Raw genomic sequence first — 144,179 nt, 5'->3', positions numbered from 1 at the left:
TGATCTTAGCAGTTATGCATACATAGACCTAATCAATTGGCTAAATGTTTTTCACGTTTCTTTGAATCTTTTTGATTTAACAAAAAGGGGGAGAAGTGTGTGTTTTAAGTGTGTTTTAAAATAAGTGTGTTTTAAAATGATAAATGAGAAAAGTGTTAAAGTAAGGGGGAGTAATTTCAAAACTTGATTTCAAAATCTTAAAATTACTAAAATGTTTTGTTATATCAAAAAGGGGTAGATTGTTGAAAACATTTTGATATTTCGATATAACAAATTAAGTTAAATGAATTTTAAGATTTTCCAAATGATTTTCTAAGTATATTCGATATAATTATTCGAATATCAAAACATTACTCCAAATATTTCAAAAATCATTTTTAATCCTTACATAAGTGTAAAATTAAGTTTTAATCTTAAAACAATTTCAAAATAATCTTTCAAAGTATTTCGAACCATTTCAAAGCCAAAAATTCCAGATTGCTCAGAGGGAACTGATTCCCCCCCAAGGGGGTACCGATTCCCCCTGAATGGTTTGGCTCCGAGATTTCCAGAATGCTCGGAGGGAACCGATTCCCCCATAGGGGGTACCAATTCCCCCTATTCAACGGTCGAAATATTTGAATTTTACACTTAGGGAACCGATTCCCTATGAGAGGGTACCGATTTCCCCTGCGCTCCAAGTATTTTTAATAAATTTTTTCACACTTAAACGGCTATATTATCTTCATTAATCATCCCTAACATTCAGAAGTGATTCAAGGTGTATTTAAGCAAGCTTAGAAGCCATTGATCAAAGATAAGAAACATCAAGCAACTAGAATCAAGAGAGAATCAAAGATAAAGCATCAAACCTCAAGTTTGAGCATTTCAAGCCTATTTTCGTTCAATATTCATTTTGCTTTCAAGAACACATATTGTGCTTAATTGTATTCATCTTTGAGTGTTCTTTTCTTTGTTCTAGAATTGTGCAAACAATCTACCTTGTGAGGCTTTCCTTGTAAGTTTGCAAATTTGTATTGTTCTCTTTGGGAGAGAGTTTTCTCAAGAATTTGGGGTATAATTCTTGAGGGTTTGTAAGGTTACTCTTTGTCCTCAAAAGAAAGACAAATTAATGAATTTGTGGAAAATCCTTAATGTGGATAGCTAAGCTAGTGGACGTAGACTTTGATTGAGAAAGTCAAACCACTCTAAATCGCTGTGCAAATCTTTTCAATTTTCTGCAAAAGCTTCCACCGAAATTTTAATTTCCAATTCACCCCCCTCTTGGCCTATTCCGTCGATCGATTAACTCAACAATCTGGATACCCTCAGCAGAAACGATATGTCCAAGAAAAGTCACTTCGCTGAGCCAGAACTCATACTTGCTCAACTTGGCTTAGAACTTATTTTCCCTTAGAGTCTTCAGAACAATCCTTAAATACTCATCATGATTTGTTTAATTCGAGAATACAACAGTATGTCATCAATAAATACAACCACAAAATGGTGCAAATATAGTCAAAACACTTGATTCATCAAATCCATAAAAGTAGCACGAGCATTAGTTAACCGGATGACATCACTAAAAACTCGTAATGCCCATACTGAGTACAGAAAGCAGTCTTTGGGACATCAGAATCTTTCACCTTGAGTTGCTAATAACCAAACCTCAAGTCTATATTCGAAAAGATAGAAGCCCCTCAAAATTGGTCAAACAAATCATCGATCCTGGGCAGAGGATATTTATTTTTAATCGTTAGCTTGTTTTAGTTTCCTATAATCAATACAGAGTCTCAATGTCCCATCTTTCTTCTTGACAAAGAGAACTAGGGCTCCCCACGGTGATACAATGGGTCGAATAAATCCTCTATCCAATAACTCCCAGAGTTAGACTTTCAATTCCTTAAGCTCTTTTGGGGCCATACGACAAGGAGCCATCAAAATTGGGGTGGAACCAAAATAGACTTCAATCTCAAATCAACTTCTCTATCCAGTGATAATCCAGGCAACTCTTCAGGAAAAACATCAAAAAATTCTTTAACAATCTGGATGCCTTCAATATCAGATCTGGAACTCCTAGTATCCAAAATATAAGAAAGAAACGCCTCAGAACCCTTCCTGATCATCCTTTCAGCTACCAATGTCGGCATAACATTCGTCAGGAATCCATGACGTTCCCCAACCATCACAATCTTTCGGTTATCTGGAGTCTTCAGAAAAACTCTCTTGGTCTCATAATCGAGATTAACTCGATTCTTGTTCAACCAATCCATGCCAAGAATCAAGTCAGCCAGAAAGATCTCCCTATGGATCTCTATAGGACACCATCTAAAAATATGATCTAACTCTATGGACTGACCTACATGACTTTGAACTCTTACAGAATTCTCAGTATTCTCAACAGGGATATTAAGTCCCTCAAAAATAGAATGCAACACATAGGAATGGGTAGAACCATTATCAAACAATTCAAAGTAGGGAACTGAATGAATAGTAACAATACATGCAATCATATCAGGCTCATCGCGATCCTATCAACGTCTAAAAGCATAAACCAATACAGGATGTCTAGCCTCAAATCTGGCTGGACCTCTACTCCGAAAGCTCAGCCTCTACTAGCGATCTCGATGCTCTCTCCTGACTACGACCCCCTACAGGAGTCTGAACTATACTTTTAGTACGAGCGGGAGTACAAGCTTGTGTTTGAAGCATAGGAGGTGGCTCTGGACAATCCCCCAAGAGATTTTCACCATAACCACATCTAAAATAGGTACCCAATTTACTTCTACATCCCCCAAAATGACGTTTCCATAATGATCACATGACTACAAAGGATGAGACCCAGAAGAACCACCATATCTAAAAGGAGCAACAGCTGAAGAACCTGATGCCATAGACCTGGTACTCGCTCTGCCTCTCTGAAAATACTCACCCCTTCCTCTCTTCCTGGGGTGTGCAGAAGAATCAACAGAACCAAAAGGCCTCCTGGATCAGTCTAGATCTTGATCTCTCATGAGCTCCATACTCATTCGCTCGATCTCCTTGATGGTCTTGGCAATTTCATCCAAGGCATCAAAGTTTCTTTCCCAATGGGTAGCAACTTGATCCTGATCTCATTCCTGATTCTATTCTCGAACCTCAAGTACGATCTGATTCAGTGTCAACAAGTCCAGTAGCATAATGGCTCAGTTTGATAAACTCAATCTCATAATCCATAACATACATATCACTCTGATCCAAATTCTGAAACTCCTAGCATCACTCCTACAGATATCTCTCTATGATGTAGTGACTCCGATAACGTGCCTTGAAAAGATCCCAAGTCAACTGATTCCCTGGAATACTACCAGAAATTGATTACCACCACAGAAAACTCTTTTTTCTTTAACATATCTAAGGCCCCCTTTAACTTCTGCTCATGCCTCAAATCCATCTCATCCATAATTCTCTCTACATTCTCCAACCAATACTCAGCATCAGTCGGAGGTCCACCAATAATGCCTTCGAAATGAACTACTCCAACAGCTACCAAAGGCTTTGAAATCTCAACAGCATACATATTACCAGGGACTCTAGCAGCTCTCCTGAACATACGAAAGACAACTATATTAATTGTGTCCTCGTCCATATCAGTTTCCTCATCCTCAGTGATGGGAGGGTCTCCCGAAGGAGTAACCTGGTCATCTTTAGAAATAGATAGATCTATATGTGGGACAAAAGGATCTTGAGGTGACATGAGATCGTCCATCGTAATATAAGGTCGAGTCACTCACCCTCGACATCAGCCACGGCCTGGCCTATGACCTCTAGTCACACTCATCGAGTAAATCTACAAGGATCTATAGAAAGAATTTGAACCTAAGTTAGACTAGCATTAGGAACCTCAAATATATTTAAACTTAAAAAAATAAGGTGACACGGTTTTTTAAATATCTTGAAAAATCCAATTTTTGGACTTGTCCATAGTCCGAGTGTTTAAAACCGAAAGCTCTAATACCATCAAATGTAACCTCTTAGACCCGGCTTGGACGTTAGGCCCAAATCTAGGCGGTCACATATCACATTCAGACTTTTTTTCATATTTAAAACAACTTTAAAATCCATAAGAAAGATTCACATGATAAACATATATTTATGAGTGTTCAGAATCAATAATATTTGCTTATTAATTCTTCGATATTATGAATTTATTGTTGCTAATTTGGTTGTGTTATGCTTATTTTCGTGCATGGTATTACTTTCCAGATTTAATAGTAAAACGGGTGGATTCTGTATTTTTTTATTATTTGGTAACGACTTGAGACATGGGCACGACTCTGGGCATGACACGGTATGACGTGGCAGTTTCTAGAAGGTCTAGTCAGCGGCAGTTTTCTAAAAGATCTAATCAGCGTCTTTTGGAAGATGGACGATCAGAGTTATATTAGGAGACTTATATTTAAATTTTAAAGTTTGAATTTAGAAAACATTTGGAATTATCTGTAGGATTATTTTTATTTTAATTTATTTGTTTATCTCTAGGTTTTTAGAGGCTATAAATACCCTCTTGGGGTAAGCCTAAACTCACAACTCATATTACAATCTTCTTCTTCTCCTTTCTAGTTTTATAAAGTTATCTCCTTTATTTTATTTTCAAGTTTTAATTTTTCTTTTCTTTTAATTTTTATTTTTAAACATGCTAAGAATGACTTTGGTCATGCTTAGCTAATTTTCACATAAGCCAAGAGCTGAATCGATGACTCAATTCCAACGAGAGAATTGAAAAGCACCTTAATAACTTCGGAATATCCCTCTCAATCTCTAATCTAATTTTTCAAAATCAAAACAGTTTTCAAAATCAAATATTGACTTTGGTCAAGATGTTGTTGCAATTAAATGTGTGAAGGAAGGATCGGTTTATTGAAAGCACATTCAACTTCCTGGGAACACACTTGGTCAGATAGCCTTGCCAATAGGGAATTGAGATCGGAATTAGTAGTTATTCAAACAACAATTCGAGTCGGTCTTCATGAACTTAAATGGTAATCGATCTACGACAATTGATGTTGATCAGATTAATTTCCGAACTGGAATAAAAGATTGCCTTGGGTATTCGATATTCAAAATAGAATCACGAGGATTGCCCTTGTAATCAAAGTAACCGACGTGAATCCCGAAGGAAAATCTAATTCGATGATCCGAAGGAAATTAAGTCAAAGCGAGGCTTGAGGTTGTTTTACCGTTTTCATTTTCAACTTTACACTCTTTATTTTCTCTATTCTTTCTTTAAATTTCTTTTTATTATTTATATCTTTTTTTATCAAAACCCCTTTTTATTACTTATCGCCTGGTTTAAACCATTCAAACAGAAATTTAAAATTTTCTAAGTCACTGAGGATCAACCCTTACTTCTCTTTACTATGTATTTCCTTTAATTATTAATTGAGTATAAGGAATTTATTTTGACATCAAAACGACAGTTGTCGAATTGGCGTGGTTGCCAGGGACTTCGCCAAAGTTACTAATTTTTGTTTTCTTTTGATTTATGACCAGGACTAACCCGAACGAATTAGTGGAGACTTCAAACACAAATGCTTCGGGAAAGAAGGAGACAACAATCAAATCCAGAATCAAATGCAGGTAAATCCATTAATACAGAATCATATCCGATGGCTGATCCTACAATCAGAGAGTTAGCCGCGACACCTACTAAACAAGAGCCTTTTGCATTGATTTTCCCCAAGGCGAAACTCTATACCAGTTAAAAATTGTCCTTATTGATCTCCTCCCTACCTTCCGCGAATTACCAAACTAGAATCCACATAAACATCTCACAGAATTTTACATGGTCTTCTCCAACATGAGACCATAGGGAGTAACTGAGGATCAAATCAAACTTAGAGCTTTTTCTTTTTCCTTTGTCGATTTGGCTAAGGAGTGGATATTTTATCTAGCCCCAAATTATATTACCACATGGGCTCAAATGACTTGCATTTTTCTTGAAAAGGTTTTCCCTGCGGTGAAAGCAAGTGAGTTATGAAGGAGAATACTTGTAATCAAGCAACTTGATGGAGAGTCACTCTATGACTACTGGGAGAGATTTACAAAATTATGTGCTAGTTGCCCACAACATGGGTTAATCGAACAAACACTCATTCAATAATTTTATGAAGGATTAACTCCCCTAGAAATGAAGATGATTGATACTGCCAGCAGAGGAACTTTGGTGAACATGACTCCAACTGAGGCTAGTGAATTAATTTCCACAATGGCCATAAATTCCCAACAGTTCTGCCCAACTAATGAACCTCCTTGAAGGGTTCATGAGATAGGTTCATCTTCTTTGGAAAATAAGAGAGATAAATTAACTGAAGTAGTCAACTCTCTTGTTGCAGGAAAGATAGGATCAAACAAATTATGTGGAATATGTGCATTACCTGATCATCCAACAGACGATTGTCCACTGATTCAAGATGACACAGTAGCTCAAGTTAATGCAGTGGGGAACTTTTCAGGACCTCCCCAGAGGGTTTATAATCCCTACGACTATAATTAGAGCCCAAGATGGAGGGATCATCCAAATTTTAGTTATGTCTCAAAACTCAAGGTTGAATCAAGCTTATCAACCAAGGCCACCCCCAACAGTCGTAGAAGACATTGTTGGAGTCAATTGTTGAAAGATTAGCACTTTCCCAGGAAAAGTTCCAGATTCCTACTGAAGCCCACTTACAAGATATAGAAAAACAGGTTAACCAATTGGCTCAAACCGTAGGACGCTTGGAATCACACGGTAAACTTCCATCTCAAATCAAGGTAAATCCAATGGATAATGTCAGCGCCATCACTCTTCGAAGTGGTACAGTAGTGGTGCCACCTGTTCCAAAAGATGATGCAATACAAAAAGGGAAGAAGACTATTGATTCAGGATCCCAGAAGAAGAGTAACGGAGTATAAACATATCCAGCACTATCTCCCTATGAGGTGCAACCACCTTTTCCATCGAGATTAGTAAAAAGAGATAAACAAGCTGAGGAAAAAGAAATACTAGACGTATTACAGAAGGTGGAAATCAGTATACCTCTCCTCGAGGTTATCCAAAAGGTTCTAAGATATGCCCAATTTTTAAAAGATCTTTGTACAACAAATAGGAGGCTTTCTGGGGTCGAGAAGTTGAATTTAGGAGAACATGTTTCAACCGTCTTCCAACGAAAGTTACCACCAAAACTAAAAGACCAAGATATGTTCGCAATGCCCTGTAAAATTGGTAAAATTGGAATAAAATGAGCCATGTGTGACCTTGGCACTTATATTAATGTAATGCCTCTCTCTATTTACAATATGATTCCTAAAGAGCCTTTAAAGGATACAAAAATATCAATTCTTCTTGCCAACAGATCTGTGATCTATTCAGATTATGTCGAATTAAAATTGATTTCTTCTAAGCCTAAGGTTCTACATTATGTTTTGCATGCGCCTGAATTTGAACTAAAACTGTTGTCGGATCACTTGAAGTATACTTTCCTCGGGGCGAATAACACTTTGCCAGTGATCATATCGAAAGGATTGGCCAAATAAGAATAAAAGGATTTAATAACGATTTTGTTCGCACACAAAGAGGCTATAAGATGGACCATCATGGACATAAAAGGATTAAGTTTGTCCATATGAATGCACAAAATTAAAATCGAAGAAGGCGCAAAACTGACTCTTGAAGGCCAACGCCGGCTAAATCCACCAATAATGGAAGTGGTAAAAAAGGAGATACAAAAACTCCTTGATGCAGATATTATATATCTAATTTCGGATAGTAAATGGGTAAGTCTGATACATGTAGTTCCTAAAAAAATAGGAGTTACTGTGATCGAAAATTATGAAGGAGAATTTGTACCAACACGAGTTCAGAATGGATAGAGGTCTGCATCAATTATAGGAAGTTGAATTCATTAACTCGAAAAAAACCATTTTCATCTTCCATTCATAGATCAAATGATAGAAAGATTAGCTGGTAAGACTCACTATTGTTGTCTTGATGGATTTTCAAGTTTTTTCCAAATTCTAGTAGCACGTGAAGACCAAGAAAAGACAACATACACATGCCCTTTCGGAACATTTACTTACTGACGAATGCCTTTCGGACTTTGTAATGCATCTGTCATATTCCAAAGGAGTATGATTAGTATTTTTTTCTAATTATATTGAGAAATGTATTAAAGTCTTCATGGATGACTTCACTGTTTACGGTAATTCATTTAATGAAAGTCTATTAAACTTAACAAATGTGTTGCGTCGGTGCCTAGAATTTAATCTTGTTTTAGATTATGAAAAGTGTCATTTTATGGTTGATAAAGGTTTAATTATAGGTCATATTGTTTCTTCAAAAGGAATTGCAATAGACAAGGCAAAAACTGATATAATACGTTCACTTACATACCCCACTACTATGAGGGAAATCCTTTCTTTCCTTGGTCTTGTAGGATTTTACCACAGGTTCATTAAGGACTTTTCCAAGGTGGCGCAACCATTATGTTAATTACAGAAAAATAAAATCATCAAATTCAATCAACAAACAGATAAGTGTTTGACGTTTTAAAAGAGAAGTTGGTTTCGACACCCATAGTCCAACCACCAAATTTGAACATCCCCTTTGAAGTCATGTGTGATGCTTCAGATGGAAGTGTTAGAGTCGTACTCGGACAAAGGGTTGGAAAAGAACCTCACATTATCGTATATGCGTCCCACACCTTAGATTCCACACAATGTAATTATTCAACAATAGAAAAAAAATTATTCGCTATTATTTTTACATTAGATAAATTTAGATCGTATCTTCTTGGCACTAAAGTTGTTGTTTTCTGTGATCATACAACATTGAAGTATTTTCATAGGAAAAAAAGAGGCAAAACCGACTAATTCGTTGGATCTTACTCCCCAAGAATTTGATTTGGAAATCAATGATAAGAAAGGATGTGAGAATTCGGTGGCCGATCACTTAAGTTAGCTTCCAATCACTACAATTGATGCTCCCATTCGTGAGGAATTCCCAGAACAAAGCTTAATGATGTTGCATAAGTCAATGCCTTGGTTCGCCGATATAGTTAATTACTTAGCTACAGGCAAATTACCATATGATTTAACGAGAGCCGAAGTAAACCGTATTAAAAGAAAATCTTGTTTTTTCATTTGGGATGATCCGTATCTTTGGAAGCATTGTTCATACCAGGTAATTCAGCGATGTGTTGCTGAAAGTGAGGTAAACTTAATTTTAAATTTCTTTCATTCTTATTCGTGTGGTCGATATTTCGAACCAAAGCGGGCTGCTCATAAAATTCTAGAATACGGTTTCTTTTGGTTTCATATTTTTTGTGATGCTTACTTGTTTCGAAAATCTGTTATAACTGCCAACATACAGGTAATTTGACTTGAAGAAACGAAATGCCCCTTAATCATATTCATATATGTGAAACATTTAAAGTTTGGGGACTCGATTATATGGGTCCTTTTGTTTCTTCCTTTGGCAATTATTATATAATTCTTGCGGTTGACTATGTTTCGAAGTGGGTAGAATCTAAAGCCACTCGAAACAACGATGCCAAAACTACTGTTCAGTTTCTAAAAAATTGTATTTTTTCCAGATTTCGCACACCAAGAGCGATAATAAGTGATTGCGGCACACACTTAATCAACTAGGTAATTGATGCACTTATGAAAAGGCATGGAGTAAATCACAGAATTGCCACAATTATCATCCACAAACGAACGAACAAGAAGAAATATCAAACAATTAAGTAAAGACAATTCATGGAAAAATAGTCAAGCCAAATAACAAGGATTGGAGCTTGAAATTAATTGATGCCTTATGGTCTTATCAAATTGCATATAAAGGACCTATCGACATGTCACCCTATCGCCTTGTATTCGGCAAGCCATGTCATTTACCAGTCAAGTTGGAACACAAAGCATATTGGGCTATAAAGCAATGCAATAAGGAATTGGAAACGGTAGGTGAAACACGAAAGTTACAAATATAGGAACTTGAGGAAATCCGGAGAGATGTTTATGATAATATCGGGATATATAAAGACAAAACAAAAGAATTTCAAGATTGAAAACTTGCTTTTAAATTTTTTTCTGTCAGATAAAAAGTTCTTCTTTTTAATTCAAATTTAAAACTTTTTACAGGTGAACTTCGATCGAAGTGGAGTGGACCTTATACGGTAACTAGAATTTTTTCACATGGGCAGACAAACTTGAAGATGATTCAACCACTCGATTTAAAGTCAATGGACACAGAATAAAACCGTATTATGTGAATAGTCAGGCTTGCTTAATTGAATATCTCAACTTAGAAGAATTTGTAGTCTGAATCAAGTCATCGAGCTAAAGACGTTAAACAAAAGCGCTTTATGGGAGGCAACCCATTTTTTATTTTGTTGCATTTATTTTATTTTATTTTATTTCGATTGAGTAAGTTTCATTTAATTTTTATTTTTCAGGAACCAAATGTTTTTAGTCAAGCTAAAATAATGGAGATTTGTGAAATTTTCATTCGAACAATGCCAAATTCAGACCCTAGGAGCAGTAGCTTTATATTTTCTTTTGCGCATAATGATGTTCCAGCCCGTGCCCACTGTTTCATTAAACGGTGCATGTTAGCATAACTCTTTTAAAGATTGGTACACGTTAGTAAAACCCAAATCACTTTTCCCCCTTTTATGAGACATTCTGTCGCCGACCATTCACCCTATCTCTTTACTTTATTTTCTTCCACCTGGGCCCCCATCTCTTCCTTATCTTCACTTTTTGAATTTAAAACACTTTTCACTTTTCTTTTTACTAAAACACCTACACCCTATCTCATCCCCTATCACTTATAATTTATTTTGTTTTTTTAAACCAACCCAAGTTCACCCAAATTAAAACTCTTTCCCCCTATGTGTTTTTTATAATCAAAACATTTAACTGCCAACTCATTCTTTTTCCCCAAAATCATATTGTCACCCTTCTTATACATTTCGTCAGCTAAACCCCAAATAACTCATTCTTTTTCCCCAAAATCATATTGTCACCCTTCTTATACATTTCGTCAGCTAAACCCCAAATAGATTAGCCTTGCCTCAAATGCGTCGACCACCTCTATTTCTGAACCAGCCACCATCGTGCTCTTACGTGGCTGCTACTCTCAACAATGGTTCGCACAAGGGACCAACAAAATGCCGCACCACCCATTGTTCTCGGTGGACATTGTCGCCTCAATTTTCCAGCTTTTATTGCCATCCCAAGCGATTTAGACTTCATTCTGCTCAAACCTGCTCCTCGCCCGATGCGAGATCGAGGCCACGCACCAAACTTTCCATCCACATCACTCGGTGTTCACACCCACCGCCTCCCTTCGCCCCAGACCGAGCATTGTCCACCTTCCATATCCGTCGCGCTCTCCATCACGTCCTTCTAGTCCATACCAAATGTAGACACTTTTTTCTCTCGACCACAACAATCGATCTTCCTCATGCCCAATCATTCGACGACATTAGATAATACTCCTAAGGTAAACTCCAATCCTATTTTTGTTCAACAATTACTAATGTACTATCCCGTTTATGGTTTTACAGATGCTGGTTTTCCACCTACCGCACACTTGATGATGTTTTTAGTTCACAACATCAACTCGGGCAACCTACTTCACTGTCTCAGTGCCTCCCATCATGGTCGTGGTTGTGTTCATAGTCGATAGTATATCAGGGGAGTTATCTATTCCTTCTCTTGCACTTTAATTTTATGTTTTGGGACAAAATGATTTAAGAGAGGGGGAGTAGAGTCTAGGTTGAATTTCCCTTTGATTATATCTATGTTTTGATGCTAGTTTATGTTGATTTGATTTGCGAAAAATTTCATTTAATCTATTTGTCTTGTTGAATATTTTTTGGAACACCATGCTTGTTTAGGAACACATAATTATTTAGGTTAAGATATTATTGATAGCAAATATCATGAATTGTAATTAAATTTGATTTATTACGATATTCCCTGATGTTATTGGTTAAAATGTGCTTAGCTCAATGCATGAAAACAATTTGGTGAGATTTGAGCCTTTACGAGCATATAATTTTTGCTCTCATTTTTTGGATTGAGTGTGTCGAATTTGACATTGGCATTCTAGAACCTGCATTTTAAATAATGTCGAGATTACACATGAACATAATGCTTAGAAATGATTTAGGCACCTTAGGATTAACCATTATGTTTCCCCACTAAATTTGGCTACCCATGCATTTTCCCCTAGTTAACCACTATTGAGCCTATTTTCATTCTTTGTTTTCACCACAGGGTAAGTAAATTGTTAATCCGATGTATGTTCCATGAAAAAAACAGAAGCAATTCGGAAAAAAGTTGTTCAAAAAAAATGAAAAGACATGAGAAAAAGTGGAAAACAAAACAATAACAAAAAATGCGAAAAAAATCAAATTCATTTTGAAAGGGAAATTGTTGTTTGTTAGTTTGTCTTTTTATCTTGTTGTGCTTAATGTTTTGATGGAGTAGAACTTTTTATTTGTTAGTTCTTTGCCTTGAATTTTAGCCATATTATTTAGTCTTTTTCCCACCTTTACCTAAGCCTCATTACAACCAATAAAAGACCTTTTGATTTATGCATCTTATTATTATTAGTAGTGGAGATTTGATTTACTTACAGGCCTGTGGTAAATCGTGTCAGTTCTGACATTCAGTGTTTCTATACCCTAAACACATTGAGTGATTTGAGTGAATCCTGGTAAGGTGTTGAGTTGTGAGCATTGAGATTGATAAATGAATGCATGTTACAATTTCATTTTACTTGTTCCAATTGGTGATGTTCAATTGATTGGTATCTCGACTTTAATAATTATTGTAGTCTCTACCTTGCTTCCTTGAATGTGAAACTTGACAAAGAAATGTAAATGAAATTTTTGATCGATTTGATTATATCATACTTGAGGACAAACATGAGATAAGTGAGGGGGAATTTGATGAGTGTTCTGAATTGATAATATTTGCTCATTAATTCTTTGATCATATGAATTATTGTTGCTAATTTGGTTGTGTTATGCTTATTTTCGTGCAGGGTCTTACTTTCCAGATTTAATAGTAAAACAGGTGCATTCTACATTTTTTTATTATTTGGTCATAGCTGGAGACATGGGCACGACTCTGGCCATGACACGGTCTGATGTGGCAGTTTCTAGAAGGTCCAGTCAGTGGCAGTTTTCTAGATGATCTAGTCAGCGCCTTCTGGAAGATGGACGAGCAGAGTTATATAAGGAGACTTATTTTTAAATTTTAAAGTTTGAATTTAGAAAACATTTGGAATTATCTTTAGGATTATTTTTATTTTAATTTCTTTGTTTATCTCTAGGTTTTTAGAGGCTATAAATACCCTCTTGGGGTAATCCTAAACTCATAACTCATATTACAATCTTATTCTTCTCCTTTCTAGTTTTATAAAGTTCTCTCCTTTATTTTCTTTTCAAGTTTTCATTTTTCTTTTATTTAATTTTATTTTTAAACATGCTAAGAATTATTTTGGCCATGCTTAGCTAATTTTCTCATAAGCTGAGAGCTAAAGCGATGACTCAATTCCAACGGGAGAATTGAAAAGCACCTTAATAACTTCATAATATCTTTGTCAATCTTTACGCTTATTTTTCAAAATCAAAGCAATTTTCAAAATCAAAGATTGACTTTGGTCAAGATGTTATTGTAATTAAATGTGTGGGAGGAAGAATCGGCTTACAGAAAGCACATTCGAAATCTTGGGAACACACTTGGCGAGATAGCCCTGCCAAGAGGGAATTGAGATCGAAATTAGTAGTTATTGAAACAACAATCTGAGTAGGTCCTCACAAACTTAAACGGTAATTGATTTATGACAATTGATGTTGATCAGATCAATTTCCAAAGCTGGAATCAAAAATTGCATTGGGTATTCAGTATAAAAAGTAGAGTCACGAGGATTACCCTTGTAAACAAAGTAACCGATGTGAATCCCAAAGGGAAAATCTAATTTGATTATCCGAAGGAAATTGAGTCAAAGCCAGGCTTGATGTTGTTTTACCATATTCATTTTCAATGTTACACTCTTTATTTTCTTTATTCTTTATTTAAATTTCTTTTTATTATTTAAATCTCTTTTTACCAAAACCCTTTTTACTACTTATCGCCTGGTTTAAACCATTCAAATAGAAATTTGGAATTTTCTAAGTCCTTGAGGATCAACCCTTACTTCTCTTTACTACATATTTCCTTTCATTATTAATTAAGAAGAAGGAATTTATTTTGACATCAAAATGACATTTGTCATATATGTATACATATGTCAGAATACTATATAAAACATATACATATCAAAATACTATAGAAAACCGTATAAAATATTTACGGAAAAAAATACTGGTAATGCAGATATATCAGGACGGTAGCAAAACACATGTCACTGAAATATAACAGAAAAGTATATAGAAATATACAGTGGTACAAAATTAGGAGAAATTGGTCCTCCTGATGCCAAGTCTACTAGTCTAGTCTACTATTATCTAAAAAGGTTAAAATTTAAGGAATGAGCTAAAAGTTTAGTGTACTCCTTACGGTGTATAAAAATATACAGACAAAATATTTCAGTAAAATCGGTTTATCAAACATGTTTTAAAAACATGAACACTACCCCCGTCTAATCACTAGAATGTGTAGGTTCCCCAGAACCATACACCCACCTGTACACCCAATAAGGACTTACCCTGTGCACAAAGTATAGGAGCCTGCAGTAAGGTCTTACCCTTTGTACAAAGCAAATGAGCCTGCAGTAAGGTCTTATCCTGTGCACAAAGCATAGGAGACTACAGTAAGGACTTACCCTGAGAACAATGCCGAGGAACCTGCAGTAAGGACTTACCCTGAGTACAAAGCCGAAGAGCCTAAGAAAAGCGGTATGGTCTTACAAGTCATAGACTAGGCCTAAGATACTTCCTCCAATAAAACCCCCAATGATATAAATAACATGTATGTAGTCGAATGAAAATGGTAGTTTAATCCATTAAAACATGAAAATATTTCATTTTCAAAAACCAGATACGAAAATACGGTAATCTAGATATCATATCAGAAATATAAAGGAAATCATATATCAGATAAATCGTGTTAAAAAATCAAGTACTTTTTCATAAAAATAATCAGTATTATCAGAAATCTCAAATAGTTAAGAGAGATAGTTGAAAACAATAATGTAACACCAGCAGGAAACACACATGTATCGATATGAGTAGTCTGATAGGGAAACCTACTACTGAGTTTTTCGATAACGATCAATTACATCGCTAGATCCTACGAATTGAAAAATCCATATCGGAATCTTAATATGAATATATTAACCTTTATTTAAATAATTTACGAAAACTACGAGTAACTTTCGTAAAACGTGGATCAAACAAATCTGACGGACAGGAAACACCGGATCTCAAATAATCAAATCTCAAATAAATAAGCTAAAATGCTAAAAAGACTAAGTATTTTCGGATTAACGAGCTTGATTCGGGGTTTTTGGGTAAGAATTTGGCAAAACAAACTTCGGAATCGGACTCAGGATGTCTAAAATATGAAACATGACTTTTCAAAAATTTTGACTTTTGTTCAAAGTCAATTGTCAACTGTCAACGGTCGATCAACGATCAACAATCAATGATCAACAATCAACGGTCGATTAACTATAAATGGTCAACGTTGGACCGAGTCAGATCTGGTCAGGTCGGATTAGTGGGTTGGGTCAGTGGGTCTGGTCAGTGGGTCGGATCAGCCCATTTCCAAGCATTCCACCAGGCGGTGGACATTCCCCACGTACAGGAAGGGCGAGTGGGGGCACGTACAAGGCTGTAGTGAGTCAGATTTTTTTTAAAAATTTGTAAGTGTGTTTTAAGGAGTTTTGATACACTTACCAAACTAGATTCACAACGGTGAACTGTGGAGAGCTCGATTTCAAAACGTCGGAAACTTGATATTCCTTACCCCTCCCACGCTGGCGATAACGGAGATAAGAAGGATACTGGTGGACTCAGAACGACGCAAGGAACACGATGATATAGAAGGTGTCAAAAACAGAGGAACAATTAGAGATGAAACAACAATAAAAGATTTGTTTCTGAAAAAGGAAAACATTAAAGAGAGAGAAAAAAAATTAATTATTTCCCCACAGATTTGGGATTATATAAAACCAAAAAAAGAAAATGGAAAAATCATATCATAGGTCCTCCATCTTTAATTGCTTTCTAAATTTGGATCCAAAATTTAATCAAAATTTCACTATGGTCCCTAACTTAAATCAAAATTCAATTTAGTCCTCAAAACTTTTTAAGAGAATTTTAGTCCCTATTTTGGGGTGTTACAAAACCATTTTTACTCACAATTTAGCCCTTAGATAAAATAAAATATAATTATCATGTCCCATTGCTCGATACTATAAGGTGATCCTAAATGTCGAGATGGAAGTTAAAAAATGTAGCTATCACAAGTGAATGATTATATCAAAATCGTTTTAATTAATTGTCTTATAATATTTGAGGGTTTCATATATACTTATAAAAAATATTATAATATTTTATTTCATATTATTTATGTCAATGTTATTAAAATATTATAAATATAGTTTTATAAATATAAATATTAAGATTATTAAATTTTATTAAAAATTTTAATAAATTATATTAATTATTTATTCAAATAATTATAATATATTATTGATTATATTAACTACTATTGAAAATAATAATATTCTTAAAAAATTAAAAATATTATTAAAATAATATTATTTTTAATATATTATTAAATAATTTAATAATAATAAATTTATGTAATTTATAAATAATATTATTTTTATTGAAAATTCATTATATATTATTAAAATAAAATTATAAAATTATATATCATTATAATACTAAAGAATATAATATCATGTTACTAGAATTATGAGTAATATAGTTTAATAATTAACATTTTTATTAAAATTTTAATAAAATAGTATAATAAGGTTTTACTTTAACAACCTAGATGATTAACAAGAACACCTCAAATCATTGGAAAACAGATGTTTACCGGCACTCCAAAGCATAAACAAGATAACAATATTGAAAGTAAAAACTAACTCTCATGAGTGTTTGAAGAATGATATTTATTTATTTTACTGTAGCAACTGAAAAGTTAGTTCGAAGAATAGCAATAGACTTTGGCTTACGAGATGTAATTCCAGACTTTTTTGACGAAGGTGTTCACTTCTTTTAATATGTTATAAAAATAGTTTTTAATCTTTCATAATTGCTAAATTGTCATCTCATAGCATATATTTTCTAAATTTTATTTATATTTTAATTCTTGATATATATATATATATATTATTTTTCTGAAAATATTATTTTTATAAATAATATAAAAGTCCTCAAACTTTCTAAAAAGTAAATTATGCCATCTAACTTAAAAAAGAATCAATTACACCCCTTTTCCACATTATCATTCCACATAAGTACAATGAGCTACAATGTAAGCTTTATGGGCTACCGCATTAGCACAACAATGATCAACGAAGGTTTCCTTTAATCAAAGAGCTGCCTTGATTTATTTTATGATTTGAGGGCTTCATGGAGTGGAAAAAGTTAAAAGACTGTATTTATTTTATTCAAAAGTTTAAGGACATAAAAAGCTATTGAGTTTTAACATAAAAATCATTCCTTAGAAAAAGTTTGTGTGATTATGAATGACTCCTTTTAACTTAAATTTTTATTTAATAGTTTAAAATTATTTGATTAGAACTTATTTAAAAATTAGTAATCTTTACTTTTAATATTACTTAAATGATAAATAGTTGTCTTGAATGACCAGAGCTTCATTTAAAAATTGAAAAATTTGTTCGTTTTTGGACAAAAGACAAACATCTATCATAATCAACCCACTTTGGCAACACTGAGCTTGATTGTAAGAATCTTTTATTAAATTGATGATCAAACCTCTAGTTTCTTCAGCAAATTTGATAGAACTCTATTTTTTTCTATAAACTTATGGTAAATCAAAGCTTGATGGCTTCATAATATTCCGCAAAATTACGTTAATTATTTTCTCAAAAACTTTATATCGGAGAAGCTCATTGACAACATCCAATCAATGGCAATGAGATTAACAGATTTTTTTATAATGTTGAACTTTATTGGATGACTGTGAGTTGAATGAGATGTCTTTTGTATAATATTATAAGTTAACGATAATGGAGTAGCTAAACGATAATTATGCCAACCTTTTCAATTTACTCATGTATGATGCACTGGAGACTTATGCCAGAAGTAGTGAGAATTTAAATTCTGTGACATCATATGAAGTATATCACGTTGAAAATGAAATATTTAAATCATGTAATGGGGTGGTGATAGTGTTGAAAGCATTTGGTATACTTTACGATGGTACGTTTTTTATTAATGTTGTAAGGAATATGAACTTAGCATAATTTATAATTTTTTACACCATCAACTATTTTTTATAAATGTTATATTTTTTGAAACAATAATTTTCTGTGATAACTGTTCAGAAAAATGAATTATTTTGTAATTATAAATAAAATAAATTTTCATTTAATAATGAAATAATTAAACCACCAAACTTATAAGTCCAAGCAACCATGTTTGACATTATATTATGCAGAAAATAGTGTGTAATCACAATTTATAAATAAAGTTATAACTGAAATCAATTATCAGCATTATAAAAAATATCTTATATATATATTTCCAAGAAATATAAAATATTTTTTCATTGCAATTTATTATTATTTTCTTAGTAAATTTAAGATCACGAAGTCATTATCAAACTCCTCAAGGATTGGGTGAAACAAGAGCAACTAAAGTGCACTTGTTCCATATTTTTGCACTCTTAGACATTATTACTGATGTATCATTGTTTTTGAACAAAGGTTTTTGAAGAGTTTTCTTCACCCAAGCTTCATGACATGCTTGACCTAGATTAACAAGTTGATGACAACATTCATTCGTGACCGTTCCAACTTTAAATATGTTGTCAAATACTTCAAAAATACAATGCAAGTCCATCTTGTTCTAGTGTTCACAATCGTAAAGGTCTTGAGCCATTACAGCTCCACTTGCAAAAATAACAAGAATCACTATAGTAGCAAAAATGTTTAGACTAGCCATTGAAGCTTTTAGGGGAAAAGGATTTTATGATTTTGGTCGGCAGAAGACCTTACTGCTGTTGCAAAACTTGTTTGACAACAAATATGATCATTTATAGAGTATCTTAATGGTTGTGAGATGAATCTAAGGTTTTAAGAGAAATTAATAATATTTTCACTTTAATTATAAATTTCACATCAAAAAAACATTCAAGGAATGTTTTTAATTACCATTTAATTCAATATACGGTAACAAATTTCAAATAGTTTGAATAAACTTCAATAGATTATTTAATGATAGTAATGACATTTCTTTGTTTTTTGTCTTTAGTTAATACTTAATGGTTTATAAAGCCCTTTAACAATTCAAAAAAAATTATTTTTAGTCTCTAAACTATTTTTACTCACAATTTAGCCCTTAAATAAAATATAATTATCATGTCCCATTGTTAGATACTTACAAGGTGATCCTAAATGTGGAGATGGAAGTTCAAAGTGTTAATGTAGCTATCATAGGTGAATGATTATATCGGAAATCATTTTAATTAATTGTCTTAGAATATTTGAGGGTTTCATAGATATTTATTAGAAAATATTATAAATTTTATTTCATATTATTTATGTCAATGTTATTAAAATATTATAAATATAGTTTTATAAATATAAATATTAAGATTATTAAATTTTATTGAAACTTTTAATAAATTAAATTATATTAGAATTATAAGTTAACGATAATCGAGTTGCTAAAAGATAACTATGCCAACCTTTTTAATTTACTCATATATGATGCACTTGAGACTTATGCCAGAAGTTGTGAGAATTTAAATTCTGTCACATCATATGAAGTATATCACGTTGAAAATGCAATATCTAAATCATGTAATAGGGAGGTGATAGTGGTGGAAGCATTTGGCATACTTTATAATGGTATTTTAACATTTTTTATTAATGTTGTAAGGAGTATGAACTTAGCATAATTTATAAGTTTTTACATCATCAACTAATTTTTATAAAAATTATATTTTTCGAAACAATCATTTTGTGTGATAACTCTTCAGAAAAATCAATTATTTTGTAATTATAAATAAAATAAATTTGCATTTAATAATGAAATAATTAAACCATCAAACTTATAAGTCCAAGCAGCCATGTTTGACATTAATATTAAGCAGAAAATAGTTTGTAATCACAATTTAGAAATAAAGTTATAACTAAAATCAAATCTCACCATTATAAAAAATATCTTATATATATATATATATTTCCAAGAAATATAAAATATTTTTTCATTGAAATTTATTAATACTTTCTTAGTAAATTTAAGATCACAAAGTTATTATCAAACTCCTAAAGGATTGGGTGAAACAACAGCAACTAAAGTGCACTTGTTCCATATTTGTGCACTCTTAGACATTATTACTGACGTATCATTGTTTTTGAGCAAAGGTTTTTGAAGAGTTTTCTTCACCAGATTAAGAAGTTGATGACAACATTCATTTGTGACCATTCCAACTTTAAATATGTTGTCAAATACTTAAAAAATACAATGCAAGTCCATCTTGTTCTGGTGTTCACAATCATAAAAGTCTTGAGCCATTACAGCTCCACTTGCAAAAATAACAAGAATTGCTATAGTAGCAAAAACGTTTAGACTAGCCATTGAAGCTTTTAGGGGAAAAAGGATATTATGACTTTGGTCGACAGAAGACCTTACTACTGTTGCAACAATTGTTTGACAACAAATATGGTCATTTATAGAGTATCTTAATGGTTGTGACATGAATCTAAGGTTTTAAGAGAAATTAATAACATTTTCACTTTAATTATCAGTTTCACATCAATAAAACAATCAAGGAATGTTTTAATTACCATTTAATTCAATATACGGTAACAAATTTCATATAGTTTGAATAAACTTCAATAGATTATTTAATGATAGTAATGATATTTCTTTGTTTGTTGTCTTTATTATAATACTTAATGGATTCTGAAGCCCTCTAACATTTCAAAAAAAAAATAGTCTTTAAACCATTTTTACTCACAATTTAGCCCTTAAATAAAATATAATTATCATGTCCCATTGTTGGATACTTACAAGGTGATCCTATATGTGGAGATGGAAGTTCAAAGTGTTAATGTAGCGATCATAGCTTAATGATTATATCGGAAATCGTTTTAATTTATTGACTTATAATATTTGAGGATTTTATAGATATTTATTAGAAAATATTATAATATTTTATTTCATATTATTTATGTCCATGTTATTAAAATATTATAAATATAGTTTTATAAATATAAATATTAAGATTGTTAAGTTTTATTGAAACTTTTAATAAATTATATTAATTTTATATTAAAATAATAATAATATATTCTTGATTATTTTAATTACTATTGAAAATAATAATATTTTTAAAATATTAAAAACTTTATTATTAAATAAGAATATTACATAATATATTAAGGGTTGTGTTATAAATATTAAATAATTTAATAATACATTATGTAATTTATGAATAATATTATTTTTATTGAAAATTCATTATATAATATTAAAATAAAAGTATAATATTAAAGAATATAATATCATATTATTAGAATTATGAGTAAATATAATTTAATAATTAATTTTTTTATTAAAATGTTAATAAAATAGTATAATAAGGTTTTACTTTAGCAACCTAGATGATTGACAAGAACACCTCAAATCATTGGAAAACAAATGGTTACCGGTACTCCAAAGCATAAACAAGATAACAATCTTGAAAGTAAAAAATAACTCTCATGAGTCTTTAAAGAATAAAATTTATTTATTTTACTGTAGCAACTGAAAAGTGAGTTCGAAGAATAGCAATACACTTTGGCTTACGAGATGTAATTCGAGACTTTTTTGACGAAGGTGTTCACTTCTTTTAATACGTTATAAAAATATTTTTTAATATTTCATAATTGATAAATTGTCATTTCATAGCTTCTATTTTCTAAATTTTATTTATATTTTAATTCTTGATATATATATATATATATATATATATATTATTTTTCAGAAAAATATTATTTTTATAAATAATATAAAAGTCCTCAAACTTTCTAAAAAATAAATTATGCCATCTAACTTAAAAAAGAATCAATTACACCCCTTTTCCACATTATCATTCACACGTGCCAGCCACATAAGTACAATGAGCTACCACATTAGCACAACAATGATCAACGATGTTTTCCTTTAATCAAAGAGCTGCCTTGATTTATTTTATGTTTTGAGGGCCTTATGGAGTGGAAAAAAGTTAAAAGACTGTATTTATTTTATTCAAAAGTTTAAGGACATAAAAATTAGTAACCTTTACTTTTAATATAACTTAAATGATAAATAGTGCTTTTGAATGACCAGACCTTCATTTAAAAATTGAAAAATTTGTTCGTTTTTGGACAAAAGACAAATATCTATCATAGACAACCCACTTTGGCAACACTGAGCTTGATTGTAAGAATCTTTTATTAAATTGAAACCTCTAGTTTCTTCAGAAAATTTGATAGAACTCTATGATTTTTTTCAATAAACTAATAGTAAATCAAAGCTTGATTGCTTCATAACATTCCTCAAAATTACATTAATTATTTTCTCAAAAACTTTATATCAGAGAAGCTCATTGACAAAATCCAATCAATGGCAATGAGATTAACGGATTTTTTTATAATGTTGAACTTGATTGGTTGACAGTGAGATGAATGAGATGTCTTTTGCATAAAATTATAAGTTAACGATAATCGAGTTGCTAAAAGATAACTGTGCCAACCTTTTTAATTTACTAATGTATGATGCACTTGAGACTTATGCCAAAAGTAGTAAGAATTTAAATTATGTCACATCATATGGAGTATATCACGTTGAAAATGCAATATCTAAATCATGTAATGGGGAGGAGATAGTGGTGGATGCATTTGGTATAAAATATTATATTTTTCGAAACAATCATTTTATGTGATAACTCTTCAGAAAAATCAATTATTTTGTAATTATAAATAAAATACATTTTCATTTAATAATGAAATAATTAAACCATCAAACTTATAAGTCGAAGCAACCATGTTTGACAATAATATTAAGCAGAAAATAATTTGTAATCACAATTTATAAATAAAGTTATAACTGAAATCAATTCACAGCATTATAAAAAATATCTTATATATATATATATTTCCAAGAAATATAAAATATATTTTCATTGCAATTTATTTTATTTTCTTAGTAAATTTAAAATCACAAAGTCATTTTAAAACTCCTCAAGGATTGGGTGAAACAACAGCAACTAAAGTGCACTTTTTCCATATTTGTGCACTCTTAGACATTATTACTGAAGTATCATTGTTTTTTGAACAAAGGTTTTTGAAGATTTTTCTTCACCCAGGCTTCATGACATGTTTGACCTAGATTAACAAGTTGATGACAACATTTATTCGTGACCGTTCCAACTTTAAATATGTTGTCAATTACTTCAAAAATACAATACAAGTCCATCTTGTTCTGGTGTTCACAATCGTAAAAGTCTTGAGCCATTACAAGTCCTCTTGCAAAAATAACAAGAATCGCTATAGTAGCAAAAATGTTTAGGCCACCCATTGAAGCTTTTAGGGGCAAAAGGATTTATGACTTTGTTCGGTAGAAGACCTTACTACTATTGCAGCAATTGTTTGATAACAAATATGGTCATTTATAGAGTGTTTTAATGGCCGTGACATGAATCTAAGGTTTTAATAGAAATTAATAACATTTTCACTTTAATTATCAGTTTCATAACATGAATCTAAGAAGTTGATGACAACATTCATTCGTGACCGTTCCAACTTTAAATATGTTATCAAATACTTCAAAAATACAATGCAAGTCCATCTTGTTCTGGGTTTCACAATCGTAAAAGTCTTGAGCCATTACACCTCCACTTGCAAAAATAACAAGAATCTTTATTGTAGCAAAAATGTTTAGACTAGCCATTGAAGCTTTTAGGGGCAAAATGATTTTATGACTTTGGTCGGCAGAAGACCTTACTACTGTTGGAACAATTGTTTGACATCAAATATGGTTATTTTAGAGTATCTTAGTGGTTGTGACATGAATCTAAGGTTTTAAGAGAAATTAATAACATTTTCACTTTAATTATCAGTTTACATCAATAAAACATTCAAGGAATGTTTTAATTACCATTTAATTCAATATACAGTAACAAATTTCATATAGTTTGAATAAACTTCAATATATAATTTAATGATAGTAATGATATTTCTTTGTTTGTTGTCTTTAGTATAATACTTAATGGTTTATGAAGCCCTCTAACATTTCAAAAAAAATAGTCTCTAAACCATTTTTACTCACAATTTAGCCCTTAAATAAAATATAATTATCATGTCCCATTGCTCGATACTTACAAGGTGATCCTAAATGTGGAGATGAAAGTTCAAAGTGTTAATGTAGTTATCATAGGTGAATGATTATATCGGAAATCGTTTTAATTTATTGACTTAGAATATTTGAGGGTTTCATAGATATTTATTAGAAAATATTATAATATTTTATTTCATATTATTTATGTCCATGTTATTAAAATATTATAAATATAGTTTTATAAATATAAATATTAAGATTGTTAAGTTTTATTGAAACTTTTAATAAATTATATTAATTTTATATTAAAATAATAATAATATATACTTGATTATTTTAATTACTATTGAAAATAATAATATTTTTAAAATATTAAAAACTTTATTATTAAAATAAGAATACTACATAATATATTAAGGGTTGTGTTATAAATATTAAATAATTTAATAATAATACATTTATGTAATTTATGAATAATATTATTTTTATTGAAAATTCATTATATAATATTAAAATAAAAGTATAATATTAAAGAATATAATATCATATTATTAGAATTATGAGTAAATATAATTTAATAATTAAATTTTTTATTAAAATGTTAATAAAATAGTATAATAAGGTTTTACTTTAGCAACCTAGATGATTGAAAAGAACACATCAAATCATTGGAAAACAAATGGTTACCGGTACTCCAAAGCATAAACAAGATAACAATCTTGAAAGTAAAAAATAACTCTCATGAGTCTTTAAAGAATAAAATTTATTTATTTTACTGTAGCAACTGAAAAGTGAGTTCGAAGAATAGCAATAGACTTTAGCTTACGAGATGTAATTCAAGACTTTTTTGACGAAGGTGTTCACTTCTTTTAATACGTTATAAAAATATTTTTTAATATTTCATAATCGATAAATTGTCATTTCATAACTTCTATTTTCTAAATTTTATTTATATTTTAATTCCTGATATATATATATATATATATTATTTTTTCTGAAAATATTATTTTTATAAATAATATAAAAGTCCTCAAACTTTCTAAAAAATAAATTATGCCATCTAACTTAAAAAAGAATCAATTACACCCCTTTTCCACATTATCATTCACACGTTCCAGCCACATAAGTACAATGAGCTACCACATTAGCACAACAATGATCAACTATGGTTTCCTTTAATCAAAGAGTTGCCTTGATTTATTTTATGATTTGAGGGCTTTATGGAGTGGAAAAAAGTTAAAAGACTGTATTTATTTTATTCGAAAGTTTAAGGACATAAAAAGCTATTGAGTTTTAACATAACAATCATTCCTTAGAAAAAGTTTGTGTGATTATGAATGACTCTTTTTAACTTAAATTTTTATTTAATAGTTTAAAATTATTTGATTAGAACTTATTTAAAATATTAGTAATCTTTACTTTGAATATAACTTAAATGATAAATAGTGCTTTTGAATGACCATACCTTCATTTAAAAATTGAAAAATTTGTTCCTTTTTGGACAAAAGACAAACATCTATCATAGTCAACCCACTTTGGCAACACTTAGCTTGATTGTAAGAATCTTTTATTAAATTGATGATCAACCCTCTAGTTTCTTCAGCAAATTTGATAGAACTCTATGTTTTTTTTCTATAAACTAATAGTAAATCAAAGCTTGACTGCTTCATAACATTCCTCAAAATTACATTAATTATTTTCTCAAAAAGTTTATATCAGAGAAGCTCATTGACAAAATCCAATCAATGGCAATGAGATTAACGGATTTTTTTATAATGTTGAACTTGATTGGTTGACTGTGGGATGAATGAGATGTCTTTTGAATAAAATTATAAGTTAACGATAATCGAGTTGCTAAAAGATAACTATTCCAACCTTTTTAATTTACTCATGTATGATGCACTTGAGACTTATGCCAGAAGTAGTGAGAATTTAAATTCTGTCACATCATATGGAGTATATCACGTTGAAAATGCAATATCTAAATCATGTAATGGGGAGGAGATAGTGGTGGAAGCATTTGGTATACTTTATAATGGTATTTTAACATTTTTTATTAATGTTGTAAGAAATATGAACTTAGCATAATTTATAATTTTTTGCACCATCAACTATTTTTTATAAATATTATATTTTTTGAAACAATCATTTTGTGTGATAACTCTTCAGAAAAATCAAATATTTTGTAATTTAATTAAATATTTTGTAATTATAAATAAAATAAATTTGCATTTAATAATGAAATAATTAAACCATCAAACTTATAAGTCCAAGCAACCTTGTTTGACATTAATATTAAGCAGAAAATAATTTGTAATAATAATTTATAAATAAATTTATAACTGAAACCAATTCTCAGCATTATAAAAAATATCTTATATATATATATATTTCCAAGAAATATAAAATATATTTTCATTGCAATTTATTAATATTTTCTTAGTAAATTTAAGATCACAAAGTCATTTTAAAACTCCTAAGGGGTTGGGTGAAACAACAACAACTAAAGTGCACTTGTTCCATATTTGTGCACTCTTAGACATTATTACTGATGTATCATTATTTTTTAACAAAGGTTATTGAAGAGTTTTCTTCACCCAGGCTTCATGACATGCTTGACCTAGATTAAGAAGTTGATGACAACATTCACTCGTGACCGTTCAACTTTAAATATGTTGTCAAATAGTTCAAAAAATACAATGCAATTCCATCTTGTTCTGGTGTTCACAATCGTAAAAGTCTTGAGCCATTACAGCTCCACTTGCAAAAATAACAAGAATCACTATAGTAGCAAAAACGTTTAGACTAGCCATTGAAACTTTTAGGGGCAAAAGGATATTATGACTTTGGTCGACATAAGACCTTACTGCTGTTGCAACAATTGTTTGACAACAAATACGGTCATATATAGAGTATCTTAATGGTTGTGACATGAATCTAAGGTTTTAAGAGAAATTAATAACATTTTCACTTTAATTATCAGTTTCACATCAATAAAACATTCAAGGAATGTTTTAATTACCATTTAGTTGAATATACGGTAACAAATTTCATATAGTTTGAATAAACTTTAATACATTATTTAATGATAGTAATGATATTTCTTTGTTTGTTGTCTTTAGTATAATACTTAATGGTTTATGAAGCCCTCTAACATTTCAAAAAAAAATAGTCTCTAAACCATTTTTACTCACAATTTAGCCCTTAAATAAAATATAATTATCATGTCCCATTGCTTGATACTTACAAGGTGATCCTAAATGTGGAGATGGAAGTTCAAAGTGTTAATGTAGCTATCATAGGTGAATGATTATATCAGAAATCGTTTTAATTTATTGACTTAGAATATTTGAAGGTTTCATAAATATTTATTAGAAAATATTATAATATTTTATTTCATATTATTTATGTCCATGTTATTAAAATATTATAAATATAGTTTTATAAATATAAATATTAAGATTGTTAAGTTTTATTGAAACTTTTAATAAATTATATTAATTGTATATTAAAATCATAATAATATATTCTTGATTATTTTAATTACTATTGAAAATAATAATATTTTTAAAATATTAAAAACTTTATTATTAAAATAAGAATATTACATAATATGTTAAGGGTTGTGTTATAAATATTAAATAATTTAATAATACATTTATGTAATTTATGAATAATATTATTTTTGTTGAAAATTCATTATATAATATTAAAATAAAAGTATTGTAACCCCCTCAGACAGATGCGGGTAACCCGATCTGATCTGGAGTGTCACATTAGGGCCACCGGAGCGACCCACTGTAAAATAGCGAAAAATTTAAAACTTTTATAAAAACATGTAAATTATAAAATGATTTATCACTACGAAGAAATAAAATAGATTTTCAGACTCGTATATAAAACAAAATACAATTACATGCCCCCTAATCATATGTACCGTACTCTACAAACAGCACTGGAAGAACTCCCTTACTGATGACGATAGCTGCACTGGTACAATTCTTTTAGCCTGAAAAGATGAGTAACAGAGTGAGCTTCGAAAAGCTCAGTAATACAGAACTTCCATATGATGCTGATGAACGTGCAGATACAGATGAAAATATATTTTTCTTATCGGTTAAGACAACAACAAACCTTTATGTTGAGCATAAATCCTACTGGTATTTCAGATGGTAACGGATAATACGCTTTCAGTTTAGAGAAATATTTCAGATGACTGAGTTCAGGAGATCATAATAGGTTATCTAGTGTATTCCCAAAAACCATGTAACTTTTCATATCTTTTTAAAACATATATATATATACCCCCATCCCAACACAATATAATGTGTAGGTTCCCCAGAACCATACACCCAACCCACACAACTTGTAAGGCACTGAGCACAAAGCCGAGGAACCTACGAAAATACTTCCTTCAACAATGCCCCTAATTAAAACATTTTTCTGTCATTAAATGAAAATATCAGAAATCAAAACATAATTCAGAACAGATATCAGAACAGAATCCAGATTAGAAATCAAAACAGAATTCAGGTCATGTATCAGAACAGAATTCAAGTCGGAAATCAGATAAAATATTTATATGATTAGGGAACACACTAGAGTTTACAGATATTATTCAGAGATACATGATAATGTTATCGGGTAGAGAGACACGAATCTTCAGTTTATCGATAGAATGTCGGAAGTTAGAATCACTATTTAAAAAGTTCATTAACTGACAGAACCATCAGTTATTCAGGATATGATTTATCGGGATCATCTTATTCGGAAACTTTTCTAAAGCTCTACGAAATCAGAAGGTATTCAGAATATTTACAATCTATGACGATTAATTTGATTATCGAACAACTCTAGATAAATAGCTCCCATAACCAATACTTATCAACTTGTCAATTCATTAACCTTCCAGGGTATTTACTCTTTAATACCAAATATTCCTATCCATATATCATCTTCTGAGTCATCAATGAATAGATCTTAAGGAGACAAACAAATATTCTAATGGTCTTTATTTTATTTCCATGTTTAAACTATACCAGGAAATATCGACGTACTTGATTTATGGTTCATAATCCATAGGAATGATACATCACGTAATTTCATCCGATTTTTCAGGCTTATTCAAATCACTTACATAATCCCCAGTCCTTGAGGTTACCTAGTTCATTTAGCAGTCAAGTCTATTACAGTTACTTCGGAATTTTCCAGAGTAATTCCGGACGTTTCTGAATTTCGGATACATATTGTACTTTCATTCAGTTCAGTTTGGTCTTCGTGGTTGATTTGTCGAAAAAATATCCAATTCTTAGTACTGAATGCAATCTAGAGTCGAGTTGAGCCAAATACTTCCAAAATTATCTTTGAGCTAAACTTGAGTAGACGAACACGAAATCAAGTAATATTTATGCCATCCAGGCACTGACATATCATTAAGGTTGATCGGCTCACTTAAGTTGTGTTCCATAACTTTTAAAGGTAGTCCAATACCTATGCTTTTTTCGATTCCTTAATTAATATAAGGCATTTACTTAGTATATGCCATAAGGGTATTTTGGTAATTTTGGTGTTTAGTTTTTATTCCATTCATTTCAGAGCTCGAAGATATCCAATCATTCCTGAGCTTGGTGGTATTCTTGGGTCATTTCCATTATAGGGGTATTTTGGTTATTTTACAAATTCAGTGTATTTCAATCATTTCCTTCTATCCTGTCTTATTATTTAATTCCAATTTATTATCTATTTCAGTCCCTTCGAGCCATTCTGATAAAAGAGCACCCCGATAAATTATTCTTCAGGTATTTACTCGTAACTCGGATATTTCGGATAAGTGCCTTCTCAGATTTTTACCAATGGAATATCAAGAATTTTCTGCACTAAGTCAGGATCTTAACAATCAAATTCATACTTAATCGAATTAAGTACAAATCCTCAAAGTACTTTCTCATTCAATGTCAACTCAGACTATTTTACCTCTCAGGGGAAATTTCATAATTTCTTAACCAGATAATTTCGATATTATCTCTTAACAAAAATAATTATAATTTAAAGATCATATGGTCAATTGCTTTCCAGAACATTCTCTGATCTTGAAATTATTCCTTAACAAACTTCTAACATCTTGTGCAAACCCTTTTTGGCATTAAAAACAAGTTATCCAATTTTTCTAAATAAAACTATCATTTCTTATGCGTATCTGTAATTATACAGGATCAATATGTCTTTTCAGAGTTATTAACCAACTTCCAGAGACAATTATTGTCATCCTACAACATAAGGGTATTTTTATAATTTTACCTAATCGAAATATTCTCATAATTTATCCTTCAAGTACCTTTAATGAGATAAATTATAATCTACATATCCATGGTTGATTCCTTTATCACTTAATTCCAGAACTTTAAATTTAAATTCCAACTATCCTCTAATTCTTATAATAGTCATCTGAGCCATATTCAGATACCGAGTTTTTACTATATTCGAATCAAGTGTAGAATTTCATTAATTTACACATATTATACCAAACATTTCCATTCATGCATTTACCAATATTCACATGTTCCATAAAGCATAAAGAGGTAGTAAAATATTACCTCAATTTCTGTGCAATACTGATCGACCATTAAATTCCATTCGAATGCCCTCGATCTTGAAATAATCATTCAATATTTCCTCAGATCCGTATCAACAGAAATTACATCAAAAACGGAGCTTAATTCTGATAAACGGATCGAATCGGATGATAAATCAGTCAAAAATAGCTTACCGGGTTCGAATTTGGCGAAACTGACTTCGGATTCGGATTAAGGACGTTGAAAAAATAAAATATGACTTTTCAAAAATCTTGACTTTCGAGCTTCCACTCTTTCTCTCACGATCCCAAACCATCTCAATTTTGAATTTGAATCCAAATAAATTTCCCTCACTATAAAAATAACTTATTAGAAATCCTTTTTCATATAAGGGTACCTAATTGATAAAATTAAGATTTTATGGGATCAATTTAATAATTAGCTACCAAGGTTAGTGACCAAAATAATTTTATTAAAAACCTCTAAGTAATATTCATAACTATATGAAAACTAGTTGACAAGGTTGAGTTCTTACCACACTTGGATGACTCATGTTGTGATTTACCCGTCATCTTTTATTAACTTTTTCAAACAACCCACGTGCTCTCTTTACCTTTCATATTTTTCTTATTTCCTTTCTTCTTTCTCTGCAATTGGTTCTATAAACCACCGTGTGATTGCCAAAGCAAATGAACAAACGAAAATAGCAGCTTCCATGGTTGAACCTTCTCTAAGAATACTCGAACTGAACTCAATTGATGCCTTTAACGTAACGAAAACCAAAGACAAAACAGAGCATGTCGTTATGATTCCAAGGTACAATCCGAGCGAGTCCCATGACACCCAAGCCAAAGATTGCAACGCTTGATCCCAGTTGCACGTTCGCAACATTCCAAGCCGCCCCAACGCCAATTGAGACACCACAACTTAATAGGCTCATCTTCTCGAGCGACGTCAGAGTTGATCTTTACAACGCAAGAAGAATAGATGACGGTGTATTTGCTGAAGGTGGAGGTATTGAGAAAATGAAAGATGAGGTTCTCGTACTTGGTTGAAAACCTTGTTTTCCCCCAAATAGAGAATATAATAGGTTACTGCCATCATTAGTTTATAAAATAATTATAATAATCTAGTATTAAATATTACCTAGCATGGGTGATAAGAGCATATGCTTCATTACTGCAAAAGGACACGGTTTCAATCCCACCAAATAACTTGTTTATTATTTTCACTAAAAGGGAGGGGCAATCTCAAGCTTGGGTCATTGAACTTTCAGGAATCTCAAAAATTGCCATATAATTTTGAGAATCATACGATTTGGTCTCCAAAAATATTTGCCCCTAAATTGTGGTGTTACAATTCTCCCCTCCTTAAAAGAATTTCTTCCTCGAAATTCACTCATGTCACATAATTGCAAAAATAAAACTTCCACTAGTTCTCTCATATCTTTAAGTAACTTTTACAAAAGTTCACGTCCTCTACTAATCCTTAACCAGCTGAGTATACATTCTCATCAGAATTCTCCCTCATTTCAATAAAAGAATCTGAACGAAAATTTCCTTGAGTAATCAATTCAGTATTGGTCGTGAGAATAGACTCATACAGCAGTAGCATATCCCAATTTCATTTCCGGAGTCGGGTCAGCATTTCTCGGATAATTAACTCGCACATGGCTCGTGAGGTACTTCACAACGTTTAGACTGATGTTACTAGTATTCTTTTTTGTACAAGTATAGCCTTAACATATAGAAACTTTGGATAATTAACTACCAGATGATGCTGATGAACGAGCAGATACAAATAAACATATATTTTTCTTATCGGTTCAGACATCTACAAATCTTTATGTTGAGCAAAAATCCTACTGGTATTTCATATGGTAACGGATAATAAGCTTTCAGTTTAGAGAAATATTTTGGATGAATGAGTTCAGGAGATCAGAATAGGTTATCTAGTGTGTTCCCAAAAACCATGTAACTTTTTAGATCTTTTTAAAACATATATATATATACCCCTATCCCAACACAACATAATGTGTAGGTTCCCCAGAACCATACACCCAACCCACACAACTTGTAATGCCCTTAGCACAAAGCCGAGGAACCTGCAGAAATACTTCCTTTAACAATGCCCCCCAATTAAAATATTTTTCCGTCATTAAATGGAAATATCAGAAATCAAAACAGAATTCAGAACAGATATCAGAACAGAATCCATATCAGAAATCAAAACATAATTCAGGTCATGTATCAGAACAGAATACAAGTCGGAAATCAGATAAAATATTTATATGATTAGGGAACACACCAGAGTTTACAGATATTATTCAGAGATACAGGATAAACTTATCGGGTAGAGAGACAGGAATCTTCAGTTTACCGATAGAATGTCAGAAGTTAGAATCACTATTTCAAAAGTTCATTAACTGACAGAACCATCAGTTATTCGGATATGATTTATCGGGATCATCTTATTCGGATACTTCTCTGAAGCTCTACGAAATCTGAAGGTATTCAGAATCTTTACAATCTATGACGATTAATCCGATTATCGAACAACTCCATATAAATATCTCCCATAATCAATACCTATCAACTTGTCAATTCATTAACCTTCCTGGGTATTTACTCTTTAATACCAAATATTCCTATCCACATATCATCTTCTGAGTCATCACTGAATAGATCATAAGGAGTCAAACAAATATTCTAATAGTCTTTATTTCATTTCCATGTTTCAACTATACCAGGAAATACCAACATACTTGATTTATGGTTCATAATCCATAGAAATGATATATCACGTAATTTCATCCGAGTTTTCAGGCTTATTCCAATCTCGTACTTAATCCTCAGTCCTTGAACTTACCTAGTTCATTTAGCAGTTAAGTCTATTCCAGTTACTTCAAAATTTTCCAGAGTAATTTCGGACGTTTCTGAATTTCGGATACATATTATACTTTTGTTCAGTTCAGTTTGGTCTCCGTGGTTGATTTGTCGAACAAATATCCAATTCTTACTACCGAATGCAATCTAGAGTCGAGTTGAGCCGAATACTTCTAAAATTATCTTTGAGCTAAACTTGAGTAAGCAAACACGAAATCAAGTAATATCTATGTCGTCCAGGCACTGACATATCATTAATGTTGATCGGCTCACTTAAGTTGTGTTCCATAACTTTTAAAGGTAGTCCAATACCTATGCTTATTTGGATTCCTTAATTAATCCAAAGCATTTACTTAGTATAGGCCATAAGGGTATTTTGGTAATTTTGGTGTTCAGTTTTATTCCATTCATTTCAGAGCTCGAAGATATCGAATCATTCTTGAGCTTGGTGGTATTCTTGGGTAATTTCCATTATAGGGGTATTTTGGTCATTTTACAAATTCAGTGTATTTCACTCATTTCCTTCTATCCTGTCTTATTATTTAATTCCAATTTATTATCTATTTCAGTCCCTTCGAACCATTGTGATAAAAGACCACCCCGATAAATTGTTCTTCAGGTATTTACTCGTAACTCGGATATTTCGGGTAAAGTGCCTTCTCAGATTTTTACCAACGGAATATCAAGAATTTTCTGCACTAAGTCAGGATCTTAATAATCAAATTCGTACTTAATCGAATTAAGTACAAATCCTCAAAGTACTTTCTCATTCAAGGTCAACTCAGACTAATTTACCTCTCAGGGGAAATTTCGTAATTTATTAACCATATAATTTCGATATTAGCTCTTAATGAAAATAATTATAATTTAAAGATCCTATCGTCAATTGCTTTCTCGAACATTCTCTGATCTTGAAATTATTCCTTAACAAACTTCTAGCATCTTGTGCAAACCCTTTTTGCGTTAAAAATCAGTTATCCAAATTTTCTAAACAAAACTATTATTTCTTATGCACATTTGTAATTATATCGGATCAATATGTCTTTTCAGAGTTATTAACCAGCTTCCAAAGATAATTCTTGTCATCCTGTAATGAGATAAATTATAATCTACATATCCATGGTTGATTCCTTTATCATTTAATTCCAGAACTTTAAATTTAAATTCCAACTGTCCTCCAATTCTTAAAATAGTCATCTGAGCCATATTCAGATACCGAGTTTTTACTATATTCGAATCAATTGTAGAACTTCATTAATTTACACATATTAGACCAGACATTTACATTCATGCATTTACCAATATTCACATGTTCCATAAAGCATAAAGAGGTAGTAAAATATTACTTCGATTTCCGTGCAATATTGATCGACCATTAAATTCCATTCGAACGCCCTCGATCTTGAAATCATCTTTCAATATTTCATCGGATCTTTTTAAAACGTATATATATATACCCCAATCCCAACACAACATAATGTGTAGATTCCCCAGAACCATACACCCAACCCACACAACTTGTAAGGCCCTTAGCACAAAGCCGAGGAACCTGCGGAAATACTTCCTTCAACAATGCCCCCGAATTAAAACATTTTTTCGTCATTAAACGAAAATATCATAAATCAAAACAGAATTCAGAACATATATCAGAACAGAATGCAGATCAGAAATAAGAACAAAATTCAGGTCATGTATCAGAACAGAATTCAAGTCGGAGATCAGATAAAATATTTATATGATTAGGGAACACACCAGAGTTTACAGATATTATTCAAAGATATATGATAATCTTATCGGGTAGAGAGACACGAATCTTCAGTTTACCGATAGAATATCGGAAGTTAGAATCACTATTTGAAAAGTTCATTAACTGACAGAACCATTAGTTATTTAGTATATGATTTATCAGGATCATCTTATTCGGACACTTTTCTGAAGTTCTACGAAATCTGAAGGTATTCAGAATCTTTACAATCCATGATGATTATTTCGATTATCGAACAACTCCATATAAATATCTCCCATAATCAATATTTATCAACTTGTCAATTTATTAACCTTCCAGGGTATTTACTCTTTAATACCAAATATTCCTATCCACATATCATCCTCTGAGTCATCACTGAATAGATCTTAAGGAGACAAACAAATATTCTAATGGTCTTTATTTCATTTCCATATTTCAACTATACAAGGAAATACCGACATACTTGATTTATGGTTCATAATCCATAGAAATGATACATCACGTAATTTCATCCGAGTTTTCAGGCTTATTTCAATCTCTTACTTAATTCTCAGTCCTTGAACTTACCTAGTTCATTTAGCAGTTAAGTCTATTCCAGTTACTTCAAAATTTTCCAGAGTAATTCCGGACGTTTCTGAATTTCGGATACATATTGTACTTTTGTTCAGTTCAGTTTGGTCTTCGTGGTTGATTTGTCGAACAAATATCCAATTCTTAGTACCGAATGCAATCTAGAGTCGACTTGAGCCGAATACTTCTAAAATTATCTTTGAGCTAAACTTGAGTAAGCAAACACGAAATCAAGTAATATCTATGTCGTCCAGGCACTGACATATCATTAATGTTGATCGGCTCACTTAAGTTGTGTTCCATAACTTTTAAAGGTAGTCCAATACCTATGCTTATTTGGATTCCTTAATTAATCCAAAGCATTTACTTAGTATAGGCCATAAGGGTATTTTGGTAATTTTGGTGTTCAGTTTTATTCCATTCATTTCAGAGCTCGAAGATATCGAATCATTCTTGAGCTTGGTGGTATTCTTGGGTAATTTCCATTATAGGGGTATTTTGGTCATTTTACAAATTCAGTGTATTTCACTCATTTCCTTCTATCCTGTCTTATTATTTAATTCCAATTTATTATCTATTTCAGTCCCTTCGAACCATTGTGATAAAAGACCACCCCGATAAATTATTCTTCAGGTATTTACTCGTAACTCGGATATTTCGGGTCAAGTGCCTTCTCAGATTTTTACCAACGGAATATCAAGAATTTTCTGCACTAAGTCAGGATCTTAATAATCAAATTCGTACTTAATCGAATTAAGTACAAATCCTCAAAGTACTTTCTCATTCAAGGTCAACTCAGACTATTTTACCTCTCAGGGGAAATTTCGTAATTTATTAACCAGATAATTTCGATATTAGCTCTTAATGAAAATAATTATAATTTAAAGATCCTATCGTCAATTGCTTTCTCGAACATTCTCTGATCTTGAAATTATTCCTTAACAAACTTCTAGCATCTTGTGCAAACCCTTTTTTGCGTTAAAAATCAGTTATCCAAATTTTCTAAACAAAACTATTATTTCTTTTGCACATTTGTAATTATACAGGATCAATATGTCTTTTCAGAGTTATTAACCAACTTCCAGAGACAATTATTGTCATCCTACAACATAAGGGTATTTTCATAATTTTACCTAATCGAAATATTCTCATAATTTATCCTTCAAGTACCTTTAATGAGATAAATTATAATCTACATATCCATGGTTGATTCCTTTATCACTTAATTCCAAAACTTTAAATTTAAATTCCAACTATCCTCCAATTCTTAAAATAGTCATCTGAGCCGTATTCAGATACCGAGTTTTTACTATATTCGAATCAATTGTAGAACTTCATTAATTTACACATATTAGACCAGACATTTACATTCATGCATTTACCAATATTCACATGTTCCATAAAGCATAAAGAGGTAGTAAAATATTACCTCGATTTCCGTGCAATACTGATCGACCATTAAATTCCATTCGAACGCCCTCGATCTTGAAATCATCTTTCAATATTTCCTCGGATCTTTTTAAAACGTATATATATATACCCCAATCCCAACACAACATAATGTGTAGATTCCCCAGAACCATACACCCAACCCACACAACTTGTAAGGCCCTTAGCACAAAGCCGAGGAACCTGCGGAAATACTTCCTTCAACAATGCCCCCGAATTAAAACATTTTTTCGTCATTAAATGAAAATATCATAAATCAAAACAGAATTCAGAACATATAACATAACAGAATGCAGATCAGAAATAAGAACAAAATTCAGGTCATGTATCAGAACAGAATTCAAGTCAGAAATCAGATAAAATATTTATATGATTAGGGAACACACCAGAGTTTACAGATATTATTCAGAGATACATGATAATCTTATCAGGTAGAGAGACACGAATCTTCAGTTTACCGATAGAATATCGGAAGTTAGAATCACTATTTGAAAAGTTCATTAACTGACAGAACCATTAGTTATTCAGGATATGATTTATCAGGATCATCTTATTCGGACACTTTTCTGAAGCTCTACGAAATCTGAAGGTATTCAGAATCTTTACAATCCATGACGATTAATTCGATTATCGAACAACTCCATATAAATATCTCCCATAATCAATACTTATCAACTTGTCAATTCATTAACCTTCCAGGGTATTTACTCTTTAATACCAAATATTCCTATCCACATATCATCTTCTGAGTCATCACTGAATAGATCTTAAGGAGACAAACAAATATTCTAATGGTCTTTATTTCATTTCCATGTTTCAACTATACCAGGAAATACCGACATACTTGATTTATGGTTCATAATCCATAGAAATGATACATCACGTAATTTCATCCGAGTTTTCAGGCTTTTTCCAATCTCTTACTTAATCCTCAGTCCTTGAACTTACCTAGTTCATTTAGCAGTTAAGTCTATTCCAGTTACTTTAAAATTTTCCAGAGTAATTCCGGACGTTTCTGAATTTCGGATACATATTGTACTTTTGTTCAGTTCAGTTTGGTCTTCGTGGTTGATTTGTCAAACAAATATCCAATTCTTAGTACCGAATGCAATCTAGAGCCGAGTTGAGCCGAATACTTCTAAAATTATCTTTGAGCTAAACTTGAGTAAGCAAATACGAAATCAAGTAATATCTATGTCGTCCAGGCACTGACATATCATTAATGTTGATCGGCTCACTTAAGTTGTGTTCCATAACTTTTAAAGGTAGTCCAATACCTATGCTTATTTGGATTCCTTAATTAATCCAAAGCATTTACTTAGTATAGGCCATAAGGGTATTTTGGTAATTTTGGTGTTCAGTTTTATTCTATTCATTTCAGAGCTCGAAGATATCCAATCATTCTTGAGCTTGGTGGTATTCTTGGGTAATTTCCATTATAGGGGTATTTTGGTCATTTTACAAATTCAGTGTATTTCACTCATTTCCTTCTATCCTGTCTTATTATTTAATTCCAATTTATTATCTATTTCAGTCCCTTCGAACCATTGTGATAAAAGACCACCCCGATAAATTGTTCTTCAGGTATTTGCTCGTAACTCTGATATTTCGGGTCAAGTGCCTTCTCAGATTTTTACCAACGGAATATCAAGAATTTTCTGCACTAAGTCAGGATCTTAACAATCAAATTCGTACTTAATCGAATTAAGTACAAATCCTCAAAGTACTTTCTCATTCAAGGTCAACTAAGACTATTTTACCTCTCAGGGGAAATTTCGTAGTTTATTAACCAGATAATTTCGATACTAGCTCTTAATGAAAATAATTATAATTTAAAGATCCTATCGTCAATTGCTTTCTCGAACATTCTCTGATCTTGAAATTATTCCTTAACAAACTTCTAGCATCTTGTACAAACCCTTTTTTGCGTTAAAAATCAGTTATCCAAATTTTCTAAACAAAACTATTATTTCTTATGCACATTTGTAATTATATCGGATCAATATGTCTTTTCAGAGTTATTAACCAGCTTCCAAAGATAATTCTTGTCATCCAACAACATAAGGGTATTTTTGTAATTTTACCTAATCAAAATATTCTCATAATTTATCCTTCAAGTACCTGTAATTAGATAAATTATAATCTACATATCCATGGTTGATTCCTTTATCACTTAATTCCAGAACTTTAAATTTAAATTCCAACTGTCCTCCAATTCTTAAAATAGTCATCTGAGCCATATTCAGATACTGAGTTTTTACTATATTCGAATCAATTGTAGAACTTCATTAATTTACACATATTAGACCAGACATTTACATTCATGCATTTACCAATATTCACATGTTCCATAAAGCATAAAGAGGTAGTAAAATATTACCTCGATTTCGTGCAATACTGATCGACCATTAAATTCCATTCGAACGCCCTCGATCTTGAAATCATCTTTGAATATTTCCTCGGATCTTTTTAAAACGTATATATATATACCCCAATCCCAACACAACATAATGTGTAGATTCCCCAGAACAATACACCCAACCCACACAACTTGTAAGGCCCTTAGCACAAAGCCGAGGAACCTGCGGAAATACTTCCTTCAACAATGCCCCCCAATTAAAACATTTTTTCTTCATTAAACGGAAATATCATAAATCAAAACAGAATTCAGAACATATATCAGAACAGAATGCAGATCAGAAATAAGAACATAATTCAGGTCATGTATCAGAACAGAATTCAAGTCAGAAATAAGATAAAATATTTATATGATTAGGGAACACACCAGAGTTTACAGATATTATTTAGAGATACATGATAATCTTATCGGGTAGAGAGACACGAATCTTCAGCTTACCGATAGAATATCGGAAGTTAGAATCACTATTTGAAAAGTTCATTAACTGACAGAACCATTAGTTATTCAGGATATGATTTATCAGGATCATCTTATTCGAACACTTTTCTGAAGCTCTACGAAATCTGAAGGTATTCAGAATCTTTACAATCCATGACGATTAATTCGATTATCGAACAACTCCATATAAATATCTCCCATAATCAATACTTATCAACTTGTTAATTCATTAACCTTCCAGGGTATTTACTCTTTAATACCAAATATTCCTATCCACATATCATCTTCTGAGTCAACACTGAATAGATCTTAAGGAGACAAACAAATATTCTAATGGTCTTAATTTCATTTCCATGTTTCAATTATACCAGGAAATACCGACATACTTGATTTATGGTTCATAGTCCATAGAAATGATACATCACGTAATTTCATCCGAGTTTTCAGGTTTATTCCAATCTCTTACTTAAATCTCAGTCCTTGAACTTACCTAGTTCATTTAGCAGTCAAGTCTATTTCAGTTACTTTGAAATTTTCCAGAGTAATTACGGACGTTTCAGAATTTCGAATACATATTATACTTCCGTTCAGTTCAGTTTGGTCTTCGTGGTTGATTTGTTGAACAAATCAAGTAATATCTATGTCTCCCAGGCACTGACATATCATTAAGGTTGATCGGCTCACTTAAGCTGTGTTCCATAACTTTTAAAGGTTATCCAATACCCATTCTTATTTGGATTCCTTAATTAATCCAAGGAATTTACTTAGTATAGGCCATAAGGGTATTTTGGTAATTTTGGTGTTCAGTTTTATTCCATTCATTTCAGAGCTCGAAGATATCCAATCATTCTTGAGCTTGGTGGTATTCTTGAGTAATTTCCATTATAGGGGTATTTTGGTCATTTTACAAATTCAGTGTATTTCAATCAATTCCTTCCATCCTGTCTTATTATTTAATTCCAATTTATTATCTATTTCAGTCCGTTCAAACCATTGTGATAAAAGAGAACCCCGATAAATTGTTCTTCAGGTATTTACTCGTAACTCGGATATTTCGGGTCAAGTGCCTTCTCAGATTTTTACCAACGGAATATCAAGAATTTTCTGCACTAAGTCAGGATCTTAACAATCAAATTCGTACTTAATCGAATTAAGTACAAATCCTCAAAGTAGTTTCTCATTCAAGGTCCACTCAGACTATTTTACCTCTCAGGGGAAATTTCATAATTTCTTAACCAGATAATTTCGATATTAGCTCTTAACGAAAATAATTATAATTTAAAGATCCTATGGTCAATTGCTTTCCCGAACATTCTCTGATCTTGAAATTAGTCCTTAACAAATTTCTAGCATCTTGCGCAAACCCTTTTTGGCATTAAAAACTAGTTATCCAAATTTTCTAAACAAAACTATCATTTCTTATGCACATATGTAATTATATCGGATCAATATGTCTTTTCAGAGTTATTAACCAACTTTCAGAAACAATTCTTGTCATCCTACTATATAAGGGTATTTTTTAATTTTACCTAATCGAAATATTCTCATAATTTATCCTTCAAGTGCCTTCAATGAGATAAATTATAATCTACATATCCATGGTTGATTCCTTTATCACTTAATTCCAGAACTTTAAATTTAAATTCCAACTGTCCTCCAATTCTTATAATAGTCATCTGAGCCATATTCAGATACCGAGTTTTTACTATATTCCAATCAAGTGTAGAACTTCATTAATTTACACATATTATACCAAACATTTCCATTAATGCATTTACCAATATTCACATGTTCCATAAAGCATAAAGAGGTAGTAAAATATTACATCGATTTCCGAGCAATACTGATCGACCATTAAATTCCATTCGAACGCCCTCGATCTTGAAATCATCTTTCAATATTTCCTCGAATCTATATCAACAGAAATTACATCAAAAACGGAGCTTAATTCTGAAAAACGGATCGAATCGGATGATAAATCAGTCAAAGGCAGCTTACCGGGTTCGAATTTGGCGAAACGAACTTTGGATTCGGATTCAGGACGTCGAAAACATAAAATATAACTTTTCGAAAATCTTGACTTTCGATATTCCACTCTTTCTCTCACGGTCCTAAACCATCTCAATTTTGAATTTGAATCCAAATAAATTTCCCTCACTATAAAAATAACTTATTAGAAATCCTTTTTCATATAAGGGTGCCTAATTGATAAAATTTAGACTTTATGGGATCAATTTAATAATTAGGTACCAAGGTTCGTGACCAAAATAATTTTATTAAAAACCTCTAAGCAATATTCATAACTATATGAAAAATAGTTGACAAGGTTGACTTCTTACCACACTTGGATGACTCATGTTGTGATTTACCCTTCATCTTTTATTAACTTTTTCAAACAACCCACGTGTTCTCTTTTCCTTTCATATTTTTCTTATTTCCTTTCTTTTTTCTCTGCAACTGGTTCTATAAACCACCGTGTGATTGCCAAAGCAAATGAACAAACGGAAATAGCAGCTTCCATGGTCGAACCTTCTCTAAGAATACTCGAACTGAACACAATTGATGCCTTTAACGTAATGAAAACCAAAGACAGAACAGAGCATGTCGTTATGATTCCAAGGTACAATTCGAGCGAGTCCCACGACACCCAAGTCGAAGATTGCAACGCTTGATCCCAGTTGCACGTCCGTAACATTCCAAGCCACACCAACGCCAATTGAGACACCACAACTTAATAGGCTCATCTTCTCGAGGGGCGTCAGAGTTGATCTTTACAACGCAAGCAGAATAAATGACGGTGTATTTGCTGAAGGTGGAGGTATTGAGAAAATGAAAGATGAGGTTCTCGTACTTGGTTGAAAACCTTGTTTTCCCCCAAATAGAGAATATAATAGGTTACTGTCATCACTAGTTTATAAAATAATTATAATAATCTAGTATTAAATATTACCTAGCATGGGTGATAAGAGCATGGGTGATAAGAGCATGGGTGATAAGAGCATATGCTTCATTATTGCAAAAGGACACGGTTTCAATCCCACCAAATAACTTTTTTATTATTTTCACTAAAAGGGAGGGGCAATCTCAAGCTTGGGTCATTGAACTTTCAGGAAAATAAAAAATTGCCATAAAATTTTGAGAATCATATGATTTGGTCTCTAAAAATATTTGCCCCTAAATTGGGGTGTTACAAGTATAATATTATATATCATTATAATAGTAAAGAATATAATATCATATTATTAGAATTATGAGTAAATATAATTTAATAATTAAAATTTTTATTAAAATATTAATAAAATAGTATAATAAGGTTTTACTTTAGCAACCTAGATGATTGACAAGAACACCTCAAATCATTGGAAAACAAATGGTTATCGGTACTCCGAAGCATAAACAAGATAACAATCTTGAAAGTAAAAAATAACTCTCATGAGTCTTTGAAGAATAATATTTATTTATTTTACTGTAGCAACTGAAAAGTGAGTTCGAAGAATAGCAATAGACTTTGGCTTACGAGATGTAATTCGAGAGTTTTTAACGAAGGTGTTCACTTCTTTTAATACGTTATAAAAATATTTTTTAATATTTCATAATTGATAAATTGTCATTTCATAGCTTTTATTTTCTAAATTTTATTCATATTTTAATTCTTGATATATATATATATATATATTTTTTATGAAAAATATTATTTTTATAAATAATATAAAAGTCCTCAAACTTTCTAAAAAATAAATTATGCCATCTAACTTAAAAAAGAATCAATTACACCCCTTTTCCACATTATCATTCACACGTGCCAGCCACATAAGTACAATGAGCTACCACATTAGCACAACAATGATCAACGATGGTTTCCTTTAATCAAAGAGATGCCTTGATTTATTTTATGATTTGAGGGCTTCATGGAGTGGAAAAAAGTTAAAAGACTGTATTTATTTTATTCAAAAGTTTAAGGACATAAAAAGCTATTGAGTTTTAACATAACAATCATTCCTTAGAAAAAATTTCGTGATTATGGATGACTCCTTTTAACTTAAATTTTTATTTAATAGTTTAAAATTATTTGATTAGAACTTAAATTATAAATAGTGCTTTTGAATGACCTGAGCTTCATTTAAAAATTGAAAATTTGTTCGTTTTTGGACAAAAGACAAACATCTATCAGAGTCAACCCACTTTGGCAACACTGAGCTTCATTGTAAGAATCTTTTATTAAATTGATGATCAAACCTCTAGTTTCTTTAGCAAATTTGATAGAACTCTATATTTTTTTCAATAAACTAATAGTAAATCAAAGCTTGATTGCTTCATAAAATTACTCAAAATGACAATAATTATTTTCTCAAAAACTTTATATCAGAGAAGCTCATTGACAACATCCAATCAATGGCAATGAGATTAACGGATTTTTTTATAATGTTGAACTTGATTGGTTGACTGTGAGATGAATTAGATGTCTTTTGTACAAAATTATAAGTTAACGATAATCGAGTTGCTAAAAGATAACTATGCCAACCTTTTTAATTTACTCATGTATGATGCACTTGAGACTTATGCCAGAAGTAGTGAGAATTTAAATTCTGTCACATCATATGAAGTATATCAGGTTGAAAATGCAATATGTAAATCATGTAATGGGGAGGTGATAGTGGTGGAATCATTTGGTATACTTTATAATAGTATTTTAACATTTTTTATTAATGTTGTAAGAAATATGAACTTAGCATAATTTATAATTTTTTACACCATCACCTATTTTTTATAAATATTATATTTTTCGAAACAATCATTTTGTGTGATAACTCTTCAGAAAAATCAATTATTTTGTAATTATAAATAAAATAAATTTGCATTTAATACTGAAATAATTAAACCATCAAACTTATAAGTCCAAGCAACCATGTTTGACATTAATATTAAGTAGAAAATAATTTGTAATCACAATTTATAAATAAAGTTATAACTGAAATCAATTCTCAGCATTATAAAAAATATCTTATATATATATATATATATTTCCAAGAAATATAAAATATTTTTTCATTGCAATTTATTAATATTTTCTTAGTAAATTTAAGATCACAATGTCATTTTCAAACTCCTAAAGGATTGGGTGAAACAACAGCAACTAAAGTGCACTTGTTCCATATTTGTGCACTCTTAGACATTATTACTGATGTATCATTGTTTTTGAACAAAGGTTTTTGAAGAGTTTTCTTCACCCAGGCTTCATGACATGCTTGACCTAGATTAAGAAGTTGATGACAACATTCATTCTTGACCGTTCCAACTTTAAATATGTTGTCAAATACTTCAAAAATACAATGCAAGTCCATCTTGTTCTGGGGTTTACAATCGTAAAAGTCTTGAGCCATTACACCTCCACTTGCAAAAATAACAAGAATCGCTATAGTAGCAAAAATGTTTAGACTAGCCATTGAAGCTTTTAGGGGTAAAAGGATTTTATGACTTTGGTCGGCAGAAGACCTTACTGCTTTTGGAACAATTGTTTGACAACAAATATGGTCATTTTAGAGTATCTTAATGGTTGTGACATGAATCTAAGGTTTTAAGAGAAATTAATAACATTTTCACTTTAATTATCAGTTTCACATCAATAAACATTCAAGGAATGTTTTAATTACCATTTAATTCAATATACAGTAACAAATTTCATATAGTTTGAATAAACTTCAATAGATTATTTAATGATAGTAATGATATTTCGTTGTTTGTTGTCTTTAGTATAATACTTAATGATTTATGAAGCCCTCTAACATTTCAAAATGTCGAAAACTTGATATTCCTTACCCCCTCCCACGCTGGCGACAATGGAGATAAGAAGGATATCGATGGACTCAGAACGACGTAAGGAACACGATGATGTAGGAGGTGTCAAAAACAGAGGAATGATTAGAGATGAAACAACGATAAAAGATTTGTTTCGAAAAAAGGAAAACATTAAAAAGAGAGAAAAATTTAATTATTTCCCCACAGATTTGGGGATATATAAAACCAAAAAAAGAAAATGGAAAAATCATGTCATATGTCCTCCATCTTTAATTGCTTTCTAAATTCATATCCAAAATTTAATCAAAATTTCACTATGGTCATTAACTTAAATCAAAATTCATTTTAGTCCTCAAACTTTTTTAAGAGAATTTTAGTCCCTATTTTGGGGTGTTACAAACGATTTTTACTCACAATTTAGCCCTTAGATAAAATAAAATATAATTATCATGTCCCATTGCTCGATACTATCAAGGTTATCCTAAATGTCGAGATAGAAGTTAAAAAATGTAGCTATCATAGGTGAATGATTATATCAAAAATCGTTTTAATTGATTGTCTTATAATATTTGAGGGTTTTATAGATACATATAAAAAACATTAAAATATTTTATTTCATATTATTTATGTCAATGTTATTAAAATATTATAAATATAGTTTTATAAATATAAATATTAAGATTATTAAATTTTATTAAAAATTTTATAAATTATATTAATTATTTATTAAAATAATTATAATATATTATTGATTATATTAATTACTATTGAAAATAATAATATTATTAAAATATTAAAAACTATATTATTAAAATAATATTATTTTTAATATATTATTAAATAATTTAATAATAATAAATTCATGTAATTTATAAATAATATTATTTTTATTGAAAAATCATTATATATTATTAAAATAAAATTATAATATTATATATCAATATAATATTAAAGAATATAATATCATGTTATTAAAATTATGAGTAAATATAGTTTAATAATTAACATTTTTATTAAAATGTTAATAAAATAGTATAATAAGGTTTTACTTTAGCAACCTAGATGATTGACAAGAATACCTCAAATCATTGGAAAACAAATGTTTACCGGCACTCCAAAGCATAAACAAGTTAACAATCTTGAAAGTAAAAAATAACTCTCATGAGTCTTTGAAGAATAATATTTATTTATTTTACTGTAGCAACTGAAAAGTTAGTTCGAAGAATAGCAATAGACTTTGGCTTACGAGATGTAATTCGAGACTTTTTTGACGAAGGTGTTCACTTCTTTTAATACGTTATAAAAATATTTTTTAATCTTTCAAAATTGATAAATTGTCATCTCATAGCTTAAATTTTCTACATTTTATTTATATTTTAATTCTTGATATATATATATATATATATTATTTTTTCTGAAAAATATTATTTTTATAAATAATATAAAATTACTCACACTTTCTAAAAAATAAATTATGCCATCTAACCTAAAAAAGTATCAATTACACCCATTTTCCACATTATCATTCACACGTGCCAGCCATATAAGTACAATGAGCTACCATGTAAGCTTTATGGGCTACCACATTCGCACAACAATGATCAACGATGATTTCCTTTAATCAAAGAGCTGCCTTGATTTATTTTATGATTTGAGGGCTTCATGGAGTGGAAAAAAGTTAAAAGACTGTATTTATTTTATTCAAAAGTTTAAGGACATAAAAAGCTATTGAGTTTTAACATAACAATCATTCCTTAGAAAAAGTTTGCGTGATTATGAATGACTCCTTTTAACTTATATTTTTATTTAATAGTTTAAAATTATTTGATTAGAACTTATTTAAAAATATTAGCAATCTTTACTTTTAATATAACTTAAATGATAAATAGTGCTTTTGAATAACCAGAGCTTCATTGAACATTTGAAAAAAATTTGTTCGTTTTGGACAAAATACAAACATCTATCATAGTTAACCCACTTTGGCAACCTTGAGCTTGATTGTAAGAATCTTTTATTAAATTGATGATCAAACCTCTAGTTTCTTCAGAAAATTTGATAGAACTTTATGTTTTTTTTCTATAAACTTATAGTAAATCAAAGCTTGATGGCTTCATAACATTCCGCAAAATTATGTTAATTATTTTCTCAAAAACTTTATATCAGAGAAGCTCTTTGACAACATCCAATCAATGGCAATGAGATTAACGGATTTTTTTTATAATGTTGAACTTTATTGGTTGACTGTGAGTTGTATAAGATGTCTTTTGTATAATATTATAAGTTCACGATAATCGAGTTGCTAAAAGATAACTATGCCAACCTTTTCAATTTACACATGTATGATGCACTGGAGATTTATGCCAGAAGTAGTGAGAATTTAAATTCTGTCACATCATATGAAGTATATCACGTTGAAAATGCAATATCTAAATCATGTAATGGGGAGGTGATAGTGGTGAAAGCATTTGGTATACTTTATAATGGTATTTTAAATTTTTTTTATTAATGTTGTAAGGAATATGAACTTAGCATAATTTATAATTTTTTACACCATCAACTATTTTTTATAAATGTTATATTTTTTGAAACAATCATTTTGTGTGATAACTCTTCAGAAAAATGAATTATTTTGTAATTACAAATAAAATAAATTTGCATTTAATAATGAAATAATTAAACCATCAAACTTATTAGTCCAATCAACCATGTTTGACATTAATATTAAGCAAAAAATAGTTTGTAATCACAATTTATAAATAAAGTTATAACTGAAATCAATTCTCAGCATTATAAAAATATCTTATATATATATATATTTCCAAGAAATATAAAATATTTTTTCATTGCAATTTATTAATATATTCTTAGTAAATTTAAGATCACAAAGCCATTATCAAACTCCTCAAGGATTGGGTGAAACAACAACAACTAAAGTGCACTTGTTCCATATTTGTGCACTCTTAGACATTATTACTGACGTATCATTGTTTTTGAAGAAAGGTTTTTGAAGAGTTTTCTTCACCCAGGCTTCATGACATGCTTGACCTAGATTAACAAGTTGATGACAACATTCATTCATGACTGTTCCAACTTTAAATATGTTGTCAAATACTTCAAAAATACAATGCAAGTCCATCTTGTTCTGGTGTTCACAATCGTAAAAGTCTTGAGCCATTACAGCTCCACTTGCAAAAATAAAAAGAATCGCTATAGTAGCAAAAACGTTTAGACTAGTCATTGAAGCTTTTAGGGGCAAAAGGATTTATGACTTTTGTCGGCAGAAGACCTTACTGTTGTTGCAACAATTGTTTGACAATAATATGGTCATTTATAGAGTATTTTAATGGTTGTGACATGAATCTAAAGTTTTAAGAGAAATTAATAACATTTTCACTTTAATTATCAGTTTCACATCAATAAAACATTCAAGGAATGGGTTTAATTACCATTTAATTCAATATACGGTAACAAATTTCATATAGTTTGAATAAACTTCAGTAGATTATTTAATGATAGTAATGATATTTCTTTGTTTGTTGTCTTTAGTATAATACTTAATGGTTTATAAAACACTCTAACATTTCAAAAAAATATATTTTTAGTCTCTAAACCATTTTTACTCATAATTTAGCCCTTAAATAAAATATAATTATCATGTCCCATTGCTCGATACTTGCAAGGTGATCCTAAATGTGGAGATGGAAGTTCAAAGTGTTAATGTAGCTATCATAGGTGTATGATTATATCGGAAATTGTTTTAATGAATTGTCTTAGAATATTTGAGGGTTTTATAGATATTTATTAGAAAATATTATAATATTTTATTTCATATTATTTATGTCAATGTTATTAAAATATTATAAATATAGTTTTATAAATATAAATATTAAGATTATTAAATTTTATTGAAACTTTTAATAAATTATATTATTATTATTATTAAAATAATAATATATTCTTGATTATTTTAATTACTATTTAAAATAATAATATTTTTAAAATATTTAAAACTTTATTATTAAAATAAGAATGTTATATAATATATTAAGGGTTGTGTTCTAAATATTAAATAATTTAATAATAATACATTTATGTAATTTATGAATAATATTATTTTTATAGAAAATTCATTATATAATATTAAAATAAAAGTATAATATTATATATCATTATAATATTAATGAATATAATATCATATTATTAGAATTATGAGTAAATATAATTTAATAATTAAATTTTTTATTAAAATGTTAATAAAATAGTATGATAAGGTTTTATTTTAGCAACCTAGATGATTGACAAGAACACCTCAAATCATTGGAAAACAATGGTTACCGGCACTCCAAAGCATAAACAAGATAACAATCTTGAATGTAAAAATAACTCTCATGAGTCTTTGAAGAATAATATTTATTTATTTTACTGTAGTAACTGAACAGTGAGTTCCAAGAATAGCTATAGACTTTGGCTTACGAGATGTAATTCGAGACTTTTTTGGCGAAGGTGTTCACATCTTTTAATACGTTATAAAAATATTTTTTAATCTTCATAATTGATAAATTGTCATTTCATAGGTTCTATTTTCTAAATTTTATTTATATTTTAATTCTTGATATATATATATATATATATATATTATTTTTTCTGAAAAATAATATTTTTATAAATAATATAAAATTATTCAAACTTTCTAAAAAATAAATTATGCCATCTAACATAAAAAAGAATCAATTACACCCCTTTTCCACATTATCATTCACACGTGTCAGCCACATAAGTACAATGAGCTACCATATAAGCTTTATGGGCTACCACATTAGCACAACAATGATCAACGATGGTTTCCTTTAATCATAGAGCTGCTTTGATTTATTTTATGATTTGAGGGCTTCATGAGTGGAAAAAAGTTAAAAGATTGAATTTATTTTATTCAAAAGTTTAAGGACATAAAAAGCTATTGAGTTTTAACTTAACAACCATTCCATAGAAAATGTTTTCGTGATTATGAATGACTCCTTTAAATTAAATTTTTATTTAATAGTTTGAAATTATTTGATAAGAACTTATTTAAAAAATTAGTAATCTTTACTTTTTAATATAACTTAAATGATAAATTGTGCTTTTGAATGACCAGAGCTTCATTTAAAAATTGAAAAATTTGTTCGTTTTTTGACAAAACACAAACATCTATCATAGTCAACCCAATTTGGTAACAATGAGCTTGATTGTAAGAATCTTTTATTAAATTGATGATCAAACCTCTAGTTTCTTCAGCAAATTTAATAGAACCCTGTGTTTTTTCTATAAACTTATAGTAAATCAAAGCTTGATGGCTTCATAACATTCCTCAAAATTACGTTAATTATTTTCTTAAAAACATTATATCGGAGAAGCTCATTGACAACATCCAATCAATGGCAATGAGATTAACGGATTTTTTTATAATGTTGAACTTTATTTGTAACACCCCAATTTAGGGGCTAAATTTAAGAAATTATAAAGTGGTGAATTTAATTGGTATTTTTGGAAGAATTTGGGGATTAAATTATAAAATTTCAAAGTTGACAGACCATTTTAAGAAGTACAGGAAGTTCAGTGACTAAACTCTTGGTTTACCCATTTTTTATATAGGATGAATTATAAAAACCCCCTATGCGTAGGTTTTTGCAGAATATTTTCCTAGTTTTTCCTTTCCAATAAGCCTCCTTTCAACTCCGATCTACTCATCGTCCTACCTCCGATCGACGAACCGAAACCACCATCGTGTTCATTGTCGACCGAGAAACAAAACCCCTCAAACCTTTCATCGTGAATCGTCGCCGTTCATCGTTAATTTAAGTCGAAAGTATCGTCGGTAATAACTCGATTTCAGTTGGTTTTTCGTCGATTCACGACGATCCGATCATCCGTTTACGATACCTCTCGTACCATCTTGTTCCTTGAATCGTTTCGATTCCACAGATGTTCTCCGTTTCTTCGTCAACGCCGGCGCACGGAGGGGTGAGGCCGTCAAAGTTTCCGACGTTTTGGAATCGAGCTCTCCGCCGTTCAAAATTGTGAAACGAGCTTTGTAAGTGCCTTAAAATCGCTTAAAAAATTTTTAGGAATCTTTTCGAGAATTTATCGACACTGGTTACTGTTCACACACCACACGCGTCGCCCCCCGAGAGTGGAGATCGTCTAGTGATAATTTTGTAATTAATTTATGTTTGGGTGCTATTTGTGTAAAATTCAGGTGTTAGTTTAGTAAATATTTGCAGAATATGACTAATTTGGTAATTAATTTCTGTTAGGGTGATATTTGTGTAAAATGGTCGACTGTTGACCGTTGATCGTTGACCACAGTTGACCAAAACTTTGACTGGCTTTGATCGGGAATTAAACGACCTTTGACTTTGACCGAGTATACCTATCCTAACATTTTTCGACGTTCCAAATCTGATTCCAAAGTTCGTTTTTTGAAATTCGGACCCGAAGGCCTCGAAATTTCCAGTCAAACCCATTAACTTTGAGTTTGACCAAAATTCCAAATTTTCAAAAAGTCATATTTTATGCTTTCGACGTCCTGAATCCGTATCCGAAGTTCGTTTCGCCAAATTCGAATCCAGTAAGCTATTTTTCACTGATTTATCTTTCGATTTAATCCATTTTTCACAATTAAGCTCTGTTTTTTTATGTAATTTATGTTGATATGGATCCGGAAATATTGGAAGATGATTTGAAGATCGAGGGCATTCGAATGGAAATTTAATGGTCAATCAGTATTACACAAAAATCAAGGTAATACTTTACTACCTCTTTATGCTTTATGGATCATGTGAATATTGATAAATGTATGAATAAGATAATGTTGGTCACTTTTGTGGAGTTGATTAATTTTTACACTCGATCTGAATACGATAAAAAGGTTCAGTAACTGATATAGTTCAGATGACTTATATAAGAAATTGGAGAATTGTTAGAATTAAAATTACAAGTTGTGTGCTTAATGACTAAGGAATCAGTTTAGATCTGCATCATTTAATTTATTTCATCAAAGGTATTTGGATGGGAAATTATGAGAATATTCTGATAGGGTAAAATTACAAAAATACCCTTATGTTGAAGGATGATAATAATTGTCCCTGAAAGTTGATTAATAACTCTGAAAAGACATATTGATCCGGTAAAAATTACTGATGTAAATAAGAAATGTTAGTTTTGCTTAGGAAATGCGGATAACCGGTTTTTAACCCTAGGAGGGTTTGAGTAAGATGCTAGAAGTCTGTTAAGGAATCATTTCAAGATCAGAGAATGTTCGGGAAAGCAATTAACCATAGGATCTTTAAATTATAATTATTTTCGTTAAGAGCTAGTATCGAAATTATCTGGTTAAGAAATTATGAAAATGCCCTTGAGAGATAAAATAGTCTGAATTGACCCTGAATGAGAAAGTACTTTGAGGATTTGTACTTAACTCGATTAAGTACGAATTTAATTGTTAAGATCCTGTCTTTGTATAGAAAAATTCATGATATTCCGTTTGTAAAATCTGAGAAGACACTTGACCTGAATATATTCGAATAATGAGTAAATACTTGAAAAGTAATTTATCGGGGGTATTCTGCTGTCAGAATTATTTGAAAGGACTGAAGTAAATGATAAGATTGAATTAAATAATAAGATCGGATGGAAGGAAAAGATTAAAATACCATAGATCTATAAAATGACCAAAATACCCCTATAATGGAAATGACCCAAGAATATCATCAATCTTAAGAATGATTAGATATCCTCGAGCTCTGAAATGAATGTAATAAAACTGAACACCAAAATTACCAAAATAACCTTATGGTCGAAACTAAGTAAATGTCCTGAATTAATTAAGGAATCCAAATAAGCATAGGTATTGGGCTACCTTTAAAAGTAATGGAAAATAATTTAAGTGAGTAGATCAACCCTAAAGCTATGTCAATACCTGAATGGCATAGATATTACTGGAATGCGTATTCGTCTTCTCAAGTTTGGCTCGATGATAAATTTTGGAAGTATTCAGCTCAACTCAACTCTAGATCGCATTCAGGTACTAAGAATTGGACGTTTGTTCGACAAATCAACCATGAAGACCAAATTAAATGGAACGGAAATACAACATGTATCTGAAATTCAGGAACGTTTGAATTACTCTGGAAAATCCCGTAGTAACTGGAATGGACATGACTGCTAAATGAACTAGGTAACCTCAATGATTGAGGATTTAGTAAGTGATTTGGATAAGTCTGAAAACTTTGATGAGTTTACATAGTGTATAATTACAATGGGTTATGAACAAATTAATCAAGTACGTCAGCATTACATGATATTGTGGAAGCGTGGAAATGAAATTAAGAGCATTGGAATATTTGTTAGTCTCCTTAAGATCTGTTCAGTGATGACTCAGAAGATGATCTATGGATAATAATATTTGGTATTAAAGAGTAAATATCATGGAAGGTTAATGAATTGACAAGTTGATAAGTATTATTTCTAGGAGCTATTCATTTGGAGTTGTTCGATAAATTGATTAATCGACATAGATTGTAAAGGTCTTTAACCTTCATTTCTTCCCGATCAGCTCAAGTCTTATTTTGAATAATTGATAATTTTGTCTGTTATTGAACTCTTTCAATAGTGATTCTAAATTCTGATATCCTATCGGTATACTGAAGATTCATGTTTCTCTACCTGCTAAGATTATCAAGTACCTCTGAATATTTTTTTGTAAATTTTGGTGTGTTCCCTAATCACCTGAATATTTTACCTGATTTCTGATTTGATTTATATTATAATACCTGACTTGGATTCTGATCGGATACTTGACCTGGATTTTGATTTGATACTTGACATGGATTTTGATTTGATACTTGACCTGGATTATGTTTTGATTTTTGATATATCCGTTTACGGACGGAACATGTTTTATTTGGGGGATAATTTTGGAGGAAGTATACCTGGAGGCTCCTTGGCTGTGTGCTTAGGGTCTTACTTATTGGCTCCTCACCTGTGTGCTCAGGGCCTTACTGGACTTGACGGTGGGTGTATGGTTTTGGGGAACCTACATATTTTGGACTTGACAGATGGGGGTATATATATGTTTTAAAAAGATCTGAAAAGTTACATGATTTTTGGGAACACACTAAAAAACCTATTATGATCTCTTGAACCTAAACATCCCAAATATTTTCCAGCAGAACTGAATACTATCTGTTAATACTTGAAATATCAATAGGACCTCAACTCAGCCAAAGAAATCTGTAGATATCTGAACCAATAAGGAAATATATGTTTATTTGTATCTGCACGTTCTTCAGCATCATCTGGTAGTTCTGTATTACTGAGCTTTTCGAAGCTCGCTCTATTACTCACCATTTTAGGTTAAAAGATTGTACCAGTACAACTATCAAAATCAGTAAGGGAGTTCTTTCGGCGTTACTTGTAGAGTATGATACTTGTGATTAGGGGGTATGTAATTGTATTTTGTTTTATTTACGAGTCTGAAAATCTGTTTCATTTCTTAATATTGATAAATGATTTTATGAGTTTACATGTTTTGATAAAAAAGTTTTAAATTTTCAGCTATTTTTACAGTGGGTCGCTCCGGTGGCTCAAATGTTACACCCCAGATCGGATTTGGTTACCCTCATCGGTCTGAGGGGGTTACATTATTGGTTGACTGTGAGATGAATGAGACGTCTTTTGTATAATATTATAAGTTAACGATAATCGAGTTGCTAAAATATAACTATGCCAACCTTTTCAATTTACTCATGTATGATGCATTGGACACTTATGCCAGAAGTAGTGGGAATTTAAATTCTGTCACATCATATGACGTATATCACGTTGAAAATGCAATATATAAATCATGTAAGGGGGTGGTGATAGTGGTGGAAGCATTTGGTATACTTTATAATGGTATTTTAACGTTTTTTTATTAATGTTGTAAGGAATATGAACTTATCATAATTTATATTTTTTACACCATCAACTATTTTTTATAAATATTATATTTTTCGAAACAATCATTTTGTGTGATAACTCTTCAGAAAAATGAAATATTTTGTAATTATAAATAAAGTAAATTTGCATTTAATAATGAAATAAATAAACCATCAAACTTATAAGTCCAAGCAACCATATTTGACATTAATATTAAGCAGAAAATATTTTGTAATCAAATTTATAAATAAAGTTATAACTAAAATCATATCTCAGCATTATAAAAAAAATATCTTTTATATATATATATATTTCCAATAAATATAAAATATTTTTTCATTGCAATTTACTAATATTTTCTTAGTAAATTTAAGATCGCAAAGTCATTATCAAACTCCTCAGGGATTGGCTGAAACAACAGCAACTAAAGTGCACTTGTTCCATATTTGTGCACTCTTAGACATTATTACTGACGTATCATTGTTTTTGAATAAATGTTTTTGAAGAGTTTTCTTCACCCAGGCTTTATGACATGCCTGACCTAGATTAACAAGTTGATGAAAACATTCATTCGTCACTATTCCAACTTCAAATATGTTTTCAAATACATCAAAAATACAATGCAAGTCCATCTTGTTCTGGTGTTCACAATCGTAAAAGTCTTGAGCCATTACAACTCCACTTGCAAAAATAACAAGAATCACTATAGTACCAAAAACGTTTAGACCAGCCATTGAAGCTTTTATGGGCAAAAGGATTTTATGACTTTGGTCGGCAGAAGACCTTACTGTTGTTGCAATAATTGTTTGACAACAAATATGGTCATTTATAGAGTATCTTAATGGTTGTGGCAAGAATCTAAGGTTTTAAGAAAAATTAATAACATTTTCACTTTAATTATCAGTTTCACATCAATAAAACATTTAAAGAATGTTTTTATTACCATTTAATTCAATATACGGTAACAAATTTCATATAGTTTGAATAAACTTCAGTAGATTAATTAATGATAGTAATGATATTTCTTTGTTTGTTGTCTTTAGTATAATACTTAATGGTTTATAAAGCCCTCTAACATTTCAAAAAAATATTTTTAGCCTCTAAACCATTTTACTCACAATTTAGCCCTTAAATAAAATATAATTATCATGTCCCTTTGCTCGATACTTGCAAGGTGATCCTAAATGTGGAGATGGAAGTTCAAAGTGTTAATGTAGCTATCATAGGTGTATGATTATATCGGAAATCGTTTTAATGAATTGTCTTAGAATATTTGAGGGTTTCATAGATATTTATTAGAAAATATTATAATATTTTATTTCATATTTTTATGTCAATGTTATTAAAATATTATAAATATAGTTTTATAAATATAAATATTAAGATTATTAAATTTTATTAAAACTTTTAATAAATTATATTATTATTTTTATTAAAATAATAATATATTCTTGATTATTTTAATTACTATTTAAAATAATAATATTTTTAAAATATTTAAAACTCTATTATTAAAATTAAGAATATTATATAATATATTAAGGGTTGTGTTCTAAATATTAAATAATTTAATAATAATACATTTATGTAATTTATGAATAATATTATTTTTATTGAAAAATCATTATATACTATTAAAATAAAAGTATAATATTATATATCATTATAATATTAATGAATATAATATCATATTATTAGAATTATGAGTAAATATAATTTAATAATTAAATTTTTTATTAAAATGTTAATAAAATATTATAATAAGGTTTTACTTTAGCAACCTATATGATTGACAAGAACACCTCAAATCATTGGAAAACAATGGTTACCGGAACTCCAAAGCATAAACAAGATAACAATCTTGAAAGTAAAAATAACTCTCATGAGTCTTTGAAGAATAATATTTATTTATTTTACTGTAGTAACTGAAAAGTGAGTTCCAAGAATAGCAATAGACTTTGTCTTACGAGATGTAACTAGAGACTTTTTTGGCGAAGGTGTTCACTTCTTTTAATACGTTATAAAAATATTTTTTAATCTTCGTAATTGATAAATTGTCATTTCATAGCTTCTATTTTCTAAATTTTATTTATATTTAAATTCTTGATATATATATATATATTATTTTTTCTGAAAAATATTATTTTTATAAATAATATAAAATTACTCAAACTTTCTAAAAAATAAATTATGCCATCTAACATAAAAAAGAATCAATTACACCCCTTTTCCACATTATCATTTGCACGTGTCACCCACATAAGTACAATGAGCTACCATGTAAGCTTCATGGGCTACCACATTAGCACAACAATGATCAACGATGGTTTCCTTTAATCAAAGAGCTGCCTTGATTTATTTTATGATTTGAGGGCTTAATGGAGTGGAAAAGGTTAAAAGACTGTATTTATTTTATTCAAAAGTTTAAGGACATAAAAAGCTATTGAGTTTTAACATAACAACCATTCCTTAGAAAAAGTTTACGTGATTATGAATGACTCCTTTAACTTATATTTTTATTTAATAGTTTGAAATTATTTGATAAGAATTTATTTAAAAAATTAGTAATCTTTACTTTTAATATAACTTAAATGATAAATTGTGCTTTTGTAACCCCCTCAGACCGATGCGGATAACCCGATCCGATCTGGAGTGTCACATTAGGCCACCGATGCGACCCACTATAAAAATGGCGGAAAATTTAAAACTTTTATTAAAACATGTAACTTATAAAATGATTTATCAGTATACAGAAATAAAACAGATTTTCAGACTCAAATATTAAAACAAAATACAATTACATTCCCCCTAATCACAAGTACCATAATCTGCAACCAACGCCGCAGGGATTCTTTTGCTGAAGTCGATAACCGCACTTGTACGATTCTTTTAACCTGAAAAGGTGAGTAATAGAGTGAGCTTCGAAAATCTCAGTAATACAGAACTACCAGATGATGATGAAGAACGTGCAGATACAGATAAACATATATTTCCTTATTGGTTCAAATATCTATAGATTTCTTTAGCTGAGCTGAGGTCCCATTGATATTTCAGGTAGTAACATATAATATTCAGTTCAGATGGAAATATTTCAGAAGTCTAGGTTCAGGAGATCATAATAGGTTATCTAGTGTGTTCCCAAAAATCATGCACCTTTTCAGATTTTTTAAAACATATATATATATACCCCCATCCGTCAAGTCCAAAATGTGTAGGTTCCCTAGAACCATACACCCACCGTCAAGTCCAGTAGGCCCTGAGCACACAACCGAGAAGCCTTCAGGTATACTTCTTCCAACATTACCCTCAAGTAAAATATGTCCGTCCGTAAACAGACATATCAAAAATCAAAACATAAATCAGGTCAAGTATCATATCAAAATCCAAGTCAAGTATCAGATCAGAATCCAAGTCAAGTATCAGATCAGAATCCATGTCAGATATCATATCAGAATCCATGTCAAGTATCAGATCAAAATTCAAATAAAATATTCATGTGAGTTGGGAACACACCATAGTTTATGAATATTATTTAGAGGGACTGGATAATCTTATAATCTTATAAGGCAGAGAAATACAGATCTTCAGTATGCCGATAGAACGTTGGAATTTCGAATCACCATGGGAAGAGTTCATTAACTGACGAAATCATCAGTTATTCATAATGTAATTTTTCAGGATCATATCTTATTCAAACATTTTTCAGAAGCTTAACGAATCATAAGGGTATTCCGAATCCTTTACAATCTTTGTCGATTGATTAGATTATCGAACAACTCCAGATGAATAACTCCCAGAACTAATGCTTATCGACTGGTCAATTCATTGTCCTCACAAGATATTTACACTTTAATACCACAAATTCTAGTCCATATATAATCTTCAGAATCATCGCTGAATAAATCTTTCAATGTCTTTATTCCATGTTCACGCTTCCACTATATCATGAATATTGACGTGCTTGATTTGTAGTTCATCTTCCATAAGGACAGTACATCTTATAAACTCATTCATTGAGGTTACTTAGTTATTTAGTAGTCAAGTCCATTCTAGTTACTTTGGGGTTTTCCAGAGTAATTTAGATGTTTATGATTTTTGGATACATATTATACTTATGTTCAGTTCAATTCGGTCTTTGTGGTTGATTTATCGAACAAATATCCAATTCCTAGTGCTGAATTCGATCTAGAGTTGAGCTGAGTTGAATACTTCCAAAATTATCATCGAGCCAAACTTGAGTAGACAAACACACATTCAAGTAATATTTATGCCGTTCAGGTACTGACATATCATTAAGGTTGATCGGCTCACTTAAGCTGTGTTCCATAACTTTTAAAGGTAGTCCAACACCTATGCTTATTTCGATTCCTTAATTAATCCAAGACATTTACTTAATATAGGCCATAAGGGTATTTTTTCAAATTTTGGTGTTCACTTTTATTCCATTCATTTCAGGGCTCGAGGATATCCAATCATTCCTGAGGTTGGTAGTATTCTTGGGTCATTTCTACTACAGGGGTATTTTGGTCATTTTACAGATTCAATGTATTTTAATCCTTTTCTTCCGTCTGATCTTACTATTAAATTCATTCTTAGTATTTATTTAAGTCCTTTCGAACAATTCTGACAGCATAATACCCCGATAAATTATTCTTCAAGTATTTACTCATTACTCGGATATTTTCGGGTCAAGTGCCTTCCCAGACTTTACAAACGAAATATCATGAATTTTTCTTTACAAAGACATTATCTTAATAATTAAATTCGTACTTAATCGAGTTAAGTACAAATCCTCAAAGTACTTTCTCATTCAGAGTCAACTCAGACTATGTTACCTCTCAAGGGCATTTTCGTAATTTATTAACCAGATAATTTCGATATTAGCTCTTAACGAAAATAATATAATATAGAAATCATATGATTAATTGCTTCCTCGAACATTCTTTGATCTTGAAATGATTCGTTAAAAGACTTCTAGTATCTAGCATAAACCCTATTGGGGTTAAAAACTGGTTATCCATAATTTCCAAGTAAAACTAACATTTCTTATGCACGTCAATAGTTTTATCATATCAATAATTCTTTTCAGATTATTAATCCACTTCCAGGGACAATACTTGTCATTTTCCAACATAAGGGTAATTTTGTAATTTTACCTAATCGAAATATTCTCATAATTTATCATCTAAGTACCTTTAATGAGATAAATTATAATCTACATATCCATGGTTGATTCTTTTATCACTTAAATCTACATATCCATGGCTGATTCTTTTATCACTTAATTCCAGAACTTGTAATTTAATTTCAACTGTCCTCCAATTTCTTATAATAGTCATCTGAGCCATATTCAGTTACCTACTTGCTACCATATTCGTATCAAGTGTAGATCTTCCTTAATTACACATATGAGACCAAACATTTTCATTCATGCATTTACCAATACCAACAAGTTCTATAAAGCATAAAGAGGTAGTAAAGTATTACCTCGATTTCCATGCAATACTAATCGACCATTAAATTCCATTCGAATGCCCTCGATCTTGAAATCATCTTCCAATATTTCCTCGGATCCATATCAACAGAAATTACATAAAAAACAGAGCTTAATTTTGAAAAACGGATCGAATCAGATGATAAATTAGTGAAAAATAGCTTACCGGGTTCGAATTTAGCGAAACCGACTTCGGATTCGGATTCAGGACGTCGAAAGCATAAAACATGACTTTTCGAAAATTTAGACTTTTCGGTCAAAATCAAAGTCAACGGGTTTGACTGGAAATTTTGAGGCCTTTGGGTTCGAATTTCGAAAAACGGACTGCGGAATCGGATTTGAAACGTCGAAAAATGTCAGGATAGGTATACTCGATCAAATTCAAAGGTCGTTTGATGCTCGGTCAAAGCCCGTCAAATTTTTGGTCAACTTTGGTCAACACCGGTCAACGGGTCAATGGGTCGGGTCGGGTTGGAACCAGTCAAACCGGTCAAAATAGCTCCAAAACCGGTCATTTTTCTCTTCCCCACGCGTAGTGGCAGCTCGTGGGGGCGCGTGAACAGTGCTACGATGTCGAAAAATTCCCGGAAAAATTCCTAAAAATTATTTTAAGTGATTTCAAGGAACTTACAAAGCTCGGTTCACAATTTTGAAAGGTGGAGTACTCGATTTCAACGAATCGGAAACTTTGACCGCTTCACCTCCTAACGCGCCACCGTCGATAGAGACCAAGGATGACACCGGCAGACTCAGAACAATGCAGGGAACACGATGGTACGGGAGGTGTCGTAAACGGATGCTCGGATCGTTGTGAATCGATGAAAAACCAATTGAAATCTAGTTATTACCGAAGATACTTCCAACTGAAATTAACGACGAACGGCGATGATTCACGACGAAAGGTTTGAGGGGTTTTGTTCCTCAGTTGACAACAAACACGATGGTGGTTTCGGCTCGTCGATCGGAGGTCGGACGGCGAGTAGATCGGAGTTGTAAGAAGGGTTGAGGGGAAGGGGAAAACTGATGTTTTTCTGCAGAAAAACATACGGGAATGGGTGTTATAATTCATCCCAAAAGAAAAATGGTCAAATCATGAGTTTAGCCATTGAATTTCTTGGACTTCTTAAAATGGTCTGCCAACTTTGAAATATTACAATTTAATCCACCATTTCTTTCAAAAATACCAATTAAATCCACCACTTTATAATTTCTTAAATTTAGCCCCTAAATTGGGGTGTTACAATTCTCCCCTCCTTAAAAGAATTTCGTCCTCAAAATTCATTTATGTCACATTATTACAGAAATTAAATTTCCATCAGTTCTTTCAGATCTTTCGTGTAGCTCTTTGAGAAATATAGATCCTCCACTAATCCTTAACCAGTTGAGCATACATTCTTATAAGAACTTTTTCTTATTTCAATAAAAGAATCCGAGAAAATTTCCTTAAGTAATCAATTCAATCTTTGTCATGAGAATAGGCTCATAGAGCAGTTGCATATCTCAATTTCATTTTCGGTGTCGAGTCAAAATTTCTCAGATGAATAACTCTCACATGGCTCGTGAGGTACTTTATAGCGTTTAGACAGATGTTACTGATACTCCTTTTTATACAAGTATAGCCTTAACAGATAAAAACTTTGGTTTACTTGTTACAGATAGGGACTCAACCTTGGAGTTCTGGTTCAGGGAGGTACGATTATAGTCTAGGGGCATGTACTGATCATACATCTTTTGACATTTGACCGGCCGGTCTTACTTGAAAATTTTGACTCAAACCATAGCTCTGATACCACTAAATGTAACCCCTCATACCAATGTGGATAACCCGATTTGATCTGGAGTGTCATATTAGGGCCACCGAAGCGACCCACTGTAAAAATTGCGAAAAATTTAAAACTTTTATTAAAACATGTAACTTATAAAATGATTTATTAGTATGCAGAAATAAAACAGATTTTCATACTCAAATATTAAAACAAAATACAATTACATGCCCCCTAATCACAAGTACCATACTCTACAACCAACGCCGGAGGGATTCCTTTGCTAAAGTCGATAACTGCACTTGTACGATTCTTTTAACCTGAAAAGGTGAGTAATAGAGTGAGCTACGAAAAGCTCAATAATACAAAACTACCAGATGATGTTGAAGAACGTGCAGATACAGATAAACATATATTTCCTTATTGGTTCAAATATCTACATATTTCTTTAGCTGAGCTGAGGTCCCATTGATATTTCAGGTAGTAACATATAATATTCAGTTCAGATGGAAATTTTTCAGATGTCTAGGTTTAGGAGATCAGAATAGGTTATCTAGTGTGTTCCCAAAAATCATGTAACTTTTCAGATCTTTTTAAAACACACATATATATATACCCCCATCCTTCAAGTCTAAAATGTATAGGTTCCCCAGAACCATACACCCACCGTCAAGTCCAGTAGGCCCTGAGCACACGGTCGAGGGGCCTTCAGGTATACTTCCTCCAATATTACCCCCAAGTAAAATATGTCCGTCCGTAAACAGATATATCAAAAATCAAAACATAAATCAGGCCAAGTATCAGATAAGAATCCAAGTCAAGTATCAGATCAAAATCCATGTCAGATATCAGATCAGAATCCAAGTCAAGTATCAGATCAGAATTCAGATAAAAAATCAGATAAAATATTCATGTGAGTAGGGAACACAACAGAGTTTATGGATATTATTTAGAGGGACTAGATAATCTTTTAAGGCAGAGAAACACATATCTTCAGTATGCCGGTAGAACGTTGGAATTTCGAATCACCATGGGAAGAGTTCATTAACTGACGAAATCATCAGTTATTCAGAATGTGATTTATCAGGATCATATATTATTCATACATTTTTCAGAAGCTTAACGAATCATAAGGGTATTCCGAATCCTTTACAATCTTTGTCGATTGATTAATTATCGAACAACTCCAGATGAATAACTCCCAGAACTAATGATTATCGACTGGTCAATTCATTGTCTTCACAGGGTATTTACACTTTAATACCACAAATTCTAGTCCATATATAATCTTCGGAATCATCGCTGAATAAATCTTTTAATGTCTTTATACCATGTTCACGCTTCCACTGTATCATGAAATACTGACGTGCTTGATTTGTAGTTCATCTTCCATAAGGACAATACATCTTATAAACTCATCAGAATTTCCAGACTTATCCAATTCACTTACTGAATCCTCAGTCATTGAGGTTACTTAGCTTATTTAGCAGTCAAGTCCATTATAGTTACTTTGGGGTTTTCCAGAGTAATTCAAACGTTTCTGAATTTCAGATACATATTGTACTTCTGTTCAGTTCAATTTGGTCTTTATGGTTGATTTATCGAACAAATATCCAATTCTTAGTGCTGAATTCGATCTAGAGTTTAGCTGAGCTGAATACTTCCAAAATTATCTTCGAGCCAAACTTGAGTAGACAAACACACATTCAAGTAATATTTATGCCGTTCCAGTACTTACATATCATTAAGGTTGATCGGCTCACTTAAGTTGTGTTCCATAAATTTTAAAGGTAGTCCAACACTTATGCTTATTTGGATTCCTTAATTAATCCAAGACATTTACTTAATATAGGCCATAAGGGTATTTTGGTAATTTTGGTGTTCAGTTTTATTCCATTCATTTAAGAGCTCGAGGATATCTAATCATTCTTGAGTTTTGTGGTATTATTGGGTCATTTCTATTACAGGGGTATTTTGGTCATTTTACAGATTCAATGTATTTTAATCCTTATCTTCCGTCTGATATTACTATTAAATTCAATCTTATTATTTATTTCAGTCATTTCGAACAATTCTGACAGCAGAATACCACGATAAATTATTCTTCAAGTATTTACTCATTACTCGGATATTTTCGAGTCAACTGCCTTCTCAGAGTTTTCAAACGAAATATCATGAATTTTTCTTTACAAAGACATGATCTTAATAATTAAATTCGTACTTAATCGAGTTAAGTACAAATCCTCAAAGTACTTTCTCATTTAGAGTCAACTCAGACTATTTTACCTCTTAAGGGCATTTTCGTAATTTCTTAACCAAATAATTTCGATATTAGCTCTTAACGAAAATAATATATTATAGAGATCCTATGATTAATTGCTTCCTCAAACATTCTTTGATCTTGAAATGATTCCTTAAAAGACTTCTAGTATCTAGCATAACCCTCTTGGGGTTAAAAACCGGTTATCCATAATTTCCAAGTAAAACTAACATTTCTTATACACATCAATAGTTTTATCATATCAATAATTCTTTTCAGATTATTAATCCACTTCCAGGGACAAAACTTGTCATTTTCCAACATAATGGTAATTTCATAATCTTACCTAATCGAAATATTCTCATAATTTATCATCTAAGTACCTTTAATGAGATAAATTATAATCTACATATCCATGGCTGATTCTTTTATAACTTAAATCTACATATCCATGGCTGATTCTTTTATCACTTAATTCCAGAACTTGTAATTTAATTTCAACTATCCTCCAATTTCTTATAATACTCATCTGAGCCATATTCAGTTACCTACTTGCTACCGTATTCGTATCAAGTGTAGATCTTCATTAATTACACATATAAGACCAAACATTTCCATTCATGCATTTACCAATACCAACAAGTTCTATAAAGCATAGAGAGGTAGTAAAATATACCTCAATTTCCGTACAATACTTATCGACCATTAAATTCCGTTCGAACGCCCTCGATCTTGAAATCATCTTCCAATATTTCCTCGGATCCATATCAACAGAAATTACATAAAAAAAACGAAGCTTAATTATGAGAAACGGATCGAATCGGATGATAAATCAGTGAAAAATAGCTTACCGGGTTCAAATTTGGCGAAACAGATTTTGGATTCGGATTTAGGACGTTGACAGCATAAAATATGACTTTTTAAAAATTTAGAATTTTCGGTCAAAATCAAAGTCAACGGGTTTGACTGGCAATTTCAAAGCCTTCGAGTTCGAATTTTGAAAAACAAACTGCGGAATCGGATTTGGATCGTCGAAAAATGTCAGGATAGGTATACTCGGTCAAAGTCAAAGCTCGTTTGATGCCCGGTCAAAGCCCATCAAATTTTTGGTCAACACGGGTCAACGGGTTGGGTTGGAACCGGTCAAAACAACTCCAAAACCGGTCATTTTTCCCTTACAAAGCTCGGTTCACAATTTTGAACGGTAGAGTGCTAGATTTCAATGACTCGGAAACTTTGACCGCTTCACCTCCTTACGCGCCGCCGTCGACGGAGACCAAGAATGACACCGGCAGACTCGGAATGATGCAAGGAACACGATGGTACGGGAGGTGTCGTAAACGGATGCTCGGATCGTCGTGAATCGACGAAAAACCAATTGAAATCGAGTTATTACCGACGATACTTCCGACTGAAATTAACGACAAACAGCGATGATTTACGACGAAAGGTTTGAGGGGTCTTGTTCCTTGGTTGACAACGAACACGATGGTGGTTTCGGCTCGTCGATCGGAGGTCGAACGATGAGTAGATCGGAGTTACAAAAAGGGTTGAGGGGAAGGGGAAAACTGATATTTTTCTGCAGAAAAACATACGGGAATGGGTGTTATAATTCATCCCAAAAGAAAAATGGTCAAATCATGAGTTTAGCCACTGAATTTCTTGCACTTCTTAATATGGTATGCCAACTTCGAAATTTTACAATTTAATCCACCGTTTCTTTCAAAAATACCAATTAAATCCACCACTTTATAATTTCTTAAATTTATCCCCTAAATTGGGGTGTTACAGCTTTTGAATGACCAGAGCTTCATTTAAAAATTGAAAAATTTGTTCGTTTTTGGACAAAACACAAACATCTATCATAGTCAACCCAATTTGGCAACACTGAGCTTGATTGTAAGAATCTTTTATTAAATTGATGATCAAACATCTAGTTTCTTCAGCAAATTTGATAGAAACATATGTTTTTTTCTATAAACTTATAGTAAATCAAAGCTTGATGGCTTCATAACATTCCTCAAAATTACGTTAATTATTTTCTCAAAAACTTTATATCGGAGAAGCTCATTGACAACATCTAATCAATGGCAATGAGATTAACGGATTTTTTTATAAAGTTGAACTTTATTGGTTGACTATGAGAAGAATGAGATGTCTTTTGTATAATATTATAAGTCAACGATAATAGAGTTGCTAAAAGATAACTATGCAAACCTTTTCAATTTACTCATGTATGATGCATTGGACACTTATGCCAGAAGTAGTGGGAATTTAAATTCTGTCACATCATATGAAGTATATCACGTTGAAAATGCAATATCTAAATCATGTAATGGGGAGGTGATAGTGGTGGAAGCATTTGGTATACTTTATAATGGTATTTTAACGTTTTTTATTAATGTTGCAAGGAATATGAACTTAGCATAATTTGTATTTTTTACACCATAAACTATTTTTTATAAATATTATATTTTTCGAAACAATCATTTTGTGTGATAACTCTTGAGAAAAATGAATTATTTTGTAATTATAAATAAAATAAATTTGCATTTAATAATGAAATAATTAAACCATCAAACTTATAAGTCCAAGCAACCATATTTGACATTAATATTAAGCAGAAAATATTTTGTTAACAATTTATAAATAAATTTATAACTGAAATCATATCTCATCATTATAAAAAATATCTTATATATATCCAATAAATATAAAATATTTTTTCATTGCAATTTACTAATATTTTCTTAGTAAATTTATGATCGCAAAGTCATTATCAAACTCCTCAAGGATTGGGTGAAACAACAGAAACTAACGTGCACTTGTTCCATATTTGTGCACTCTTAGACATTATTACTGACGTATCATTGTTTTTGAACAAAGGTTTTTGAAGAGTTTTCTTCACCCAGGCTTCATGACATGCCTGTCCTAGATTAACAAGTTTATGACAACATTCATTTGTGATTGTTCCAACTTCAAATATGTTGTTAAATACTTCAAAAATACAAAGCACGTCCATCTTGTTTTGGTGTTCACAATCGTAAAAGTCTTGAGCCATTACAGGTCCTCTTGCAAAAATAACAAGTATCACTATAGTAGCGAAAACGTTTAGACTAGCCATTGAAGCTTTTAGGGGAAAAAGGATTTTATGACTTTGGTCGGCAGAAGACCTTACTGCTGTTGCAACAATTGTTTGACAACAAATATGGTCATTTATAGAGTATCTTAATGGTTGTGGCAAGAATCTAAGGTTTTAAGAGAAATTAATAACATTTTCACTTTAATTATCAGTTTCACATCAATAAAACATTCAAGGAATGTTTTTAATTACCATTTAATTCAATATACGGTAACAAATTTCATATAGTTTTAATAAACTTCAATAGATTATTTAATGATAGTAATGATATTCCTTTATTAGTTATCTTTAGTATAATACTTAATGGTTTATAAAGCCCTCTAACATTTCAAAAAAAAAATAGTCTCTAAACCATTTTTACTCACAATTTAGCCCTTAAATAAAATATAATTATCATGTCCCATTGCTCGATACTTACAAGGTGATCCTAAATGTCGAGATGGAAGTTCAAAGTGTTAATGTAGATATCATAGGTGAATGATTATATTGGAAATCATTTTAATTAATTGCCTTAGAATATTTGAGGGTTTCATAGAAATTTATTAGAAAATATTATAATATTTTATTTCATATTATTTATGTCAATGTTATTAAAATATTATAAATATAGTTTTATAAATATAAATATTAAGATTATTAAATTTTATTGAAACTTTTAATAAATTATATTATTTTTTTATAATAATAATATATTCTTGAGTATTTTAATTACTATTGAAAATAATAATATTTTTAAAATATTAAAAACTTTATTATTGAAATAAGAATATTATATTATATATGAAGGGTTGTGTTATAAATATTAAATAATTTAATAACAATACATTTATGTAATTTATTAATAATATTATTTTTATTGAAAATTAATTATATAATATTAAAATAAAAATATTATATATCCTTATAATAATAAGGTTTTACTTTAGCAACCTAGATGATTGACAATAACACCTCAAATCATTGGAAAACAAATGGTTACCGGCACTCCAAAGCATTAACAATATGACAATCTTGAAAGTAAAAATAACTCTCTTGAGCCTTTGAAGAATAATATTTATTTATTTTAATGTAGCAACTGAAAAGTGAGTTCGAAGAATAGCAATAGACTTTGTCTTACGAGATGTAATTCAAGACTTTTTTGATGAAGGTGTTCACTTCTTTTAATACGTTATAAAAATATTTTTTAATCTTTCATAATTGATAAATTGCCATTTCATAAATTCTTTTTTCTAAATTTTATTTATATTTTAATTCTTGATATATATATATATATTATTTTTTCTGAAAAATAATATTTTTATAAATAATATAAAAGTACTCAAACTTTCTAAAATATAAATTATGCCATCTAACTCAAAAAAGAATCAATTACACCCCTTTTCCAATTTATCATTCACACGTGTAAGCCACATAAGTACAATGAGCTACCATATAAGCTTTATGGGCTACCACATTAGCACAACAATGATCAACGATGGTTTCCTTTAATCAAAGAGCTGCCTTGATTTATTTTATGATTTGAGGGCTTCATTGAGTGGAAAAAAGTTAAAAGACTGTATTTATTTTATTCAAAAGTTTAAGGACAGAAAAAGCTATTGAGTTTTAACATAACAATCATTCTTTAGAAAAAGTTTTCGTGATTATGAATAACTCCTATAACATAAACTTTTATTTAATAGTTTAAATTTATTTCATTAGAACTTATTTAAAAAATTAGTAATCTATACTTTTAATATAACTTAAATGATATAGTGCTTTTGAAATACAAGAGCTTCAGTTAAAAATTGAAAAATTTATTCGTTTTTGAACAAAAGACAAACATCTATCATAGTCAACCCACTTTGGTAACACTGAGCTTGATTGTAAGAATCTTTTATTAAATTGATGATCAAACCTCTAGTTTCTTCAGCAAATTTGATAGAACTCTATTTTTTTCTATAAACTTATAGTAAATCAAAGCTTGATGGCTTCATAACATTCCTTAAAATTACGTTAATTATTTTCTCAAAAACTTTATATCGAAGAAGCTCTTTGACAACATCCAATCAATGGCAATGAGATTAACAGATTTTTTATAATGTTGAACTTTATTGGTTGACTGTGAGTTGAATAAGATGTCTTTTGTATAATATTATAAGTTAACGATAATCGAGTTGCTAAAAGATAACTATGCCAACCTTTTCAATTTACACATGTATGGTGCACTGGAGACTTATCCCAGAAGTAGTGAGAATTTAAATTCTGTCACATCATATGAAGTATATCACATTGAAAATTCAATATCTAAATCATGTAATGAGGAGGTGATAGTGGTGGAAGCATTTGGTATACTTTATAATGGTATTTTAACGTTTTTTTGTTAATGTTGTAAGGAATGTGAACTTAGCATAATTTATAATTTTTTACACCATCAACTATTTTTTATAAATGTTATATTTTTCGAAAAAATCATTTTGTGTGATAACTCTTCAGAAAAATGAATTGTTTTGTAATTATAAATAAAATAAATTTGCATTTAATAATGAAATAATTAAACCATCAAACTTATAAGTCCAAGCAACCATGTTTGACATTAATATTAAGTAGAAAATAGTTTGTAATCACAATTTATAAATAAAGTTATAACTGAAATCAATTCTCAGCATTATAAAAAATATCTTATATATATATATATATATATATATATATCCAAGAAATATAAAATATATTTTATTGCAATTTATTTTATTTTCTAAGTAAATTTAAGATCACAAAGTCATTTTCAAACTCCTCAAGGATTGGGTGAAACAACAGCAACTAAAGTGCACTTTTTCCATATTTGTGCACTCTTAGACATTATTACTGAAGAATCATTGTTTTTGAACAAAGGTTTTTGAAGAGTTTTCTTCACCCAGGCTTCATGACATGATTTACCTAGATTAACAAGTTGATGACAACATTTATTCGTGACCGTTCCAACTTTAAATATGTTGTGAAATACTTCAAAAATACAACGCACGTCCATCTTGTTCTGGTGTTCACAATCATAAAAGTCTTGAGCCATTACAAGTCCACTTGAAAAAATAACAAGAATCGATATAGTAGCAAAAACGTTTAGACTAGCCATTGAAGCTTTTAGGGGCAAAAGGATTTATGACTTTGTTTGGCAGAAGACCTTACTACTGTTGCAAAAATTGTTTGACAACAAATATGGTCATTTATAGAGTGTATTAATGGTTGTGACATGAATCTAAGGTTTTAAGAGAAATTAATAACATTTTCACTTTAATTATGAGTTTCACATTAATAAAACATTCAAGGAATGTTTTTAATTACCATTTAATTCAATATACAGTAACAAATTTCATATTGTTTGAATAAACTTCAGTAGATTATTTAATGATAGTAATGATATTTCTTTGTCTGTTGTCTTTAGTCTAATACTTAATGGTTTATAAAGCCCACTAACATTTAAAAAAAATATTTTTACCATTTTTACTCACAATTTAGCCCTTAAATAAAATATAATTATCATGTCCTATTGCTCGATACTTACAAGGTGATCCAAAATGTGGAGATGGAAGTTCAAAGTGTTAATGTAGCTATCATAGGTGAATGATTATATCGGAAATCGTTTTAATTAATTGTCTTAGAATATTTGAGGGTTTCATAGAAATTTATTAGAAAATATTATAAAATTTATTTCGTATTATTTATGTCAATGTTATTAAAATATTATAAATATAGTTTTATAAATATAAATATTAAGATTATTAAATTTTATTGAAACTTTTAGTAAATTACATTAACTTTTTATTATAATAATAATAATATATTCTTGATTATTTTAATTACTATTGAAAATAATAATAATTTTAAAATATTAAAAACTTTATTATTAAAATAAGAATATTATATAATATATTAAGGGTTGTGTTATAAATATTAAATAATTTAATAATAATACATTACTGTAATTAATTAATAATATTATTTTTATTGAAAATTCATTATATAATATTAATATAAAAGTATAATATTATATATCCTTATAATAATAAAGAATATAATATCATATTATTAGAATTATGAGTAAATATAATTTAATAATTAAAATGTTAATTAAAATGTTAATAAAATAGTATATTAAGGTTTTAATTTAGCAACCTAGATGATTGACAAGAACACCTCAAATCATTGGAAAACAAATGGTTACCGACACTCCAAAGCATAAACAAGATAACAATCTTGAAAGTAAAAATAACTCTCATGAGTCTTTGAAGAATAATATTTATTTATTTTACTGTAGCAACTTAAAAGTGAGTTCGAAGAATAGCAATAGACTTTGGCTTACGAGATGTAATTCTAGACTTTATTGACGAAGGTGTTCACTTCTTTTAATACGTTATAAAAATATTTTTTAATCTTTCATAATTGATAAATTGTCATTTCATAAATTCTATTTTCTAAATTTTATTTATATTTCAATTCTTGATATATATATATTTTTTTCTGAAAAATATTATTTTTATAAATAATATAAAATTACTCAAACTTTCTAAAATATAAATTATGCCATCTAACTCAAAAAGAATAAATTACACCCCTTTTCCACATTATCATTCACACGTGCCAACAACATAAGTACAATGAGCTACCATGTAATCTTTATGGTCTATCACATTAGCATAACAATGATCAACGATGGTTTCCTTTAATCAAAGAGCTGCCTTGATTTATTTTATGATTTGAGGGCTTCATGGAGTGGAAAAAAGTTAAAAGATTGTATTTATTTTATTCAAAAGTTTAAGGACATAAAAAGCTATTGAGTTTTAACATAACCATCATTCCTTAGAAAAAGTTTTCGTGATTACGAATGACTCCTTTAACTTAAATGTTTATTTAATAGTTTAAAATTATTTGATTAGAACTTATTTAAAAAATTAATAATCTATACTTTTAATATAACTTAAATGATAAATAGTTCTTTTGAATGACTATAGCTTCATTTAAAAATTGAAAAATTTGTTCGTTTTTGGACAAAAGACATACATCTATCATAGTCAACCCAATTTGGCAACACTAAGCTTGATTGTAAGAATCTTTTATTAAATTGATGATCAAACCTCTAGTTTCTTCAGCAAATTTGATAGAACTCTTTTTTTTTCTATAAACTTATAGTAAATCAAAGCTTGATGGCTTCATAACATTCCGTAAAATTACGTTAATTATTTTCTCAAAAACTTTATATCGAAGAAGCTCTTTGACAACATCCAATCAATGGCAATGAGATTAACGGATTTTTTATAATGTTGAACTTTATTGGTTGACTGTGAGTTGAATAAGTTGTCTTTTGTATAATATTACAAGTTAACGATAATCGAGTTGCTAAAAGATAACTATGCCAACCTTTTCAATTTACACATGTATGATGCACTGGAGGCTTATGCCATAAGTAGTGAGAATTTAAATTCTGTCACATCATATGAAGTATATCACGTTAAAAATGCAATATCTAAATCATGTAATGGGGAGGTGATAGTGGTGGAAGCATTTGGTATACTTTATAATGGTATTTTAACATTTTTTTATTAATGTTGTAAGGAATATGAACTTAGCATAATTTATTATTTTTACACCATCAGCTATTTTTTATAATGTTATATTTTTCGAAACAATCATTTTGTGTGATAACTCTTCAGAAAAATGAATTATTTTGTAATTATAAATAAATTAAATTTGCATTTAATAATGAAATAATTAAACCATCAAACTTATAAGTCCAAGCAACCATGTTTGACATTAATATTAAGTAGAAAATAATTTGTAATCACAATTTATAAATAAAGTTATAACTGAAATCAATTCTCAGCATTATAAAAAATATCTTATATATATATATATATATATATATATATATATTTCCAAGAAATATAAAATATATTTTCATTGCAATTTATTTTATTTTCTTAGTAAATTTAAGATCACAAAGTCATTTTCAAACTCCTCAAGGATTGGGTGAAACAACAGTAACTAAAGTGCACTTTTCCATATTTGTGCACTCTTAGACATTATTACTGAAGTATCATTGTTTTTGAACAAAGGTTTTTGAAGAGTTTTCTTCACCCAGGCTTCATGACATGCTTGACCTAGATTAACAAGTTGATGAAAACATTTATTCGTGACCGTTCAAACTTTAAATATGTTGTCAAATACTTCAAAAATACAATGCAAGTCCATCTTGTTCTGGTGTTCACAATCGTAAAATTCTTGAGCCATTACAAGTCCACTTGCAAAAATAACAAGAATCGCTATAGTAGCAAAAGCGTTTAGACTAGCCATTGAAGCTTTTAGGGGCAAAAGGATTTATGACTTTGTTTGGCAGAAGACTGTACTACTGTTGCAACAATTGTTTGACAATAAATATGGTCATTTATAGAGTGTTTTAATGGATGTGACATGAATCTAAGGTTTTAAGAGAAATTAATAACATTTTCACTTTAATTATTAGTTTCACATCAATAAAACATTCAAGAAATGTTTTTAATTACCATTTAATTCAATATACAGTAACAAATTTTGTAACACTCCAATTTAGGGGCTAAATTTAAGAAATTATAAAGTGGTGAATTTAATTGATATTTTTGGAAGGAATTGGGGATTAAATTGTAACATTTCAAAGTTGGCAGACCGTTTTAAGAAGTGCAGGAAGTTCAGTGACTAAACTCATGGTTTACCCATTTTTATTATGAGTTGAATTATAAATCCCCCATTCCCTTATGTTTGCTGGAAAATTTTCCAGATTTTTCCTCTCCGATCAACCAACTTTCAACTCCGATCTACTCGCCGTCCGACCTCCGATCGACAAGCCGAAACCACCATCGTATTCGTTGTCAACCGAGGAACAAAACAACTCAAACCTTTCGTCTTGAATCATCGCCGTTCGTCGTGAATTTCAGTCGGAAGTATCGTCGGTAATAACTCGGTTTTAGTTGGTTTTTCATCGATTCATGACGATCGGGTCATCCGTTTACGACACCTCCCGCACCATCGTGTTCCTTGTGCCGTTCCGAGTCCACAGGTGTCCTCCCATTTCTCCGGCGGCGGCGGGGCGTGTGGAGGTGAAGCGGTCAAAGTTTCCGATTCGTTGAAATCGAGCTCTCTACCGTTCAAAAAATTGAACCGAGCTTTGTAAGTATCTAGAAATCGCTTAAAATAATTTTTAGGAATTTTTCCGGAATTTTCCGATATCAGGACACTGTTCACGCTCCCCCATGCGCTGCCACTGCGCATGGGGAAGGAAAAATGATCGGTTTGACCGGTTTTGGTGCATAGTTGACCGGTTTGACCGGTCATAACCCGACCCGACCCAACCCGTTTACCCAACCCATTAACCCGACCCGACCTGTTGACCCGACCCGTTGACTGTTGACCGTTGACCACCGTTGACCGTGTTGACCAAAACTTTGACCGGCTTTGACCGGGCATTAAACGACCTTTGACTTTGACCGAGTATACCTATCCTGACATTTTTCGACGTTCCAAATCTGATTCCGCTGTCCGTTTTTCGAAATTTGAACCTGAAGGCCTCAAAATTTCCGGTCAAACCCGTTGACTTTGATTTTGACCGAAAATTCTAAATTTTTGAAATGTCATATTTTATGCTTTCGACGACCTGAATCCGAATCCGAAGTCGGTTTCGCCAAATTCGAACCCGGTAAGTTGGTTTTAACAGATTTATCATCCGATTCGATCCGTTTATCGCAATTAAGCTCCGTTTCTGATATAATTTATGTTGATATGTATCTGAGGAATTATTGGAAGTTAAATTAAAGATCAAAGGCGTTCTAATGGAATTTTTATGGTCGATCAGTATTGCACGAAAATCGAGGTAATACTTTACTACCTCTTTATGCTTTATAGAACATGTTGGTATTGGTAAATGCGTGAATGGAAATGTTTGGTCTCATATGTGTAATTAATGAAGATCTACACTAGATACGAATACGGTAGAAAGTAGATAACTGAATATGGCTCAGATGACTATTATAAGAAATTAGAGGACAGTTGGAATTAAATTACAAGTTCTGGAATTAAGTGATAAAAGAATCAACCATGGATTGTATATTATAATTTATCTCATTAAAGGTACTTAGATGGTAAATTATGAGAATATTTTGATTAGGTAAAATCACTAAATTACCCTTATGTTGGAAAATGACAAGAATTGTCTCTGGAAGTGGATTAATAAATCTGAAAAGAATTATTGATCTGCTAAAACTATTGATGTGCATAAGAAATGTTAGTTTTACTTGGAAATTATGGATAACCGGTTTTTAACCCCAAGAAGGTTTATGCTAGATACTAGAAGTCTTTTAAGGAATCATTTCAAGATCAAAGAATGTTCGAGGAAGCAATTAATCATTGGATCTCTATATTATATTATATTCGTTAAGAGCTAATATCGAAATCATCTTGTTAAGAAATTACGAAAATGCCCTTGAGAGATAAAATAGTCTGAATTGACCTTGAATGAGAAAGTACTTTGAGGATTTGTACTTAACTCGATTAAGTAAGAATTTAATTGTTAAGATCCTGTCTTTGTACAAAAAATTTATGATATTCCGTTTGTAAAATATGAGAAGACACTTGACCCAAAATATCCGAATAATGAGTAAATACTTGAAGAATAATTTATCGGGGGTATTCTGCTGTCAGAATTGTTCGAAAGGACTAAAGTAAATGATAAGATTGAATTAAATAATAAGACCGGATGGAAGGAAAAGATTGAAATACCGTAGATCTGTAAAATGACCAAAATACCCCTGTAATGGAAATAACCCAAGAATATCATCAAGCTCAGAAATGATTGGATATCTCGAGCTTTGAAATGAATGGAATAAAACTGAATACCAAAATTTACAAAATAACCTTATGGCCTATACTAATTAAATGTCTTGGATTAATTAAGGAATCCAAGTAAGCATAGGTATTGGACTACCTTTAAAGTTAATGGAAAATAATTTAATTGAGCAGATCAACCCTAAAGCTATGTCAATTCTTGAATTGCATAGACATTACTGGAACATGTGTTCGTCTTCTCAAGTTTGACTCGATGATAAATTTTGGAAGTATTCAGCTCAGCTCTAGATCGTATTCAGTACTAAGAATTGGACGTTTGTTCGACAAATCAACCACGAAGACCAAATTGAATGGAATGGAAGTACAACATGTATCTGAAATTCAGGAACGTTTGAATTACTCTGGAAAATCCTGAAGTAACTGGAATGGAGATGACTGCTAAATAAAATAGTTAACCTCAATGACTGAGGATTTAGTAAGTGATTTGGATAAGTCTGGAAACTCTGATGAGTTTACGTAGTGTACAATTACAATGGGTTATGAACAAATTAATCAAGTACGTCAGCATTTCATGATATTGTGGAAGTGTGGAAATGAAATAAAGACATTGGAAGATTTATTCAACGATGATTCCGAAAATGGTCTATGGACAAGAATTGTGGTATTAAAGAGTTAGTACCCTGGAAGAACAATGAATTGACCAATCGACAGGCATTAGTTCTGGGAACTATTCATCTAAGAGTTATCTGATAATCCGATCAATCGACATAGAATATAAATGTCCTGAACCTTCATTTCTTCCTTATCAGCTCAAGTCACATTTTGAATAACTGATGATTCTGTCAGTCATTGATATCTTCCAATAGTGATTCTGAATTCTGATATTCTATCGGTATACTGAAGATCCGTATTCCTCTACTTGTTAAGATTATCCAATATCTTTGAATACTATCTGGAAATTCTGGTGTGTTCCCTACTCACATGAATATTTTATCTGATTTTCGATTTGAATTCTGATCTGATACTTGAAATGGATTCTGATCTGATATCTAACATAGATTCTGATCTGATACTTGACTTGGATTATGATCTGATATCTAACATAGATTCTGATCTGATACTTGATTTGGATTCTGATCTGATACTTGACCTGGATTTTGATATGATACTTGACCTGATTTATGTTTTGATTTTTGATATATCCGTTTACAGACGGACATATTTTACTTGGGGGGGTAATGATGGAGGAAGTATACCTGGAGGCTCCTCGACTGTGTGCTCAGGGCCTTATTTACCGGTTCCTCGGCTGTGTGCTCAGAGCCTACTGGTCTTGATGGTGGGTGTATGGTTCTAGGGAACCTACACAATTTGGACTTGTTGGATGGGGGTATATATATATATATGTTTTAAAAAGATCTAAAAAGTTACATGGTTTTTGGGAACACACTAGAAAACCTATTCTGATCTCCTGAACTCAGTCATCCGAAATATTTCTCTGAACTGAAAGCTCATTGTCCGTTACCACCTGAAATATCAGTAGGATCTCTGCTCAGCATAAAAATCTATAAATGTTCGGAAATAATAAGGAAAATATGTTTATCTGTATCTGCATGTTTTTCAGCATTATCTGGTAGTTCTGTATACTGAGCTTTTCGAAGCTCACTCTATTACTCACCTTTTTCAGGTTAAAAGAATTGTACCAGTGCATCTATCGACTTCAATAAGGGAGTTCTTCCGGCGTTGTTGCAGAGTATGGTACATGTGATTAGGGGGCATGTAATTGTATTTTGATTTATATACGAGTCTGGAAATTTGTTTTATTTTTTAATAGTGACAACTGATTTTATAAGTTACACGTTTCAATAAAAGTTTTAAATTTTCCGCTATTTTTACAGTGGGTCGCTCTGGTGGCCCAAATGTGACACCTCGGATCGGATCTGGTTACCCTTATTGGTCTGTGGGGGTTACATTTAGTGGTATCAGAGCTTTGGTTTGAGTCAAAATTTTCATGATAGATCGGCCGGTCGAATGTCAAAATATGTCTGATCAGTACATGCCCCTAGACTGCAATCGTACCTCTCTGAGCTGGAACCCCAGGGCTGAGTCCTTATCTATATCGAGTAGACCAAAGTTTTTATCCGTTAAGGTTATATTTTTACAAAAAGAAAAACCAGTAACATCTGTCTAAACGCTGTAAAGTACCACATGAGGCATATGAGAGGTACTCATCTGAGAAATTTTGACCCGACTCCATAAATGAAATTGGGATATGCTACTGCTCTATGAATCTATTATCGTCACCAAGGTTGAATTGATTCCACAAGGATATTTCCGTTATGATTCTTTTATTAAAATGATGAAAAAATTCTGATAAGAATATATGTTCAACTGGTTAAAGATTAATGGAGGATCTGTATTTCTATAAGAGCTACATGAAAGATATGAAAGAACTGATGGAAGTTTTATTTCTGTAATTATGTGACATGAATGAATTTCGAGGACGAAATTCTTTTAAGGAGGGGAGAATTGTAACACTCCAATTTAGGGGCTAAATTTAAGAAATTATAAAGTGGTGAATTTAATTGGTATTTTTGGAAGGAATTGGGGATTAAATTGTAATATTTCAAAGTTGGCAGACCGTTTTAAGAAGTGCAGGAAGTTCAGTGACTAAACTCATGGTTTACCCATTTTTATTATGAGTTGAATTATAAATACCCCATTCCCGTATGTTTTCTGGAAAATTTTCCAGATTTTCCCTCTCCGATCAACCAACTTTCAACTCCGATCTACTCGCCGTCCGACCTCCGATCGACAAGTCAAAACCACCATCGTGTTCGTTGTCAACCGAGGAACAAAACCCCTCAAACCTTTCGTCGTGAATCATCTCTATTCGTCGTGAATTTTAGTCGGAAGTATCGTCGGTAATAACTCAGTTTTAGTTGGTTTTTCATCGATTCACGACGATCGGGTCATCCGTTTACGACACCTCCCGCACCATCGTGTTCCTTGTGCCGTTCCGAGTCCACCGGTGTCCTCCCTTTTCTCCGGCGGCGGCGGCGCGTGTAGAGGTGAAGCGGTCAAAGTTTCCGATTCGTTGAAATCTAGCTCTCCTTCGTTCAAAAAATTGAACCGAGCTTTGTAAGTATCTCGAAATCGCTTAAAATAATTTTTAGGAATTTTTCTGGGAATTTTCCGATATCAGGACACTGTTCATGCGCCGCCACTGCGCCTGGGGAAGGAAAAATGACCAGTTGATGGTTTGACCGGTCATAACCCGACCCGACCCGACTCGTTTACCAGACCCGTTGACCCGACCTGACCTATTGACCCGATCCATTGACCCGACCTGTTGACCCGTTGACCGTTGACCGGCGTTGACCATTGTTGACCGGATTTGACCGGGCATTAAACGACCTTTGACTTTGACCGAGTATACCTATCCTGACATTTTTCGACGTTCCAAATCCGATTCCGCTGTCCGTTTTTCGAAATTCAAACCCGAAGGCTTCAAAATTTCCGGTCAAACCCGTTGACTTTGATTTTGACGAAAATTCCAAATTTTTGAAAAGTCATATTTTATGCTTTCGACGTGCTGAATCCGAATCCGAAGTCGGTTTCACCAAATTCGAACCCGGTAAGTTGGTTTTAACTGATTTATCATCTGATTCGATCCGTTTATCGCAATTAAGCTATGTTTATGGTATAATTTATGTTGATATGTATCTGAGGAATTATTGGAAGTTGAATTGAAGATCAAAGGCGTTTGAATGGAATTTTTATGGTCGATCTGTATTGCACGAAAATCGAGGTAATACTTTACTACCTCTTTATGTTTTATAGAACATGTTGGTATTGGTAAATGCGTGAATGGAAATGTTTGGTCTCATATGTGTAATTAATGAAGATCTACACTAGATACGAATACAGTAGAAAGTAGATAACTGAATATGGCTCAGATGACTATTATAAGAAATTAGAGGACAGTTGGAATTAAATTACAAGTTCTGGAATTAAGTGATAAAAGAATCAACCATGGATTGTATATTATAATTTATCTCATTAAAGGTACTTAGGTGATAAATTATGAGAATATTTGGATTAGGTAAAATTACTAAATTACCCTTATGTTGAAAAATGACAAGAATTGTCTCTGGAAGTGGATTAATAAATCTGAAAAGAATTATTGATCTGCTAAAACTATTGATGTGCATAAGAAATGTTAGTTTTACTTGGAAATTATGGATAACCGGTTTTTAACCCCAAGAAGGTTTATGCTAGATACTAGAAGTCTTTTAAGGAATCATTTCAAGATCAAAGAATGTTCGAGGAAGCAATTAATCATTGGATCTCTATATTATATTATATTCGTTAAGAGCTAATATCGAAATCATCTTGTTAAGAAATTACGAAAATGCCCTTGAGAGATAAAATAGTTTGAATTGACCTTGAATGAGAAAGTACTTTGAGGATTTGTACTTAACTCGATTAAGTAAGAATTTAATTGTTAAGATCCTGTCTTTGTACAAAAAATTTATGATATTCCGTTTGTAAAATCTAAGAAGACACTTGACCCGAAAATATCCGAATAATGAGTAAATACTTGAAGAATAATTTATCGGGGGTATTCTGCTGTCAGAATTATTCGAAAGGACTAAAGTAAATGATAAGATTGAATTAAATAATAAGACCGGATGGAAGGAAAAGATTGAAATACCATAGATCTGTAAAATGACCAAAATACCCCTATAATGGAAATGACCCAAGAATATCATCAAGCTCAGAAATGATGGATATCCTCGAGCTCTGAAATGAATGGAATAAAACTGAATACCAAAATTTACAAAATAACCTTATGGCCTATACTAAGTAAATGTCTTGGATTAATTAAGGAATCCAAGTAAGCATAGGTATTGGACTACCTTTAAAGTTAATGGAAAATAATTTAATTGAGTAGATCAACCCTAAAGCTATGTCAATTCCTGAATTGCATAGATATTACTGGAACATGTGTTCGTCTTCTCAAGTTTGACTCGATGATAAATTTTGGAAGTATTCAGCTCAGCTCTAGATCGTATTCAGTACTAAGAATTGGACGTTTGTTCGAAAATCAACCACGAAGACCAAATTGAATGGAATGGAAGTATAACATGTATCTGAAATTCAGAACGTTTGAATTACTCTGGAAAATCCTGAAGTAACTGGAATGGAGATGACTGCTAAATAAAATAGGTAACCTCAATGACTGAGGATTTAGTAAGTGATTTGGATAAGTCTGGAAACTCTGATGAGTTTACATAGTGTACAATTACAATGGGTTATGAACAAATTAATCAAGTACGTCAGCATTTCATGATATTGTGGAAGTGTGGAAATGAAATAAAGACATTGGAAGATTTATTCAACGATGATTCGAAAATGGTCTATGGACAAGAATTGTGGTATTAAAGAGTAAATACCCTGGAAGAATAATGAATTGACCAATCGACAGGCATTAGTTCTGGGAACTATTCATCAAAGAGCTGCTTTGATTTATTTTATGATTTGAGGGCTTCATGGAGTGGAAAAAAGTTAAAAGACTGTATTTATTTTATTCAAAAGTTTAAGGACATAAAAAGCTATTGAGTTTTAACATAACACTCATTCCTTAGAAAAAAATTTCGTGATTATGAATGACTCCTTTAACTTAAATTTTTATTTAATAATTTAAAATTAATTGATTAGAACTTATTTAAAAAATTAATAATTTGTACTTTTAATATAACTTAAATGATAAATAGTGCTTTTGAATGACCATAGCTTCATTTAAAAATTGAAAAATTTGTTCGTTTTTGGACAAAAGACAAACATCTATCTTAGTCAACCCACTTTGGCAACACTGAGCTTGATTGTAAGAATCTTTTATTAAATTGATGATCAAACCTCTAGTTTCTTCAGTAAATTTGATAGAACTCTATTTTTTTCTATAAACTTATAGTAAATCAAAGATTGATGGCTTTATAACATTCCGCAAAATTAAGTTAATTATGTTCTCAATCGAAGAAGCTCTTTGACAACATCCAATCAATGGCAATGAGATTAACGGATTTTTTATAATGTTGAACTTTATTGGTTGACTATGAGTTGAATAAGATGTCTTTTGTATAATGTTATAAGTTAACGATAATCGAGTTGCTAAAAGATAACTATGCCAACCTTTTCATTTTACACATGTATGATGCACTGGAGACTTATGCCAGAAGTAGTGAGAATTTAAATTCTGTCACATCATATGAAGTATATCACGTTGAAAATGCAATATCTAAATCATATAATGGGGAGGTGATAGTGGTGGAAGCATTTGGTATACTTTATAATGGTATTTTATCGTGTTTTTATTAATGTTGTAAGGAATATGAACTTAGCATAATTTATAATTTTTTACACCATCAACTATTTTTTATAAATATTATATTTTTCGAAACAATCATTTTGTGTGATAACTCTTCATAAAAATGAATTATTTTGTAATTATAAATAAAATAAATTTGCATTTAATAATGAAATAATTAAACCATCAAACTTACAAGTCCATATAACCATGTTTGACATTAATATTAAGTAGAAAATAGTTTGTAATCACAATTTATAAATAAAGTTATAACTGAAATCAATTCTCAGCATTATTAAAAATATCTTATATATATATATATATATATCCAAGAAATATAAAATATATTTTCATTGCAATTTATTTTATTTTCTTAGTAAATTTAAGATCACAAAGTCATTTTCAAACTCCACAAGGATTGGGTGAAACAACAGCAACTAAAGTGCACTTTTTCCATATTTGTGCACTCTTAGACATTATTATTGAAGTATCATTGTTTTTGAACAAAGTTTTTTGAAGAGTTTTATTCACCCAGACTTCATGACATGCTTGACTTAGATTAACAAGTTGATGACAACATTTATTCGTGACCGTTCCAACTTTAAATATGTTGTCAAAAACTTAAAAAATACAATGCAAGTCCATCTTGTTCTGGTGTTCACAATCGTAAAATTCTTGAGCCATTACAAGTCCACTTGCAAAAATAACAAGAATCGCTATAGTAGCAAAAGCGTTTAGACTAGCCATTGAAGCTTTTAGGGGCAAAAGGATTTATGACATTGTTCGGCAGAAGACCTTACTACTGTTGCAACAATTGTTTGACAACAAATATGGTCATTTATAGAGTGTTTTAATGGTTGTGACATGAATCTAAGGTTTTAAGAGAAATTAATAACATTTTCACTTTAATTATCAGTTTCACATCAATAAAACATTCAAGGAATGTTTTTAATTACCATTTAATTCAATATACAGTAACAAATTTCATATTGTTTGAATAAACTTCAGTATATTATTTAATGATATTTCTTTGTTTGTTGTCTTTAGGATAATACTTAATGGTTTATAAAGCCCACTAACATTTTAAAAAAATATTTTTAGTCTCTAAACCATTTTTACTCACAATTTAGCCCTTAAATAAAATATAATTATCATGTCCCATTGCTCGATACTTACAAGGTGATCCTAAATGTCGAGATGGAAGTTCAAAGTGTTAATGTAGCTATCATAGGTGAATGATTATATCGGAAATCATTTTAATTAATTGTCTTAGAATATTTAAGGGTTTCATAGAAAATTATTAGAAAATATTATAATATTTTATTTCATATTATTTATGTCAATGTTGTTAAAATATTATAAATATAGTTTTATAAATATTAAAATTATTAAATTTTATTGAAACTTTTAATAAATTATATTAATTTTTTATTATAATAATAATATATACTTGATTATTTTAATTACTATTGAAAATAATAATATTTTTAAAATATTAAAAACTTTATTATTAAAATAAGAATATTATATAATATATTAAGGGTTGTGTTATAAATATTAAATAATTTAATAACAATACATTTATGTAATTTATTAATAATATTATTTTTATTGAAAGTTCATTATATAATATTAAAATGAAAATATAATATTTTATATCCTTATAATAATGAAGAATATAATATCATATTATTAGAATTATGAGTAAATATAATTTAATAATTAAAATGTTAATAAAATATTATAATAAGGTTTTACTTTAGCAACCTATATGATTGACAAGAACACCTCAAATCATTGGAAAACAAATGGTTACCGGCACTCAAAGCATAAACAAGATAACAATCTTGAAAGTAAAAATAACTCTCATGAGTCTTTGAAGAATAATATTTATTTATTTTACTGTAGCAACTGAAAAGTGAGTTCGAAGAATAGCAATAGAATTTGGCTTACGAGATGTAATTCGAGACTTTATTGACGAAGGTGTTCACTTCTTTTAATACGTTATAAAAATATTTTTTAATCTTTCATAATTGATAAATTGTCATTTCATAAATTCTATTTTCTAAATTTTATTTATATTTTAATTCTTGATACATATATATATATATATATATTATTTTTTCTGAAAAATATTATTTTTATAAATAATATAAAATTACTCAAACTTTCTAAAATATAAATTATGTCATCTAACTCAAAAAAGAATCAATTACACCCCTTTTCCACATTATCATTCACACGTGCCAGCCACATAAGTACAATGAGCTACCATGTAAGCTTTATGGGCTATCACATTAGCACAACAATGATCAACGATGGTTTCTTTTAATCAATGAGCTGCCTTGATTTATTTTATGATTTGAGGGAATCATGGAGTGGAAAAAAGTTAAAAGACTGTATTTATTTTATTCAAAAGTTTAAGGACATAAAAAGCTATTGAGTTTTAACATAACAATCATTCCTTAGAAAAAGTTTTCGTGATTATGAATGACTCCTTTTAACTTAAATTTTTATTTAATAGTTTAAAAATTATTTGATTAGAACTTATTTAAAAAATTAATAATCTATACTTTTAATATAACTTAAATGATAAATAGTGCTTTTGAATGACCAGAGCTTCATTTAAAAATTGAAAAATTTGTTTGTTTTTGGACAAAAGACAAACATCTATCATAGTCAACCCACTTTGGCATCACTGACTTGATTGTAAGAATCTTTTATTAAATTGATGATCAAACCTCTAGTTTCTTCAGCAAATTTGATAGAACTCTATTTTTTTCTATAAACTTATAGTAAATCAAAGCTTGATTCCTTTATAACATTCCAAAAAATTACGTTAATTATTTTCTCAAAAACTTTATATCGAAGAAGCTCTTTGACAACATCCAATCAATGGCAAAGAGATTAACGATTTTTTTATAATGTTGAACTTTATTGGTTAACTATGAGTTCAATAAGATGTCTTTTGTATAATATTATAAGTTAACGATAATCGAGTTGCTAAAAGATAACTATGTCAACCTTTTCAATTTACACATGTTATGCACTGGAGACTTATGCCAGAAGTAGTGAGAATTTAAATTCTGTCACATCATATGAAGTATATCACGTTGAAAATGCAATATCTAAATCATGTAATGGGGAGGTGATAGTGGTGGAAGCATTTGGTATACTTTATAATGGTATTTTAACGTTTTTTATTAATGTTGTAAGGAATATGAACTTAGCATAATTCATAATTTTTTACACCATCAACTATTTTTTATAAATGTTAGATTTTTCGAAACAACCATTTTGTGTGATAACTCTTCAGAAAAATGAATTATTTTGTAATTATAAATAAAATAAATTTGCATTTAATAATGAAATAATTAAACAATGAAACTTATAAGTCCAAGCAACCATGTTTGACATTAATATTAAGTAGAAAATAGTTTGTAATCACAATTTATAAATAAAGTTATATCTGAAATCAATTCTCAGCATTATAAAAAATATCTTATATATATATATATATATTTCCAAGAAATATAAAATATATTTTCATTGCAATTTATTTTATTTTCTTAGTAAATTTAAGATCACAAAGTCATTTTCAAACTCCTCAAGGATTGGGTGAAACAACAGCAACTAAAGTGCACTTTTTCCATATTTGTTAACTCTTAAACATTATTATTGAAGTATCATTGTTTTTGAACAAAGGTTTTTGAAGAGTTTTCTTCACCCATGCTTCATGACATGCTTGACCTAGATTAACAAGTTGATGACAACATTTATTCGTGACCGTTCCAACTTTAAATATGTTGTCAAATACTTAAAAAATACAATGCAAGTCCATCTTGTTCTGGTGTTCACAATCGTAAAATTCTTGAGCCATTACAGGTCCACTTGCAAAAATAACAAGAATCGCTATAGTAGCAAAAGCGTTTAGACTAGCCATTGAAGCTTTTAGGGGCAAAAGGATTTATGACTTTGTTCGGTAGAAGACCTTACTACTGTTGCAACAATTGTTTGACAACAAATATTGTCATTTATAGAGTGTTTTAATGGATGTGACAAGAATCTACGGTTTTAAGAGAAATGAATAACATTTTCACTTTAATTATCAGTTTCACATCAATAAAACATTCGATGAATGTTTTTAATTACCTTTTAATTCAATATACGGTAACAAATTTGATATAGTTTGAATAAACTTCAGTAGATTATTTAATGATAGTAATGATATTTCTTTGTTTGTTGTCTTTAGTATAATACTTAATGGTTTATAAAGCCCACTAACATTTAAAAATATATTTTTACAATTTTTACTCACAATTTAGCCCTTAAATAAAATATAATTATCATGTCCCATTGCTCGATACTTACAAGGTGATCCTAAATGTCGAGATGAAAGTTCAAAGTGTTAATGTAGCTATCATAGGTGAATGATTATATCGGAAATCGTTTTAATTAATTGTCTTAGAATATTTGAGGGTTTCATAGAAATTTATTAGAAAATATTATAATATTTTATTTCATATTTTTTATGTCAATGTTATTAAAATATTATAAATATAGTTTTATAAATATAAATATTAAGATTATTAAATTTTATTGAAACTTTTAATAAATTATATTAATTTAATATTATAATAATAATAATAATATATTCTTGATTATTTTAATTACTATTGAAAATAATAATATTTTTAAAATATTAAAAACTTTATTATTAAAATAAGAATATTATATAATATATTAAGGGTTGTGTTATAAATATTAAATAATTTAATAACAATACATTTATGTAATTTATTAATAATATTATTTTTATTGAAAATTCATTATATAATATTAAAATGAAAATATAATATTTTATATCCTTATAATAATGAAGAATATAATATCATATTATTAGAATTATGAGTAAATATAATTTAATAATTAAAATGTTAATAAAATAGTATAATAAGGTTTTACTTTAGCAACCTATATGATTGACAAGAACACCTCAAATCATTGGAAAACAAATGGTTACCGGCACTCCAAAGCATAAACAAGATAACAATATGGAAAGTAAAAATAACTCTCATGAGTCTTTGAAGAATAATATTTATTTATTTTACTGTAGCAACTGAAAAGTGAGTTCGAAGAATAGCAATAGAATTTATTTTACTGTAGCAACTGAAAAGTGAGTTCGAAGAATTGCAATAGAATTTGGCTTACGAGATGTAATTCGAGACTTTATTGACGAAGGTGTTCACTTCTTTTAATACGTTATAAAAATATTATTTAATCTTTCATAATTGATGTAATTTAATAATAATACATTTATGTAATTTATTAATAATATTATTTTTATTGAAAATTCATTATATAATATTAAAATAAACGTTTAATATTGTAATCCCCCAGACCCGGTCTGTAAGTTAGACTCAAACCTAAGTGGTCACATATCCCATTCAGAGGTTATATATATATATATATTACAATACATTATATTAATACAAAACAAAATATTAATAATATAGATATATCCAAAACGATAGCAAATACATGTCACCAGATACAACGGAAAACATGTAGAGATATATGTTCGTACAAAATAAGTAGTTGATCTCCCCTTATGCCAAATCTGCTAGCTTACGGTATGCTGTTATCTGAAAAAGGGTAAAAACTATAGAATGAGCTAAAAAGCCCAGTGTGCTTCAAACAGTGTATAAAAACATTTTAATAAAATATTTCAGTAAAATCATTTCATTAAACATGTTTGTTTTATTTAAAATATGAACACTACCCCCATCTGTCACGAACAAAATGTGTAGGTTCCCCAGAACCATACACCCCGTCACGTCCAGTAAGGCCCTGAGCACAAAGCCGAGGAGCCTGTAAGTATTCTTCCTCCAACAATTTTCCCCCAATGTCAGTAATAAACAAGTATGTATTCAAGTAAAATTGGTGAATAATTCATGCTTAAACAAAACCATATATCGAAATACAGAAATCAGATATCAGGAAATCAATATTCAGGAATCATGTATCATGTTATAACAGTATTATGAATTATCACCAATCTAAAACAATTCAAACAATATTTTTAAAATAGTAAAATAACACTGTCATGAAACACACCTGTAACAGTCTGAGAAATCAGATAGGGAAGCTTATTACTGGTTTTGTCGATCACGCTCTGTTGCAGCACTAGATCCTACGAATTGGAAAAATCCATATTGGAATCCTAATATAAAGAATCTAAATATTATTTAAATAATATACAGAAACCTACGGGTAATTCTCGTAGTACGCGGTTCAGGCTGATCTAACGAACGGACAACACCGGACCTAAATGATCCTTGCTCAGGTGAAACACGAGTACCTTCATAAAATATTTTTATTGAATCAATTCCTTAACCAAATCTCAAATAAATAATCAAAATATTGAAATATTAAACCTTTTGGGTTTACAATCTCGATTCATGATTTTCGGGTCATAATTTGGCAAAACGGACTTCGGAATCAGATTCAGGATGTCGAAAAACATAAAGTATGACTTTCCGAAAATTTGAATTCTTGGTCAAAATCAAAGTCAACGGGTTTGACTAACGATTCGGAGACTTTCGAGTTTGAATTTTGTGAAATCGACCCCCAAAATGGATTCGAGACGTCGAAAAATGTCAAGATAGGTATTCTCGAAAAAGATTAACGGTTGTTTAATGGCCGGTCAAAGCCGGTCAAAGTTCAAGTCAAAGGAGGTCAACAAACTGTCAACCATTTTACAGAAATAGCACCATTTTTAAAATAATTACCAAAATAGCACCATTTTCGAATTAATTCCCAAAATATCACCTTTTTGAATTAAATTCCCAAAATAGCACCCATTTAAATTAATTCCCAAAATAGCACCCATTTCGAATTAATTCCCAAAATGTCACCCGGTCAACGGTCAACGGGTCGGGTCGGGTCAACGGTTCGGGTCGGGTCAACGGGTCGAGTCGAAACCGGTCATTTCGACCTTCCCCACGTGTAGTGGCGGCACGTGGGACGTTTTTCGGCAGCGTAAAATTCACGGAAAAATTTCTAAAAATTATTTTGAGCGATTTCGAGATACTTACAAAGCTCAATTCAAAATTTTTGAACGGCAGAGAGCTCAATTTCATCAAATTGGAAACTTTGACCGCTTCACCACCACACGCGCGCCGCCGCCGGAGAAAAAGGAGGACACCGGTGGACTCGGAACGGCACAAGGAACACGATGGTGCCGGAGGTGTCGTAAACGGAGAAACGATCGACGATGAATTTTAGATTTCCTCGGCGATGGAGCTAAAAAATGTCGAGACTTTGACTTGAAATTCCCGACGTTTGGCAGCGTTTCACTTCAATTAATTTAAGGGAATTATTTCTCACTCGATAACGAACACGATGGTGGTTTCAAAACGACGATCGGAATTCGGACGGCGTCGGGATCATTGTCGGAAGTTGAGGTTGGGAGAGAGGATTTTGGCTCAATTTAGGAGAAATTGGTTTCTGATTTTTTAGAAACCAATTGCCGTAAACCAATTACCGTATATAATACCAAACTTCACCAATCTTTCTTGGGTAAATTCAGGGCTTGGTCCTGAATTTTCTTTAACTCTAAAACAAGCTACAAATTTTTAAAATCTTTTAATTTAGTCCCCAAATTTCTCTAAATTACTTAATTAAAACCTCAAATTACAATTATATATTATTTTTTTTTCAAATTTCTGGGTTGTTACAATTCTCCCCCTCTACAAGAAATTTCGTCCTCGAAATTTACCTTATATAAATAGATGAGGAAATTCAGCCTCCATTGACTCCAATGTCTCCCAAGTAGCTTCTGAGGGACTACGATTACTCCACTGAATTTTGACCATTGGAATTCGCCTATTCCGAAGAACTCGTTCATCTCTCTCTAAAACCTAAACAGGTTCTTCCTCATATAACAAATCAGGCCTCAGCTCTACCTCATCAACTTGAATGATGTGATCTGGATATGGACGGTATCGCCTCAATACAGACACATGAAAAACATCATGAATACGACTGAGCTGGGGAGGCAACTCAAGTTGATAAGCAACAGGTCCGACTTTCTTCATAATACGATACGGCACATTAAATCTCGGACTCAGTTTACCTTTACGTCCAAATCTCAATACCTTCTTCCAAAGAGATACTTTAAGAAAAACCTGATCTTTAACCTCAAACTCGATATCCTTACGTCGCTTATCTGCGTATGATTTCTGCCTATCGAATGCCTCTTTTAAACGATCACGGATAAATCTGACAGTATCTTCAGTCTCTCGAACCAAGTCTGGACCCAAAGTTTTTCTATCCTGCAACTCTATCCAACATATAGGAGTACGACATCTACATCCATACAGAGCCTCGTACGGTGCCATGCGAATACTTGCCTGGTAACTATTATTGTAAGTAAACTCAGCTAAAGGCAAGAAATCTTCCCAACTACCATGAAAATCAATCACACAACCCCGTAATATATCCTCCAACACCTGAATTACTCGCTCAGACTATCCATCAGTCTGAGGATGAAAAGATGTACTGAAATTCAAACGAGTACCCAAAACCTCGTGCAAAGCCTTCCAGAACCTGGAAGTGAACCTCGGATCTCGATCAGATATGATAGACAACGGAACATCATGAAGTCTAACGATCTCAGAAATGTACAACTTAGCCAGTTTGCCCAGAGAATAATTAATCCGGATAGGGATAAAATGCGCTGACTTGGTGAGTCGATCAACTATCACCCAAATAGAATCCTTTTTAGAAGGAGTCAGAGGAAGACCAGTAACGAAGTCCATCGTAATGCGCTCCCATTTTCACTTAGGAATCTTAATTGACTGTAACAATCCAGATGGATGTTGGTGTTCTGCTTTAACCTGCTGACAAGTCAAACACCTTGCCACAAATCTAAAATATTCTTTTTCATACCAGTCCAAAAGTAACGCTCCTTAAGACTATTATACATTTTGTCCCCGCCAGGATGTATAGCATAAGGACTACTATGAGCCTCCTGAAGAATAACCCGTCTCAACTCATCATCTTTAGGTACGCAGTAACGACCGTGAAAACACAAAATACCATCCTGATCCATAGTATACTCTGAACTCGATCCTTGTTTAACTTGCTCAATAATGGAAAGCAATGAGCTATCCAGAAGTTGTTTGGTCTTAATCTCCTCGGCCAAAATAGGCTTAACCTGCAACTCTACTAACAGACTATTTCATCAAATAAACTCAAGTTGGCGATTAAGGCTCTGAGATCTGATATCACCTTACGGCTCAAGGCGTCTGCCACTACATTAGCCTTCCCTGGATGATATTCTATCTCCAAATCATAGTCCTTTAGAAGCTCCAACCAGCGACGCTATCTAAAATTCAATTCTCTCTGAGTAAGCAGATATTTCAAACTCTTATGATCAGTATAAATATAACATTTTTCTCCGTTAGGTGGTGTCTCCAGATCTTTAAAGCAAAAACTACGACAGCTAACTCCAGATCGTGAATAGGATAGTTACGCTCATGCGGATTTAATTGACGCGAAGCATAAGCGACAACCTTCCTATCTTGCATCAAAACACAGCCTAATCCATAATGATAAGCATCACTGTAACAGAAAAAGCTTTACCAAATTCAGGCTGAATCAGTACTGGGGCTTGAGTTAGAACAGTCTTCAGTTTCTCAAAGCTAGGTTATTGGTTCTCAGACCAGACAAATGGAACATCTTTCCTCAATAGTTTCGTTAGATGAGCTGTAATAAGGGAGAACCCCACAACGAAACGACGATAGTAACCAACTAAGCCCAAGAAACTACGAATCTCAGAAACGTTCCTGGGCTGCTTCCAGTTCAGAACAGCCTCCACTTTGCTTGGATCCACCTGAATACCATCAGCAGAAACGATATGTCCAAGAAAAGTCACTTCGCTGAGCCAGAATTCACACTTGCTCAACTTAGCGTATAGCTTATTCTCTCTTAGAGTCTGTAGAACAATTTTTAAATGCTCCTCATGTTCTTTTTCACTTCTAGAATACACCAGTATGTCATCAATGAACACAACAACAAACTGATACAAATAAGGTCGAAACACCCTATGCATCATATCCATAAATACAGCAGGGGCATTTGTTAACCCAAACGACATCACTAAAAATTCATAATGCCCATATCGAGTACGAAAAACAGTCTTCGGAATATCTGAATCTTTCACCTTGAGTTGATAATACCCAGACCTCAAGTCTATTTTTGAGAAGATAGAAGCCCCTCGAAATTGGTCAAATAGATCATCGATTATGGGCAAAGGATATTTGTTTTTAACCGTGAGATTGTTCAGTTTCCTATAATCGATACAAAGTCTCAATGTCCCATCTTTCTTCTTGACAAAGAGAACTGGGGCTCCCCACGGTGATACACTGGGTCAGACAAATCCCCTATCCAACAACTGCTGGAGTTGAACTTTCAGTTCCTTAAGCTCTTTTGGGGCCATACGATAAGGAGCCATTGAAACCAGAGTGGAACCATAATAGATTTCAATCTCAAACTCAACTTCCCTATCCAGAGGTAATCCAGGCAACTCCTCGGGAAAAACATCAGAAAATTCTTTGACAATCCGGATACCTTCAATATCAGACTGAGAACTCCTAGTATCCAATATATAAGCAATAAACGTCTCGGAACCTTTCCTGATCATCTTCTTAGCTACCAAAGCAGATACAACATTCGTCAGAAATCCACGGCGTTCCCCAATCATTACAATCTTTCGATTATCCGGGGTCTTGAGAACAACTCTCTTATTCTCAAAATCAATATTTACTCGATGTTTGTCCAACCAATCTACGCCGAGAATCAAATCAAACTCTTCTAAAGATAACTCCATCAGGTCAGCCAGAAAAATCTCTCCATTGATCTCAATAGGGCACTCTCTATAAATACAATCCAACACAATGAACTTGCCTAAAGGACTTTGAACTATCACCGAATACTCAGTATTCTCAACAGGAATATTTAGGCCCTCAAAAATAGAATGCGATACATATAAATTGGTAGAGCCACTATCAAACAATGCAAAGTATGGAACTGAATGAATAGTAATAGTACTTGCAGTCACATTAGGCCCATCACGATCTTGTCGAAGTCTGGCAGTGTAAACCAATACAGGTTGTCTGGCCTCAGATCTGACTGGACCCCTACTCTGAGATACTCGGCCTCTATTAGTCGATCCTGGTGCTCTGCCCTGACTATGATTTACCACTGGATTCTGAACAGTCCTCTGAGTACGAGTAGGAGTACGAGCTGGTGTCTGAATAGAACGAAGTATCTCTGGATAATTCATCAAATGATGGTCACCAAACCCATATTTATAACAAGTGCCCAATTTCATCATGCATTCCCCAAAATGATATTTCCCACAGTAATCACATGTTGGCAAGGATTGCGACCCAAAAGAACCACCATGCCTAGAAGATTGAACAGCTGAAGAACCAGATGCAACAGGTCTGACACTCTTACCACCTCTCTGGAATGAATCACCCCTGCCTTTCTTGCTAAGGTGTGCTAAAGAATCAACAAAACCAGAAGGCCTCCTGAATCGGGTTTGAGCTCGATCACTATCTCTCTTGTGCTCCATACCCAGTCGCTCTATTTCCTCAGTAGTCTTGGCTATCTCAACCAAAGCATCAAAATTCCTCTCTCGGTGGGTAGCGACTCGACTCTTGATCTCATACCTGAGTCCATTCTTGAACCTCAAGCATTGATTTGTCTCCGTGTCAACAAGTCCAGGAGCATAACGGCTCAATCGGATGAACTCCACCTCGTAATCCATAACAGACATATTACCCTACTCCAGATTTTGAAACTCCTGGTGTCGCTCCTGCAGATATCTCTCTCTGATGTAGCGACTCCAGAAGCGCGTCTTGAAAATATCCCATGTTAATTGGTTCCTTGGAATACTACCACAAATGGATTGCCACCATCTGAAGCTTTCTTTCTTCAACATAGTTAGGGACCCCTTTAACTTTTGCTCAGGTCTGAGGTCCATCTCATCCATAATCCTCTCTGTTTCCTCCAGCCAATACTCAGCGTCTGTCGGAGGTCCACCAGTAATACCCTCGAATGGAACTACACCAGCAGCAACCAGAGAATTAGAAATCTCCACTGCAGTCATGTTACTAGGGGCTCTAGCAGCTCTCTGAAACATGCAGAAGATAGCTCTATTAATGGCGTATTCATTCCTCTCAGTATTATCATCTTCAGTGACAGGAGGGTCTCTCACAGGAGTAAACTGATCATCATGTGAAAGAGTCGGATCTACTTGCGGAATAGGAGGATCACGTGGTGACATCGGATCGTCTATCATAACAGAAGGTCGAGTGACTCGCCCTCTACCACGTCCACGTCCTATCCTACGACCTCTAGTAGCATTCATCGTTGGATTTATAAGGCTCTACAGAAAGAATTTGAAACATATGCAGATTAGAATCAGGGATCTCGAGAAAATTTTAAATCATAACATAAGGTGACACATTTTTTTTAAAAAAAAAATTCTTAAAAATCCAAAGTTTATGACCCATGTACAGTCTGAGTGTTTAAAACCGAAAGCTCTGATACCATCAAATGTAACCCTCCAGACCCGGTCTGTAAGTTAGACTCAAACCTAAGTGGTCACATATCCCATTCAGAGGTTTTTTTTATATATATTACAATACATTATATTAATACAAAACAAAATATTAATAATATAGATATATCCAAAACGATAGCAAATACATGTCACCAGATACAACAGAAAACATGTAGAGATATATGATCGTACAAAATAAGTAGTTGATCTCCCCTGATGCCAAATTTGCTAGCTTACGGTCTGCTATTATCTGAAAAAGGGTAAAAACTATAGAATGAGCTAAAAAGCCCAGTGTGCTTCAAACAGTGTATAAAAACATTTTAATAAAATATTTCAGTAAAATCATTTCATTAAACATGTTTGTTTTATTTAAAATATGAACACTACCCCCATCCGTCACGAACAAAATGTGTAGGTTCCCCAAAACCATACACCCCGTCACGTCCAGTAAGGCCCTGAGCACAAAGCCGAGGAGCCTGCAAGTATTCTTCCTCCAACAATTTTCCCCCCAATGTCAATAATAAACAAGTATGTATTCAAGTAAAATTGGTGAATAATTCATGCTTAAAAAAACCATATACCGAAATACAGAAATCAGATATCAGGAAATCAATATTCAGGAATCATGTATCATGTCATAACAATATTATGAATTATCACCAATCTAAAACAATTCAAACAATATTTTTAAAACAGTAAAATAACACTGTCATGAAACACACTTGTAACAGTCTGAGAAATCAGATATGGAAGCTTATTACTGGTTTTGTCGATCACGCTCTGCTATAGCACTAGATCCTACGAATTGGAAAAATCCATATTGGAATCCTAATATAAATAATCTAAATATTATTTAAATAATATACGGAAACCTATGGGTAATTCTCGTAGTACGCGGTTCAGGCTTATCTAACGCACGGACAACACTAGACCTAAATGATCCTTGCTCAGGTGAAACACGAGTACCTTCATAAAATATTTTTATTTAATCAATTCCTTAACCAAATCTCAAATAAATAATCAAAATATTGAAATATTAAGCCTTTTGGGTTTACAAGCTCGATTCAGGAATTTCGGGTCATAATTCGGCAAAACGGACTTCGGAATCAAATTCAGGATTCGAAAAACATAAAGTATGACTTTCTGAAAATTTGAATTCTTGGTTAAAATCAATGTCAACGGGTTTGACTAACGATTCGGAGACTTTCGGGTTTGAATTTTGTGAAACCGACCCCAAAAACGGATTCGGGACGTCAAAAAAAGTTAGGATAGGTATTCTCGGAAAAGATTAACGGTTGTTTAATGGCCGGTCAAAGCCGGTTCAAGGAGGTCAACAAACTGTCAACCATTTTACATAAATAGCACCCTTTTCAAATTAATTCCCAAAATATCATCTTTTCAATTAATTCCCAAAATAGCACCCATTTTGAATTAATTCCCAAAATAGCACCCATTTTGAATTAATTCCCAAAATAGCACCCATTTCGAATTAATTCCCAAAATAGCACTCATTTCAAATTAATTCCCAAAATGTCACCCGATCAACTGTCAACGGGCCGGGTCGGAACCGGTCAAACCGGTCATTTCGACCTTCCCCACGCGTAGCCTGCGCGTGGGGGCACGTGGGACGTCTTCCGGCAGCGTAAAATTCACGGAAAAATTTCTAAAAGTTATTTTGAGCGATTTCTAGATACTTACAAAGTTCGGTTCAAATTTTTGAACGGCAGAGAAAGTGGACTCGGAACGGCACAAGGAACACGATGGTGCCGGAGGTGTCGTAAACAGAGCAACGATCGGCGATGAATTTAAGATTTCCTCGGCGATGAAGCTAAAAAAAACGTCGAGACTTTGACTTGAAATTCCCGACGTTTGGCAGCGTTTCACTTCAATTAATTTAAGGTAATTATTCCTCACTCGATAACGAACACGATGGTTGTTTCAAAACGACGATCGAAATTTGGAGGGCATCGGGATCGTTGTCGAAGTTGAGGTTGGGAGAGAGGATTTTGGCTCAATTTAGGAGCATTGGTTTCTGATTTTTCAGAAACCAATTGCCGTATACAATACCAAACATCACCAACCTTTCTTGGGTAAATTCAGGGTTTGGTCCCTGAATTTTCTTTAACTCTAAAACAAGCTACAAATTTTAAAATCTTTTAATTTATTCCCCAAATTTCTCCAAATTACTTAATTAAAACCTCAAATTACAATTACATATTATTATTTTTTCAAATTTCTGGGTTGTTACAAATATTATATATCCTTATAATAATAAAGAATATAATATCATATTATTAGAATTATGAGTAAATATAATTTAATAATTAAAATTTTAATTAAAATGTTAATAAAATAGTATAATAAGGTTTTAATTTAGCAACCTAGATGATTGACAAGAACACCTCAAATCATTGGAAAACAAATGGTTACCGGCACTCCAAAGCATAAACAAGATAACAATCTTGAAAGTAAAAATAACTCTCATGAGTCTTTGAAGAATAACAATAGACTTGGGCTTACGAGATGTAATTCGAGACTTTTTTGACGAAGGTGTTCACTTCTTTTAATACGTTATAAAAATATTTTTTAATCTTTCATAATTGATAAATTGTCATTTCATAAATTCTATTTTCTAAATTTTATTTATATTTTAATTCTTGATAAATATATATATATATATATTATTTTTTCTGAAAAATATTATTTTTATAAATAATATAAAATTACTCAAACTTTCTAAAATATAAATTATGCCATCTAACTCAAAAAAGAATCAATTACACCCCTTTTCCACATTATCATTCACACGTGCCAGTCACATAAGTACAATGAGCTACCATGTAAGCTTTATGGGCTATCACATTAGCACAACAATGATCAACGATGGTTTCCTTTAATCAAAGAGCTGCCTTGATTTATTTTATGATTTGAGGGCTTCATGGGTGGAAAAAAGTTAAAAGACTGTATTTATTTTATTCAAAAGTTTAAGGATATAAAAAGCTATTGAGTTTTAACATAACAATCATTCCTTAGAAATAGTTTTTGCGATTGTGAATGACTCCTTCAACTTAAATTTTTATTTAATAGTTTAAAATTATTTGATTAGAACTTATTTAAAAAATTAATAATCTATACTTTTAATATAACTTAAATGATAAATAATGCTTTTGAATGAACATAGCTTCATTTAAAAATTGAAAAATTTGTTCGTTTTTGGACAAAAGACAAACATCTATCATAGTCAACCCACTTTGGCAACACTGAGCTTGGTTGTAAGAATCTTTTATTAAATTGATGATCAAACCTCTAGTTTCTTCAGCAAATTTGATAGAACTCTATTTTTTTCTATAAACTTATAGTAAATCAAAGCTTGATGGTTTTATAACATTCCGCAAAATTACATTAATTATTTTCTCAAAAACTTTATATCGAATAAGCTGTTTGACAACATCCAATCAATGGCAAAGAGATTAACGGATTTTTTTATAATGTTGAACTTTATTGGTTGACTATGAGTTGAATAAGATGTCTTTTGTATAGTATTATAAGTTAACGATAATCGAGTTGCTAAAAGATAACTATGTCAACCTTTTCAATTTACACATGTATGATGCACTAGAGACTTATGCCAGAAGTAGTGAGAATTTAAATTCTGTCACATCATATGAAGTTATCACGTTGAAAATGCAATAACTAAATCATGTAATGGGGAGGTGATAGTGGTGGAAGCATTTGGTATACTTTATAATAGTATTTTAATGTTTTTTATTAATGTTGTAAGGAATATGAATTTAGCATAATTCATAATTTTTTACACCATCAACTATTTTTTATAAATGTTATATTTTTCGAAACAACCATTTTGTGTGATAACTCTTCAGAAAAATGAATTATTTTGTAATTATAAATAAAATAAATTTGCATTTAATAATGAAATAATTAAAAAATCAAACTTATAAGTCCAAGCAACCATGTTTGACATTAATATTAAACAAAAAATAGTTTGTAATCACAATTTATAAATAAAGTTATAACTGAAATCAATTCTCAGCATTATAAAAAATATCTTATATATATATATATTTCCAAGAAATATAAAATATATATTCATTGCAATTTATTTGATTTTCTTAGTAAATTTAAGATCACAAAGTCATTTTCAAACTCCTCAATGATTGGGTGAAACAACAGCAACTAAAGTGCACTTTTTCCATATTTGTGAACACTTAGACATTATTACTGAAGTATCATTGTTTTTGAACAAAGGTTTTTAAAGAGTTTTCTTCACCCAGAATTCAGGACATGCTTGACCTAGATTAACAAGTTGATGACAACATTTATTCGTGACCGTTCCAACTTTAAATATGTTGTCAAATACTTCAAAAATACAATGCAAGTCCATCTTGTTCTGGTGTTCACAATCGTAAAAGTCTTGAGCCATTACAACTCCGCTTGCAAAATAACAAGAATCGCTATAGTAGCAAAAACGTTTAGACTAGCCATTGAAGCTTTTAGGGGCAAAAGGATTTATGACTTTGTTCGGCAGAAGACCTTACTACTATTGCAACAATTGTTTGACAACAAATATGGTCATTTTAGAGTGTTTTAATGGATGTGACAAGAATCTAAGGTTTTAAGAGAAATTAATAACATTTTCACTTTAATTATCAGTTTCACATCAATAAAACATTCAAGGAATGTTTTTAATTACCATTTAATTCAATATACGGTAACAAATTTCATATAGTTTGAATAAACTTCAGTAGATTATTTAATGATAGTAATGATATTTCTTTGTTTGATGTCTTTAGTATAATACTTAATGGTTTATAAAGCCCACTAACATTTAAAAAAATATTTTCACAATTTTTACTCACAATTTAGCCCTTAAATAAAATATAATTATCATGTCCCATTGCTCGATACTTACAAGGTGATCCTAAATGTCGAGATGGAAGTTCAAAGTGTTAATGTAGCTATCATAGGTGAATGATTATATCGAAAATCGTTTTAATTAATTATCTTAGAATATTTGAGGGTTTCATAGAAATTTATTAAAAAATATTATAATATTTTATTTCATATTATTTATGTCAATGTTATTAAAATATTATAAATATAGTTTTATAAATATAAATATTAAGATTATTAAATTTTATTGATACTTTTAAAAAATTATATTAATTTATAATAATAATAATAATAATAATATATTCTTAATTATTTTAATTACTATTGAAAATAATAATATTTTTAAAATATTAAAAACTTTATTATTAAAATAAGAATATTATATAATATATTAAGGGTTGTGTTATAAATATTAAATAATATAATAATAATACATTTATGTAATTTATTAATAATATTTTTTTTTATTGAAAATTCATTATATAATATTAAAATAAAAGTTTAATATTATATATCCTTATAATAATAAAGAATATAATATCATATTATTAGAATTATGAGTAAATATAATTTAATAATTAAAATGTTAATAAAATAGTATAAAAAGGTTTTAATTTAGCAACCTAGATGATTGACAAGAACACCTCAAATCATTGGAAAACAAATGGTTATCGGCACTCCAAAGCATAAACAAGATAACAATCTTGAAAGTAAAAATAACTCTCATGAGTCTTTGAAGAATAACAATAGACTTGGGTTTATGAGATGTAATTCGAGACTTTTTTGACGAAGGTGTTCACTCCTTTTAATACGTTATAAAAATATTTTTTAATCTTTCATAATTGATAAATTGTCATTTCATAAATTATATTTTCTAAATTTTATTTATATTTTAATTCTTGATATATATATATATATTATTTTTTCTGAAAAGTATTTTTTTATAAATAATATAAAATTACTCAAACTTTCTAAAATATAAATTATGCCAACTAACTCAAAAAAGAATCAATTACACTCCTTTTCCACATTATCATTCACACGTGCCAGCCACATAAGTACAATGAGCTACCATGTAAGCTTTATGGGCTACCACATTAGCACAACAAAGATCAACGATGGTTTCCTTTAATCAAAGAGCTGCCTTGATTTATTTTATGATTTGAGGGCTTCATGGAGTGGAAAAAAGTTAAAAGACTTCATTTATTTTATTCAAAAGTTTAAGGACATAAAAAGCTATTGAGTTTTAACATAACAATCATTCCTTAGAAAAAGTTTTCGTGATTATGAATGACTCCTATAACTTAAATTTTTATTTAATAGTTTAAAATTATTTGATTAGAACTTATTTAAAAATTAGTAATCTATACTTTTAATATAACTTAAATGATAAATAGTGCTTTTGAATGACCAGAGCTTCGTTTAAAAATTGAAAAATTTGTTCATTTTTGGACAAAAGACAAACATCTATCATAGTCAACCTACTTTGGCAACACTGGGCTTGATTGTAAGAATCTTTTATTAAATTGATGATCAAACCTCTAGTTTCTTCAGCAAATTTGATAGAACTCTATTTTTTTCCTATAAACTTATAGTAAATCAAAGCTTGATTCCTTCGTAACATTCCGCAAAATTAGGTTAATTATTTTCTCAAAAAATTTATATCGAATAAGCTCTTTGACAACATCCAATCAATGGCAATGAGATTAACGGATTTTTTATAATGTTGAACTTTATTGGTTGATTGTGAGTTGAATAAGATGTCTTTTTATAATATTATAAGTTAACGATAATCGAGTTGCTAAAAGATAACTATGCCAACCATTTCAATTTACACATGTATGATGCACTGGATACTTATGCCAGAAGTAGTGAGAATTTAAATTCTGTCACATCATATGAAGTATATCACGTTGAAAATGCAATATCTAAATCATGTAATGGGGAGGTGATAGTGGTGGAAGCATTTCGTATACTTTATAATGGTATTTTAACGTTTTTTTATTAATGTTGTAAGGAATATGAACTTAGCATAATTTATAAGTTTTTACACCATCAACTATTTTTTATAAATGTTATATTTTTCGAAACAATCATTTTGTGTGATAACTCTTCAAAAAATGAATTATTTTGTAATTATAAATAAATTAAATTTGCATTTAATAATGAAATAATTAAACCATCAAACTTATAAGTCCAAGCAACCATGTTTGAGATTAATATTAAGTAGAAAATAGTTTGTAATCACAATTTATAAATAAAGTTATAACTGAAATCAATTCTCAGCATTGTAAAAAATATCTATATATATATATATATATTTCCAAGAAATATAAAATATATTTTCATTGCAATTTATTTTATTTTCTTAGTAAATTTAAGATCACAAAGGCATTTTCAAACTCCTCAATGATTGAGTGAAACAACAGCAACTAAAGTGCACTTTTTCCATATTTGTGCACTCTTAGATATTATTACTGAAGTATCATTGTTTTTGAACAAAGGTTTTTGAAGAGTTTTCTTCACCCAGGCTTCATGACATGCTTGACCTAGATTAACAAGTTGATGACAACTTTTATTCGTTACCGTTCCAACTTTAAATATGTTGTCAAATACTTCAAAAATACAAAACAAGTCCATCTTGTTCTGGTGTTCACAATCGTAAAAGTCTTGAGCCATTACAAGTCCACTCGCAAAAATAACAAGAATCGCTATAGTAGCAAAAAAGTTTAGACTAGCCATTGAAGCTTTTAGGGGCAAAAGGATTTATGACTTTGTTAGGCAGAAGACCTTACTACTGTTGCAGCACTTGTTTGACAACAAATATGGTTATTTATAGAGTGTTTTAATGGCTGTGACATGAATCTAAGGTTTTAAGAGAAATTAATAACATTTTCACTTTAATTATCAGTTTCATATCAATAAAACATTCAAGGAATGTTTTTAATTACCATTTAATTCAATATACAATAACAAATTTCATATTGTTTGAATAAACTTCAGTAGATTATTTAATGATAGTGATGATATTTCTTTGTTTGTTGTCTTTAGTATAATACTTAATGGTTTATAAAGCCCACTAACATTAAAAAAAAATATTTTTACCATTTTTACTCACAATTTAGCCCTTAAATAAAATATAATTATCATGTCCCATTGCTCGATACTTACAAGGTGATCCTAAATGTCGAGATGGAAGTTCAAAGTGTTAATGTAGCTATCATAGGTGAATGATTATATCGGAAATCGTTTTAAATAATTGTCTTAGAATATTTGAGGGTTTCATAGAAATTTATTAGAAAATATTATAATATTTTATTTCATATTATTTATGTCAATGTTATTAAAATATTATAAATATAGTTTTATAAATATAAATATTAAGATTATTAAATTTTATTGAAACTTTTACTAAATTATATTAATTTATAATAATAATAATAATAATATATTATTGATTATTTTAATTACTATTTAAAATAATAATATTTTTAAAATATTAAAAACTTTATTATTAAATTAAGAATATTATATAATATATTAAGGGTTGTGTTATAAATATTAAATAATTTAATAATAATACATATATGTAATTTATTAATAATATTAATTTTATTGAAAATTAATTATATAATATTAAAATAAAAGTATAATATTATATATCCTTATAATAATAAATAATATAATATCATAATATTAGAATTATGAGTAAATATAATTTAATAATTAAAATTTTAATTAAAATGTTAATAAAATAGTATAATAAGGTTTTAATTTAGCAACCTAGATGATTGAAAAGAACACCTCAAATCATTGGAAAACAAATGGTTACCGGTACTCCAAAGCATAAACAAGATAACAATCTCCAAAGTAAAAATAACTCTCATGAGTCTTTGAAGAATAATAATTATTTATTTTACTGTAGCAACTGAAAAGTGAGTTCGAAGAATAGCAATAGACTTTGGCTTACGAGATGTAATTCGAGACTTTTTTGACGAAGGTGTTCACTTCTTTTAATATGTTATAAAAATATTTTTTAATCTTTCATAATTGATAAATTGTCATTTCATAAATTCTATTTTCTAAATTTTATTTATAATTTAATTCTTGATATATATATATATATATATTATTTTTTCTGAAAAATAATATTTTTATAAATAATATAAAATTACTCAAACTTTCTAAAATATAAATTATGCCATCTAACTCAAAAAAGATTCAATTACACCCCTTTTCCACATTATCATTCACACGTGCCAGCCACATATGTACAATGAGCTACCATGTAAGCTTTATGGGCTATCACATTAGTACAACATTGATCAACGATGGTTTCCTTTGATCAAAGAGCTGTCTTGATTTATTTTATTATTTGAGGGCTTCATGTAGTGGAAAAAAGGTAAAAGATTGTATTTATTTTATTCAAAAGTTTAAGGACATAAAAATCTATTGAGTTTTAACATAACAATCATTCCTTAGAAAAAGTTTTCGTGATTATGAATGACTCCTATAACTTAAATTTTTATTTAATAGTTTAAAATTATTTGATTATAACTTATTTAAAAAATTACTAATCTATACTTTTAATATAACTTAAATGATAAATAGTGCTTTTGAATGACCAGAGCTTCATTTAAAAATTGAAAAATTTGTTCGTTTTTGGACAAAAGACAAACATCTATCATAGTCAACCCACTTTGGCAACATTGAGCTTGATTGTAAGAATCTTTTATTAAATTGATGATCAAACCTCTAGTTTCTTCAGCAAATTTGATAGAACTCTATTTTTTTCCCTACAAACTTATAGTAAATCAAAGCTTGATGCCTTCATAACATTCCGCAAAATTACGTTAATTATTTTCTCAAAAACTTTATATCGAAGAAGCTCTTTGACAACATCCAATCAATGGCAATGAGATTAACGGATTTTTTATAATTTTGAACTTTATTGGTTGACTGTGAGTTGAATAAGATGTCTTTTGTATAATATTATAAGTTAACGATAATCGAGTTGCTAAAAGATAACTATGCCAACCTTTTCAATTTACACATGTATGATGCACTGGAGACTTATGCCAGAAGTAGTGAGAATTTAAATTCTGTCACATCATATGAAGTATATCACGTTGAAAATGCAATATCTAAATCATGTAATGGGGAGGTGATAGTGGTGGAAGCATTTGGTATACTTTATAATGGTAGTTTAACGTTTTTTTATTAATGTTGTAAGAAATATGAACTTAGCATAATTTATAATTTTTTACACCATCAACTATTTTTTATAAATGTTATATTTTTCGAAACAATCATTTTGTGTGATAACTCTTCAGAAAAATGAATTATTTTGTAATTATAAATAAAATAAATTTGCATTTAATAATGAAATAATTAAACCATCAAACTTATAAGTCCAAGCAACCATGTTTGACATTAATATTAAGTAGAAAATAGTTTGTAATCAAAATTTATAAATAAAGTTATAACTGAAATCAATTCTCAGCGTTATAAAAAATATCTTATATATTTATATATATTTCTAAGAAATATAAAATATATTTTCATTGTAATTTATTTTATTTTCTTAGTAAATTTAAGATCACAAAGTCATTTTCAAACTCCTCAATGATTGGGTGAAACAACAGCAACTAAAGTGCACTTTTTCCATATTTGTGCACTCTTAGATATTATTACTGAAGTATCATTGTTTTTGAACAAAGGTTTTTGAAGAGTTTTCTTCACCAGGCTTAATGACATGCTTGACCTAGATTAACAAGTTGATGACAACTTTTATTCGTTACCGTTCCAACTTTAAATATGTTGTCAAATACTTAAAAAATACAATGCAAGTCCATCTTGTTCTGGTGTTCACAATCGTAAAAGTCTTGAGTCATTACAAGTCCACTCGCAAAAATAACACGAATCGCTATAGTAGCAAAAATGTTTAGACTAGCCATTGAAGCTTTTAGGGGCAAAAGGATTTATGACTTTGTTCGGCAGAAGACCTTACTACTGTTGCAACAATTGTTTGACAACAAATATGGTATTTATAGAGTGTTTTAATGGTTGTGACATGAATATAAGGTTTTAAGAGAAATTAATAACATTTTCACTTTAATTATCAGTTTCATATCAATAAAACATTCAAGGAATGTTTTTCATTACCATTTAAATCAATATATAATAACAAATTTCATATTGTTTGAACAAACTTCAGTAGATTATTTAATGATAGTGATGATATTTCTTTGTTTGTTGTCTTTAGTATAATACTTAATGGTTTATAAAGCCCACTAACATTTAAAAAAATATTTTTACCATTTTTACTCACAATTTAGCCCTTAAATAAAATATAATTATCATGTCCCATTGCTCGATACTTACAAGGTGATCCTAAATGTCGAGATGGAAGTTCAAAGTGTTAATGTAGCTATCATATGTGAATGATTATATCGGAAATCGTTTTAAATAATTGTCTTAGAATATTTGAGGGTTTCATAGAAATTTATTAGAAAATATTATAATATTTTATTTCATATTATTTATGTCAATGTTATTAAAATATTATAAATATAGTTTTATAAATATAAATATTAAGATTATTAAATTTTATTGAAACTTTTAATAAATTATATTAATTTACAATAATAATAATAATAATAATAATAATAATATATTCTTGATTATTTTAATTACTATTGAAAATAATAATATTTTTAAAATATTAAAAACATTATTATTAAAATAAGAATATTATATAATATATTAAGGGTTGTTTTATAAATATTAAATAATTTAATAATAATACATATGTGTAATATATTAATAATATTATTTTTATTGAAAATTCATTATATAATATTAAAATAAAAGTATAATATTATATATCCTTATAATAATAAATACTATAATATCATATTATTAGAATTATGAGTAAATATAATTTAATAATTAAAATTTTAATTAAAATGTTAATAAAATAGTATAATAAGGTTTTAATTTAGCAACCTAGATGATTGACAAGAACACCTCAAATCATTGGAAAACAAATGGTTACCGGCACTCCAAAGCATAAACAAGATAACAATCTTGAAAGTAAAAATAACTCTCACGAGTCTTTGAAGAATAACAATAGACTTGGGCTTATGAGATGTAATTCGAGACTTTTTTGACGAAGGTGTTCACTTCTTTTAATACGTTATAAAATTATTTTTTAATCATTCATAATTGATAAATTGTCATTTCATAAATTATATTTTCTAAATTTTATTTATATTTTAATTCTTGATATATATATATATATATATTTTATTTTTTCTGAAAAATATTATTTTTATAAATAATATAAAATTACTCAAAATTTCTAAAATACAAATTATGACAACTAACTCAAAAAAGAATCAATTACACCCCTTTTCCACATTATCATTCACACATGTCAGCCACATAAGTACAATGAGCTACCATGTAAGCTTTATGGGCTACCACATTAGCACAACAAAGATCAATGATGGGTTCCTTTAATCAAAGAGCTGCCTTGATTTATTTTATGATTTGAGGGCTTCATGAAGTGGAAAAAAGTTAAAAGACTGTATTTATTTTATTCAAAAGTTTAAGGACATAAAAAGCTATTGAGTTTTAACATAACAATCATTCCTTAGAAAAAGTTTTCGTGATTATGAATGACTCCTATAACTTAAATTTTTATTTAATAGTTTAAAATTATTTGATTATAACTTATTTAAAAAATTAGTAATCTATACTTTTAATATAACTTAAATGATAAATAGTGCTTTTGAATGACCAGAGCTTCATTTAAAAATTGAAAAATTTGTTCGTTTTTGGAAAAAAGACAAACATCTATCATAGTCAACCCACTTTGGCAACACTGAGCTTGATTGTAAGAATATTTTATTAAATTGATGATCAAACCTCTAGTTTCTTCAGCAAATTTTATAGAACTCTATTTTTTTCCTATAAACTTATAGTAAATCAAAGCTTGATGCCTTCATAACATTCCGCAAAATTACGTTAATTATTTTCTCAAAAACTTTATATCGAAGAAGCTCTTTGACAACATCCAATCAATGGCAATGAGATTAACGGATTTTTTATAATGTTGAACTTTATTGGTTGACTGTGAGTTGAATAAGATGTCTTTTGTATAATATTATAAGTTAACGATAATCAAGTTGCTAAAAGATAACTATGCCAACCTTTTTTAATTTACACATGTATGACGCACTGGAGACTTATGCCAGAAGTAGTGAGAATTTAAATTCTGTCACATCATATGAAGTATATCACGTTGAAAATGCAATATCTAAATCATGTAATGGGGAGGTGATAGTGGTGGAAGCATTTGGTACACTTTATAATGGTATTTTAACGTTTTTTTTATTAATGTTGTAAGGAATATGAACTTACCATAATTTATAATTTTTTACACCATCAACTATTTTTTATAAATGTTATATTTTTCGAAACAATCATTTTGTGTGATAACTCTTCAGAAAAATGAATTATTTTGTAATTATAAATAAAATAAATTTGCTTTTATAATGAAATAATTAAACCATCAAACTTATAAGTCCAAGCAACCATGTTTGACATTAATATTAAGTAGAAAATAGTTTGTAATCACAATTTATAAATAAAGTTATAACTGAAATCAATTCTCAGCATTATAAAAAATATCTTATATATATATATATTTCCAAGAAATATAAAATATATTTTCATTGCAATTTATTTAATTTTCTTAGTAAATTTAAGATCACAAAGTCATTTTCAAACTCCTCAATGATTAGGTGAAACAACAACAACTAAAGTGCACTTTTTCCATATTTGTTTACTCTTAGATATTATTACTGAAGTATCATTGTTTTTGAACAAAGGTTTTTTGAAGAGTTTTCTTCACCCAGGCTTCATGACATGCTTGACCTAGATTAACAAGTTGATGACAACATTTATTCATTACCGTTCCAACTTTAAATATGTTCTCAAATACTTCAAAAATACAATGCAAGTCCATCTTGTTCTGGTGTTCACAATCGTAAAAGTCTTGAGCCATTACAAGTCAACTCACAAAAATAACAAGAATCGCTATAGTAGCAAAAATGTTTAGACTAGCCATTGAAGCTTTTAGGGGAAAAAGGATTTATGACTTTGTTCGGCAGAAGACCTTACTACTGTTGCAACAATTGTTTGACAACAAATATGGTCATTTATAGAGTGTTTTAATGGCTGTGACATGAATCTAAGGTTTTAAGAGAAATTAATAACATTTTCACTTTAATTATCAGTTTCATATCAATAAAACATTCAAGGAATGTTTTTAATTACCATTTAATTCAATATACAATAACAAATTTCATATTGTTTGAATAAACTTCAGTAGATTATTTAATGATAGTGATGATATTTCTTTGTTTGTTGTCTTTAGTATAATACTTAATGGTTTATAAAGCCCACTAACATTTAAAAAATTATTTTTACCATTTTTACTCACAATTTAGCCCTTAAATAAAATATAATTATCATGTCCCATTGCTCGATACTTACAAGGTGATCCTAAATGTTGAGATGGAAGTTCAAAGTGTTAATGTAGCTATCATAGATGAATGATTATATCGGAAATTGTTTTAAATAATTGTCTTAGAATATTTGAAGGTTTCATAGAAATTTATTAGCAAATATTATAATATTTTATTTCATATTATTTATGTAAATGTTATTAAAATATTATAAATATAGTTTTATAAATATAAATATTAAGATTATTACATTTTTTTAAAACTTTTAATAAATTGTATTAATTTATAATAATAATAATAATAATAATATATTCTTGATTATTTTAATTACTATTGAAAATAATAATATTTTTTAAATATTAAAAACTTTATTATTAAAATAAGAATATTATATAATATATTAAGGGTTGTGTTATAAATATTAAATAATTTAATAATAATACATATATGTAATTTATTAATAATATTATTTTTATTGAAAATTCATTATATAATATTAAAAGAAAAGAATAATATTATATATCCTTATAATAATAAATAATATAATATCATATTATTAGAATTATGAGTAAATATAATTTAATAATTAAAATTTTAATTAAAATGTTAATAAAATAGTATAATAAGGTTTTAATTTAGCAACCTAGATGATTGACAAGAACACCTCAAATCATTGGAAAACAAATGGTTACCGGCACTCCAAAGCATAAACAAGATAACAATATTGAAAGTAAAAATAACTCTCATGAGTCATTGAAGAATAATATTTATTTATTTTACTGTAGCAATTGAAAAGTGAGTTCGAAGTGTAACCCCCAGACCGATGCGGAGGATTCAATCCGATCCGGGAAGTCACATTAGGGTCACCGGAGCGACCCACCGTAAAAATAACGGAAAATTTAAATTTTTTTATCAGAACATGTAAACTCATAAAATCATTTATCAATATTCAGAAATAAAATAGATTTTCAGAATCATATTTAAAAAAAATACAATTACATGCCCCCTAATCATATATACCATACTCTGCAACAACGCCGGAAGAACTCCCTTATTGAAGTCGATAGATGCACTGGTACAATTCTTTTAACCTGAAAAGGTGAGTAATAGAGTGAGCTTTGGAAAGCTCAGTAATACAGAACTACCAGATGATGCTGATGAACGAGCAGATATAGATAAATATATATATCCTTATTGTTTCTAAAAATTTACAGATTTTTATGCTGAGCAGAGATCCTACTGATATTTCAGGTGATAACGGAAAATGAGCTTTCAGTTCAGAGAAATATTTCGGATGACTGAGTTCAGGAGACTATAATAGATTATCTAGTGTGTTCCCAAAAACCATGTAACTTTTCAGATCTTTTTAAAACATATATATATATATACCCCCATCCCAACACATCATAATGTGTAGGTTCCCCAGAACCATACACCCAACCCAACACATCATATAAGGCCCTGAGCACAAAGCCGAGAAACCTGCAAAACTTCTTCCTTCAACAATACCCCCAATTAAAACATTTTCCGTCCGTAAACGGATATTTCAAAAATCAAAACATAAATCAGGTCAAGTATCATATCAGAAATCAGGTCAAGTAACATATCAGAATCCAAGTCATGTATCAGATCAGAATCCAAATCGAAAATTAGATAAAATATTCATGTGAGTAGGGAACACACCAGAGTTTATGGACATTATTTAGAGGGATTAGATAATCTTATAAGGCAGAGAAACACGGATCTTCAGTTTACCGATATAATGTCGGTATTTAGGATCACTATAGGAATATTTCAATAACTATCAGAATCATCGGTTATTCAGAATGTGAATTATCAGGATCATATCTTATTCGGACAATTTTCAGAAGTTGTACGTAATCAGAAGGGTATTCAGGATCTTTTACATCATATCAATTGAGTGGATAATCGAAGAACTTAACAACGAAGATTCAGAACCTTAACAATCTATGTCGATTGATCGCATTATCGAACAACTCTTAGATGAATAGTTCCCAGAACTAATACTTATCGACTGGTCATTTCGTGTCCTTCTAGGGTATTTACTCTTTAATACCAAAAATTCTTATCCATAGATCATCTTCGGAATCATCACTGAATAGATCTTCCAATGTCTTTATTTTATTTTTACGCTTCCACTATATCATGAAATACTGACGTGTTTGATTTGTAGTTCATGATCCAGAAGAACAGTACATCGTGTATGTTCATTAACGTTTCCAGACTCATCTAAATCACTTATTAAAATCTTAGTCATTGAGGTTACTTATTTCACTTAGTAGTCAAATCCATTCCAATTACTTCAGAGTTTTCCAGATTAATTTGGACGTCTCTAAATTTCGGATACATATTGTACTTCTGTTCAGTTCGTTCTTCGTGGTTGATTTGTCGAACAAATATCCAATTCTTAGTGCTTAACGCGATCTAGAGTTGAGCTGAATACTTCCAAAATTATCATCGAGCCAAACTTGAGAAGATAAACATGCATTCAAGTAATATTTATGCCGTTCAGGTACTGACATATCATTAAGGTTGATCGGCTCACTTAAGTTGTGTTCCATAACTTTTAAAGGTAGTCTAACACCTATATTTATTTGGATTCCTTAATTAATCCAAGACATTTACTTAGAATAGGACACAAGGGTATTTTGGTATTCAATTTTATTCCATTTATTTCAGAGCTCGAAGATATCCAATCATTCTTAAGCTTGGTGGTATTCTTGGGTCATTTCCATTACAGGGGTATTTTGGTCATTTTACAGATCTTCAGTATTTCAATATTTTCCTGCCATCCGGTCTTATTATTTAATTTAATCTTATCATTTACTAGTCCTTTCGAACAATTTTGACAGCAGAATACCCCCGATAAATTATTCTGCAAGTATTTACTCATTATTCGAATAGTTACAGGTCAAGTGTCTTCTCAGATTTTACAAACGGAATATCAAGAATTTTCCTGCACTAATTCAGGATCTTAATAATTAAATCCGTACTTAATCGAGTTAAGTATGAATCCCCTAAGTATTTTCTCATTCAGAGTCAACTCAGACTATTCTACCTCTTAAGGGCATTTCCGTAATTTCTTAACCAAATAATTTTGATATTAGCTCTTAACGAAAATAATATATTTAGAGATCCTATGATTAATTGCTTTCTTGAATAATCTCTGATATTGAAACGGTTCTCTTAACAAACTTCTAGTATCTTCCACAAACTCTCATAGGATTAAAACCGGTTATCCATAATTTCCAAATAAAACTAACATTTCTTATGCACATCAATATTTTTATCAGATCAATATGTCTGTAAAATCCTCTTATCTAACTTCCATATTCAAATCTTGTCTTTTTATAACATAAGGGTATTTTCGTAATTTTACCCTACCAGAGTATTCTCATAATTTCTCATCCAAGTACCTTTAACATTTAACCTTTGATGAAATAAATTATAAGTTGCAGATACATGGCCGATTTCTTTATCACTAATCACAAACATGTAATTTAATCTAACAATTCCTCAATCTCTTATATTAGTCATTCGATCCGTAATCAGTTATAGAATTTCTACCACATCATATCGAGTGTATAAATTATTCAACTCCACCAAAGTGACCAACATTATCTTGTTCATGCATTTATCAATATAAACATGTTCCATAAAGCATAAAGAGGTAGTAAAGTATTACCTCGATTTCCATGCAATACTGATCGACCATAAAAAATTCCATTTGAACGCCTTTGATCTTCAATTCAACTTCCAATAATTCCTCAGATACATATCAACATAAATTATATCAGAAACGGAGCTTAATTGTGATAAACGGATCGAATCGGGTGATAAATCAGTGAAAAACAACTTATCGGGTTCGAATTTGGTGAAAAGGACTTCGGATTCGGATTCAGGACATCGAAAGTATAAAATATGACTTTTTAGAAATTTGGAATTTTCGGTCAAAATCAAAGTAAACGGGTTTGACCGGTAATTTCAAGGCCTTCGAGTCTGAATTTCAAAAAACGGATTGCGGAATCGGATTTGGAACGTCGTAAAATGTTAGGATAGGTATACTCGGTCAAAAACAAAGGTCGTTTAATGCCCGGTCAAAGCCCATCAAAGTTTTGGTCAACAGTGGTCAACGCCGGTCAACGGTCAACGGGTTAACGAGTCGGTCGGGTCGGGTCAACGGGTCGGGTCAACGGGTCGGGTCGGGTTGTGACCGGTCAAACCGGTCAACTATGCACTAAAACCGGTCAAACCGGTCGCTTTTGTCTTTCCCACGCGTAGTGGCGGCGAGTGAACAGTGCCCTGATATCGGAAAATTCCCAGAAAAATTCCTAAAAATTATTTTAAGCGATTTTGAGATACTTACAAAGCTCGATTCAAATTTTTTAACGACGGAGAGCTCGATTTCAACAAATCGGAAACTTTGACCGCTTCACCTCCTCATGCGCCGCCGTTGACGGAGACCAAGGATGACACCGGCAGGCTCGAAACGGAACAAGGAACACGATGGTGCGGGAGATTTCGTAAACAGATGCTCGGATCGTCGTGAATCGACGAAAAACCAATTGAAATTGAATTATTACCGACGATACTTCTGACTGAAATTAACGAGGAACAACGACGATTCACGATGAAAGTTTTGAGGGGTTTTGTTCCTTGGTTGACAACGAACACGATGGTGGTTTTGGCTCGTCGATCAGAGGTCGGACGGTGAGTAAATCGGAGATCGAAGTAGGATGAACGGGGGAGCAAAACTGGAAAATAATCTGCATAACACACGGGGAAATGGGTTTATAATATCTACAAAAGAAAATTGGTTAAACTATGAGTTTAGCCACTGAATTTCCTATACTTTATAAAACGGTCTGGCAACTTTAAAACTTTACAATTTAATCCCCTGTTTCTTTTAAAATACCAAATTAAATCCACCACTTTATAATTTCTTAATTTTAGTCCCTAAATCGGGGTGTTACAATTCTCCCCTCCTTAAAAGAATTTTGTCCTCGAAATTCATTCATGTCACATAATTAACAGAAATAAAACTTTCATCAGTTCTTTCATATCTTTCACGTAGCTCTTATAGAAATACGGATTCTCCACTAATCCTTAACCAGTTCAGTATACATTCTTATCAGAACTTTTCCTTATTTCAATAAAAGAATCCGAACGAAAATTTCCTTGAATAATCAATTCAGTCTTTGTCATGAGAATAGGCTCATAGAGCAGTAGCATATCCCAATTTAATTTCCGGAGTCAAGTCAGAATTTTTCAAATAAATAACTCTCACATGGATCGTGAGGTACTTCACAGCGTTTAGACAGATGTTACTGGTATTCCTTTTTGTATAAGTATAGCCTTAACAGATAGAAACTTTGGTTTACTCGCTACTGATAGGAACTCAGCCCTGGAGTTCCAGCTCAGAGAGGTACGATTGCAGTCTAGGGGCATGTACTGATCAGATATATTTTGACATTCGACCGGCCGGTCTATCTTGAAAAATTTTGACTCAAACAATAGCTCTGATACCACTAAATGTAACCCCCCAGACCGATGCGGAGGATCCAATCTGATTCCAGAAGTCACATTAGGGTCACTGGAGAAACCCACCGTAAAAATAGCAAAAAATTAAAACTTTTTATTAGAACATGTAAACTCATAAAATCATTTATCAATATTCAGAAATAAAATAGATTTTCATACTCGTATTTAAAAAAAATACAATTACATGCCCCCTAATCACATATACCATACTCTGTAACAACGCCAGAAGAACACCCTTATTGAAGTCGATAGATGCACTGGTACAATTCTTTTAACCTGAAAAAGGTGAGTAATAGAGTGAGCTTTGGAAAGCTCAGTAATACAGAACTACCAGATGATGCTGATGAACGTGCAGATATAGATAAATATATATATCCTTATTGTTTCTAAAAATTTACAGATTTTTATGCTGAGCAGAGATCCTACTGATATTTCAGGTGATAACGGAAAATGAGCTTTCAGTTCAGAGAAATATTTCGGATGACTGAGTTCAGGAGATAAGAATAGATTATCTAGTGTGTTCCCAAAAACCATGTAACTTTTCAGATCTTTTTAAAACATATATATATATATACCCCCATCCCAACACATCATAATGTGTAGGTTCCCCAAAACCATACACCCAACCCAACACATCATATAAGGCCCTGAGCACAAAGCCGAGAAACCTGCGAAACTTCTTCCTTCAACAATACCCCCCAATTAAAACATTTTCCGTCCGTAAACGGATATATCAAAAATCAAAACATAAATCAGGTCAAGTATCATATCAGAAATCAGGTCAAGTAACATATCAGAATCCAAGTCATGTATCAGATCAGAATCCATGTCAGATATCAGATCAGAATCCAAATCGAAAATTAGATAAAATATTCATGTGAGTAGGGAACACACCAGAGTTTATGGACATTATTTAGAGGGATTAGATAATCTTATAAGGCACAGAAACACGGATCTTCAGTTTACCGATATAATGTCGGTATTTAGGATCACTATAGGAATATTTCAATAACTATCGGAATCATTGGTTATTCAGAATGTGAATTATCAGGATCATATCTTATTCGGACAATTTTCAGAAGTTGTACGTAATCAGAAGGGTATTCAGGATCTTTTACATCCATATCAATTGAGTGGATAATCGAAGAACTTAACAACGAAGATTCAGAACCTTAACAATCTATGTCGATTGATCGCATTATCGAACAACTCTTAGATGAATAGTTCCCAGAACTAATACTTATCGACTGGTCATTTCGTGTCCTTCTAGGGTATTTACTCTTTAATACCAAAAATTCTTATCCATAGATCATCTTCGGAATCATCACTGAATAGATCTTCCAATGTCTTTATTTTATTTTTACGCTTCCACTATATCATGAAATACTAACGTGTTTGATTTGTAGTTCATGATCCAGAAGAACAGTACATCGTGTATGTTCATTAACGTTTCCAGACTCATCTAAATCACTTATTAAAATCTTAGTCATTGAGGTTACTTATTTCACTTAGTAGTCAAATCCATTCCAATTACTTCAGAGTTTTCCAGATTAATTTGGACGTCTCTAAATTTCGGATATATATTGTACTTCTGTTCAGTTCGGTCTTCGTGGTTGATTTGTCGAACAAATATCCAATTCTTAGTGCTTAACGCGATCTAGAGTTGAGCTGAATACTTCCAAAATTATCATCGAGTCAAACTTGAGAAGAGAAACACGCATTCAAGTAATATTTATGCCGTTCAGGTACTGACATATCATTAAGGTTGATCGGCTCACTTAAGCTGTGTTCCATAACTTTTAAAGGTAGTCTAACACCTATATTTATTTGGATTCCTTAATTAATCCAAGACATTTACTTAGAATAGGACACAAGGGTATTTTGGTATTCAATTTTATTCCATTTATTTCAGAGCTCGAAGATATCCAATCATTCTTAAGCTTGGTGGTATTCTTGGGTCATTTCCATTACAGGGGTATTTTGGTCATTTTACAGATCTTCAGTATTTTAATATATTTTCCTGCCATCCGGTCTTATTATTTAATTTAATCTTATCATTTACTTCAGTCCTTTCGAACAATTTTGACAGCAGAATACCCCCGATAAATTATTCTGCAAGTATTTACTCATTATTCGAATATTTACAGGTCAAGTGTCTTCTCAGATTTTACAAACGGAATATCAAGAATTTTCCTGCACTAAGTCAGGATCTTAATAATTAAATCCGTACTTAATCGAGTTAAGTATGAATCCCCTAAGTATTTTCTCATTCAGAGTCAACTCAGACTATTCTACCTCTTAAGGGCATTTCTGTAATTTCTTAACCACATAATTTTGATATTAGCTCTTAACGAAAATAATATAATTTAGAGATCCTATGATTAATTGCTTTCTTGAATACTCTCTGATCTTGAAACGGTTCTCTTAACAAACTTCTAGTATCCTCCACAAACTCTCATAGGATTAAAACCGGTTATCCATAATTTCCAAATAAAACTAACATTTCTTATGCACATCAATATTTTTATCAGATCAATATGTCTGTAAAATCCTCTTATCTAACTTCCATATTCAAATCTTGTCTTTTTATAACATAAGGGTATTTTCGTAATTTTACCCTACCAGAGTATTCTCATAATTTCTCATCCAAGTACCTTTAACATTTAACCTTTGATGAAATAAATTATAAGTTGCAGATACAGGGCCGATTTCTTTATCACTAATCACAAACTTGTAATTTAATCTAACAATTCCTCAATCTCTTATATTAGTCATTCGATTCGTAATCAGTTACAGAATTTCTACCACATCATATCGAGTGTATAAATTATTCAACTCCACCAAAGTGACCAACATTATCTTGTTCATGCATTTATCAATATAAACATGTTCCATAAAGCATAAAGAGGTAGTAAAGTATTACCTCGATTTTCGTGCAACATTGATCGACCATAAAAAATTCCATTCAAATGCCTTTGATCTTCAATTCAACTTCCAATAATTCCTCAGATACATATCAACATAAATTATATCAGAAACAGAGCTTAATTGTGATAAACGGATCGAATCGGGTGATAAATCAGTGAAAAACAACTTATCGGGTTCGAATTTGGCGAAAAGGACTTCGGATTCGGATTCAGGACATCGAAAGTATAAAATATGACTTTTTAGAAATTTGGAATTTTCGGTCAAAATCAAAGTAAACGGGTTTGACCGGCAATTTCAAGGCCTTCGAGTCTGAATTTCAAAAAACGGATTGCGGAATCGGATTCAGAACGTCGAAAAATGTCAGGATAGGTATACTCGGTCAAAAACAAAGGTCGTTTAATGCCCGGTCAAAGCCCATCAAAGTTTTGGTCAACAGTGGTCAACGCCGGTCAACGGTCAACGGGTTAACGAGTCGGTCGGGTCGGGTCAACGGGTCGGGTCAACGGGTCGGGTCGGGTTGTGACCGGTCAAACCGGTCAACTATGCACTAAAACCGGTCAAACCGGTCGCTTTTGTCTTTCCCACGCGTAGTGGCGGCGAGTGAACAGTGCCCTGATATCGGAAAATTCCCAGAAAAATTCCTAAAAATTATTTTAAGCGATTTTGAGATACTTACAAAGCTCGATTCAAATTTTTTAACGACGGAGAGCTCGATTTCAACAAATCGGAAACTTTGACCGCTTCACCTCCTCATGCGCCGCCGTCGACGGAGACCAAGGATGACACCGGCAGGCTCGAAACGGAACAAGGAACACGATGGTGCGGGAGATTTCGTAAAGAGATGCTCGGATCGTCGTGAATCGACGAAAAACCAATTGAAATTGAATTATTACCGACGATACTTCTGACTGAAATTAACGAGGAACGACGACGATTCACGATGAAAGTTTTGAGGGGTTTTGTTCCTTGGTTGACAACGAACACGATGGTGGTTTTGGCTCGTCGATCAGAGGTCGGACGGTGAGTAAATCGGAGATCGAAGTAGGATGAACGGGGGAGCAAAACTGGAAAATAATCTGCATAACACACGGGGAAATGGGTTTATAATATCTACAAAAGAAAATTGGTTAAACTATGAGTTTAGCCACTGAATTTCCTATACTTTATAAAACGGTCTGCCAACTTTAAAACTTTACAATTTAATCCCCTGTTTCTTTTAAAATACCAAATTAAATCCACCACTTTATAATTTCTTAATTTTAGTCCCTAAATCGGGGTGTTACAATTCTCCCTCATTAAAAGAATTTTGTCCTCGAAATTCATTCATGTCACATAATTAACAGAAATAAAACTTTCATTAGTTCTTTCATATCTTTCACGTAGCTCTTATAGAAATACGGATTCTCCACTAATCCTTAACCAGTTCAGTATACATTCTTATCAGAACTTTTCCTTATTTCAATAAAAGAATCCGAACGAAAATTTCCTTGAATAATCAATTCAGTCTTTGTCATGAGAATAGGCTCATAGAGCAGTAGCATATCCCAATTTCATTTCCGGAGTCAAGTCAGAATTTTTCAAATAAATAACTCTCACATGGATCGTGAGGTACTTCACAGCGTTTAGACAGATGTTACTGGTATTCCTTTTTGTATAAGTATAGCCTTAACAGATAGAAACTTTGGTTTACTCGCTACTGATAGGAACTCAGCCCTGGAGTTCCAGCTCAGAGAGGTACGATTGCAGTCTAGGGGCATGTACTGATCAGATATATTTTGACATTCGACCGGCCGGTCTATCTTGAAAAATTTTGACTCAAACAATAGCTCTGATACCACTAAATGTAACCCCCAGACCGATGCGGAGGATCCAATCTGATTCCAGAAGTCACATTAGGGTCACTGGAGCAACCCACCGTAAAAATAGCAAAAAATTAAAACTTTTTATTAGAACATGTAAACTCATAAAATCATTTATCAATATTCAGAAATAAAATAGATTTTCAGACTCGTATTTAAAAAAATACAATTACATGCCCCCTAATCACATATACCATACTCTGTAACAACGCCAGAAGAACACCCTTATTGAAGTCGATAGATGCACTGGTACAATTATTTTAACCTGAAAAGGTGAGTAATAGAGTGAGCTTTGGAAAGCTCAGTAATACAAAACTACCAGATGATGCTGATGAACGTGCAGATACAGATAAATATATATATCCTTATTTTTCTAAACATTTAAAAAATTTTATGCTGAGCAGAGATCCTACTGATATTTCAGGTGATAACGGACAATGAGCTTTCAGTTCAGAGAAATATTTCAGATGACTGAGTTCAGGAGATTAGAATAGATTATCTAGTGTGTTCCCAAAAACCATGTAACTTTTCAGATCTTTTTAAAACATATATATATATATATACCCCTATCCCAACACATCATAATGTGTAGGTTCCCCATAACCATACACCCAACCCAACACATCATATAAGGCCCTGAGCACAAAGCCGAGGAACCTGCGAAACTTCTTCCTTCAACAATACCCCCCAATTAAAACATTTTCCGTCCGTAAACGGATATATCAAAAATCAAAACATAAATCAGGTCAAGTATCATATCAGAAATCAGGTAAAGTAACATATCAGAATCCAAGTCATGTATCAGATCAGAATCCATATCAGATATCAGATCAGAATCCAAATCGAAAATTAGATAAAATATTCATGTGAGTAGGGAACACACCAGAGTTTATGGACATTATTTAGAGGGATTAGATAATCTTATAAGGCACAGAAACACGGATCTTCAGTTTACCGATATAATGATGGTATTTAGGATCACTATAGGAATATTTCAATAACTATCGGAATCATCGGTTATTCAGAATGTGAATTATCAGGATCATATCTTATTCGGACAATTTTCAGAAGTTGTACGTAATCAGAAAGGTATTCAGGATCTTTTACATCCATATCAATTGAGTGGATAATCGAAGAACTTAACAACGAAGATTTCAGAACCTTAACAATCTATGTCGATTGATCGCATTATCTAACAACTCTTAGATGAATAGTTCCCAGAACTAATACTTATCGACTGGTCATTTCGTGTCCTTCTAGGGTATTTACTCTTTAATACCAAAAATTCTTATCCATAGATCATCTTCGGAATCATCACTGAATAGATCTTCCAATTTCTTTATTTTATTTTTACGCTTCCACTATATCATGAAATACTGACGTGTTTGATTTGTAGTTCATGATCCAGAAGAACAGTACATCGTGTATGTTCATTAACGTTTCCAGACTCATCTAAATCACTTATTAAAATCTTAGTCATTGAGGTTACTTATTTCACTTAGTAGTCAAATCCATTCCAATTACTTCAGAGTTTTCCAGATTAATTTGGACGTCTCTAAATTTCGGATACATATTGTACTTCTGTTCAGTTCGGTCTTCGTGGTTGATTTGTCGAACAAATATCCAATTCTTAGTGCTTAACGCGATCTAGAGTTGAGCTGAATACTTCCAAAATTATCATCGAGCCAAACTTGAGAAGAGAAACACGCATTCAAGTAATATTTATGCCGTTCAGGTACTGACATATCATTAAGGTTGATCGGCTCACTTAAGCTGTGTTCCATAACTTTTAAAGGTAGTCTAACACCTATATTTATTTGGATTCCTTAATTAATCCAAGACATTTACTTAGAATAGGACACAAGGGTATTTTGGTATTCAATTTTTTTCCATTTATTTCAGAGCTCGAAGATATCCAATCATTCTTAAGCTTGGTGGTATTCTTGGGTCATTTCCATTACAGGGGTATTTTGGTCATTTTACAGATCTTCAGTATTTTAATATTTTCCTGCCATCCGGTCTTATTATTTAATTTAATCTTCATTTACTTCAGTCCTTTCGAACAATTTTGACAGCAGAATACCCCCGATAAATTATTCTGCAAGTATTTACTCATTATTCGAATATTTACAGGTCAAGTGTCTTCTCAGATTTTACAAACGGAATATCAAGAATTTTCCTGCACTAAGTCAGGATCTTAATAATTAAATCCGTACTTAATCGAGTTAAGTATGAATCCCCTAAGTATTTTCTCATTCAGAGTCAACTCAGACTATTCTACTTCTTAAGGGCATTTCCGTAATTTCTTAACCACATAATTTTGATATTAGCTCTTAACGAAAATAATATAATTTAGAGATCCTATGATTAATTGCTTTCTTGAATACTCTCTGATCTTGAAACGGTTCTCTTAACAAACTTCTAGTATCCTCCACAAACTCTCATAGGATTAAAACCGGTTATCCATAATTTCCAAATAAAACTAACATTCTTATGCACATCAATATTTTTATCAGATCAATATGTCTGTAAAATCCTCTTATCTAACTTCCATATTCAAATCTTGTCTTTTTATAACATAAGGGTATTTTCGTAATATTACCCTACCAGAGTATTCTCATAATTTCTCATCCAAGTACCTTTAACATTTAACCTTTGATGAAATAAATTATAAGTTGCAGATACAGGGCTGATTTCTTTATCACTAATCACAAACTTGTAATTTAATCTAACAATTCCTCAATCTCTTATATACCCGTCAAAGTTTTGGTCAACAGTGGTCAACGTCGGTCAACGGTCAACGGTCAATGGGTCAACGGGTCTGGTCAGGACCGGTCAAACCGGTCAACTATGCACTAAAACCGTCAAACCGGTCACTTTTGTCTTCCCCACGCGCAGTGGCGGTGCGTGGGGACGCGTGAACAGTGCCCTCATATAAGAAAATTCTCAGAAAAATTCCTAAAAATTATTTTAAGCGATTTCGAGATACTTATAAAGTTTGGTTTAAATTTTTGAACAGCGGAGAGCTCGATTTCAACAAATTGGAAACTTTGACCGCTTCACCTCCTCACGCGCCGCCGTCGACGGAGACAAAGGATGACACCGGCAGACTCGAAACGGAACAAGGAACAAGATGGTGCGGGAGGTGTCGTAAACGGATGCTCGGATCATCGTGAATCTACGAAAAACCAATTGAAATCGAATTATTACCGATGATACTTTCGACTGAAATTAACGACGAACGGCGACGATTCACGATGAAAGGTTTAAGGGGTTTTGTTCTTTGGTTGACAACGAACACGATGGTGGTTTCGGCTCGTCGATCGAAGGTCAGACGGCGAGTAAATCGGAGATCGAAGTAGGATGAACGGGGGAGAAAAACTGGAAAATAATCTGCATAACACACGGGGAAATGGGTTAATAACATCTCTAAAAGAAAAATGGTTAAACTATGAGTTTAGCCACTGAATTTCCTGTACTTTATAAAACGGTCTGCCAACTTTAAAACTTTACAATTTAATCCCCTATTTCTTTCAAAATACCAAATTAAATCCACCACTATAAAATTTCTTAATTTTACCCCCTAAATTGGTGTGTTACACGAAGAATAGCAATATACTTTGGCTTACGAGATGTAATTCAAGACTTTTTTGACGAAGGTGTTCACTTCTTTTAATATGTTATAAAAATATTTTTTAATATTTCATAATTGATAAATTGTCATTTCATAGCTTCTATTTTCTAAATTTTATTTATATTTTAATTCTTGATATATATATATATTATTTTTTCTGAAAAATATTATTTTAATAAATAATATAAAATTACTCAAACTTTCTAAAATATAAAATATGCCATCTAACTCAAAAAAGAATCAATTACACCCCTTTTCCACATTATCATTCACACGTGCCAGCCACATAAGTACAATGAGCTACCATGTAAGCTTTATTGGCTACCACATTAGCACAACAATGATCAACGATGGTTTCCTTTAATCAAAGAGCTGCCTTGATTTATTTTATGATTTGAGGGCTTCATGGAGTGGAAAAAAGTTAAAAGACTGTATTTATTTTATTCAAAAGTTTAAGGACATAAAAAGCTATTGAGTTTTAACATAAGAATCATTCCTTAAAAAAACTTTGCGTGATTATGAATGACTCATTTTAACTTAAATTTTTATTTAATAGTTTAAAATTATTTGATTATAACTTATTTAAAAAAATTAGCAATCTTTACTTTTAATACAACTTAAATGATAAATAGTGCTTTTGAATGACCAGAGCTTCATTTAAAAATTGAAAAAATTGTTCCTTTTTGGACAAAAGACAAACATCTATCATAGTCAACCCACTTTGGCAACACTGAGCTTGATTGTAAGAATGTTTTATTAAATTGATGATCAAACCTCTAGTTTCTTCAGCAAATTTGATAGAACTTTATGTTTTTTTCTATAAACTTATAGTAAATCAAAGCTTGATGGCTTCATAACATTCCGCAAAATTATGTTAATTATTTTCTCAAAAATTTTATATCGGAGAAGCTCTTTGACAACATCCAATCAATGGCAATGAGATTAACGGATTTTTTTTATAATGTTGAACTTTATTGGTTGACTGTGAGTTGTATAAGATGTCTTTTGTATAATATTATATGTTCACAATAATCGAGTTGCTAAAAGATAACTATGCCAACCTTTTCAATTTACACATGTATGATGCACTGGAGACTTATGCCAGAAGTAGTGAGAATTTAAATTCTGTCACATCATATGAAGTATATCATGTTGATAATGCAATATCTAAATCATGTAATGGGGAGGTGATAGTGGTGGAAGCATTTCGTATACTTTATAATGGTATTTTAACTTTTTTTATTAATGTTGTAAGGAATATGAACTTAGCATAATTTATAATTTTTACACCATCAACTATTTTTTATAAATGTTATATTTTTCGAAACAATCATTTTGTGTGATTACACTTCAGAAAAATAAATTATTTTGTAATTATAAATAAAATAAATATGCATTTAATAATGAAATAATTAAACCATCAAACTTATTAGTCCAATCAACCGTGTTTGAAATTAATATTAAGCAGAAAATAGTTTGTAATCAGAATTTATAAATTAAGTTATAACTGAAATCAATTCTCAGCATTATAAAAATATCTTATATATATATATATTTCCATGGAATATAAAATATTTTTTCATTGCAATTTATTTATATTTTCTTTGTTAATTTAAGATCACAAAGCATTATCAAACTCCTCAAGGATTGGGTGAAACAATAGCAACTAAAGTGCACTTTTTCCATATTTGTGCAATCTTAGACATTATTACTAACGTATCATTGTTTTTGAACAAAGGTTTTTGAAGAGTTTTCTTCACCCGGGCTTCTTGATATGCTTGACCTAGATTAACAAGTTGATGATAACATTCATTCATGACCGTTCCAACTTTAAATATGTTGTCAAATACTTCAAAAATACAATGCAAGTCCATCTTGTTATGGTGTTCACAATCGTAAAAGTCTTGAGCCATTACAGCTCCAGTTGCAAAAATAACAAGAATCGCTATAGTAGCAAAAATGTTTAGACTAGCCATTGAAGCTTTTAGGGGTAAAAGGATTTATGACTTTGTTCGGCAGAAGACCTTACTGCTCTTGCAACAATTGTTTGACAACAAATATGGTCATTTATAAAGTGTTTTAATGGTTGTGAAATGAATCTAAGGTTTTAAGAGAAATTAATAACATTTTCACTTTAATTATCAGTTTCACATCAATAAAACTGTTGAAAACATTTTTGTTTCGATATAACAAATTAGTTTAAATGAATTTTAAGATTTTACAAATGATTTTCTAAAGTATATTCGATTCAATTAACCGAATATCAATTTATCACTCCAAGTCTTTTAAGATTAATTTCAAATCTTATTAAATGTGTAAAATTGTGTTTTATACTTAATATATTTTTGAAACAATTTTCACAAAGTATTTTGAACCAAAATCAAGCCTAAAATCAATGTTTCAGATTGATGCACTGATGCACCAATCCATGCATCGATGCACCATGAATTAAATTAAACATAGAATGCATTTCATGCATTGATGCACATACCATGCACCGATGCACTGAGGATTTTATGAAAACATCGAATGCATTTGATGCATCGATGCACCAGCCATGCATCATACACTCTGGCTATTTTGAAACATCGAATGCACATGATGCATCGATGCACTCTTAGTGCACCAATGCACTAAGGATCCAACGGTCAAAATATTTGAATTTTACACTGATACACCGATGCACTGACGCTCCCAACTGCTTTAATTAATTGTTTTCACACTTAAACGACTCTATTCACTCCACTAAGCATCCCCAATGTTCAGAATCATTTGAAGGTGTATTTAAACAAGCTTAGAAGCCTTTGATCAACAACAAGAAAAATCAAGCAACTAGAATCAAGAGAGAATCAAAGAGAAAGCATCAAACCTCAAGTTTGAGCATATCAAGCATATTTGTTTTATTCAATATTCATTTTTCTTTCAAGAACAATTATTGTGCTCAATTATATTTATTCTTGAGTTTTCTTTCTTTGTTCTAGAATTGTGCAAACATATTTGCCTTGTGAGGTTTTTCTTGTAAGTTTGCAAATTTGTAATCTTCTACTTGAGAAAAGAGTGTTCTCAAGAATTGGGGTATATTCTTGAGGGAGTTGTAAGGTTATCTCTTTGGCCTCAAAAGAAAGAACAAATTAGTGAATTTGTTAGAAAATCCTTAGTGTGGATAGCTAAGGTAGTGGACGTAGACTTTGGTTGATAAATTCGAACCACTGTAAATCGCTGTGCAATTACTTTCAATTTTCTACAAAAGCTTCCACCAAAATTTTTATTGCCAATTCACCCCCTCTTGGCCGAATCCATCGATCGATTAACTCAACAATTGGTATATGAGCCTCACTCATTTGAAGGTTTAATCACCTTTTGAGTCGATTCGGGAAGAGTTACATCGATTATCAAGTCATCAATGGCCTCCGCTTCAAATTTCGACTCCGGTCTCAATTCGATGCCCGTCAACAAGCCTCATTTCTTCAATGGAGAAAACTATGCCTATTGGAAAAATAGGATGATGTACTTCATTCAAGCAAGTGACATGGGAGCATGGAATGCCGTAGAAGAAGGATACATCAAGCCTCTCACTCATCCGAGATTGTGGAGTGAAGGAGATACAAGAATGTTCAAGCTCAACTCCAAAGCCATCCATATCATATTTTGTTCTCTTGGACCAGATGAATACGGAAGAGTTTCATCTTGTACAACCGCCAAAGAAATATGGGACAAACTTCAAGTCACTCATGAAGGTACCGATGAGGTAAAGAAATCCAAAATTAGTATTCTAACGCATAGTTATGAAAATTGCAGGATGAAACCAAATGAAGATATCAAAGCTATGACAGATAGATTTTCAACGATTGTCAATGGTCTCAAATCATATGGAGAGATCATTTCAAATGAAAAGCTTGTAAGGAAGTTAGTCTACTCTCTTCTAAAATCGTGGTAATAAAAAAAACGGCAATCATCGAGTCTAAGGACCTAACGTCCTTAACTCTTGAAGAGCTAATCGGTTCCCTTCTCACTCACGAAATGATGCTTGAAGATGAAGTGGACCTCGATAAAATTGACGAGACACCAAAGGAGAAGGAGAAGAAGAAAAACATTGGAGTTGCTCTCAAATCCACAAAAGATGAGAGTGATTCGAATAACGATGATGATGACGAGGAAATGGCATTATTTTCCAAACGATTCAGAAAGTTGATGATGCCCAACTAAGGTAGAAAAATTCAAACGCAATGAAGGCTTCAAAACTGAATCGAAGGAGAAAGATCCGATCATTTGCTATGAATACAAAGAGCTGGGGCATGTCAAATATGATTGCCCATAATTGAAGAAAAAGGGTCAATCCAAAAAGAAGCACAAGGCTCATGTAGCTACATGGAGCGATGAAGAAGGTTCCGATGAAGAGGAACAAGAAGTTGCAAACTTGTGCTTAATGGCTATCGGGGAAGATTCTAAGGTAACCTCTAACTCATTTGATTCAGATGAATTATCTTATAATGAGTTATTAGAGGATTATAATGATTTGGCTTCGGATTATAAGACTCTATTTTCAAAATTGAAAAACGAAAATAGTCTTTTATCCAAGACCAATAATGAGCTTGAAAGTAAGATAAAAGAATTGCAAATCAAAATTATTGATTTTGAAAAGAAAAATACTGATTTACATAATAATTTACTTTCAAAAGTTCATGATGATCATCAAAAGAAGATTGATGATCTTAAAACTTCTTTTAATAAGGTTGGTACAATTTTTTTTGAAAAAGGTGAGAATTCAAAATCCAACTTTGTTAAGAAAAGTTTTAGAAACTACAATCATAGAAGTCCTCAAAGAACTTCAAATGGTAAAATCCTTAGAAGTATATGGGTTCCTGAAGAACTCATTACTACTAAAGATAAAAATGTCATTCATAAAAGGATACCTAAGGGGACAAAGATTTTAGAAACTAATGAATATGGACCCAATAGAATTTGGGTACCAAAAATTAGAAATTAATCTATGTTTGTAGGAAAAGGAGCATTGCTACAAGGCATGGGAAACAAATCCAAATTCATGGTACCTTGATAGTGGATGCTCGAGACACATGACTGGAGACAAAAGCCGGTTCATAGAGCTAAACGTCAAAAATGGAGGAGAAATGACTTTTGGTGATAATTCAAAAGGTCACATTGAAGGTATTGGTACTATAGGTAATACCTCTTTTATACAAATTAAAAATGTGTTATATGTGAATGGATTAAAGTATAATCTATTGAGTATTAGTCAATTATGCAATAAGGGATTCAATGTCATATTTGAAATAAATGGTTGTAAAGTCATTGACATTGCATCTAATCGGGTTATGTTTGTTGGTCATAGAATAGGAAACATATACATGGTGCATTTAGACTCTATTGATATGAATAATTTGTGCCTAGTTTCTAAGGATGAACATGATAGTTGGTTATGGCATAGGAGACTAGGACATCCTAGTAAGAGTGTTTTGCAACGGCTAATTCAAGGAGACTTAGTAAGAGGGTTGCCTAAGCTTAAATTTGATAATGATAAAATCTGTGATGCTTGTGCTAAAGGAAAACAAAAGCGAATTTCTTTTAAATCCATTAATGATGTGTCAACTAGTAGAGTATTACAATTGATCTATATAGATCTTTTTGGGCCAACTAGGACTACTATCTTGGGTGGAAAACAATATGCATTTGTCTTGGTAGATGATTATTCTAGATATACTTGGGTTCTATTCTTAAGTACTAAAGATGAAGCATTAGAAAATTTCATCACATTTTCAAAAGTGATCCAAAACGAAAAAGGTTACTCTATCACTAGTGTTAGAAGTAATCATGACACTGAATTTGAAAATCTTGTATTTAATGAGTTCTGTAATTCTAATGGTATTAGCCATAATTTTTCAGCACCTAGAACCCCTCAAGAAAATGGAGTTGTTGAGAGGAAAAATCGAACTTTAGAAGAAATGGCTAAAACCATGCTTTGTGAAAATAATTTGCCAAAATATATTTTTGGGCGGAAGCCACAAACACCGCTTGTTATGTTGTAAATCGAGTAATGATTAGGCCAATTTTAAAGAAAACTCCATATGAAATTTTCAAAAATAAAAAGCCTAACATTAGCTATTTTCATCTTTTTGGATGTAAATGTTTTGTTTTAAACAACGGTAAAGAAAACCTTGGCAAATTTGATGCTAAAAGTGATGAAGGAATTTTTCTGGGTTATTCCTTAAATTCTAAAGCTTATCGAGTGTTTAATAAAAGAATTTAGTTATAGAAGAGTCTATACATGTTGTTTTCGATGATAATCTCCTTCCGAGGAAGGATTCTTGTGTTAATGATGATGTAGGTATTATAAATACAAATGACGTTAGACATGACGTTGGAGAATCATCATCAAAGGAAGAAACGAAAGATGAAGAAACTCATGATCCTCTCGAGAATCCAACCATTGAAGAAAGGGAAGTATCTTATCCAAGAGAGTACAACTATGTCAAGGATGGTGACATTATAGGTGATCCATCCAAAGGGGTAACAACTCGATCTTCTCTTAAATATTTGTAATTGTTGCATTTATTTCATGCATGGAGCCTAAGAATATTAAAGAAGCGTTAAATGATGAACATTGGATTATGGCTATGCAAGAAGAATTAAATCAATTTGAGAGAAGTAAAGTATGGACATTAGTTGAAAGGCCTAGTAATAAATCTACTATAGGTACTAGATGGGTATTTAGGAATAAGCTTGATTAAAGTGGTAATATAGTGAGAAACAAGGCTAGACTTGTTGCTCAAGGGTATACTCAAGAAGAGGGCATAGACTATGATGAAACATACGCTCCCGTAGCTAGGATGGAAGCAATTAGAATGCTATTAGCATTTGCATGTTTTCATGAATTTAAATTATATCAAATGGATGTTAAAAGTGCATTTTTAAATGGTTTTATAAAATAAGAAGTGTATGTGGAACAACCTCCAGGTTTTGAAGATTCGATATTTACGGATCATGTTCTTAAATTGACAAAAGCACTGACAAAAGCGCTTTATGGTTTAAAACAAGCTCCTAGAGCTTGGTATGAAAGATTGTCAAATTTTTTAATTGAAAAGGGTTTTTCAAAAGGAATGGTTGACACTACATTGTTTTTAAAGCATAAAGGTAAAGATTTATTAGTAGTTCAAATTTATGTTGATGATATAATATTTGGTTCTACTAATGATGTTCTTTGCCAAGATTTTTCTAAGCTAATGCAAAGTGAATTTGAGATGAGCATGATGGGGGAGCTCTCATTTTTCTTGGGACTCCAAATCAAGCAAAGAAAAGATGGCATCTTCATCAATCAAGCTAAATACGTCAAAGATATGCTCAAGAAGTTTGGGCTGGAAAATGAGAAACCTTATGACACTCCAATGAGCTCATCAACAAAGCTTGACTTAGATGAAGAAGGTAAATGTATGGATGCTAAATTATATAGGTCAATGTTTGGTTCTTTACTCTATCTATCTACAAGTAGACCGTACATTATGTTTAGTGTTTACTTATGTGCTAGATTTCAATCATGTCCTAAAGAATCAAATTTACTAGCTGTTAAGAGGATCTTTAGATACCTTAAGGACACTCCTAGTATAGGACTTTGGTATCCTAGAGACTCTAGCTTTATATTGCATGCCTTCTCATATGCGGATTATGGAGGATGCAAATTAGATAGGAAAAGCACCTCCGGTGCTTTGCCAATTCCTTGGAAATATGTTGTTGATTTCATGGTTTTCAAAGAAACAAAATTGTGTTGCATTATCTACCACTGAAGCGGAATACATTTCAGCCGGTAGTTGTTGTGCACAAGTTTTATGGATGAAACAACAATTGTTTGATTATGGAATTGAAGTAGGTACTATTTCTATCAAGTGTGACAATACTAGTGTTATTTGTCTCACTAAAAATCCCATCCAACACTCTAGAACTAAATATATTGAAATTACATATCACTTCATTAGAGACCATGTCGCTAAGGAAGATGTAGTTCTAGAATTTGTTGATACTTTGCACCAATTAGCAGATATTTTTACAAAGCCTTTAGACAAGGAAAGATTTTGAACACTTAGGAGAGAATTAGGTTTAACCAACCTATCTTCACTCAGTGTTTAAAATAATTTTAGCACTTTTAAGAATAAATGAAAAATGCTTATAATAATAATTTTTGATTGCATTCTATGCTATTAGTTAGGGGGAGTTTATGTTATTTGGTGAAAATTAATATTATGTTCAAATACTGTTAAAAGATTAATTTGATTGATTGAACATGATTAATTTTCAATATATGAGTTGCCAATACCACTAGAGCTAATTAAATTAGCATTTTGAGTGTTTAAAACGGATTTATGACAATTTTGTGTTTAATGCATCGATACACTTAACAATGCATCGATGCATCCCTTTGAATGTGCATCGATTCATCATGTTGATGCACCGATGCACGCCTTGAATGTGCATCGATGCACAGGGTCATGCATCGATGCATCCGTTGGGTTTTGGGGTTTTAAAGGCTTATTTTTCTCATTTATCTCAAACCCTAAAAACTATTCTCTCTAGCCGTTCGTCCCTCTCACTCTAAAAATCTCCATTCTTGCTCAAAATCAATGATTTTTCATCGGAATCTTCAATCTTTTCAACTTTCAAACCTGCTTATATCATTAAATCGTACAAAACAACTCCTCGTCCCTCTCAATCTGAATTTTCAAGGTAATATTTCAAAAACCTCTATTTTATTGATTTTTGATTTTAGAACTAGCTTTGATTAGTTCTAAAATATACATTATATCGGGCATTAATTGATTGTTGATTCTAAACAAGTTTTAACAACCAATTTCATCAAAAACACACAATTTTTTAAAATTGATTTGAATTTCAAAATTAAAAAAAAACAAAAAACAGAAATATTTTTGATTTAATTGTTTTTGTCATAAAAACTATATTATAATCAAATATTGTTTTCAAATAGTTTTTCAAAACATGCCCATTAGGATATGGTTTAGAGAACCTTGAATTATTGAGGACTCATTTGAGTTTTTGGATTGATTGTGCATACATGAATTTCAAATTGCAGGTGATATTCCTTATTCCGATTTCCTATAATCATGTCAAACCCTAAACGACCTAGGTCATCTTTGAATCGGTCTAACCAAAACAGTCCTCCCGTTCCTCAACCTCCTAATCCCGTTCCTCCTCCACCTTCATCTCTTTTAGGATCTTGTTTTAACATGCCTGAGCGTCGTAGAGACGAATTGTACTCTAGGTACAAAAACTCTTTCCAAACTTATAGAATCTGTGAAGAGCGTATTCCTTCACTTCAAGCCATGGTTGACATTGATTTCGAATACCTTTCGATTCTTAAAGCTTGGAAGTTTGATAAATTGTTTAAACTTAAACCTATCGTCTATCAACAATTGGTACGCAATTTCTATTCCAATGCGGTGTGTATTCAAAATGACACTCAATGTGGAACTATAGCCATTAGATCCTATATTTTAGGCCAATATATTAATATTGACCCCGAGACTATAGCTTTCCATTTTGGGTTAGATGATAGTGGCGTATATAATGAGAGTGAAAATGTGGAATATCCCTATGTTCCAAACTCAAGTCTTAGTACTCTACGATCTCATCATGATCGTTTTCTCCATTTGATGATCTCTTGGTGGTTTAGACCATCCGGAGGTAGGTACTCCACACTTCGTGCTAGGGATTTATGGTGGATGTATTGCATTAAAAATAAAATCAAAATAAGTCTGTCCCACATTATATTCAGTCAACTAGTGGACATCATAAACATTATCCCATCCAAACATGTCGAAACCTTAATTTATGGTTGTCTTCTAAGTAATCTCTTTATCAAACTAGGTCTAGATGTCTCTCTTGACAATGCTATACCACTTCAAAACCCTATCAATATAATATCCTTGAAGAAATTGGATGAGGTAACTGGTTTATGGGCTTTTAAACCTGGTACACCTCAAATCATTGGAAAATAAATGGTTACCGGCACTCCAAAGCATAAACAAGATAACAATCTCGAAAGTAAAAATAACTCTCATGAGTCTTTGAAGAATAATAATTATTTATTTTACTGTAGCAACTGAAAAGTGAGTTCGAAGAATAGCAATAGACTTTGGCTTACGAGATGTAATTTGAGACTTTTTTTACGAAGGTGTTCACTTCTTTTAATACGTTATAAAAATATTTTTTAATCTTTCAAAATTGATAAATTCTCATTTCATAAATTCTATTTATATTTTAATTCTGGATATATATATATATATATATATATTATTGTTTCTGAAAAATATTATTTTTATAAATAATATAAAAATACTCAAACTTTCTAAAATATAAATTATGCCATCTAACTCAAAAAAGAATCAATTACAACCATTTTCCACATTATCATTCGCACATGCCAGCCACATAACTAGAATGAGCTACCATGTAAGCTTTATGGGCTATCACATTAGCACAACAATGATCAACGATGGTTTCCTTTAATCAAAGAGCTGCCTTGATTTATTTTATGATTTGAGGGCTTCATGGAGTGGAAAATAGTTAAAAGACTGTATTTATTTTATTCAAAAGTTTAAGGACACAAAAAGCTATTGAGTTTTAACATAACAATCATTCCTTAGAAAAAAGTTTTCGTGATTATGAATGACTCCTTTAACTTAAATTTTTATTTAATAGTTTAAAATTATTTGATTAGAATTTATTTAAAAAATTATTAATCTATACTTTTAATATAACTTAAATGATAAATAGTGCTTTTGAATGACCAGAGCTTCATTTAAAAATTGAAAAATTTGTTCGTTTTTGGAGAAAAGACAAACATCTATCATAGTCAACCCGCTTTGGCAACACTAAGCTTGATTGTAAGAATCTTTTATTAAATTGATGATCAAACCTCTAGTTTCTTCAGCTAATTTGATAGAACTCTATTTTTTCTATAAACTTATAGTAAATCAAAGCTTGATGGCTTCATAACATTCCGCAAAATTACATTAATTATTTTCTCAAAATCTTTATATCTAAGAAGCCCTTTGACAACATCCAATCAATGGCAATGAGATTAACAAATTTTTTTATAATGTTGAACTTTATTGGTTGACTGTGAGTTGAATAAGATGTCTTTTGTATAATATTATAAGCTAACGATAATCGAGTTGCTAAAAGATAACTATGCCAACCTTTTCAATTTACACATGTATGATGCACTGGAGACTTATGCCAGAAGTAGTGAGAATTTAAATTCTGTCACATCATATGAAGTATATCACGTTGAAAATGCAATATCTAAATCATGTAATGGGGAGGTGATAGTGGTGGAAGCATTTGGTATACTTTATAATGGTATTTTAACGTTTTTTTATTAGTGTTGTAAGGAATATGAACTTAGCAGAATTTATAATTTTTTACACCATCAACTATTTTTTTATAAATGTTATATTTTTCGAAACAATCATTTTGTGTGATAACTCTTCATAAAAATGAATTATTTTGTAATTATAAATAAAATAAATTTGCATTTAATAATGAAATAATTAAACCATCAAACTTATAAGTCCAAGCAACCATGTTTGACATTAATATTAAGAAGAAAATAGTTTGTAATCACAATTTATAAATAAAGTTATAACTAAAATCAATTCTCAGCATTATAAAAATATCTTATATATATATATATATATATATATATATATATTTCCAAGGAATATAAAATATTTTTTCATTGCAATTTATTTATATTTTCGTTGTTAATTTAAGATCACAAATCATTATCAAACTCTTCAAGGATTGGGTGAAACAACAGCAACTAAAGTGCACTTTTTCCATATTTGTGCACTCTTAGACATTATTACTGATGTATCATTGTTTTTGAACAAAGGTTTTTGAAGAGTTTTCTTCACCCAGGCTTCATGACATGCTTGATCTAGATTAACAAGTTGATGACAACATTCATTCGTGACTGTTCCAACTTTAAATATGTTGTCAAATACTTCAAAAATACAATGCATGTCCATCTTGTTCTGATATTCACAATCGTAAAAGTCTTGAGTCATTACAGCTCCACTTGCAAAAATAACAAGAACCCCTATAGTAGCAAAAACGTTTAGACTATCCATTGAAACTTTTAGGGGCAAAATGATTTTATGACTTTGGTCCGGCAGAAGACCTTACTGTTGTTGCAACAATTATTTGACAACAAATATGGTCATTTATAGAGTATCTTAATGGTTGTGACATGAATCTAAGGTTTTAATAGAAATTAATAACGTTTTCACTTTAATTATCAGTTTCACATCAATAAAACATTCAAGGAATGTTTTAATTACCATTTAATTCAATATACGGTAACAAATTTCATATAGTTTGAATAAACTTCAATAGATTATTTAATGATAGTAATGATATTTCTTTGTTTGTTGTCTTTAGTATAATACTTAATGGTTTATAAAGCCCTCTAACATTTCAAAAAAAAAAATATTTTGTAGTCTCTAAACCTTTTTTACTCACAATTTAACCCTTAAATAAAATATAATTATCATGTCCCATTGCTCGATACTTACAAGGTGATCCTAAATGTGGAGATGGAAGTTAAAAGTGTTAATGTAGCTATCATAGGTGAATGATTATATCGGAAATCGTTGTAATTAATTGTCTTAGAATATTTGAGGGTTTCATAGAAATTTATTAGAAAATATTATAATATTTTATTTCATATTATTTATGTCAATGTTATTAAAATATTATAAATATAGTTTTATAAATATAAATATTAAGATTATTAAATTTTATTGAAACTTTTAATAAATTATATTTATTTTTTATTATAATAATAATATATTCTTGATTATTTTAATTACTATTGAAAATAATAATATTTTTAAAATATTAAAAACTTTATTATTAAAATAAGAATATTATATAATATATTAAGGGTTGTGTTATAAATATTAAATAATTTAATAATAATACATTTATGTAATTTATTAATAATATTATTTTTATTGAAAATTCATTATATAATATTAAAATAAAAGTATAATATTATATATCCTTATAATAATAAAGAATATAATATCATATTATTAGAATTATGAGTAAATATAATTTAATGATTAAAATTTTAATTAAAATGTTAATAAAATAATATAATATGGTTTTACTTTAGCAACCTAGATGATTGACAAGAACACCTCAAATCATTGGAAAACAAATGGTTACCAGCACTCCAAAGCATAAACAAGATAACAATCTTGAAAGTAAAAACAACTCTCATGAGTCTTTGAATAATAATATTTATTTATTTTACTGTAGCAACTGAAAAGTGAGTTCGAAGAATAGCAATAGACTTTGGCTTACGAGATGTAATTCGAGACTGTTTTGACGAAGGTGTTTACTTCTTTTAATAAGTTATAAATTTTTTTAATCTTTAATAATTGATAAATTGTCATTTCATAGCTTCTATTTTCTAAATTTTATTTATATTTTAATATTTGATATAAATATATATTTTTTTCTGAAAAATATTATTTTTATAAATAATATAAAAGTCCTCAAACTTTCTAAAAAATAAATTATGCCATCTAACTTAAAAAAGAATCAATTACGCTCCTTTTCCACATTTTCATTCACACGTGCCACCTACATAAGTACAATGAGCAACCATGTAAGCTTTATGGGCTACCACATTAGCACAACAATGATCAACGATGATTTCTTTAATCAAAGAGTTGTCTTGATTTATTTTATGATTTGAGGGCTTCTTGGAGTAGAAAAAAGTTAAAAAGTAAAGACAAAACAAACTTGCTTCAAGGAGTTGCTACAATGCAATGACGACGAAGAAAGATCGAGAGCTAAACAAAGATACAAAGAGGCAAAGCGGGAAGCCAAGAAAACAGTGGCTAAAGCAAAGGATAAGGCATACGAGGAAATGTACAAGAGATTAGACACCAAGGAAGGACAAAACGATATCTTCAGTCTTGCAAAATCCAGGGAGAATAGGAAAAAGAATCTAGGTAGCAGTAGGTTTCTCAAGGAAAACAATGGTGTTATTTTAGTGAAAGATCATGATATTAAGAGGGTTTGGGGTAGTTACTTCTTTGGCTTATTTAGTAACGATGCCTCTCCCTGCAGAGATAGTAACGTAGAGGGGTTAACCGACCATCATACTACGGCCAATGACTGCACTACAAGTAGGATTGGGATTGAGGAAATCAAATTGGCCCTTAGAAAGATGGGGAGAGACAAAGTTGTCGGTCCAGATCAAATTCCTATCACTGTGTGGTTAACCCTAGGAGAAGAGGGAGTTAAGTGGTTGACTAATATCTTTAATATTATTTTAGAGACTGCCAAGATGCCAGAGGAGTGGAGAGAGTCTACAGTGATACCAATCTATAAGAATATAGGAGATCCCCAACATTATGGTAACTACAGAGTTATTAAACTACTCATTCATACCATGAAACTATGGGAAAGTGTGATAGAGGCTAGGTTGAGACAGGTTACTAGGGTTTAAAAAACCAATTTGGCTTTATGCCAGGCAGGTCTACTATGGAGGAGATTCATCTACTTCGATGGCTTATGGAGAAATATAGGGAAGAAATAGAGATCTTCACATGGCGTTCATTGACCTTGAGAAGGCGTATGATAGCGTACCCCGCGATACGATATGGAAGACCTTGGCAACGAGACGGATCCCAACTGCTTATATCTGGGTGATTCGTGATATGTACTTTAGATATGCTATATACGTCGGGACTACAGTTCGCGACACTGAGGTATTCCCAGTGGAAATCGGACTCCATCAGCGGCCAGCTCTTAGCCCTTACATCTTCGCCTTGATTATGGATGACATCTATTGTGTGACACCAGACGATGTTCCATGGTGTATGCTTTTCGATGACGACATTGTCCTAGTTGCTGAAACAAAAAATGAGTTGAATAGTAGACTTGCTACCTGGAAGACTGCCTTAGAAGAAAAAGGTCTAAGGATCAATATTGAAAAGACAGAGTATTTATGTTCAAACTTCAATGGGAACCAAAATGATGAAGATGTAGAAGTATGTATCGAAGGACACGTTCTCTCCTCAAATGATTGTTTTAAGTACCTAGGGTCTATGATATATAAAGATAGGGGGTGTAGATAATGATGTTACACACCATATAAAGGCGGGATGGCTAAAGTGGAGGGCTGCTACTAGGGTTTTGTGTGACAAGAAGGTGCCTCTAAAACTCAATGGAAAATTTTATAGAATGGCAATAAGACCAGTGTTGCTGTATGGATCATAATGTTGGGCAATCAAGAAGGATCACTTAAGGAGGATAGAGGCCGTAGAAATGAGAATGCTTCGATGGGCATGTGGTAGGACTCTGTGGGACATGACACCAAACTCTGCTATTAGGATGTCCTTGGAGGTAGTGTCTGTATCCGAAAAATTGAGGGAGGGAGAACTACGGTGGTTTGGGCATGTTCTTAGGAGACAACCTTCGGATGCGATCAGGAGGGTAGAGTCGATTTCAGTCGACGGTGCCAGAAGTAGGGGATGACCAAGGAGGAAGTGGGTAGACTGCTTGAGATCTGATTTGAAGGATTTATCCCTTACCGAGGACATGAGCTCTGATAGGAAAGTATGGCGACTTAAGACCAGGGTAGCCGAGTAGTGTGGGTCAACAACCATAGGGTGTAGCATCTCTGTCTTCTTTTTAATTGCCTTTGCTGTAATTTCCATGACCTCTACTTTTTATACGTTTTCTATCATTGGAATTTAGGAAGGCTTCGAACTAGGGTAGAGGAGTAGTGTTGCCTTAGTTTAGGTTTTTAATCCATTTTGACTTTATTCCTTCTCGTAGCTTGCTAGCGCTGACATGCGTGTATCTTTCTCTTATGTTTCCTCTTTTTAAATTAATCTAGGACTTACGTTTTCTGTCTATATGCAGAGATTTTTAGGCAGGGTTTATTTGCAAGGATTACTTCCCATTACAGATGCGCATATGAATGACTTCATATGAAGACTGTTCAACTATGTATTTATTTAAATATTTATACATGCATTGTATTTAATCTATATTTTAATTTTCTGAATTGTCGGAGGTCTTCCATGGAAGCTACTCTCAACCTGGCGTTGGGGGCAGCCTCTAACCTACCTCCCCTTACCCCATTGCATATGGGAATAGGGTTTTGTTGTTGTTGTTGTTGTTGTTTTAACATAACAATCATTCCTTAGAAAAAGTTTTCGTGATTATGAATGACCCCTTTAACTTAAATTTTTGTTTAATAGTTTAAAATTATTTGATTATAACATATTTAAAAAATTAGTAATCTTTACTTTTAATATAACTTAAATGATAAATGATGCTTTTGAATGACCAGACCTTCATTTAAAAATTGAAAAATTTGTTCATTTTTGGACAAAAGACAAACATCTATCATAGTCAACCTACTTTGGCAACACTGAGCTTGATTGTAAGAATCTTTTATTAAATTGATGATCAAACCTCTAGTTTCTTCAGCAAATTTGATAGAACTCTATGTTTTTTTCTATAAAATTATAGTAAATCAAAGCTTGATGGCTTCATAACATTCCTCAAAATTACATTAATTATTTTCTCAAAAACTTTATATCGGAGAAGCTCATTGACAACATCCAATCAATGTCAATGAGATTAACAAATTTTCTTATAATGTTGAACTTTATTGGTTGACTGTGAGATGAATGAGTTGTCTTTTGTATAATATTATAAGTTAACAATAATCGAGTTGCTAAAAGATAACTATGCCAACCTTTTCAATTTACTCATGTATGATGCACTGGAGACTTACGCCAGAAGTAGTGGGAATTTAAATTCTGTCTCATCATTGTTTTTGAACAAAGGTTTTTGAAGAGTATTCTTCCCCCAGGCTTCATGACATGATTGACCTAGATTAACAAGTTGATGACAACATTCATTCGTGACCGATCTAACTTTAAATGTGTTGTCAAATACTTCAAAAATACAATGCAAGTCTATCTTATTCTGGTGTTCACAATCGTAAACGTCTTGAGCCATTACAGCTCCACTTGCAAAAATAACAAGAATTGCTATAGTAGCAAAAACGTTTAGACTAGCCATTGAAGCTTTTAGGGGAAAAAGGATTTTATGACTTTGGTCAACTGAAGACCTTATTGCTGTTGCAACAATTGTTTGACAACAAATATGGTCATTTATAGAGTATCTTAATGGTTGTGACATGAATCTAAGGTTTTAAGAGAAATTAATAACATTTTCTCTTTAATTATCAGTTTCAAATCAATAAAGCATTCAAGGAATGTTTTTAATTATCATTTAATTCAATATACGGTAACAAATTTCATATAGTTTAAATAAACTTCAATAGATTATTTCATGATAGTAATGATATTTCTTTGTTTGTTGTCTTTAGTATAATACTTAATGGTTTATAAAGCCCTCTAACATTTAAAAAAAATTATTTTTAGTCTCTAAACCATTTTTACTCACAATTTAGCCCTTAAATAAAATATAATTATCATGTCCCATTGCTCGATACTTACAAGGTGATCCTAAATGTGGAGATGGAAGTTCAAAGTGTTAATGTAGCTATTATCTGTGAATGATTATATCGGAAATCATTTTAATTAATTGTCTTAGAATATTTGAGGGTTTCATAGGTATTTATTAGAAAATATTTTAATATTTTATTTCATATTATTTATGTCAATGTTGTTAAAATATTATAAATATAGTTTTATAAATATAAATATTAAGATTATTAAATTTTATTGAAACTTTTAATAAATATATTAATTTATTATAATACTAATAATAATATATTCTTGATTATTTTAATTACTATTGAAAATAATAATATTTTTAAAATATTATAAACTTTATTATTAAAATAAGAATATTATATAATATATTAAGGTTTGTGTTATAAATATTAAATAATTTAATAATAATACATTTATGTAATTTATGAATAATATTATTTTTATTGAAAATTCATTATATAATATTAAAATAAAAGTATAATATTATATATCATTATAATATTAAAGAATATAATATCATATTATTAGAATTATGAGTAAATATAATTTAATAATTAAAATTTAAATTAAAATGTTAATAAAATAGTATAATAAGGTTCTACTTTAGCAACCTAGATGATTGACAAGAACACCTCAAATCATTGGAAAACAAATGGTTACCGGCACTCCAAAGCATAAATAGGATAACAATCTTGAAAGTAAAAGTAACTCTCATGAGTTTTTGAAGATTAATATTTATTTATTTTACTGTAGCTATTGAAAAGTGAGTTCGAAGAATAGCAATAACCTTTGGCTTACGAGATGTAATTCGAGACTTTTTTGACGAAGGTGTTCACTTCTTTTAATACGTTATAAAAATATTTTTTAATCTTTCATAATTGATAAATTTTCATTTCATAGCTTCTATTTTCTAAATTTTATTTATATTTTAATTCTTGAAAAATATATTTTTATAAATAATATAAAATTACTCACACTTTATAAAAATAAATTATGACATCTAAAAAAAAGAATCAATTACACAGTGGATCCTAAAAAAATTCAAGCCATAGTAGATTGTCAATCTCCAAAGAATATTACAGAAGTTCAGAGTTTCTTGGGACTTACTGGTTATTATAGAAGATTTGTGAAGAATTTTTCAATGTTATCTCTGCCACTAACCAAACTGTTGCTAAAAGATGTGCCATTTGATTGGACACAGAAATGCCAAGAAAACTTTGAGATGCTAAAAAGAATTGTAACCGAAAGATTTTTGTAGCTCTAAGGGCGTTAGATACACATGTGTCATTTAATGATG

Source organism: Hibiscus syriacus, unplaced genomic scaffold, assembly GCF_006381635.1.
Source record: "Hibiscus syriacus cultivar Baekdansim isolate YM2019G1 unplaced genomic scaffold, ASM638163v2 tig00014949_pilon, whole genome shotgun sequence".
NCBI lineage: Eukaryota > Viridiplantae > Streptophyta > Magnoliopsida > Malvales > Malvaceae > Hibiscus > Hibiscus syriacus.
Note: the sequence above shows the minus strand (reverse complement) of the source record.